The 130,092-nt window shown below is 41.7% G+C and overlaps 1 protein-coding gene and 1 non-coding gene across 2 annotated transcripts; one reads left to right on the forward strand and one right to left on the reverse strand.

Annotated features, from left to right (window-relative positions):
- Window positions 1–15,065: 15,065 nt before the first annotated feature.
- Window positions 15,066–96,835, reverse strand: NCEH1 (neutral cholesterol ester hydrolase 1). The gene is made up of 5 exons (XM_004038017.5): window positions 96,377–96,835; window positions 32,272–32,500; window positions 30,009–30,078; window positions 20,329–20,500; window positions 15,066–18,503 (listed from the first exon to the last, which is right to left on the reverse strand). Exons 1-5 carry the CDS (start codon window positions 96,608–96,610, stop codon window positions 17,886–17,888), a joined length of 1,323 nt encoding a protein of 440 aa, XP_004038065.4. The 5' UTR covers window positions 96,611–96,835; the 3' UTR covers window positions 15,066–17,885.
- On the forward strand, window positions 88,623–88,724 carry LOC115934145 (U6 spliceosomal RNA). The gene has a single exon (XR_004069982.1). It is a non-coding gene; the product is annotated as a U6 spliceosomal RNA (small nuclear RNA).
- Window positions 96,836–130,092: the final 33,257 nt, after the last annotated feature.

Raw genomic sequence — 130,092 nt, forward strand, 5'->3', positions numbered from 1 at the left:
TTTTCAATCACATTTGTGTAAACTAAACTAATCAAGATGTCTACGGTGTCGGCTATTGTTCCTGCTGTTAAAATAGTCAGTCCTCTTCCAGTGGGGCACAAACAAGACTTTTTCTTTACAAACTGATGTGGATGGTCTGCAGCAGCGGGCTTCATATTCAACATTGTCGTCTCCCTTCTTAAAATGAGTTATCCATTTGTAAACTACTAATTTCTTTGGGGCATTGTCCCCATAAACTTTCCATGAAATATCAGTGATTTCACAATTCTTCCACCCAAACATTAACATATATTTGATATTTGTTCTTGCTTCAATTTTAGCAGAATTCATGTTGTTCTGATAGGGGCTCTTTTCAAACTGATGTCTTATTCCTTCTTAGTGCCTCAAACTAGATCCTGTTTAGACATGTTATAACAAGTTAGTATGAGTTAATTTTGGTGGAAAAAAATTGAAATCCATGTGTAGTTGTTTTCATAAGATGCATTTCCCATAATATTTGTAAAGTCCCTTCATATGTTTGCAAGTCTTGCATATTGTGGTGAACAGCTGCTTTCTTTTTTAGGGCATGACTCTTTTGGAGAATACATTCACTTTCATTTTCTACCTGGTGCTGCTTTTTGAAATTCTTTTATGATTTCATATGCACTGATATGAGCATTCCCTATTAAATTTTCCATCTTCTGTGACATGCTTCTATGTTGTTTCAGAGGCACGCAATTCATTCCACATGCACTCGTATACAGACCACAGATTTGCTGTAAACAATACTGGAAATTGAACAGCAACACTATTACATAAGTGTTTTCTTAGCCTACTGTGCACAGAATTATTTGTCAACCAGTCCATAACTTTGCTGGCTCCTTCAAGCAAATGTGGCATTAATTCATTAAAAGCTACTGGAGTTTCATCAGCTGGAAGGAATGCCAACGCAGATAAATAATGTGTTTTTATTTATTTATTTATTTTTTGAGACAGAGTCTTGCTCTGTTGCCCAGGCTGGAGTGCAGTGGCACGATCTCGGCTCACTGCAAGCTACACCTCCCAGGTTCATGCCATTCTCCTGCCTCAGCCTCCCGAGTGGCTGGGACTACAGGCACCCGCCACCACGCCCAGCTAATTTTTTGTATTTTTAGTAGAGATGGGGTTTCACGGTATTAGCCAGGATGGTCTGGATCTCCTAACCTTGTGATTCGCCCTCCTTGGCCTCCCAAAGTGCTGGGATTACAGGCGCACGCCACCACGCCTGGCCAATAATGTGATTTTAAACCGATGTTTTTGTCATTGCCATATCATGCGGTCAATCCACTCATCTGAATTTTCTGCCAAATGCATTGGGCTGAACAGTAAAAGCACACTTTATTGGTGACACCTTGAAATTCACTTTTAGAGGTCTTGATTGCACCTAATTTCAAGTCTGTCACTATGGTTTAGGGATTCAGTTAGAAATTAGGGATTTGGGGATTTTGACATTCGGGATGGTGGCATCTGGGATTGTGTTTTTTGGGATTACAATTGGCACCATTTCATTATCTGTGCTGGTGAACCATAGGGTGCAAAGCATTAGATGTGGGGTTCAGTCTACAGGCCCTGCAGGCTGGATATCTTCTATTTGCCCTTCCAGATCCACCCCGCAGTACTCTGCCCTGCTGTGGGCCCAGAGTCTGACCGATATGGCCTGCACAAACAAGCTACCCTAGTTTCTGTTTAGAATATGGAGGCAATGGCAGAAGAATGAAGTCAGAAAGAGAATGTATTATACCATTCTTGCATTGCTATAAAGAAATACTTGAGACAGAGTAATTTATAAGAAAAAGGGTTTTATTGGCTCACAGTTCTGCAGACTGTACAGAAAGCATAGTGGCATTTGTGTCTGGGGAGGCCTCTGGAAACTTACAATCATGGCAGAAGGCCAAGGGGCAGAGAGCATGTCACATGGCTGGAGCAGGAGCAAGTTGGGGAAGGTGCTACACACTTTTTTTTTTTTTTTTGAGACAGTGTCTCGCTCTGTTGTTCAGGCTGGAGTGCAGTGGTGTGATCTCGGCTCACTGCAACCTCTGCCTCCTGGGTTCAAGCAATTTTCCTGCCTCAGCCTCCCGAGTAGCTGAGATTACAAGCACCCACCAGCATGCCCAGCTAATTTTTGTATTTTTGGTAGAGATGAGGTTTCACCATGTCAGCCAGGTGGGTCTCGAACTTCTGACCTCAGATGATCCGGCTGCCTTAGCCTCCCAAAGTGCTGGGATTACAGGCGTGAGCCACCGTGCCCAGCCAGTGCTACACATTTTTAAACAACCAGATCTCACAAGAACTCACTCACTATCACGAGAATAGCATCAAGGGGATGGTGCTAAATCATTCATGAGAAATCCAAATCTATGATCCAGTCACCTTCCACCAGACCCTACCTCCAACAATGGGGATTATAATTCAAACAGAGATATGGTGGCAAAACAGAACAAAACCATATCAGAGAATGAAGTTTGGAGAACCTGTTTTCATGCCTCCTTCTCTGTTGGTTTATACGGCTGCCTCCAGGCTTTCCTTACATAGCTACCCTCTCTTAGAGTGGGGAATAATTCCCTTCTTTGTCTTACCAGGCCTCAATGAGGATGCCTGTTACTACTAGTCACAGAGCATTGCACTGCCTCTTGTTGGTTTCCTTAATTGTGCCCACATCTCTGCACAGAGTCCCTATATTAAATGCTCCTCAAATGGGCCCGTTTGAGCTTGCCATCGCCTTCCCATCCGTACTTGACTTACGCACCTCATGTGCAGGGAGAATATAATGCACCTCAGGTGGGCCTTTCTATCTTAGATCCTTAAAAAATTAGGCCGGGCATGGTGGGTCATGCCTGTAATCCAGCACCTTGGGAGGCCAATGCAGGTGGATCACTTGGGGTCAGGAGTTTGAGGGAAGCCTGGCTAACATGGTGAAACTCGTCTCTACCAAAAAATACAAAAACTAGCCAGGCGTGGTGACATGCACCTGTAGTCCCAGCTACTCAGGAAGCTGAGGTGGGAGAATCACTTGAACTCAGGAGGTGGAGGTTGTAGTGAGCCGAGATGGCACCACTGTACTCCAGCCTGTGCAAAAGAGTGAGACCCTGTCTCCCCTGCAAAAAAAAGAAAAATATAAAAAGCCATAATAGAAATCATTTTCTATTCATTTCTCTGAGTAATTCACCAAGTACTGTGTGACATTTTTCATAGCTCTAAACCATTTTATAAATGTTTACATACACTATTTCCACCAATCCTGTTTATGAAGCAGGTGATCATCAATAGCAGCTTCACATAACACAGGGGCTCTCACAATACAGCAGCACAGGTCAGCAACATCACTTGGGTCCTTGTTAAAATGTCAATCATTGAGTCCTACCCCAGACCTACTGAATCAGAAACTTTTGGGGTAGGGCTAACAATCTGTGTTTTAAGAAGCCCTCCAGAGGATTTGAAAACCACTGACGTAACATGATTACATATGCATTTTTATGTGAGGAACCCCATCCACTACCCCCTACACCTCCACCCCAATGCAAAGCAATATTTTTTAAAAATTCAGTCCAGGGGGTCTCAAACTGGGGTATATCAATACATCAGAATGACCCTTGGAACTTGTTCAGAATCCCAGTGCTCAGGCCCTAAACTGGACTCACTGAATCAGAATCTCTGGGGCAGCATCTTACACGCGACAACCTCTGTGATATTGTTTGGCTGTGTCCCCACCCAAATCTCATCTTGAATTCTAGTTTCCATAATTCTCACATGTTTTGGGAGGGACCCCGTGGGAGACAATTGAATCATGGGGGTTGTTTCCTCCATACCGTTCTAGTGGTAGTGAATAAATTTCATGAGATCTGATATTTTTATAAGGGGTTTCCCCTTTCACTTGGCTCTCATCATTCTTGTCTGCCACCATGTAAGACATGGCTTCACCTTCCGCCATGATTGCGAGGCCTCGCCAGCCATGTGGAACTGTGAGTCCATTAAACTTCTTTTTCTGTATAAATTACCTAGTCTCCTGTATGTCTTTATCAGCTGTGTGAAAACAAACTAATACACTCTGCTTACACCATCAGCTGGAGACACCTGGAATAGATTACAATAAGCCAGAAGTTAGAATGCATATCACCTAGAGGGTTAACTGGTTACCGCTGAGGATTGGGAACAGAGGTCCTAGGGGAAGATCCAGCTACTTACAACAGAAAACCCTTTCTCCCTATTCCAAACCTGCAACAACCTGGAATCAGTCTGAAGGCAGCCCCCCACTTTCCTCAGAGTTGTTGCAGGTTTGCAACAGGGAGAGAGGGTTTTCTGTTGTTCACAGCTGGCTCATGTTTGTGGCAACTTTGGATGCAGATAAGGGTATAATGTTTGATCTTTTTTGAGCTGCCTGCCCACTCATGTCTCTCATTCTGAGACTCTACTTCCAACCATAGCTCTCACTAATTGGGCATATGAGCAGGACCCAGATGATTGCACCCAACCAATTTATTGGCTGGCTAGCAACCAATCAGATTCCCTCAAAAAAAAAAAAAAAACAAAAAACAAAGTGCAGTAAGGCCTTGCTACTCAAAGTGTGGTCAGCTGACCAGCAGCATTAGGGAAATCCCTGGGAGTTTATTAGAAAATTAGACTCTCTGGCCATCTAGACCTACTGAATTAGAATCTGCAATCTAACAAGGTCCCCAAGTAATTCATATGCCAGTTAACCTTTGAGAAACACTAAGTCTGGGCAGCATGGTGAGACCTTGTCTCTACAAAATAAAAATATTAGCTGGACTTGTGGTGCATGCCTGTAGTCCTAGCTACTTGGGAGGCTGAGGTGGGAAGATTGCTTGAGTCCAGGAGGTTGAGGCTGCAGTGAGCCATGATTGCACCACTGCACTCCAGTTTGGATGACAGAACCATACCCTGTTTCAAAAAAACAAAAAGCAAACAAACTACAACAACAACAACAAAAAAAAAAACCACTGGCTTAAGAAACAATGTTAAGTCAGTAATAGGTGCCATACCCCATCCATAATTGGTTTGTTTTTATACATTTTTGATACATGGAAAGGAAGAGGAAATAGCCTGGGTCTTGAATTTTCTGTATCAAGCTCTCTGAGGGGAAAGCTTTCCTCTATTTTGTGATCTTGGATGTCCAGGAGATTTTTGGTTGTAACCCTATGATAAACCTCACTCTACTTAAGCTATCTTGAGTGAGTGTTTTTTGCAAGAGATAGCTTGCCAAGTGATGAACCAAATCATGACTAAAAGAAAACTAAAATGGATATTTTGTGTCCTTTTGTAGATTTTGTACAGAGTATTAGTTATGGGTAAACCAGCTTTTCTTTCCCTTTTTAAAATAAGAAATAATAAATCATCATGAAAAATTCAAAGCCAGGTGCAGGGGTGCACACTTGGCCAGCTACTGGGGAGGCCGAGGTGGGAGGTTCACTCAAGGCCACAGGTTTGAAGCTGTAGTGCACAATGATCATGCCGATGAATAGTCACTGTGCTCCAGCTTGGGCAACATAGCCAGACACTGTTTCCAAAAAAATTTTTTAATAAAAAATTCAAATGTTTCAGAGAGTAGCAAACCGGGGGAAAAAAGTTTTTCTTCCCTTAGGATCTCTGTTCCCAGTCCTCAGAGGTAATGAATTAACAACTTTCTGTATAACCTTTAATAATTTTCTTGATTTTTTTTAATGTTTTTGACATGGAGTTTTTCTTTTGTTGTCCTGGGTGGACTGCAATGGCACGATCTCAGCTCACCACAACCTCTGCCTCCCAGGTTCAAGTGATTCTCCTGTCTCAGCCTCCTGCGTAGCTGGGATTACAGGCATGCACCACCACGCCTGGCTAATTTTGTATTTTTAGTAGAAACGGGGTTTCTCCATGTTGGTCAGGCTGGTCTTGAACTCCCAAACTCAGGTGACCCACCCACCTCGACCTCCCAAAGTGCTGGGGTTACAGGCGTGAGCCACCACACCCAGCCAATCTTTAATAATTTTCATATGCACCTATAACATTTTCTTTTTTTCCATGAGCCCCAGTAAAAGAAAATCAGAAAGCAGATTATCTTATCATCAATACACATCCAGGGATATATTTGATAATATCTAACATTTGACTTTGGTTTAACTCAAACCTTTTTAAATTGCCCTTCTACAGCTTTATTTTTAATAGTCCTTAGAGACAAGTAGTAGGACAAACACTGTTACTTTTATTGATTCAATATATGGTTACACTGATGTTTAAAGTCACATCCACAGTTCTCATTGAGGTTCATTAAATAAATAGTTACATGAAAGTTCCTGCTGTATTGCTTTAAAATAATTGAGGACATTATTCAGTAGGTCACATGTCAGGATTTTCTTTTAGAATTTAGTGATAAAGAAAGATGATCAACTCTGAGAAATCAGAAGACTTCTTCCGGTTTAAAATAAAGACTGAGTCACTGACTAAATTTTGTACTTTTTGCCTTGACTGCCAGGGTCCTCAGGGCCAAACTGGAAGTTCGACCACATAAACTGATTTTTCTAGTTAGCATATTTTTTTCATTTGCTTGGCTATGAGCCTGATATGGTTTGGCTCTGTGTCCCCACCCAAATCTCATTTTTAATTGTAATCCAAATTGTAATCCCCAGGTGTTGAGGGAGCGACCTGGTGGGAGGTGATTTGATCATGGGGGTGGTTCCCCCATGCTGTTCTCATGATAATAAGGGAGTTCTCTCACAAGATCTGGTTGTTCGATAAGTGTGAGACTCTTGCCCCTTTGTGCTCTTCTCTCCCTCCTGCCACCAGGTAGGATGTGCCTTGTTTCCCCTTCACCTTCTGCCATGATTGTCAGTTTCCTGAGTCCTCCCCAGCCACGCAGAACTGTGAGTCAATTAATCCTCTTTTGTTCATAAATTACCCAGTCTCAGGTATTCTTTATAGCAGTGTGAAAACACACTAATACAGAGCTACTATTTCTGTGTCACAATTTCATTATATTTTTTGTTTAATTATAAGCTGTTTCAAGTATTTGGGGGGAGTAAGAAAGAGGTTTAGATAAAATGACTTTTAAGATGGGGAACACAAAACCCCAATAAAAACTTAAATTTACCGAGATATTTACTGGCAGAGCTGGAACTGGGATTACAGTTTCCCAAATTTTAGTTCATGGTATTTCGTCTCTTCTACATGAAATGAATGGTGAGGTTTTCCTTCTTAATCATTTTATGTCTGTTTTTAAAAATATGGCAGTTCCACAAACATCATCGCTGGATGTTGTTTGCTGGAACCTGTGCCCCAGCTTTTGAAGGCCACCCCTCCCTGCCTTATTTGTTGTTTTCAAAGGCAGTTTTTCTATAATGCAGTGCTGGGTGCCTGGGGTTTGCCAGCAAACAGAATGAAAAGATAAAGGTTGTATATTTCCTGCTACACTAAATGGTCCTTCAAAAATGCAGAACACCACTGTTCTGTCAGCCTTTCTGCAAAGGGATGGCAAATATCTACCTTGAATAAAAGCATGTTAAAAAAAAAAAACACTTTGGCAAGCAGAGAGGTGAGTCATATTTCAACAAAGGATTAATGCAAGTCCTGTTTTGTTTGTTTTGAGAACTCAGTCATTTTTTAAATCAGGTAGTTATGAGAATTTTAAATTCTATTTTATAAAAAACAACTCAACTTAATCCTGTGATGAACTATGACTTTCATTGACCTTTAACAAAAAGTACAAGAAAGCTATTGATAAATCTTTTCTTTTTTTTTTGTAAAAAAAAAAAAAGAAAAGAAAAAGAATCCAGATGAAACACAAAACACAAACCGCAGTGTATGGGATGGCGAACGCCGTTGACTTTCAAGGCGCCCTCTACTGGCAATGGCTTTAAATTTTTAAATGTCTATTATATTATAGGCTTTGGAATTTCATTCTTTAACCAAATAAGATTTTCAATACATTAGTAGAAAGAAAACATATGCAGGAAAGAAAGCCCCAGATATTTTATCTCAGGAATATAAATAAGCGAATATATACAAAAGTATCAGGCATTATTTTACATATCCTGAAAACTATGCGTTGTTAATAGGAAGAAGAATAATACAGTCAGTTGTTCATCAAAGATTTATTGAGCGCTTATAAGAGGCACCATGTCAGGCATTGGGGTCACAGAGGTGAGGCTGACGTGACCCCCACATCAAGGGTCCTAGTCTTGTGAGGGGGTCAGACCTACCTGCAGACAATTAGCATGTCATGTGTGGAGTGCAGTGTGAGACCCGAGGAACGACCCCTAAATCCTCCTGAGAAAGGAGTTAGGAAAGGCTCCTGGAGGAGGCTGGCAAAGAAATACAAGAACAGTGAAAACCACTCTAAGGAGAAGGAAGGGTGTTCGGTAAGAGAACATGGCGCATGTGCGGAACACGAGCAGAACCGCGGTAATAAGTTCCGGGTTGGCTAGCTGTACCACAGCACGATGTGCAGGGGCGGCCAGGAGAGGATGCTACAGAGCAGCAGCTCTCAAACTTTTCAGTCTCAAGACTTTACAATCTTAAACATTATTGAGGACGCTTCCCCCTTCCCCACGAAGAACTTTTGTTTATGTGGGCTTCATTTATTGATGTTTACTTTTTTTTTTTTTTTTTTTGAAACGGAGTCTGTCTCTGTCGCCCAGGCTGGAGTGCAGTGGTGTGATCTAGGCTCACTGCAAGCTCCGCCTCCCAGGTTCACGCCATTCTCCTGCCTCAGCCTCCTGAGTAGCTGGGACTACAGGCGCCCGCCAGCACGCCAGGCTGATTTTTTGTATTTTTAGTAGAGACGAGGTTTCACTCTGTTAGCCAGGATGGTCTCGATCTCCTGACCTCGTGATCTACCAGCCTCGGCCTCCCAAAGTGCTGGGATTACAGGCGTGAGCCATCGCGCCCGGCCGATGTTTATTTACTTTTAAGAAACTGTTGGGATGGGCATGGTAGCATGCACCTGTAGTCCCAGCTACTTAGGAGGCTGAGGTGGAAGGATCACTTGAGCCCGGGAGGTCGAGGCTGTTTGCCAAGATTGTGGCACTGCATGCTCCAGCCTGGGTAACAGAACAAGACCCTGAGGAAAACAAACAAAAAAGGAAGGAAGGAAGGGAGGGAGGGAGAGTAAAGCTGATAAATTTGAAATGTAGTTATTAATGTATTTAATTACATGTTATCTTAAGCTCTGTTTTACGAAAGAAATCCTGAATTTTTCAAATACAAATTAGTGAAAAATGTGGCGTTGTATTATATTTTTACAAGTATCTTTTTTTTTTTTTTTTTTTTTTTGAGACGGAGTCTCGCTCTGTCGCCAGGCTGGAGTGCAGTGGCGCGATCTCGGCTCACTGCAACCTCCGCCTCCTGAGTTCAAGTGATTCTCCTGCCTCAGTCTCCCGAGTAGCTGGGACTACAGGTGCGCACTACCACGCCCAGCTAATTTTTGTATTTTTAGTAGAGACGGGGTTTCACCATGTTGGCCAGGCTGGTCTTGTACTCCTGACTTCAGATGATCCACCCACCTCGGCCTCCCAAAGTGCTGAGATTACAGGCGTGAGCCACCACGCCCGGGCCTACAAATCTCTTTAATGTCTAGCTTAACTAGAGAAAGCTGGATTCTCACACCCGCTTCTGCCTTGGATCTGTTGCAACATCACGTCTGTAGCTGCTGGAGGACTCCGCTGTGCACTCATGAAAGAAAAAGTGACAAAGGCAAATAACATAGTATTATGAAAATAGTTTTGATTTTGTGGGCCCCCAAGGGGTCCCCAGACCACACGTAAGGAACTACTGCTGCAGAGGTGGGCAGGGGCAAGGTCACGAGGGAGAGCCGGGCATATAACATTAAGTGGCTTGAAACCTGCCAGTAGGCAACAGGAGTTGAAGCTGAGAAGTATCTTGTCAGGTGTGAGTTTTAATTCATCGTTTTTGCAGCTGTGGAGGGGATACATTTGAGGAACATGAAACTGAGGGAGACAAGAAAAGTAGTTAGGGAGTTATTGCAATTGTTTGGGCAAGAAGTGATGACTCAAGTAAAACAGTGTGTCCAGGGATGGAAAAAAAAGGGAATGGTATGGGAAATATTTAGGAAGTAAAACTGATTGGGCTTGGTGATTGATTGAAAGTTGAAGGACTGGAGGAAATAAATAAAACTTATAATTCCAGCTTGAGTAACTAGAGACCCAAGAGAAGGTGATACAATCAAATGACATAGGGACCATATAATGCAATCGCACTGCAGGGAAGAAGGTAATGCATTTAGATTGAGGCTTGCTGCCCTGGTAGGCCTAAGGATGGCTCAGGAGAGACATCTGGAAGGAGGGTGAATGTATGAATCTGAATCTTGTGCATGCGCATATTTACCATAAAACTTGAGTTTAGGGCCATTTATCTGAATAAGCCCCTTTTATAGGTACACAAGATGTTGCTTTTTAAAAACACACATAGGTAAAAATACTTTTTAACTACAGTTAGTATCACTGACTCTTCCCACCACAACTTCTCCTCCGTTGTGATTCTCCACATGTTAGATGGCTTGGAATGGCTACAGGCATTTTGGGGATCCGCTAAGGAAAAATTGAGCTGGGGATACATTTAGCTTGAGTTTAGAAGGATATATTTATTATATGCAGCTGCTTCAGTTAAGTTATTGCTGACTTATCCAGGAGAGGAACAGCTTCCAGGAATATCCCATTCTATACTCTGCTGAAGTGGAGGGCGTATGTATTGCAATATGAACTTATTCAATGGCACTAAGCAAAATAAATTTCAGCAGAGTGGAGCAAAAACAATGTTAGAAATGTTTGGGGTCAGAGTGAATCTGTGAAAAATTCAATCATTAGACATAAAAAATGTAAAGAGAATTTTGTTCTTATCAATGACTAATCAAAATGGAATTCTCCTCTGGAAAGAATTGTGGTGCAATAAAGACGGCTATAGGCTGGGCGCAGTGGCTCATGCCTGTAATCCCAGCAGTTTGGGAGGCTGAGGTGAGTGGATCACAAGGTCAGGAGTTCAAGACCAGCCTGGCCAACATGGTGAAACCCCACCTCTACTAAAGATACAAAAATTAGCTGGGCGTGGTGGCACGTGCCTGTAGTCCCAGCTACTCGGGAGGCTGAGGCAGGAGAATTGCTTGAATCCGGTAGGCAGAGGTTGCAGTGAGCTGAGATTGCGCCACTGCACTCCAGCCTGGGTGACAGAGTGAGACTCTGTCTCAAAAAAAAAAAAAAAAAAAAAACGCTATAAACTCTTAATCACACCCTCCATTGTGTGATGGTGTCTGTCTCCCCTCTCCTTAAATCTGGGCTGGTCCTATAATTTGCTTTGACCAACTGAATATGGTGGAAGTGATGTTGAATAACTTCCACATCTGGACCTTAGAAGACACAAAGCTTTTCGCTTTTGCATATTGAGAATGTTCTATCTTGGAATCCAGATGCCATGCTTTTAGTATTACAATTCAGAAGGGAAAGCCATGTAAAGGAGATCCAAGGCAATCAACCAACAGCCAGCACCACTGCCAGCCTCGTAGTGAGCCATCATGGAGGTTCTAGCTCAGTGGGACTCCGAAGTTTGTAGTCACAGGCAACATCAAGTTTAGCAGATGGTCCGCCAAGCTAAGCTCAGTCCACCCAGAATTCTGAGACAACAAATGACTGTTTTAAATTGCAAGTTGCATAATAATTTGTTGCTTGGCAATAGATAACCAAAACCCTATTGCATCATGTATAATTTTAAACTCTCCTTTGGTGTATGTGGTGTGTGTGTACACACACAAAAATTTTTCTTTAATGGAAATCACATGAAGTAGAATTTTGTGATGTTGATATTTGTCAACTTCTAAAACTATGGACAATTCAGTGTTTGGGCCAGAAGGAAAATAAAAGTCAAAGGGGAGTTTTTTGTTGAGAGGACAAATTTGACTGTATTTATAGAGCTAAGAGGAAGGAGTGAGTAGAAACAGAGAGTTAAAGGTACAGGACAGAAGGGAGGTACTTTAGCAAGTCCTTGAGTGAGACAATAATGAATTGGATTAAGGACACAAATAGAAATACTGGCTTTATCCAGAAGGAAGTTAACTTCATTCTGTGAGACTGGTGGAAATGACGTAAGCAGGAGAGTTGTTACTCAGCTTAGTAAACCATTTATCTTAAAGTACAATACTTAAAATAACGTTAACCTGCAGCTAAGCAAAATAAGTATTATTTCTTGATTTCATGAATTTAACTGGAATGAAAAACATTTTCTCTATTAAAAAAATAATGAAAACAAAAAGGGAAAACCACATCTTAAAAGTGGTAGATTGCTGTTGGCCGGGCGCAGTGGCTCACGCCTGTAATCCCAACACTTTGGGAGACTGAGGCAGGTGGATCACGAGGTCAGGAGATCGAGACCTTCCTGGCTAACACGGTGAAACCCCGTCTCTACTAAAAATACAAAAAATTAGCCGGGCATCGTGGCGGGCGCCTGTAGTCCCAGCTACTCGGGAGGCTGAGGCAGGAGAATGGCGGGAGCCTGGGAGACGGAGCTTGCAGTGAGCCGAGATCGTGCCTCTGCACTCCAGCCTGGGCAACACAGTGAGACTCTATCTCATTAAAAAAAAAACAAAAACAAAAACACGTGGTAGATTGGTTTGTCTGGTTAAAATTTCTCAAACTCTAGGCCGGGCGCGGTGGCTCACACCTGTAATCCCAGCACTTTGGGAGGCCGAGGTGGACGGATCACGAGGTCAGGAGATCGAGACCATCCTGGCTAACATGGTGAACCCTGTCTCTACTAAAAATACAAAAAATTAGCCGGGCGTCGTGGCGGAAGCCTGTAGTCCCAGCTACTGGAGGCTGAGGCGGGAGAATGGCGTGAACCCGGGAGGCGGAGCTTGCAGTGAGCCGAGATTGCGCCACTGCACTCCAGCCTGGGCGACAGAGCGAGACTCCGTCTCAAAAACAAAAACAAAAATTCTCAAACTCTAAAATTGACTTCAGGCTGGGCATAGTGACTAACGCCTATAATCTCAGCATTTTGAGAGGCTAAGGTGGGAGGATTACTTGAGCCTAGGAGTTTGAGACCAGCCTGGGCTACATGGTGAGACCCCATCTCTTAAAAAAAAAAAATTCCGTGGAACACTTATAGAATATGTTAGATAGGTCATTTTTTTAGTGCAGTTTACAATGGTTTATTCAACATAGCAAAAACTATCTGCTGAGAAAAATTTAGAACAGACATGAGTTGTGCAAAAAGCAAAAAGAACTTCACTCAAAAGCATTTTTTGCTTTAAAATTTGGTAGTTAAAAACAGGGCTTCCTTTCAGTTGTTTCATTTTGTTTGGAAATATTTACTTTTTAGTCTTAATTATATTTGACATAACTTACTTCTTAAAGAAGGGTAATAATACCCCAATTCTTATAAGTTTAATTTTTCTTGGTGAGGACTTATTCAAAATCAACTTTAAAAAAACCACTCAGGCCAGGTGCAGTGGCTCACACCTGTAATCCCAGCACTTTGGGAGGCTGAGGCAGGTGTATCACTTGAGGTCAGGAGTTCAAGACTAGCCCAGCCAACATGGTGAAACCCCATCTCTAATAAATACAAAAATTAGCCAGGCACAGTGGCACGTGCCTGTAATCCCAGCTACTGAGGATCGTGAGGCAGGAGAATTGCTTGAACCTGGGAGGCGAAGGTTTCAGTGAGCCAAGATCATGCCACTACACTCAAGCCTGGGTGACAGAGCGAGACTCAGACCATGTCCTCTCCCTCTCACTCCCCACAAAAAGAGAAGAACATGGCAAATGGCAGTTACAGCGAAGAAACACACTCAGGAAGGAGGTTTCAAAATCGTTTTTTCAAAGTCTACTGTATGCCCTGTTTTAGGTGCTGAGAAAACAGGAAAGGCCAAGAAAGACAAAGTTCCTGCCCTTGTGGAGCTTACAGATAAGCACGGGGAGAAAAGAAAACAAGCACATACATACAGACATGATCATCAGAAGTGAGATAGAAAACAGCAACAATCAGTGTCGCAATCAGATGAGAGGGCCAGGGGATGGGGACAGGGGTGGTGATTGGGAGGGTTGGGCAGACTGGCTGGCTGAGGTGGACTTCTCTGAGGCGGGGGCATTTAATCTAAGATGCCAATAATGAGCCAGCCATGAGAAAATCTGGGAGAGGAGCCTTTCAAATGAAGACACGTGCAAATGCTGTCACCAGCCTCTCTCACTCTGATGACATAAAATGTACTCACAGCACTGAGCTACCATGTGTGCCTATTAGAAATCATATTTACATTTCCAGTCTTTTGGATTTGAGACATCTGGTGCTGATATCCGTATCTTCTAGATGTTTCAATAGGGGGTCCATTAGAAAATCTGAGTTATAAAAAAAATTAAAAACAGAGGATAAAGAGAGAATGAAAATAACAAGAAAAGCAATATTAAAACACACATACAGTTTACATTTAAATGCCCCAAAGGAGATGTGTTGGAGCTGTTTGGGGATCCATCCAGCCAAATATAACCACACACCAAGAGGTTTTGTTAGGGAACATGAAAGTAACTATAACAGAATAGGAAAACCAAATTTACACACTTGTATGTGGATCGTTTAGAATATAAACAATTCACTCTGAAAAAAAGTTTTATAAATTCCTCTGGTATTGACATAAACTAAGCATAATAAACTCAAGTGTGAAATTATTAGATTTATTTGTAATGACAAGGTCAGTTTGAGAACCTGCCTTCAGTGATAGTGATGCTTTGGCTGAAACAATTCAGCTCAAACTCTTGGCATTATGATCATCCTTTCCTAACATGTGTATTGAAGGTCCCAAAATAGTCCCAGGGCCTGCCTGGCTTTTATGAATATTCTAGCCAGTCCAAAGGAGGGCAACACATACTGTATCCAGACATGAAACAAATGTCATCAAGGAGGCCACTGAACCACCTCTCTAAAGGAAAGACAGCTGGAGTACTCCACTGGGCAGAAGATTGGGAAAGAATTGTGGCTAGCAATTTGGCATACAGAAAGAAGAGAAGAGAACACTGTTTTCAAATGGGAAACAGAAAATGAGACGGGAAAATGAAAGCACATTCCCAGATGGAGCAATTTTATTTCCAAACATGACTCAGAATAGATATATGCTTTGCTACCTCCACGCTGGATTTTCATTTTATAAAATATATTTGCTATTAAAATCATTCATAAAATCTACCTTCCCCTTCGTAGTGGGAAATAAGCAAAGTCAAAGGTTAAAAGGTCATGCATAAAATAGATCCACCAAGATAATTATATAATAGTCTTAAATTCTTCACAAATAATAAAACATTAATTTGTACTTCACTATACAGCACTTCAAGGTTTTTCTTTATATATTAATGTTTATATTTCACAGACAACAATTTTACAAAAAGATTATCATTTTTTTCATAAAATAGGAAAAGAAAGCCACAGTACTAAAAAAAAAAATCAATCTGCAGAGTGTAAACATTTTTTATAAGAATACAAACTAAAAAAACAATGAAACTCAAGTACATTATCAGAAACAGTAGTTGACCTCTTTTTTCCTTTACTCCCTTTTCATCTGAGAGAGCCTTTTAGAGATCCGGAATCATTTGCTGTCTGCAATTACTATAGGCTTTGGCTCACACTTCTGGGGAAAAATGCCAATTGAAGGAACCCTGCATATACATTTTATTTTCTTTTTCTTCGAGACAGACAACCTCAAAATAAGGTCCAAATATTGGTTCCTTCAAATGGTGTCAAAAAGAATAGTATTATATGAGGAGGATAGTTATCATAGAATAAGAACTAAAATCCCAATTTTTTTTAGGAAAAAAAGACCTTCGATGATGCAGGTGTCTCTATATAAGGAACTATGACCTACCAAAAAACCACCACATAAGGAGAGGCCAATATAATTTGCCAGTCTGACAAGACAGTTGGTATTATAAGTGGAAGAGACCTCAAGGATCACATAATTCAGCTCTTTGATTTTACAGGGAGGAAAGACGAGGCCCAGAGATGGGAAGTGGCTTGCCTAAGGACATTAGCAAGTTAGCTTCAATGGTTATTTTTATACACACACAGGCACACATACATACTGTTGCACTGACTTCTGTTTTGTACATAAAATGCTACTGGCTCATACAATACATCAATAAGTATGCAACTTTTCATTTGTTATTTCATTGCTGGAAGTGGGAAATACCCCATCTTCCCAGGAGTGAAATGGTTCTACTTTCTCTCCGTGGTGCCCTGTATCATTACTCAGCTCTACTGCTGCTCTCCACAGCCCCTAAAAGTAGCATGGATCGGGGAAGAAGGAAGGACGGCAGGAAGGCAGGCAGAGATCCTCAACTCAAATCAGAATTGGAGTGTCTTGTTGTGTCAAAGATGTTCCCACTGGCAGTGAAGACTTTACATGAAGTTAAGCTTGGGCTGTTGAAACTTCCAGACCTGGCTGGAAGGAGGAGATGGGGGATCTAGGCACCACCAGGTGCCAGTGTACGCCCTTCACTCAGAACATGAGCTTGTGTTCCTCTGACCCTAAAAAGCGGAGATGAGCAGTGTGTGCCTTGCCTAAGCTACTGAACTATAAACCTAGATGACTTTACTGGGTGCAGTCATAGTTTCTAATTATTTTAACTTGTATATGCATATAAACATGAAAATATTTATGCCTATGTTATAGTAGTATTAATAGCTGTTATATCATTTCCACAAAATTACATGTGGTTATAACTGTAGGGAAGGTTTTAAAACCCTAAGGCAGTTTTTTAAAAAATACCAGTTTTTAATATTTATTATGGACATCTTTCTGAAAAACCTTAAGTCTAGCTATGTATATTAACATTAAATAACTTAAAAAAATAAACAATACATTATATTGTAGCAAAATAGCTCCATTTTAAAGCCATATAAGTGAAAAAATTGAGTTTTCAATAATAGACTAGACCTTCTAAAGGTATTTTTCACAATTTTGAACTAATATTAAATGTATTTTCTTTTTTGATTATGCCAAGTATATTTACACTGCTCTTGGTACTTTATGTCAGAAGTATTTTTATGTGAAACACTAGGTTGTTTCATTTGTCTGTTTTTACTTGCTCTATAATGAAAAGTTTACTCTAAATCTAAATAAGTTTGCTCCCAAAGATCTCCCCAAGGTGAAGGGGGACAGCATAACCAAAAAAAACAACAAAAACCTAATGATATATAGATATCCAGTGCATGCGACTTCATATTTTCTAATAATAGTGGTAGAAAGTAACTTTCAAGTATCCCTGTAATCCAACTGGACTTACAGATAGCGATCTCATAAAATGAACATTCTAGAGGAAGAAAGTCCTTTGAGAAACTTGTTCTTTCCAGAAAACCTTTGCCAAAATTCCCATAGGAAACAAAACCATCCATTCACAAAAGACCAGAGGGTACTTGGTCCCCAGTACTGACCTGAAAGTGCATGCATTTAATACTGCTCTGAACTCAAGGTTAACTCTAGCAGAATTGAGGAGTCCTCGTTTTTTTAACTTATTAAAGGTCACTCTATCATCCAGAGCTGGACGAACTGCTTCTAAAAAGAACGTCCTAATGAAGGCAGGACCCAAAGTTATTTCCAGTTCCTAGTCCTGCTTTCTGTAGCTGTAGGTATGAGTATAGTTGGCTAAGATAACAAGAACAGAGAGATTGGCCCACTCTGGGAACCAAATTTAGATGTTTTGCACTTAAGTTAGTCAAATTCATTTTTAAAAATTAGGTTATCATAAAGACTTCAGTTACGGAATAGAAATTCCATAACTCGCAAGTAGAGGGGAATGGGAGGAAGAATTAGTCAACTAAAAAGTGCATGTCTTTCCAAAGCAGGTGTAGGAAGTCAAGAGGGGCTCGAGGCTTCTGGAAGTTTTGCTCCTTTACAGGTTTTGATCTAGCCACTTGATGTAACTATTCCTAGTCCGGATTCCCACTGAGAAGTTGGTGGGCCAGCTAGTGAAAATCATACATCCATGAAAGCCATCCTCAAAGTGATCCAGGGTCACCTCCACACCGGCACTCTCCAAACGCTTGGCATACATGATGCCATCGTCTCTGAGGACATCATGCTCACACGTCAGAATGTAGGTCTTTGGGAGGAGCTGCAGCACTGCCTGGTCTGCAATGAGTGGGGCGGAGCGGGCATCCAGCAACTGAGGAAGCTCCTGGACAATCCTGGCATTGCCTGTGGTCTGTACAACAGGCTTGTAGTTCTTTGTGAAGGATGCAGGCAAGAGGGATGTCCAGTTTAGACGGGCCCTGACGGCAGCAGCCTCTTCCACATCAAGTGAAGTGTGATTGTTAACGATCATTGCCTGCACAAAGTCATAGTTGCCTTTGAAGTAGTCCACCCAATACTTCACCATGACATAGCGGGGCAGGATTGGGGTGTTCACATTTTGCTGATAAGATGGTGTGTTAAAATCTAAAGCTTGAAGAACCGGATAAATTAAAGCTTGTAGTTTGAGCTTATTTTTTAGGCTGGCATCTTGAGTAAACTAGAGAAGAGGAAGCAAATACATTATTTCATTTTGCATGCCTTCTTTCATAGGAACCATACCCTGTAGAGTAGCTTAATGTGTTACTCTGAATCTGTCAATGGTATAAGTGTTACATTTCTACCAGGCACTGTATAAATAATATAGTTTAAAAAATAATTCTCCATCATTACCATCACCACCCTATCAAGCTGCTAGATATTTAACTAAGAAAGGTATGATGTTTACAACTCAGTTTTGAGTGAACCCTGTACTTGTATCTATCTTTAGGCAGTTAAGACACCTAGGTATTATGAATGGATAATGTGTGAACCTTATTTAATTTTTTATTCCCTACAAAACCCCCCAAAAAGGTCATGGCTTCCTAGGGGGAAAAAAAATTAGTCTTACTCTTCCAGAAGAGAGGGGCAGAAAAAACTTAATAAACAGATTACGAGACTCCTGAGTGTTTTAGTAGGACCTCAGGGTATGCTTTCTGGTGAGCATCTTCACGCTTGGTGAGACAGAATTTAAATAGTTCTGGCAATGCACCCTCCATTCTACATAATGAGCATATGCCAGAGTGAAGTTGTCATGGGAATGTAAATGAATCCCCTACCTCAACAGATCTCAGTCCCCCAACACCTCCCCACAGTGTTAACATTGCCCCATTTTGTAATTCTAGTGTGCAAAATTATATATTTGTCGTGTAACATCTAAAAGAAAGCTAACTAGTCATGAAGCTTCATAGACAACTAAATGATCTTCAAGGTAACTTTAGCCATACACTTCTGCTTCATACTTGGACTTTAGAAACCCATTCCCAGGTGAGATGTGACTGCTCTCCAAAAGCAAGAATGGTCAGTAAATAGTACTTTGAATATGTGCCAAAAATTGTACACACATCACCTCACTAAGTCCTTGCAACAGCCCTGCAATCAGATGACACTGTCCTCGTTTCTCTGAGGCTCAGAGAGGTTAAGGGACTTATCCAGGGCCCCGCAGCACTCAACGGTGGGTGCTGGGTTAGATCCCAGTGCTGTCTGGCTTCAAAGCCAAGAATGTTCTCTCCACTGAGCCAAGACTCTCTTCTGACCATATTTGGATGGAAAACTTGCCAATGCCAAATGGAAAATCAAGTTCTCGAATTATAGCAAAAGAGTTAGAAGCCAAGGTACATCATAATTAGAATGACAGATGGTATTTGAGGACACCAAATGAAATTTGGAGGTGAGAAGACAAAGATGTCTTAAGTTACTTCATCCATAACAGGAAGAAAATGTGCTTTTTTCCCACTTGCCAAAAAAATTGGGGTGCTATTAGAGCTAGATACAGTTTTCAAAGAATTAAACCAGGTAACGCTCATAGTAACTTGTAAGATAATATTTAAATGGCTGAATCGTTTAATTTCTTTCTTTTACATTAAAAAAAAGTTGGGGAAACAAATTTTAAGGTTTTAATTTGGCTCAAAGTTGTAAGGAACAATCTTAGGAACTGGAATTTAAGCAAAAATACTCTGCTTTGCAAGTCAAACATGAAAAAGGAGCAGGGGATACTGGAGTTCCATACATAGCCCTGAGAAGCAAGGGATGTCAGCCCTTCTCTAACACTGACTGTAATCAGGGACTTTACAAAGACTCATAGGTGACACTTCCTCCAATGACCCATCTTCCTACTTCAACAAGATCTCTGAGAGCTCTACAAGTGTAATCGCATGAACAATTTGGCCATCTAGTGACCGGCCCACCCAGCTATGCGTTTGCCACACATAATGGAGGGTGTGTTGGTCTGCTGGACCTTGTCATGCACCGCTCAACCCACCAGCACCTTAGGACAGTGGTGTTACCTGTTGTCCAAGGGCAGCAGCCAGATTTCCACCAGCACTGTCACCAGAAATGCAAATTCTGCCTGGATCAACCATATACTTCTGTAAGACTTCTGGCTTCAGGAAATACTTTGTGGCCCGTACAACATCATGAATTTGCTCAGGAAAATAAACCTTTGGAACTAGCCTGTATCTGTAAAAACAAAAGTTGTATTCATTTAAGGCCTTCGCCAATTTTGGGGGACATTTAAAGTTTAGATGGAAACTGGTTCTTTTAAATCTGGAAATAGATAAGAAATTAATTCAATGGAATTATTGTATGAAAAAGAAAAAATAATAAAATATAAAAATAAACCATTTTCTTGCAAATCAAATACTTAGTTTAAAATGTGATGATTTTGTATTAGTAATAGTACTATTTTTCTTTAAACTATCAGCCACCAAACCAAACCTACTTACCACCAAGAACAACCAAAATAAAACTTCAAAGTAAAAGGCGGATGTTCATTACAAAGACATGGATAGCACCGTAATAGATTTTAGAATTTTATTTCTGGAAGTCAGCATTCCATTCATAATGCCTCTGGGTTACGAGGTGACTTGGCAGGATTAACCACTTCATTGATCTCACATTTAATGAGTCCATCATTTACTTCATATAATAAAATTGTACTTCACTGGAGAGGTCCATATTAGCCTGACATTAAACCCAAGAAATGCATTCAATACCTGGAAGACTGTAACTAAAAGGCCGGTTGTTAACCCACAAAAGGGAAGCTAAGTTTTCCAGATGGCCTAGAGCAGGCCCTTGGGGATACTTCTGGGGCTTCTCCAACTGGTCCCACTTCGCAAGATCAGAGTCCTTTGGAATCCTACTCTGTACACCTAGTAGAATTCATATCCCCTTAAGATTCCCAGAAAGCTCTGGTTTTGTCAAATGCCTCACCCATAGTGTTATCTTACACATCTACATTGGCAATCTTGGTTTAGAGTTCCCTCTCACTCTCTACTCCCTTCTTTTGCTTATTAATTCTCACTCATCCTTTAAGCCTTAACTGGAGGGTTTGGCCTCCTCTGGGCAGCCTTCCTTGGTCATATCTCCACTTGCTTTTGGGCTTGAACTGGCTACCATTCCTTGATATTTCTATGTGCCAGGGTATGTCACTCACTGTTCTTATTGGCTCATATGAAAATTATCATATGTTTTTCCTAAAGATTGTGTTCTCTGATATCAGGAACTGTGTTTTATTCATAACTCTGCTTCCAGTATCTGCCAATGTGAGGGGCACATAATCATCCATCCAATAAATCTTTTTTGAGTATTAACATACCTTCATTTTGCAAACGAAGAAACTAAGGCATACAAAAGTTACTTGATTTGCAAAAACTCAAAAACAGACCAAAATTAGGTAGGATAAAAACTAATTACCTAATTAAAAATTAATAACAGTCAATGAAGACTCAAGACTTTTGATTTCCATCTTATAATTAGCATACTTATTTTCACAAACTAATTTTTTCTAAGCTACTCTAAATAAAGACATTTATTTTCCACAGTCTAAAATCCAGCTAGTTGGGCTGAGAGCGGTGGCTCACACCTGTAATCCCAGCACTTTGGGAGGCTGAGGCAGGTGGATCACTTGAGATCAGGAATTCAAGACCAGCCTGGCCAACATGGTGAAACCCCATCTCTACTAAAAATACAAAAAAAGGGCCAGGTGCGGTGGCTTAGGTCTGTAATCCCAGCACTTTGGGAGGCAGAGGTGGGCAGATCACCTGAGGTCAGGAGTTTGAGACCAGCCTGACCAACATGGTGAAAACCCGTTTCTACTAAAAATACAAAAATTAGCCAGGCATGGTGGTGGGCGCCTGTAATCCCAACTACTCAGGAGGCTGAGGCAGGAAAATCACTTGAACCCAGGAGGCGGAGGTTGCAGTGAGCCGAGATGGTGCCACTGCACTCCAGCCTGGGTGACAGAGCAAGACTCCATCTCAAAAAAAAAAAAAAAAAAAAATAGCCGGGCATGGTGGTGTGCACCTGTAATCCCAGCTAGTTGGGAGGCTGAGGCCTGAGAATCACTTGAACCCAGGAAGTGGAAGTTGCAGTGAGCTGAGATTGAAAGAACAAGACCTGGGTGAAAGAGCAAGACCCTGTCTCAAAATAAAATAAAATCCTGCTAGCCAATTAAACATCTTGACATTCATTGTAGATAAAATCAAATGGACAAATGTTTGTGAAATACGTTGACAAGTAGTGAATGTGGATCTGGTCATTCCGGAATTACCACATTTTGAAACTGAAATGCAATAAAAAAAAACTCCCTTAGTGGAGGCGGAGCTTGCAGTGAGCTGAGATCGTGCCACTGCACTCCAGCCTGGGCGACTCAACGAGACTCTGTCAAAAAAAAAGAAAAAAATCCCTTAGCGTTTGCCATATAGCAGATAAAATAAATTTTCTAATTTCTTATTTTTCCATCTGGGGTGGTCAATTAATCATGCAAAATGCTTTCTTTTCAAGTTGATTTTTCACTATGTATGAAAGCTGCTGCTATATAATCTATATAATTCCATTTGAGCAAAAAAGTAGAATTACACCGTTTTATCCACTAGATGACATCATTTCGTATGAGTCTATTTACCCCTAGTTCTTGGGGTCGGGGGGTGGGTCTCAATTTTTAATCTTCAGTATTACCAAGCTGAACTTTTAATTTTAATAAAAACAAATGTACTTCATGACTCAAGTTGTAAAAACAAAGGTTATTTCATTTCAGCAATATCCCACATATCACAATAAACTGTTTTCCTGGTTGCCCAGATGGTCAGAACATATCCACTAGTATCCATACGTCAAATAAGTTGAGTTTTTAGATGTTATTTCAGAAAAGGTCTGAGAGACTTTGATCAAAGGAAATTGGTAACCTAAAAAAAACATGCTACTGCTCAATCTTCTCAATTAGTAATTGGCTTATATAATAGGATAAACATGCTTAAAAACAAACAGGTTATGATGCAAGAGTGTTCCTGGTGCCATAAAGATCCATGGCCTAACCCCTCCCCTCATCTGTTTTCACGCTGGAAACATTCTTCAGTTTTACTCAATAAAAATGGACACTTTTGGCCAGGCACGGTGGCTCACCAGCACCAGGCATGGTGTAATTCCAGCACTTGGGGAGGCCAAGGTGCACAGATCACGAGGTCAGGAGATCGAGACCATCCTGGCCAACATGGTGAAACCCCATCTCTCCTAAAAATACAAAAATTGCTGGGTGTGGTGGCATGTGCCTGTAATCCCAGCTACTCGGGAGGCTGAGGCAGGAGAATCGCTTGAACCAGGGAGTTGGAGGTTGCAGTGAGCCGAGATCGCGCCACTGCACTCCAGCCTGGTGACAGAGTGAGGCTCTGTCTCAAAAAAAAAAAAAAAAAAAAATGGAGACTTTGTAGACTGAAGAATATCCTGAAAGTAGATATTTATTAGGTTACCTGGCATAAGATGAACTTTCAAAGTAGCTTGAAATTCACCTATGAAGTATATCAAAATTTTGTAATATCTAGACACAGAAAGCCAAGAATCAGGAGGAAACTCATGGGTGGTACAGCCAAATAAAGCATACATAAATATATCTGCTCTCTGCTGCTGGTGCTCAAAGCTACGTCCCTGCAAAGTAGTGAAAGAGGCTTCTGACATTCAATATTTAAAAACTGCAGATCTTAAAGCACCTGATACATAAATATCAAAGATGTTATATCATATTAATATTATGGATGCATATATATTCCTCAATTTGCCCAACTCACTTCAGGGAGAGGATGACTCTGCAATGCCAAGTGGATTACCTATCTTTATCACTGCATGTACCTCCCATTAGAAGAACAAAATTTGGTGTAAATTCAGGCATGAGGTTTAATCAAATTAATGTGTACAGTCTATCAAAATGACCATATTCCTGCTGGGTGAGGTAACTTGCCAAATGTTCTACAGATGTATGTCACTCAAATCTCAAGCAAACTTCTGAGTTTAAGGATGAGAATGTGAGGTTGAAGGAAAATGTGTAACTTGTCTGTAACAGCTAGAAGTGGCAGAACTGGGATCTGAACTCACAACTGACTTCAAACCTATGCCCCTAAGCCCCGAATGACACCAATGTGCTAAGAGGGTTGAAATGCGCAATTCTTCCTCAAAATAACCTAACCTGGAAGCCATATGTACAACCTTCTGCTGTGGAAGGGACGCCAAGTTCTCTTCATATAGTACTAGTTAGGTGAAAGATATATGTGGCATTCTGGAATAAAATTATACCCCTATCAGATTCAGCAGGAGAGAGGATAAGCCTCACTCCTTTTCCAGCTTTTTTACTTTTCACCATCACCCAAGAAAATCTCAATAGATTCATTTTGGGAACATAAAAGAGTTAATATTCCCCACTGTCTTAGGGGTATTTTTAGTAGGGGATATCCAAAACAAATCAATAATTAAAACCAGATTGTGCTCTCTGAGTGAGACAACTCCAGAGGGAGAATCTATTTATTCCACTAACAGAAGTTTCCTTTCTACTGTTGCATCACAAGGTCCAAAAAAAAAAAAAAAAAAAAAAAAAAAAAGCAAAGCTTCCTTTCTTCCCTGCCCCCTTTATTTTTATTTATTTATTTTATTTATTTATTCTTTTTGAGACGGAGTCTCGCTCTGTCGCCCAGGCTGGAGTGCAGTGGCACAATCTCGGCTCACTGCAAGCTCTGCCTCCCAGGTTCACGCCATTCTCCTGCCTCAGCCTCCAGAGTAGCTGGAACTACAGGCGCCCGCCACCGCACCCGGCTAATTTTTTGTATTTTTAGTAGAGATGGGGTTTCACCGTGTTAGCCAGGATGGTCTCGATCTCCTGACCTCGTGATCCGCTCACCTCAGCCTCCCAAAGTGCTGGGATTATAGGCATGAGCCACTGCGCCCGGCCCCCTGTCCCCTTTAAGAGACAGTCTTGCTCTGTCACCCAGGCTTGAGTGCAGTGACACCATCATAACTCACTGCAGCCTCAAATTCCTGGCCACAAGCAATCCTCTCACCTCTGCCTCCCTAAGTGCTGGAATTACGGGTGTGAGCCACTGCATCCCACCCAGAAGCTTCCTTTTCATTAAAAGAACATATAAGAAAACTGTGCTCGAGGGGAAGGAATGTGGACGGATGACTGTTTCTCCAAAACTGCACCATTGCACTCCACCCTAGGCAACAGAGTGAGACTCTGCCTCAAAAATAAATAAATAAAAAATACATAAACTAGAGGTAAAAAAAATACTCTATTATAGTTAAACTGCACTGAGATTTATAAATATAAAATAAGACCTTTTATATTCTAGATTGTATAAATGAGGATACATCTGCAAATCTTAGACATAAGATAAACATTGTAATGTATTTAACAAATACTTATTGTGCAATTAATATGTAAAAATAGTATAGTGTTGTAGAAGCTACTGAGTAGGAGACATGGCTTTTACGTAGTTTTTGTACTCAAGGACTTCACCTATCAGTCATTTGGTCTGTCCCCAGACCCTCGAGCCAGCATGAGTGACATGAATCATGGAGTCCCAACTCCTGGTGCTCATAAGAGGTGATTCCATTACCAAGGCTGCTGGAACCCCTGCCCACCAGCTTCCTCAGATAAAAACCTTCCCCAGTGCCATAATCCACATGAAAGAATAGCAAAGCCATGACGCCACTACCCACTCTAGAGGGCCTCAAGGCAAGGAGCTGCTGGCTCCAGACAGCCTCTCTTCTAGAAGGCGGAGCTCCAGAAGAACCAAGCGTCCACCATCCTCCTAAAGACTCTTGGAATCATCCACACTTACTTCTGTTTTCCTCAGTTGTCCCTCCGTCTGTCTTCTCTCACATTTCATTCCCTCACTGCTCTCTGCCTCGTCCCTCCCCTCCCAAGCCCTCTTACTACACCACTTTGGTCTTCCATGACAAATCCACTTTTTCTAATGAGGTTCTGCTCATTCTTAGGGGTTTCATCCAAACATCACTTTCTTTAAGACACCTTTTCTGACCCTGTAAACGAGGTAAGATCTTGCCTGTTAGATGTCTCTGTTACTACTTGCCCTTCTACTTCCCATCACTTATCACACTTTTAACATTACTTATTCAAGGTCTTTCTCTTCTAGATCATAAACTCTATGAGGGCAGGAATTAAGTCATTCTTACATTGTTATGTCACCAGCATTTAACATGGTAACTGGCACAAAACAGGAATCCAGTAAATATTTATGGAATAAAAGAAAGAAGAAAGAAGCGAGCCACTGAGATCCCGCTCTGAACTGCTTTTTTTTTCTATTTTTTTGTTTTGTTTTGTTTTGAGACAGGGTCTCTCTTGGTCACCCAGGCTGGAGTGCAGTGGCGCAATCTCAGCTCACTGCAGCCTTGATCTCCTATGCTCAAGCAGTCTTTCCAACCCAGCCTCTCGAGTAGCTGGAACTACAGGCATGCACCACCATGCCTGGCTAATTGTTTTTTAACTTTTTTGTAAGACAGGGTTTTACCATATTGTCCAGGCTGGTTTTGAACTCCTGGACTCAAGTGATCCACCTGCCTCAGCCTCCCAACGTGTTGGGATTACAGGTGTGAGCCACTACACCAGGCCTGAACATCGTTTCCAAGAGAAACATCATGATCATATAATGTTGGCTGTACCTCAACTACAGCATAGGTTATAAAGTGCTCTTGGGTTAGCCTGAATCTTAACAAGGATTACTATCTCGCTATTTCTACAAAAAAAAAAAAAAAAAAAGAAAAGTACTGTGAGTTCCAAACATGCTGATAAATAAACGTGTAAGTTGTCCTTTTCATTCTATAGGCTAGATAGAGCAATAATCCTCCAGACTCAGCTAGTGCTTTTGAATATCTGAACTCCTCTTATATCAATTGTCTAAAATGATTCTCATGACAATTCTCTGCAGTCATTATCCCAACTCAGCATGCATTTACCTAGCATGCACACTCCAAGCCTTGCACTGGGTTCTGGAGATGCAAAGGAAGGAAGACGTGATTTCTGTTTCCAGGAGTTCACATTCTTTTGTTTTTGCTTTGTTTGTTTGTTTGTTTGTTTGTTTTTTGAGACAGAGTTTCGCTTTTGTTGCCCAGGCTGGAGTGCAATGGCTCAATCTCGGCTCACTGCAACCTCCGCCTCCCGAGTTCAAGTGATTCTCCTACCTCAGCCTCCCCGGTAGCTGGGATTACAGGCATGCGCCACCATGCCAGGCTAATTTTGTATTTTTAGTAGAGATGGGGTTTCTCCATGTTGTTGATCAGGCTGGTCTCGAACTCCCGACCTCAGGTGATCCACCTGCCTCAGCCTCCCAAAGTGCTGGGATACAGTCATGAGCCACCGCGCCTGGCCTTTGCTTTGTTTTTTTAAAAATAGGGTCTCCCTGTGTTGCCTAGGCTGGACTCAAACTCCTGGGCTCAAGTAATCCTTGTACCTCAGCCTCTCAAGTAAGGCACACCACCATACCTCACTGTTTTCCCAGTAGCTCACATTCTAAACATACAGGAAGGGTTCTCAACCCCATTTTGCACATGAGTTTAAATGACCTGCTTGAGGTCACACAGTCATGAGTGATGGAACTTGACTGCCATATGCTCATGCCTCCCATCTGGACACCATGTTGTATAGATTAGGAACAATGCAAAGTTTAAATCAAAGCAGTCCCTTCTAAATTTTAGCCCTTTTCAAAAAAATCCTCTTAAATATATCTTATTCTTCTGTGTCTTATGATAAACCTTGCAATACCCATTTTACTTGAGACAGATGCTGATAAGGGGAGAAGGGAATGGAGGAACGGTTTAGGGCATGTGGCCAAATAGTGATATTGAAGCCCGGAGGGTAGGCCCTGTGGTAAATGGAAAATCCACACGGTGCCAACTGAAGCAAGCCCAGCTTCCCTCCTTTTCTCAGGCCTGCAAGGAGCTGGGGCTACACAAGAAACCAACTGAATGGCCCCTGAAGCTTGTTCCTCAACACCGAGCTGTAGGGCCTTGTCTCCTTAAACATCCCCTGTGCTTTCCTCTGGCCAGCTGCTCAGGCCAACTGCCCAAATCATTTCCTTGAAGGTTCCTGTATTACCAAACTGCACTGACAACCCTTGAGTAATCTGGGAGGCCTTGCTGAGAGTCCAGAAAGGTCCAGGTGCGGTGGCTGCTTCCTCAGCAGATTTGGCTCCAGCTGTCTGGACTCTAGGGCTTTTGGGTGACTGCAGGGCTTTTGGGTGACTCTAGGGCTTTTGAGTGACTCTAGGGCTTTGGGGTGACTCTAGGGCTTTTGAGTGACTCTAGGGCTTTGGGGTGACTCTAGGGCTTTTGGGTGACTCTAGGGCTTCTGTCAACAGGGTCAGAACTGCCTCAGTGACTCTGAGCAGCCCCTTCCAAGAGACTGCAGAAGAAAAGATCCACTTAAATCTGGAGTAGGAGCAAGGAGGTGGTGCACCATGAACAGGAGGATAGCTGACAGAGAGGCAGAGGGAAGAAGAGAACAGAATGAGCCTGGGGCAAGAAAAAGTGGTTGGCGTCATGGCCCTGCCACTCAGCATTATAAGCTCCCTTCAATAGTGGCTTGAAACTGGATCAAAAAGGTTGGGAACTATCTGACTTATTCCCCTACGCCATCTATGCGATGAGCTAGCTATCTGGCCTTATGCACATTACTTAGCTTCTTGGGTCTCAATTTCCTCACTTATGAAAAAGATATCAAAATATCTTGGATGTTTTATATGAGAATTAAGGTGCTTCATTCATTCATTCCATAAATATTTACTGAATGCTCACCATATGCCAGGGATGTTTCCAGGCACTAATGATTCAGCAATAAACAAAACAAACAACAATCCTGAAATGTTTGCCTTTATAAAATTCATATTGTCTATTTCCACTTATTACAATAAACATAATAAGTCAAATATGTGGTTTGTCAGATATTGATGATAGCTTTGGAGAGAAATGAAACAGAGGAATGTGGGTTGCAATTTCACAAACGCTTGTCAAAAAAAGGCTTGGCTGAGAGGATGGTATCTAAAAAAGACCTAAAGAAGAAGAGACACGTGTGCAAAAGCATTCGCACAATGCCTGGTACAAAAAAGATGGCGTGATTTTTGTGTTGTATTATTATTATCATCAAAATTATTATAATTATTATTCACATTCTTCTTAGTTGCCCAGAAAAGTGGCTTATACAGAACTGACAGAGACAACCCAAAATATTAATATTACTACTATTACTACTAACCACGCCATTAAAATTTGTTGAACACGTATTTCTGTTCCCAAGGCACAAGTCATAGAACCTGACTCTAAGAGAGCAACTTTTTCAACTCTTGGCTGTAGAAGAGATTCTCTTAAAATCCTTACTACTTTTTAGATTTAAAAAGTTATATGTTGCAGGTAACTGATTGCATACTTCTCTAGGTTTTTAGTTAATCCTTTCTTCAGTTTTCAAAACTAACGGTGAAAAGGTAATTTGAAGTGTTATAAAGCTAGTTCAATAAATTTTGTTACATCAGAAATCATTTTTCTGATTATGCTGAGTGTGACTTTGGGCATATCTCTTTGCCAACTCGAGACCTTTATTTTTTACTTTATCACTTGTAAAACAAAGTAACTAGACTGTTATCTAGAATTCCTTTATAAGAAAAATTTTCTATGACTAGCATTAATTACTTACTCAATGGAAACAATGACAGCATTCAATTCCTCAGCCATTGCTGTACACAGCTCATCATAATACCTGATTTCTAAAAGACACAAAGGGAACAATCATTACAAAACAGGTCATTTAATACTGTCCACTCATAAATTCTGCTAAGTGTGAATTGTTTTTAGGCTTGGAGCTAATACTAAAAACAAATAATAAAAAGCAAATGTGAACAAATAATAGAGTTACATGTACACATGAAAAATTAAATCTGATTTCTAATAACATGCAATTACTATATAACAGGAAATGCATAGTTTAGTTTTGAATATATTACTATCTAAATATTTATTTCATAACGGACTATATGAAATGCACCAAATTAATCCTGATTTTATAGCTTTTCAAATGTATATATCTTTCTGGAAAAAAAATCACAGCAAATAAGCAGTCTCTTCCTTAGAATTATGCAATTTTTGGCTGGGAGTGGTGGCTCATGCCTGTAATCTCAGCACTTCAGGAGGCTAAGGAAGGAGATCATTTGAGGTCAGAAGTTTGAGACCAGCCTAAGCAACATGGCCAGATGCTGCCTCTATAAAAAAATTTTTTTTAATTAGTTAGGCATAGTGGTGCACGCCTGCAGTCCCAGCTGCTTGGGAGGCTGAGGAAGAGGGATTACTTGAGCCCAAGAGTTTGAGGTTACAATGAGCTGTGATAGAGCCACTGTACTCTGGCCTGGGTGACAGAGTGAGATCTTATGTCTAAAAATAATAAATTAATTTTAAAAATTTTGCTCTTTTAACACTTCATTTGCTGCAGTTCAGTAAAGTGATCAATTTGAAGAATATGGTATTTTCTTTAAATGAACACATAAAAAACTAGAATTTTAGGAAGTCTTAGCATTTCTTAGAGGATTCCAAAGGTCTGCAGTAACAGAACCAATTTAATATGTAAGAATTTAATTCTTAGTTGCTCTCAGTAAATTAAGATCTATATTGTGCCAACTGAGAGCCAAATATTTCCTTATTTATAGGGTTTCCAAGGCAGTCTTAGAATCAGAAGCTTAAGAATTACATAGACACCTGTTACCTCCACCTGCTCAAGTTCTTCCTCAGGCAGAAGTGATCAGTCAAAATTATGCAGAAAAGGCCAGGCTGACTCTTGTAATCCATCCCATTCCTGGCACCCATACTTGCTGTCCTCCAGTACAATGTTTTTCCTGGCAAGCGTCCAATGCTACAGATTCAATCTCTTTTAAGGCAGAAACTCCTTCTTATTCATTTTTGTATCCCTACACCCGAGCACACCTTAGACTGACCAATGGTCCAGACTTGCCCACAACTGTTTGAGCTTTTGCACTGAAAGACCTGCAGCCCAGCAAACCCCTTAGTCTCGGGCAAACCTACATACTCATGAACAGCTATTGAAAATGTGAAAAAAAATCACTGAATAAAAGAATAAACAACGGACATGGAATTAAATAAGATTACTAGAAAAAGTCAAACCTTTTGACCTTTGTTGCATTAAAAAAAAATCACATAATGATAAAATAAACAAAACAAGTTGCCATTGCTTTTAAACTAAGGGGATGCCAAAAGCTCTGGACTGAAGATGGGGAAGTAGCTTCATGATCATTTATTAGCAGAGACAAGACCCCGAATTCCGCCTTGGGAGGTTCTCTTCTGGGCGGCTCCGTTTGGCTGCCTGCCATTTTGAATGTGTTCTACTCATAAAAATCATCCAAATCTAAAGAAAATATTCTTGAACTTTGCAAGATTGTTTCCTTTGAATGGTTGCATATATTTTAACCTTTGCTTTCATAAGCAGATAAAATGTTAACATGTGTATTAAGGAATACCTGGTCTATTTCATAGAAATGTATCTTCAAAACACAAGTTGGCAAAAGAGGCACAGATAATTCCCCATATGCGTGCCTGGTGAAACTTCACCTTGTTTTGGTGCAGAAAGCTGTATCAGGACTGCACAATAAGTTAGTCTGTGATTTAGATCATAGGAAATATTTTTACAACAGTCTACCTGAATTGACAAACTAACAAGCAAAAAACCTTTACAAAGGATAACCATTTAATTTATCACCCAAACCAGGACCCTTTTGAGAGGGAAAAGGGGGCACTAGTAATAATTTTGCTGGGACAACAGGGGTAACTGGGACCATCCAGGGGAACCAAGATAAATGGTCCCCTCCTTTCCCACTAAGAAAGCCAAACTCAATTACACATCTCCCCCAAGGCCAACCACAACAACAAACCATCTGAAGGTGACCAGGACGTACTTGCACTTGCCAAGGCCCAGCCTCCTCCGTGGATATAAACGACGCTGCGTTTCAGTGGCTCTTCGGGCTTCGGAGGGCCTTCAAACACTCTGACTTCCACACCATCAAAGTCTGTGTCGGTCACCTTCACTTGGGCAGAAGACCACGCGCTTTTTTTGCCAAAAGAAACGATGATAAAATTCAGTGCCAGCAGGTGATGGCTCAGTCCCAGGTAGTGGATCAGGTTACTCTGCAGGGCGAGGGAGGAAATAAAGAGGGAGGGCGCACGTCAACTTGGCATCACCACAGCTGCCCTCACCAACTGAGTGTCTGAATTCCTACAAGCAACTGCCACTGGACTGGAGGGCTCACTGAGCCCTTTTAATACAAAAACCAATTGTATTTACCTTTTGCTTTTGGACAAAATATTTTCATACATGAGATCTCCTCAGGTATCATCAGTCCCATTTTATCGAGAAGGCTTAAAAAATAACTATGCTTGTTCATTTCATTGGATAAGTGGTAGTTCTGGGACTCAAACCTAAAATTAGGTTTGAATTCCAGGATTCAGTACCTTTTTTTTCTAGATAAGTATATCACAGTTCCAATAACATACTAGGAGTAAAGAAATAATACTTCATTTCAATGCAAATAAAAGAGGAAAATGTTCTATTTACTTTAATTTCTTTAAATTCCTTTGTAACTTACATATTTGAGTGTGTCTTATTGTTTAATTTCTTTACATTGCTTTGTAACTTCAATATATTTAATTGTATCTTTAAGTGTGTCTTGTCCTTTTGAAAGGAGCGTGTGAGAAAAAAGAAACATGGTCAAGGGAGGCCCTGGCATTTAGAAGCAGCTCAGCTCAGATATAACCAGAAGCTTTTTAGAAATGAGGCAAAGACCATACTGCCTGATGGTCTCTTCCCTTCTGAACCCTCAGGGTATCAAGCTCTGCATTAAGTGTTCGCAGAAAGTTATTTGGTTGCAGAAGGAACATAGCAAGGAGACCTAATTTACCCACCAAGCAAAGACACTTCTGAGTTTATATCCTTCTCTCCACTTTCGCAAGTTCATCAGGAAGGGGAACAGCTGGAGAGTAACAGTGCTCTTTTGTAGATGATGAAACAGAACACTGGTGATTAATGATCATAAGATCAAGGAAACAATGTTGCTAGCAGAAATCAGGACTATATGATGTCTGCGATGTGGCACCTTACAGCTTCTAAGGCTGTGCACAGGGTACGACGGTACACCTTGAAGAGGGTCCGTGTGTGCTCATCGCCTCAGCCTCTGGGCGAATTCCTGAGCCCTTTATCCCAGTGTCCCATATAAACATTATAACTGTGTGTGTATATTTTATATATACATACATATATATATATACACACACACATATATGTATGTCCTGTCATGAAAAGAGTTAGAAAGCACTATAACAGCATTAGCAAATGTTAATGAAAAACAAGAACAAGAGGCAATTAATCAAACAATGAATAGCTATTTTAGGAATTCCTTTAATATTATTCGCTGGCAAGTATAAGCAGCAGCAGAGCTCATGAATATTAAGAAAATTCAACTTCTACATGTGCCCTGACATCAACTGCCCAATTTATTGAACAAGTTAAAACTGTTCATGTCTTTGATACTAATTTATGCATGTGTACATGCACATATGTGTTCACACATGTACTGCACAGAGGATTCTAACTATCAACTTAAGTTCTTTGGTAAATTTGAAGAAGGCAATTACCATTCGAGTTTTGTGGTAAAATGTTAGTCTAATTTAGAGAATATTGAGAGCTGCCAGGGAATAGCTAAGAATCACTGTACTTCCAAAGTTTCTAGAGTAGATATAATAAACCCTTGTTAACACCATTATCAATTAATAGGGAACATGCAAGCTCCATTCCACTTGTCACAGGACAGGTAGTTTGACCGGCACGAAACGACGAAATATGAACAAAGAAATGGCAGACCTGGCTCTGTTATATTATGAACTGTACTTTTCTTTTTAATTAAATGAAGACTTTCTTAAAACACTTGAGACAAATTATATGAGTTTCTTTAACTATATGAACCTGTAAAACAGTGAATTGTCTTTATATGACAGATATGAGAAGACTGTACATTTTATAAGAGAACCCACCTCGAGTTTCCTTTATGTAATGCATGCTCTGAATACATGCGGGTTTGACTCAATTTGTTCATACCTTTCCAGAAACATCTCTCCATGTTAGCTTATGTTTTGCTTGCATTCACAGAATACTTGAACAACCACCTGCATTGTTTACAATAGCAACACGGTGGTGTGGGGGTAGAAGTGCTGATTAGAAAAGGGACAATTTGGCTGGGTGCAGTGGCTCATGCCTATAATCTCAGCACTTTGGGAGGCCAAGGCAGGCAGATCACCTGAGGTCGGGAGCTCGAGACCAGCCTGGCCAACATGGTGAGACCCCATCTCTACTAAAAATATAAAAATTAGCTGGGGCCGGGTGCGGTGGCTCACGCCTGTAATCCCAGCACTTTGGGAGGCCAAGATGGGCGGATCATGAGGTCAGGAGATCGAGACCATCCTGGCTAACACGGTGAAACCCTGTCTCTACTAAAAATACAAAAAAAAAAAAAAATCAGCCGGGCATGGTGGCAGGCGCCTGTAGTCCCAGCTACTTGGGAGGCTGAGGCAGGAGAATGGCATGAACCCACAAGGCAGAGCTTGCAGTGAGCCGAGACTGCGCCACTGCACTCCAGCCTGGGCGACAGAGTGAGACTCTGTCTCAAAAAAAAAAAAAAAAAAATAGCCAGGCATGGTGGCACATGCCTGTAATCCCAGCTACTCAGGAGGCTGAGGAAAGCGAATCGCTTGAACCTGGGAGGCAGATGTTGCAGTCAGCCGAGATTGTGCCACTGCACTCCAGCCTGGATGACAGAGCGAGACTCTGCCTCAAAAAAAAAAAAAAAAAGGGACAATTTGTTTATGCAGGGTAAAAGACAGGAATATGAAAGGGTAGGTAGATGAGTAGAAAAAGAATTTAGAAAACTGCTACAAGAAAAACTGTGCTAATGTTTACAATTGTATTGATAAATTAGAGTTATACTAGAGCCAATATCAAGACTGTTCGAAAACTTGAAAATTGATATGAACAGTAACCTGTTGTTAATTACTTTTCTTGGTACTATTATAAATAATAGCTATCACTGCCTGAGTGCCTACAGTGAGTGCTAGGGTAGGTTGCTGAATTCTGGCTACTATTCTGTGAGGTAGGTACTATTATCTTGCTTACAGAGAGAAGAGAACAGAAGCTTAGACATTAAGGAGCCAGTACAGAAGCTGGATTTCTAAAAACTTGAGGGGCTGCAGGACTTACCGAATTGCCTAGAAATGCTGGTGTAAATCAGTGTGGGCCATGGAAGCTGCTCTGAGCCCTATCCAGTATGCGATAACATTTGCATGTCTATATGATATCAATGATAAACTCATGAATATTACCTAACTTTTTTTTCCTCAAATATCTTTCCCTTAGTTCTTCACATTACTCCCCTCCTACCATACTGCCCAGAAAATAAATTCCGTAGCCACACCTTTCCATAGTTGTTACTTCTTTGAAGGGCTATGAGAAAAAAAAAGCAAAGAAACGGGAGTTCCTTCCTTCCTTTGGATTTTTAAAAGCCTGTATCTTTTGGAGAATCTTTTTTTTTTTGAGGTACAGTCTCGCTCTGTTACCCAGGCTGGAATGCAGTGGCGTGATCTTGGCTCACTGAAACCTCCGCCTCCCAGATTCAAGCTATTCTCATGCCTTAGCCTCCCAAGTAGCTGAGATTACAGGCATGCACCACCACTCCCGGCTACATTTTGTAGTTTTAGTAGAGACAGGGTTTTGCCACATTGGCAAGGCTGGTTTCGAACTCCTGGCCTCAAGTGATCCACCCACCTCGGCCTCCCAAAATGCTGGGATTACAGGCATGAGCCACCGCGCCCGGCCGAGAATCTTTTAAGAAATAGGCATTGATTTAGAAGATTACATGACGAATAAGAAGTCTCCTAGAATAGAAAGTGATTTCCCAGGCTAGATGGTAGAAGAGGGGAAGAGAAAGTGTTGCAGAGGAAATGAGGGCTATATAGATAAATATCTGGGAGCCAATGACAAAAGAACCCTGGGGTGCAAAAACTCCCAGATAGGTCTGTGGAATCTGAAGCAGCTGACCTGTGCCTCATACCCAGACAGAACCCTGGAAAGAGGCAAGACCTTAGGGAAGAGTAGATGCAAGGTATGTCTAGAAAGATAATGCCTCAAATGGCCTTAGAGCCCCAGGCTCCAGCTGGTGAGGGAAAAACAGAATGATTCTGTGTGCCCAGTGAAAGCATAAATGTAGCAGGGTCTGCATGAATGCCTTGCAGATGGACCTAAGACAATCTGTCTTTTCTCCACAGCCCATTATATGTACCCAAGAGTTCAACAGGAATAGAAATGTGTGCTAATGGATTTGAAAGATCTACTGTCTTACAGATAAGAACAAAGGATATCTCAGGACAAACTGTAAGGATCAAACACCAAGGATCAGGTGGAACAGTGATGTGGGCTGAGGATGAGTGATACCCAGATGGCTTCCCCAAACCACAATGTCTCAGCACTGTATAAGATCCTCCAAAACCTAAAAGCAAATAGTGATGAGTGGGAATTCCTAAACTCACTGGGAATAAGTTTCCTACCTAAAGGATGAAGGCTTAAAATATAGATCAAGTTATATTTCCCTGAGCTTATGAAATCAGATTCAGAGTCACACAAGTAACATTCTGGAAGTAATAAAGTTTCCTGAAACCTCTATTTCTTTTTTTTAGACAGAGTCTCACTCTGTTGCCCATACTGGAAAGCAGTGGCATGATCTTGGCTCACTGCAACCTTTGCCTCCCTGGTTGAAGTGATTCTCCTGCCTTAGCCTCCCAAATAGCTGGGATTACAGATGCCTACCACCACACCTGGCTAATTTTTGTATTTTTTTTTTTTTAGTAGATACAGGGTTTCACTATGTTGCCCAGGCTGGTCTTGAACTCCTGACCTGAAGTGATCCACCCGTCTTGGCCTCCCAAAGTGTTGGGATTACAGATGTTAGCTACTGCACCCAGCCTCCTGAAACCTCTTTAGAAGGAGCTGGGAAACTCCAGGAGAACACAGAAGCAAGCCAAGTTTTAAGGGCCTAATGGGCTGTAAATTACTCCATCTTGGCTAAAGTAAGATAGGGCAGTGCTAGAGGTCTTAAAACTTGCCTCCATAACCATTCCAGGATCTAGGGGAAGAATTGTGCCTAATGAGATGGAAGGGGATAAAGGGTACTCATTACGCCTCAGTGGAACCAGACAAAGAAATCCGGTGGGGCAGTGGCTCCCTACCCAGGTCTGATGGCTGAAGATCAAAGGACAAACAAGAATCAAAGGAAACCAAGCAGAAATTGTGCTCTGTTTATGCATATATAAATTAGTTATGTTTATATATGGGGTTGGTCTCTGTTGATTAAGTCAACATAGAAATTATGAAGTACACCCTATGGGCAGAGAACTTTGTAGGGGAGAAAGAGAATCATCTGAAACTTAGAGTAATATAGGAGAACCAAGGCTTGCAAATGAATAGCTGATGTTCGTTAGCTAAGCAGTAAGTGGTAAGAAAGGCCTAGATAAAGGGTTGCACAAGTTCAGAGAAGAAAGGAATTACCTCTGTCTGGGGATGAAATCCAGTAAGGTGTCTAGCCCTCAATTACATCTTAGATGATGTCCCATCATAGGTATGGCTAACAAGGAAAAGAGCCAGAACTAAGGTGCAAGTATTGGAAAGTGGTTTGTTTTTGTTGTTGTTGTTCTGTTTTTGTTTTTTGTTTTTTTTTTTGAGACAGTCTCCCTTTGTTGCCAGGCTGGAGTGCAATGGCGCGATCTTGGCTCACTGCAACCTCCGACTCCCTGGTTCAAGCGATTTTCCTGCCTCAGTCTCCCGAGTAGCTGGGATTACAGGCACACGCCACCACGCCCAGCTAATTTTTGTATTTTTAGTAGAGACAAGGTTTCACTGTGCTGGCTAGGATGGTCTCGATCTCCTGACCTCATGATCCTCCCGCCTTGGCCTCCCAAAGTGCTGGGATTACAGGCGTGAGCCACCGCGCCCGGCCTGGAAAGTGTTTTAACTCAAACACCTATGGGTAGGTAAGGTATACAAGCAAAATGGAGGCAAGAGGAGCATTGCAATAACAGGTTCAATCTAAAGGAGGCATGCGCAGCACAGAAGTCTGCAGCATAGAATCCAGAGCCAGAGCACCTGGGCTAAAATCCCAGCTCCCTCACTTACCAGCACTGGGCCCCTGGGCAAATGACCAAACCTCTCTGTACCTCAATCTCCCATCCACAAAATGGAAGTAATTATACACATGACCTCAAAAGATTGTTGTGAAAACTGAAAACTAAGGCACCTAGAACAGTGCCTGTCACATAAGAAGCCCTTTATGAGTCAGTTATCACTGATATTACACCTCTGCTCCAGAAGATCATTGCGTAAAAAAGTGAGCCCAGCGACAGATATTCCAATGTTTCTAGGGAAGCTAAGACTATCGTTTTTCCTATTATGCACATTTGTTATTAGTTCCACATGGATTATCAAGTCCTGAAATTGTTGCAGGTTAAAAAAGATGTACAACAGTGATCTTTAAAAAGCTTATTTGTATGGTCATATTGAAGGGGAAGGAGGCAGCTGGGGAAGAACCAGCAGCACACTGATAACCCATACACATCAATGACTTCGCATCTGGTCAAGTTTCAACATGAACCAGCAACATCAACACTTAAAGCATCGATTCTAACTCACTACCTGATTCGTTCTTCACATTCGAAGGTTTGTATTCTATGTCAGTGACTCTCCAATTTTTCCACTACGGTCACTTCATTCAGTCCATCAGCTTTTTAATTCTCTTTATATTTTGCTCTAATTGTGCCTATTATAAGAAAAAATCTATAATCTCATGGAACATTTATTTATCTGCATGAAAATATGAGAATTTAATTAAAATATTAATGTTTAATGTTCAATTAAGAGATGGACCTTAAAGTAGAGGTATGGAACCAAGCCTAGGAGAGAAAAGACAGAGGCTGTCCAAAGAGACTGCCCGGACGCAGTACCAGCTGAGGTGAATTGAGTTTTAATGAAGTAAAGATTCAGATTCACTCAAGTAACCTGAAAGTAACAAAGTTTCCTGAAACCTCTTTAGAAGTAGCTGGGAAATCCAGGAACACACAGAATTGTGTTAAGGGCCCTGTGGGCTGCAAATTACCCCGTCTTGGCTACCTGAAGTAATCTAGAACAGTTCTAGAGGTCTTAAAACTTGCCTCCATAACCATTCCAGGATCTAGGGGAAGAATTCCACCTAAGGAGATGGAAGGGGAATAAGGGTACTCATTATGCCTCAGTGGAACCAGACAGTAAAATCTGGTGGCGCACTGGCTCTGTACCCAGGTAGTTGGTTCATGTTGAAACCTGACCAGATGCTAAGTTATTTATGTGTATGGAGTATCAGTATGCTACTGGTTCTTCCCTAGCCTCCTGCTTCCCCTTTGATACATGATCAGAAGGCTGGAGAAGGAGAGAGAGTTGGGGAAAGGCAAACAGATGTTTCTGGTCACAGGGCGGTGTTCACGCTTTAGTCCTCTGCCCACCGCCCTGACCTAGTAAGGACAGAAAGAGAACCCACAAGGTATCAAAGTCCGCTTTCCTGTTCTCAACTAGAATACAAGGTCAAAAACATACCTTCACTTGCTGAGGCCTGGATCTCTACTCCAACCCAACTCTGATCAAAGCACAGGGCTGAGCACCATTTCTGGGAGGATTTAGGCCACATGGTAAATTCCACCAGAGAGGGAAAGTTAATTTGCTCAGGTAAAGTTGAATAAAATAAAAAAATGGAAGCTTCAGAAACACCATCACTTAAAGAGCTGGTGAGCAGGACAGGAAAAACCAATCAATAAAAGACAAAAAAGAACAAGAGAGGGAGTGAGAAAAAGAGAGAAAAGGGACAAATCGTTAGTGTGGCAACAGAAACAAGAAACTGGAGATATTAAGGGGGAAGAGATTTCAAGAAGGCAGGTTGTCAAATGTCTGCAGAGAGGCCAAGTAGGTCATTGGTGTTGGCTATGGGTTCACTGGTGAACCTATTAAGGACAGTTTCATCCAAGATATGGGGCTGAAAATCATATTGTAATGGGTTGCAAAGTGAGCAAGAGTTGAAGAAAGAGAGAGTAAATGCAGGCAGATTACGTTCACTGTTTGTAGACATAAGGAAGGCACTAGAACAGTTGGGAGAGACTTGAGCGTGCTTCTTGGGAAAGAGCTTGTCAAGAGAGAGACAAAGTTACAGAGGTAAAAGGAATTGAGTGAATTGAGATCCTAGAGGAAGGAGGACATAGGATCTGGAAAGCAGATGGAAGGGAGAATTCATAACAGGTAATTTATAGACAGCAAGGAGGCAAAGTGAGAAGATATATCTCTAAATAGAATTTGATTTCTGTGGATGTCAGTTCTGTCTTTGTCCTAAAGAAGATAGTGACTTTTTGGCTGGGCGCAGTGGCTCAGGCCTGTAATCCCAGCACTTTGGGAGGCCGAGGCAGGTGCATCATGAGGTCAGGAGATCAAGATCATCCTGGCCAACATGGTGAAACCCTGTCTGTACTAAAAAATACAAAAATTAGCCTGGCGTGGTGATGCGCGCCTGTAATCCCAGCTACTCGGGAGGCTGACGCAGGAGAATTGCTTGACACCGGGAGGCAGAGACTGCAGTGAGCCAATATTGCACCACTGCACTCCAGCCTGGCAACAGAGGGAGACTCCGGCCAAAAAAAGAGACAGTGACTTTTCAAAGACTGCCCTCTTTGAAGGTAACCCATTGCAATCTGACTTCAGCCCCATATGTCTGATGAAACTATCCGTTAGGCTAACCAATGACCCCCTGACCCCAATGCCAATGCCGATGCCAGTGACCTACTTGGCCTCACTGCAGACATTTGACAACTTGTGCTTTCTTGAAACTTTCTTCCCTCTTCTCCAGTTTCTTGTTTTTCTTGCCACACTAACAGTTCATCCCCCACTCCCCCCATTTTTATTTTTTTTTTGTCTTTTATTGATTGGTTCTTACACTCCTGACCACTGGCCCTTCAAATGATGTTCTCAAAAGTTCCATTTTTTATTTCATTCAACTTCACAATTCCTTCTTTCCTTGAGCAAGCCAATGTACTATCATGGCAAATAGGAAGTATTTACCAGCAGCCTACTAAATTCAAAGCCTATGACCTGTATTCATATACTGATTTCTAGTCCCTGATCTGTCTTTCTCAAGCTTCCATACATATTTCCAAACATCTCCAGGATCCAGCCTACAAGCTCCTCAAAATTAATATGGCCTACTCTCCCTTCTCCACCCCTAGAGCAATTAACGACACAAATTCTCAATTATCTAACCATAAATCTAACTTCTAAGCTAGAAACCTTACTATTGTCCTCAGCTTCTTCTCTCACATGATTTCCAATCTCCTCATCAAACCCTATTAACTCCACCTGCCAACGTTTTCTGACCTAGTTCTACCCCAGCTCCACCCCCGCTCTCGTTGCTGCCTTGGCTAAGATGCTCATTATTTTCTGCACTTGCCTGCTAACTTGAATTCTAGATAACAGTCTTTCTCTATAACTTGCTGCATACTGCTGTCAGTATGCAGCCCTGAAAGGCTGATCACATTACCTGCCTGCTTAAAAACTTCTGCTGACTTCCTGTTTCTTACAGGAAAAAAAGAAAAATCTAAAGTTGGCATTCCAGTCTGGTCCCACTCTACATTGGAACCTCATTTCTCACCACCCTACCCCTTGCAGTCAAGCATAACTTGCCTAACATTTTTCATTTTTTTAACCTGCCATTCTCTTTGGCAATGCCCTTCACTGGTATGCTGAAACCAGCTCTTGCTGGGTCTCACAAACCAAATGATAAATTTACAGGAATTTTGCAAGTCAGTTTGTCAGAGGTATGTGACCCAGAGCATCTCTGTCTTGAATAGGGGCTGGGTAAAATGAGGCTGAGAGCTACTGGGCTGCATTCTCAGATGGTTAAGGCATTCTAAGTCACAGGATGAGACAGGAGGTCAGCACAAAACACAGGTCATAGAGACCTTGCTGATAAAACAGGTTGCAGTAAAGTAGCCGGATAAAACCCACCAAAACCAAGATGGCAATGAGAGTGACCTCTGGTGGTCCTCACTGCTACACTCCCACCAGCACCATGACAGTTTACAAATGCCACCGCAACATCAGGAAGTTACCCTGTATAATCTAAAAGGGGAGGCATGAATAATCTACCCTTGTTTAGCGCATAAGAAATAACCATAAAAATGGGCACTTGCTCAGGTTCCAGACCTTTGGTGGATCCCCATCTGGCTAGGGATTTTTCCTGTACCTGTCCTTCTTCCCTGATTTCTTTTACTCAGCATTATTTTTGTAGAGGAAACCTTTTGTCCCACATGAGGGCATGCATGGACCTAAAGGGTTCTATGTGGAGCACAGTGGCACCCTCTACACATAGCAAAGTACTGGACGGAATTATTAAGCCAACCTGTAAAGCACAAAATAAGTAGGCAATAGTAGGGTTCTCTCATTAGATTGCACAATTATAAAATTTCCAATTGTTTCCTCAAATATCCAGGAATTTCATGACAAGCTACAAAGCAAACCTGAGGAGAACCTTACTGCCACTCCATAACAAAATCTAGCTCAGAGAAATAAAAGAGCTCACAGATGGATTTAACGCTCTAACCCTGTCACCCTAAAACATTTGGGTTTTTTCCTCCCAGAAAACCTCTATGGCTGCAGTTCAGTCTCAGGAAGGGCAAAAAGGATAAGGTTGTCTCTTTCCAATTCCAAAACATTTTTTTTTTTTTTTACTATCAACACAGAAAACAAGTAGTTTCCATATTGCCAAAATACTGGCTTAGCTCCAAAATCCTCCTATAGTCTACAGGATATGTCAAGGGCAGTAGCTCACGTGTGCTGACATTTGCTCTCTGCCAGTCACTGTTCTCATTGTCAAGGAATCTCAGACCACGGGGGGTCAGTGAATCACCCAAGGTCACTCAGGCAGTAAATGGTGAACTGGATTTGAACCCAAGCATTCTGGTTCCAAAACCCTCAACCATCACCCTCTGTTGCCATTCATGAGTGTAGGAGTTTGGTCAGGGTGGTGGGAAAAATCATAGAAGTTATAGAGAAAGACAAAAACCTTCTTGGAAGGCTGGGAGGTTTTGCAAAAGCTTTGAAAGATAATTTGGCTGAAGGCAGCCAAATTCTTTTATCGGGAGCCTGAGAGCAAAAGGCAGATAACAAGCAAGTATAAAGGAATTGATCTGGTTAAGTTAGTTTACTTAGGCCTCGGAACCTGGCCTTTAATCATCTGTGCACAGGACTGCTCTCTCCAGGGGGGCGACCATGTTAATTACCCACAAGATGTGTTGACTCAAAGTCATTAAATCTGTACTAAATAAATGCCTGTAGCACCAGCTTGTCAGGGCTGTGGCTGCTGACTCTTTATAGCACCCTCCTTGGTGTCTGTGGGTGGCCCGGTCCCCTAGCTGTGCAGCCAGGCAAAGAACCTGTGTCTGCATACATTTTTTCATCTGTTGCTCAGCCAGGGTCTGTGGGCCAGACCTGGCACATAAGTACATTTATTCTCAAACCTACACCATAAAACTAGAAGATTTTACATCTTAAATTAACATATAGCTTCACATATTTACCCAAAGGGAAACTAAGGCCCAGAAAGGATTTGTAACTCTCCTGGGCTCAGTGACTATGGCAGCATAGCTCTATGCTTGACCACTCTGGATCAAGCAGCCACCCCCATCTTTCCCGTTTCCTTCAGCTCTTCCTCAACAGCACACCACTCTCTTGAGCTTTCCCTGGTAATAATACAGGAGTTATTAAAAAATAATTTTTAGGCAGATAGAGAGGAGTTCTTGGTAAGGCTTTTTCTTTTAATAAAAGCAACCCCTGAACCATTTCTTTTTTTTTTTTTTATACTTTAAGTTCTAGGGTACATGTGCACAATGTGCAAGTTTGTTACATATGTATACATGTGCCATGTTGGTGTGCTGCACCCATTAACTCAACATTTACATTAGGTATTTCTCCTAATGCTATCCCTCCCCACTCCCACCACCCCACAACAGGCCCCAGTGTGTGATGCTCCCCACCCTGTGTCCAAGTGTGCTCATTGTTCAATTCCCACCTATGAGTGAGAACATGCAGTGTTTGGTTTTCTGTCCTTGCGACAGTTTGCTCAGAATGATGGTTTCCAGCTTCATCCATGTCCCTACAAAGGACATGAACTCATCATTTTTTATGGCTGCATAGTATTCCATAGTGTATATATGCCACATTTTCTTAATCCAGTCTATCATTGATGGACATTTGGGTTGGTTCCAAGTCTTTACTATTGTGAATAGTGCCACAATAAACATACGTGTGCATGTGTCTTTATAGTAGCATGATTTATAATCCTTTGGGTATATACGCAGTAATGGGATTGCTGGGTCAAATGGTATTTCTAGTTCTAGATCCTTGAGGAATTGCCACACTGTCTTCCACAATGGTTGAACTAGTTTACACTTCCACCCACAGTGTAAAAGCATTCCTATTTCTCCACATCCTCTCCAGCACCTGTTGTTTCCTGACTTTTTAATGATTGCCATTCTAACTGGTGTGAGATGGTATCTCATTGTGGTTTTGATTTGCATTTCTCTGATGGCCAGTGATGATGAGCATTTTTTCATGTGTCTGTTGGCTGCATAAATGTCTTACTGTGAGAAGTGTCTGTTGATATCCTTCACCCACTTTTTGATGGGATTGATTTTTTCTTGTAAATTTGTTTAAGTTCTTTGTAGATTCTGGATATTAGCCCTTTGTCAGATGGGAAGATTGTAAAAATTTTCTCCCATTCTGTAGGCTGCCTGTTCACTTTGATGGTAGTTTCTTTTGCTGTGCAGAAGCTCTTTAGTTTAATTAGATCCCATTTGTCTATTTTGGCTTTTGCTGCTATTGCTTTTGGTGTTTTAGTCATGAAGTCCTTACCCATGCCTATGTCCCTGAATGGTACTGCCTAGGTTTTCTTCTAGGGTTTTTATGGTTTTAGGTCTCACATTTATGTCTTTAATACATCTTGAATTAATTTTTGTATAACGTGTAAGGAAGGGATCCAGTTTCAGCTTTCTACATATGGCTAGCCAGTTTTCCCAGCACCATTTATTAAATAGGGAATCCTTTCCCCATTTCTTGTTTTTGTCAGGTTTGTCAAAGATCAGATAGTTGTAGATGTGTGGTATTATTTCTGAAGGCTCTGTTCTGTTCCATTGGTCTATATCTCTGTTTTGGTACCAGTACCATGCTGTTTTGGTTACTGTAGCCTTGTAGTGTAGTTTGAAGTCAGGTAGCATGATGCCTCCAGCTTTGTTCTTTTGGCTTAGGATTGTCTTGGCAATGCAGGCTCTTTTTTGGCTCCATATGAACTTTATTTTTTTCCAATTCTGTGAAGAGTCATTGGTAGCTTGATGGGGATGGCATGGAATTTATAAATTTCCTTGGGCAGTATGGCCATTTTCACAATATTGATTCTTCCTATCCATGAGCATGGAATGTTCTTCCATTTGTTTGTGTCCTCTTTTATTTCATTGAGCAGTGGTTTGTAGTTCTCCTTGAAGAGGTCCTTCACATCCCTTGTAAGTTGGATTCCTAGGTATTTTATTCTCTTTGAAGCAATTGTTAATGGGAGTTCACTCATGATTTGGCTCTCTGTTTGTCTGTTATTGGTGTATAAGGAATGCTTGTGATTTTTGCACATTGATTTTGTATCCTGAGACTTTGCTGAATTTGCTTATCAGCTTAAGGAGATTTTGGGCTGAGATGATGGGGTTTTCTAAATATACAATCATCTGCAAACAGGGACAATTTGACTTCCTCTTTTCCTAATTGAATACCCTGTATTTCTTTCTCATGCCTGATTGCCCTGGCCAGAACTTCCAACACTATATTGAATAGGAGTGGTGAGAGAGGGCATCCCTCTCTTGTGCCAGTTTTTAAAGGGAAAGCTTCCAGTTTTTGCCTATTCAGTATAGTATTGGCTGTGGGCTTGTCATACATAGCTCTTATTATTTTGAGTTATGTCCCACCAATACCTAGTTTATTGAGAGTTTTTAGCATGAAGGCTGTTGAATTTTATCAAAGGCTTTTTCTGCATCTATTGAGATAATCATGTGGTTTTTGTCTTTGGTTCTGTTTATAAGATGGATTACATTTATTGATTTTCATATGTTGAACCAACCTTGCATCCCAGGGATGAAGCCAACTTGATCATGGTGGATAAGCTTTTTGATGTGCTGCTGGATTCGGTTTGCCAGTATTTTATTGAGGATTTTTGCATCGATGTTCATCAGGGATATTGGCCTAAAATTCTCTTTTTTTGTTGTGTCTGCCAGACTTAGGTATCAGGATGATGCTGGCCTTATAAAATGAGTTAGGGAGGCTTCCCTCTTTTTCTATGATTGGAATAGTTTCAGAAGGAATGGTACCAGCTCCTCTTTGTACCTCTGGTAGAATTTGGCTGTGAATCTGTCTGGCCCTGGAATTTTTTTGGTTGGCAGGCTATTAATTATTGCCTCAATTTCAGAACCTGTTATTGGTCTATTCAGGGATTCAACTTCTTCCTGGTTTAGTTTTGGGAGGGTGTATGTGTCCAGGAATTTATCCATTTCTTCTAGATTTTCTAGTTTATTTGTGTAGAGGTGTTCATAATATTCTCTGATGGTAGTCTGTATTTCTGTGGGATCGGTGGTGATATACCCTTTATCATTTTTTATTGCATTTATTTGATTCTTCTCTTCTTCTTTATTAGTCTTGCTAGCAGTCTATCAATTTTGTTGATCCTTTCAAAAAACCAGCTCCTGGATTCTTTGATTTCTTGAAGGGTTTTTTGTGTCTCTATCTCCTTCAGTTCTGCTATGATCTTAGTTATTTAGTGCCTTCTGCTAGCTTTTGAATGTGTTTGCACTTGCTTCTCTAGTTCTTTTAATTGTGATGTTAGGGTGTCAATTTCAGATCTTTCCTGCTTTCTCTTGTGGGCATTTAGTGCTATAAATTTACTTCTACACACTGCTTTAAATGTGTCCCAGAGATTCTGGTATGTCATGTCTTTGTTCTCGTTGGTTTCAAAGAACATCTTTATTTCTGCCTTCATTTCCTTATTTACCCAGTAGTCATTCAGGAGCAGGTTGTTCAGTTTCCATGTAGTTGAGCAGTTCTGAGTGAGTTTCTTAATCCTGAGTTCTAATTTGATTGCACTGTGGTCTGAGAGACAGTTTGTTATAATTTCTGTTCTTTTACATTTGCTGAGGAGAGTTTTACTTCCAACCATGTGGTCAATTTTGGAATGAGTGCGATGTGGTGCTGAGAAGAATGTATATTCTGTTGATTTGGGATGGAGAGTTCTGTAGATGTCTATTAGGTGTGCTTGGTGTAGAGCTGAGTTCAAGTCCTGGATATTTTTATTAACTTTCTGCCTCATTGATCTGTCTAATGTTGACAGTAGGGTGTTAAAGTCTCCCAACATTATTGTTTGGGAGTCTAAGTCTCTTTATAGGTCTCTAAGGACTTGCTTTATGAATCTGGGTACTCCTGTATTGGGTGCAAATATATTTAGGATAGTTAGCACTTCTTGTTGAATTGATCCCTTTACCATTATGTAATGGCCTTCTTTGTCTCTTTTGATCTTTGTTGGTTTACAGTCTCTTTTATCAGAGACTAGGATTGCAACCCCTGCTTTTTTTTTTGTTTTCCATTTGCTTGGTAGATCTTCCTCCATCCCTTTATTTTGAGCCTATGTGTGTCTCTGCATGTGACATGGGTCTCCTGAATACAGCACACTGATGGGTCTTGACTCTTTATTCGATTTGCTAGTCTGTGTCTTTTAATTGGGGCATTTAGCCCATTTACATTTAAGGCTAATATTCTTATGTGTGAATTTGATCCTGTCATTATGATATTAGCTGGTTATTTTGCTCGTTAGTTGATGCAGTTTCTTCCTAGCCTCGATGGTCTTTACAATTTGGCATGTTTTTGCAGTGGCTGGTACCAGTTGTTCCTTTCCATGTTTAGTGCTTCCTTCAGGAGCTCTTGTAAGGCAGGCCTACTGGTGACAAAAATCTCTCAGCATTTGCTTGTCTGTAAAGGATTTTATTTCTCCTTCACTTATGAAGCTTAGTTTGGCTGGATATGAAATTCTGGGTTGAAAATTCTTTTCTTTAAAAATGTTGAATATTGGCCCCCACTCTCTTCTGGCTTGTAGAGTTTCTGCAGAGAGATCCACTATTGGTCGGATGGGCTTCCCTTTGTATGTAACCTGACCTTTCTCTCTGGCTGCGCTTAACGTTTTTTTCTTCATTTCAACCTTGGTGAATCTGACAATTATATGTCTTGGGGTTGCTCTTCATGAGGAGTATCTTTGTGGCATTCTCTGTGCTTCCTGAATTTGAATATTGGCCTGCCCTGCTAGGTTGGGGAAGTTCTCCTGGATAATATCCTGCAGAGTGTTTTCCAACTTGGTTCCATTCTCCCCATCACTTTCATGTACACCAATCAAACGTAGATTTGGTCTTTTCACATAGTCCCATATTTCTTGGAGGCTTTGTTTGTCTCTTTTTACTCTTTTTTCTCTAAACTTCTCTTCTTGCTTCATTTCATTCATTTGATTTTCAATTACTGATACCCTTCTTCCACTTGATCGAATCAGCTACTGAAGCTTGTGCATGTGTCACGTAGTTCTCGTGCCATGGTTTTCAGCTCCGTCAGGTCATTTAAGGTCTCCTCTATGCTGTTTATTCTAGATAGCCATTTGTCTCATCTTTTTTCTAGGTTTTTAGCTTCTTTGTGATGGGTTCGAACATCCTCCTTTAGCTGGGAGAAGTTTGTCATTACCGATTTTCTGAAGCCTACTTCTGTCAACTCATCAAAGTCATTCCCCATCCAGCTTTGTTCCGTTGCTGGCAAGGCGCTGTGATCCTTTGGTGTAGATGAGGCGCTCTGATTTTTAGAATTTTCAGCTTTTCTGCTCTGGTTTCTCCCCATCTTTGTGGTTTTATCTACCTTTGGTCTTTGATGATGGTGACCTACAGATGGGGTTTTGGTGTGGATGTCTTTTTTGTTGATGTTGATGCTATTCCTTTCTGTTTGTTAGTTTTCCTCCTAACAGTCAGGACCTTAAGCTGCAGGTCTGTTGGAGTTCGCTGGAGGTCCACTCCAGACCTTGTTTGCCTGGGTATCACCAGCAGAGGCTGCAGAACAGCAAAGATTGCAGAACAGTAAATGTTGCTGCCTGATCCTTCCTCTGGAAGCTTTGTCTCAGAGGGGCACCTGGCTGTATGAGGTGTCAGTTGGCCCCCACGGGGAGGTGCCTCCCAGTTAGGCTACTGAGGGGTCAGGGACCCACTTGAGGAGGCAGTCTGTCCGTTCTCAGATCTCAAACTCCATGCTGGGAGAACCACTACTCTCTTCAAAGCTGTCAGACAGGGATGTTTAAGTCTGCAGAAGTTTCTGCTGCCTTTTGTTCAGCTATGCCCTGCCCCCAGAGGTGGAGTCTACAGAGGCAGGCAGGCCTCGTTGAGCTGTGGTGGGCTCCACCCAGTTCGAGCTTCCTGGCCACTTTGTTTACCTCATCAAGCCTCAGCAATGGTGGGCGCCCCTCCCCCAGGCTTGCTGCTGCCTCGCAGTTGGATCTTGGACTGCTGTGCTAGCAGTGAGCAAGGCTCCGTGGGTGTGGGACCCGCTGAGCCATGCATGGGATATAATCTCCTGGTCTGCCATTTGCTAAGACCATTGGAAAAGCACAGTATTAGGGTGGGAATGTCCCGATTTTCCAGGTACCATCTGTCACAGCTTCCCTTGGCTAGGAAAGGGAATTCCCCGACCCCTTGTGCTTCCCGGGTGAGGCGATGCCCCACCCTGCTTTGGCTCACACTCCGTGGCTGCACCCACTGTCCAACAAGTCCCAGTGAGATGAACCCAGTGCCTCAGTTGGAAATGCAGAAATCACCCATCTTCTGTGTCACTCATGCTGGGAGCTGTAGACTGGAGCTGCTCCTATTCTTGGAACCCAAGCCATTTCTTTTCTAACAGAAAAACGACTTGAAGGGCCAGTCTGGCAAGCTTTGATATGCAAATGCTGGCTATTAGAAATTGTCCACCCAATATGGCAACTCCTGCCTTCTTCTTCCTGTCCCGGTGTGTGCCACATGTCATGGCCGCCTCCGGATAACACCATGTGTTCAGAACATCATGGCAACCTGCATTTGCATATTAAAGGGCTAAGGTGGGTGGACCAGGTGTTTTGCAGGCTACATAAATGACACACCTGGTCAAACCAATCCCCTGGGCCCTATGCAAACCAGACACTGCCCCCTGCAATATCCCAATATGCCACACACCGAGTTTCTGTTTGTTCTAATCCCCCCTCCCTCTGTCTCTGTATGGGGGAGCTGTTTTCTTCTTCCTTCCTTCTTGCCTAATAAACTCTCCACTCCTTAAAACCATTACATGTGTGTCTGTGTCATTTTATCTAAACTGGTGCGAGACCAAGGACCCTGGTGTTCCTCCAGTCATCGGAGCCGTATCATTTTGGTGCATTGGCCAGGAATTCATTCATCAGAGCGGTGAGTATAGAGCAAATCTCAATCTCAAATCTGTCCTTTAATCTCAAGGCTGTCTGCCGGCTATCCTGTTGCAAAACCTTCCTTCTTTCCTGGTTTCTCTGTCTGCGATCTCTTACTCTCTGTGTGTTGAATGTGTGGGAATTTTTACAGCCTAGGGAAGTAATCCTGTTAGGCAAGATCAGGAAATGCTGTAGACCTGGGATATAGCTCAGGAAAATGCGACTGCAACCTTCTAGGAACAGAGTTCGCCCCTTTTCCACCTCCAACAGTGAGATTACCGGCTAGTAATCCTCTGGCGAGTCCAAGGTATTTCTAGGCCAACAGCGCCGCCTAGTGGAAATAGAAATCCTCTTCATAGGACATATTGCTGGTCCTTTGCTGTACACTGCAATCTCCTTTCACACCACTAAAAATCAGGCTCTAGGCTACTTGTGTAAACAGGAGAGCTCTGTTTTCAACAGTTAGGAGTAAGATGTCTTCTGTGGCCAAATTTTAGTCTCAATACATCCCATCAGCAGGGAAAACGGCCATTCGGTTCCTATGTATTTTTAAGGCACCTACTCTGTCTCCAAGACAGTACTTAATTAGTAAGGGGATTTTAAGTACGGAAGTTAACCAGAACCATTTTTCTAGGAGTAAATGCTTTAGCATGGGGCATAATAGCAGGCAATCTAGCACACTGCCTCCATTAAAGGAGCCTTGCTCAAAGACGACACAGTCTCTCTGGAGATAACGTTTTTTGGGAAGCCAGGCAGATCACACAGGTTTAGGAAGTCAAAGGGAAATCACAGAAGGTGGATGACCTAAGGTTGCGCAGTAAAGCATGGTTCGTCCCATCACTTAGTTTATCCAGTTCCATGGCTGGGAGGACCATGTCTTCAACCATGGGCAGCATATTTAACTTGGTGGCAGAACCCAGGAACCAGGGAGAGAAAACAGTCGAACACTCCCTGTCTTTTCCTCCACCCTAGGTCATACGGAAAGGAAGGAGACTAAAAGGATGCTTTTATTCTCACTTCTTTTTCTAGATGGGTAACAGATTTTCTTCAGCTTGCACCCCTCTGCAGCACTGGAACACTTCCTTAACCTAAGGACTTTAAAGAGAAAAGCAACTCATTTTCTTTTATATGAGGGCATGGCATTTTTACTAAACCTTTGCCAAGCGTTGTAAGATCAACCCAGCTCTTTTAGCAATCATATTGGGCAGTCCCAGGGAAAACAGTTCCCCAAAAGTTAAAGAAGCAACTTCCAGGGAACCATTTGAGGATCCCCCTTATTTGGGCCCCCTTCAAGTTCCCGTCTCATAACAAAACCTTAGGCAAATAAAAGATGACTTAGGCCAATTTTCTAACAACCCTGATTGGTACATAAAAGCTTTTCAAAATTTAACTCAGGTATTTCACCTCACATGCAGGGATGTTACTCTCCTCCTAAACCAGACCCTCACTGCAGTTGAAGAGCAGGTAGCTCTGTAAGCAGCAGATAATTTCAGAGATGAGCAATATATCTCCTATAATACACCAAAAGGGAAGAAAGCAGGTAGGGAAAGTGAAAAAATAGCAGAAACACCATTCCCAATAGGGAGGGAAGCAGTTTCAGTAAATAACCCTAACTGGAACACCAATAGCTCAGGAAACAAATGGAAAAGGAAGCATTTTTTTTTTTTTTTTTTTTTTTTTTTTTTGAGACAGAGTCTCGCTCTGTTGCCCAGGCTGGAGTGCAGTGGCGCAATCTCGGCTCACTGCAAGCTCCGCCTCCCAGGTTCAAGCGATTCTCCTGCCTCAGCCTCCTGAGTAGCTGGGACTACAGGCACCTGCCACCACACCTGGCTAATTTTTGTATTTTTAGTTTACAAAAGAGCAGTTTCTTCTCTCTCCAACTGGAATATTACCATGATGACTATAGCTTCAGCCTTCATCAGCAACCGTGAGGAAAAGACAGAGGCCTTGGGTCTAATATCTTTGAGACACTGAATTGACACCAATGCTTTCATTCGACTTCTCATTTTGTGAGAAAAATATTTAAAGAAGTATCTGGAGAAGTCCACTGTTAATGTGTTTTCTGTTACATGCAGGAAAACATAAAACTCTAATTGATACTAGGTAGATATAGAGAATGCACAGACATATATATTTTCCCCCCAGAAGGCAGAGTGTGAGCAAGCTAAATATAGCTAGGTATTAGGTCAGTATGATGAAAAATGTAATGATGGAGCTTTACAAAAACTGAATGGGCTTGCTAAAAACATAGCGACTCCTGTACTAGCCTCTCAAGTAGCTGGGACTACAGGCGCATGCCACCACACCCAGCTAATTCTTGTATTTTTAGTATACAAAAGAGTAGTTTCTTCTCTCTCCAACTGGAATATTACCATTATGGCTATAGCTTCGGCCTTCATCAGCAACCATGAGGAAAAGACAGAGGCCTTGGGTCTAATGTCTTTGAGACACTGAATTAACACCAACGTTTTGATTTGACTTCTCATTTTGTGAGAAAAATATTTAAAGAAATATTTGGAGAAGTCCACTGTTCATGTGGGCAGGGCAACACGCCAGCTACACTAAATGAGATCTGCCTAGGAAGCAGTGGAAAAAAATTATGTGAACTCCTAAGGGTTATTCCTTTAAACTCTAAGATGCTATGGCTGAACTTTTTTTAGAGTAATTGTATTTGCCTATTTCATGTTATGGGAGGAATTTGCCCTAAGGAAGTAGAACTATTTTAGCTCAGAATGGTAATATTTCTTCTGAAACTTATTAGGAAACTAGAAGGAATGTTTTGTGGATGTAGTTTTCCTAAAGGTCGTACAGAACTTCCAGGTATTAACAGATTTTGAAAGATGAATAATAGCCATTTTAGTGGTTATTTATTTATTTTTTTGACATGGAGTCACCCAGGCTGGAGGGCAGTGGCACGATCTCGGCTCTCGGCTCACTGCAACCTCCACCTCCTGGGTTCAAGTGATTCTCCTGCTTCAGCCTCCTGAGTAGCTGGGATTACAGGCACCTGCCACCACACCCAGCTAATTTTTGTATTTTTAGTAGAGATGGGGTTTCGCCATCTTGGCCAGGCTCGTCTTGATCTCCTGACCTCACGTGATCCACCTGCCTTGGCCTCCCAAAGGGCTGGGATTACAGGTGTGAGCCACTGTGTCCAGCTCATATCATTTTCAAAGGACTTGTGTAGCATACAGAATGGTTTCTAAATAATATCATCCATAATATTAGTTGATAGCCCATAATTCTAAATCCAGCATTTTTCAAAGCATTACCAATGAACAGGAACTTTTAAGATAAAGCTAAATATAGAAAAATAAGAAAAGTGAATTACTATAAATTACTATTCATATTATAATTTGAAATTTTGTTAATATTGTCTAAGACAAATCATCCTTTTGGGATAGTTTTCTTCACACTGTTCAAACTACCCTTCATCCTATAACGGCAGACATGGCCTAATGATTCTCATTTTTAATCAACAGTGTTGTCAGACATTTCAATGATTCTGAACATAATGTTATGACATTCAGGGCCAGAGAGCAAGCATTCTCTACTTGCTCTCAACTGAAAGCAAAGAGGTTCTCAAGAGCTGTCAGCCTTTCTCCTTTATGCTCTGAAAGCCTCCTAAACTTGTCAGTTTACTTCCATTACACTTTTACTGAAAACAATGAAAGAAAAAAGTTACTACAGTGTTTATACTTTTAAAGTGAATGTCTTTTGTAATAAGGTAGAAATATCACAGAACCATCGAATGTTGGAATCAGAAGCATGTTTGGGATATCATCAAGTACAATAGCCACATCCTGCCTATGAGGAAAGCTGGAGGGGCTAAAGGACCTCTCAAAGCTACACATGTAGAGTCAGCAGCAGAGCAGAGCTTAAAGCAGCAAGGGACTCTTACGGCCATCAGTAATCACACTCTTGCTTAACATGCAAATGAATAAAGCTATTTTTATAAAATCCCCCCCATATATTGGCAGTAACTCTAAATTCTAGTCATTTTTTAACCATTAGAGAATAAGATTAGAAGCATCAGTAGTTAACGGTGATAATAATTTCCGTTTTATATGGGGTTTTATGGTTCACAAATATATTTTATAAAATAAGTTTCTAATATTTCATTTTCTTATATTGAGGGCTTTTAAAAGAACCAAAAACCTATTTTATTAAAATTTGATATTTAAAATTATAGTTGAGAATAATGGAAGATTTTTCCCATTATCTTTGCTCTCCTGGATAGTAACCAGATAAATGACTTCCCAGAGAAATGCATAGAGTCATATAAGATAAAACGTCTTTTTCTCTCCATTTTACTCAGAGTTTGATGGTGAACTATGACTGGATATTGAAATAATCATTCTTTTATCCTTTGTAGTAAGGCTTACTTTGTCCAGTGGCAACATGATCAGACAAGCAGCTCTCAGATGACATGTGACAATATTAAATTCAATCTTAGCAAGCAGCTTCTCAATTTCACACTTGTGGTAGCTGGATTAACCCAATTATTTTTTGGAGGTTAAGGGAAACTTTTACATTTGCAGAATACCATCCTTCAGAAACCAGAAAGTAGGATTTTGTTAACTCAAAGAATTTTATGGAGATGGAAAGATCAGTTGGTATTTATTAAATTTTAGCACAGAATCAGATGGAGGGTTTAGGAAGAAGTAGATATGATTACCTAATAATTCACTTTGAGTTCTTCACTTTGATCCTCAAAAATGTGTGAAATTTGGGACTTTTACTTAGCATACCTTTCGGGTAAAATATTTTCATTGTACCAGTTCCAGGCTCTTGGTTCTAGCACAAAACCCCTGCTACACACACATACACACACTCACACACTCACACACACACACACACATAGATATATATACACATATATATATGCTACCTATATATACACCTGCTACATGTGTGTATATATATTTACACATGCACATATCAGGTGTATATAAATGTAGCATGTATATATACATACACACATGCACACAGGCACACACATACTTGTTACATATACAGTCAAGTGCTGCATGATGACATTTTGCTCAAGAACAGATCACATATATGAGGGTGGTTCCATAGATTATCATGGAGCTGGAAAACTCTTATAACCTAGTGGCATTGTTGTCATTGTGACATTGTAGTGCAATTACTTAATTTTTAAAACAAATTTAGTGTAACCTAAGTGTACAGTGTTTACAAAGCCTACAGTAATGCATAGTAATGTCCTAGGCCTTCACATTTGCTTACTACTCATTCACTGATTCACCCAGAGCAAATTCTACTCCTGCAAGCTCCATGGTAAGTGCCTTACACAGGGGTAGCACTTTTTAATCTTTTGTATCATATTTCGCTGTACCTTTTCTATGTTTAGATATACAAATAGTTACCATTGCATTGTAATTGCCTACAGTGCTGAGTACCAAGTTTCACCAAGTATTAGATCTACAAATACTTACCACTGCATTATAATTGCCTACATGTTGAGTACCGTTTCACCAAGTTGGACAGGCTAGTTTCAAACGCCCGACCTCAGGTGATCTGCCTGCCTTAGCCTCCCAAAGTGCTGGAATTACAGTGAGAGCCACCGCACCCAGCCAGGAAGCCCTTTTTAATACGCGTTTTAGAAGGCCTATGGAAAACCAGGGCCAAACCTCTCAATTACTCTAAACTGTCTATAATAGACCAAAAGCCAGATGAGAATCCGGTGGCCTTTATAGAAAGGCTGATAGAGGCACTAACAGAACACTCTTCCTTTTATCCCCTGATTCAGTGGAGAGACAGCTCATCCTGAAGGACAGTTTTATTACACAGGCAGCTCCCAATATTAGAAGAAAACTACAGAAGCAAGCTATGGGACCAAATAGCACCTTAGAGAACCTCCTGAAGGGGGCCACTTCGGTCTTTTATAATAGGGACCAGGAGGAGGCCCAAAAGAAAGAGAGAAAGCTCAGGGGAAGGACAAAGGCTCTAGCAGCAGCTTTGCAGGCTGGCAAAGTCCAGGAGCCCCAAGATGCATCCATTAGTTGCTATCAGTGTGGCAGGCCAGGGTATTTTAAAGAGGAATGCCCAGGCAGCAAGACGAAGCCACCTCAACCCTGTCCATCCAGTGGCAAAAACCAGTGGAGACAGAACTGTGCCCAGATATGGAGGTCACTGGGTTCAGAGCCAGTCTCACAGATGGTCCCACAGGACTGATGGGTCCTGGGGCCCAAACCTCAGCTCCAGCAGCTCAAACTGCCATCATAGCATAGGAGCCCCAGGTGATACTGGAAATTGAAGAAAAGGAAGCAGACCTCCTTCTAAACACTAGACCCAGTCTCTCTTTTCTCCTCTCTAAGCCAGGCCTCCTCTCTTCCTATAGCGCAACTATAAGGGGCATTTCAGGAAAAACTCTAATCCAATATTTTTCTCAACCTTAGTTGTGGTTAGGAGGACCTATTTACAAATGCTTCCAAGCCGTTGTCATAATAGCTCTACTAGTCAGAAAAGCCTCCAAGTTAACCCTAGGAAATAATTTAACTGTTTACACCCCACATAATGTGGCAGGATCACTGTCCTCTAGGGGGAGCTCTTAGCCGGCAAACAGCCGGTGAAGCAAGAGGTACATAAAGCAGGAGAGGCAGTAGTCACTCTCCCCAAACACAAGCGCTCATTTGGCTGAGCTAAGAGCTCTTACAAGAGCACCTAAATTAAGCAAGGGAAAGGTGGCTAACATTTATACTGACTCCAAGTACGCTTTCCTGATTTTCCATGCTCATGCTGCCATTTGAAAGGAAAGGCATTTTCTTAACACTAATATATCTCCTGTAAAATATCACCAGGAAATTAGCAGGTTATCCTCAGTTTTTCTTTCATGAGAAACAGCAGGGATGTATTGTAGGGAACACTGAAAGGGAACAGATAAGGTAGCAGAAGGAAACAGATTAGCTGATCAGGCAGCCAAGTCAAAGGCAAGGAAGCCTCAAGGCACTAACACACTTTGAGCCCTTCTCATCTAGGAGGGCTCCATTTTAAAAGAAATTAAACCTCAGTATTCCTCTGCAGAAACAGAATAGGCCACTTCTCAGCCGCATACTTTTCAGCCCTCAGGACGGCGACAGTCAGGATGGCAAACTCTATTTGCCAGCCTGCAGCCAATGAAAGTCCTTAAAATCCTTCACCGAGCTTTTTACTTGGGAAAGGATAAAACTTACCAATGTGTTCAGAGATTTGTTTTCAGGCAGAAAACCTCTAAATTGGTTAAGCATGTAACCTCTCTAAGCTCACTTCCCACAAGAATTAACACAACCAGCAGAAGACCAACCCCAGGAAATAAAACCTTTATTTAACCCAAGAAATGTGGTATTAATAGAACATCTTAAGCTAAAAATTATAAAAGATAAGTGAGTGGGCTGGGCACATTGGCTCACGCCTGTAATCCCAGCACTTTGGGAGGACGAGGCAGGCAGATCACGAGGTCAGGAGTTCAAGACCAGCCTGGCCAACATGGTGAAACCCTGTCTCTACTAAAGATACCAAAGAAAATTAGCCGGGTGTGGTGGCACGTGCCGTAATCCCAGCTACCCAGGAGGCTGAGGCAGAAGAATCGCTAGAACCCGGGAGGCAGAGGTTGCAGTGAGTGGAGATCGCACCACTGCACTCCAGCCTCGGCGACCGAAAGAGACTCTGTCTCCAAAAAAAAAAAAAAAAAAAAAAAAAAAAAGTGAGGGCTACTCATCTTACTCAGTCCCACCTTTCCCCAACAGATACTTTTTTTCATTTCTATCCTTTCCTGTCAAAATTTGCTACCAAATAGTAGAACTTCTTTTTAACATATTAACAGGGAAATTTTAACTATACATGGGATTGCATTTGTAACTTTGTAAATCCCCAGAGGAAAATGTTATATCTTGGCAAGTAAATTTTCAATGAAAATTATTTACTATGCCACTCTTGTGGAAATTGTTACAGTTACGCTACTATTTGCAATAGAACTATACACTGTGGCACCCACAATGTGGAATTCTGGTTGTAAAATTCTAATTGCTGTAATATTTTGCCTGATTATCATCCTTATAACAGGATTAATAATTGCAGGAGAAATTTAGTCAAAGTTGTTTTGCTTATAGCAGGAGTAATAGTTACAGATAAAAAGCAAACATAAAAGTTTTACTATCATTACGTTTAATAGGACTTTTTACTAAAGGTTGGTAATATAATGCACTCTAAGCTATGAAAAAAAAAGGTTATAAAGAAATACATTTTATATAAGAAAGGATTTTGTGGCCAGGTGCGATGGCTCACGCCTATAATCCCGGCACCTAGGGAGGCCAAGGCGGGCGGATCACTTGAGATCAGGAGTTCGAGACCAGCCTGGCCAACATGATGAAACCCCGGCTCTACCAAAAATATAAAAGCTAGCTGTGTGGTGCCTGTAATCCCAGCTACTCAGGGGAGGCTGAGACAGAAGAATTGCTTGAACCTGGGAGGTGGAGGCTGCAGTGAACTGAGATCACACCACTGCACCCTAGCCTGGGTGACAGAGCAAGATCCTGTCTCAAATAAATAAATAAATAAATAAATAAATAAATAAATAAATAAATAAATAAATAAATAAATAAAGGATTTTGTGAGTTGATGGGTGCAGCAAACCAACATGGCACATGTATACCTATGTAACAAACCTGCACATTGTGCACAAGTATAATTTAAAAAAAAATTTCAAAAAAAAAAAAAGGATTTTGTATGGTAAATACTTGTCCTAAAAGGAAATGACTGGTTTTTTAAAGGAAGGATGTTTAGAATGAGTCAGAAAAATTTATGTTGTAAGAGGGTCTGTGAAAATCATGAAAAAATTTAATCATTAAAGGAAAGGAATTGTCAAAATTAACGCTAAAGTTACTTTAGACATCCAATAACGTATTTCTCTCAATCATATTGTAAGTTATAAAAATGGCCTAAGCCTAAAGTTATTCTCTAATGGCAAGTCAAGGGAGAAATGCATGCTTTTCTCAAGGAAAATGTTACTTTCATGTTAACGTTTCTGGTAATGTACAGCGACATCTAGTGTAGGCAATCCAGTACTGCAATCCATTGGTGTAACTAATAGGTACCAAACTCTAAGTCAGTTATGGTCTACAGGACCCCCACTGATGGTGGTAATCTTAATGCTCTTATTCTAACACTATATTTTAAACCTTCTTGTAAAACTTATCTCTTTTCGCCTAGAAGCAATTAAACTCCAAATGGTACTGCGAGCAGAACCACACATGGACACGCCATTCTTCCAAGAATCCTTAGATCAACCTCAGGAGAAGGCCCAACTGCTGCTCCCCCGCACGCTCCTTTTCAGCAGGAAGTGGCCACAAAGAATCATCGTCCAACACCCCCTAACAGCAGTTAGGTTTGCTTCTCTTGAGGGGGGAAATAATACAGGTGTTACTTAAAAAAATTTTTTAGGCAGATAGGGAGGGTAAAAGGAGTTCTTGGTAAGGCTTTTTCTGTTAATAAAAGCAAACCCCGAACCATTTCTTTTCTAACAGAAAAACCGCTTGAAGGGCCAGGCCAGGAAGCTTTGATATGCAAATGCAGCCCGTTAGAAATGGTCCACCCAATATGGTGACTCCTGCCTTCTTCTTGTCACCATGTGTGCCAAGTGTCATGGCCACCTCCAGATAATACCATGTGTTCAGAACATCATGGCGATCCGTATTTGCATATTAAAGAGCTAAGGTGGGAAATTTCGCCAGGTTTTTCACAGGCAATGTAAATAACATACCTGGTCAAACCAATCCCCTGGGCCCTATGCAAACAAGACACCACCTCCTCCAGCATCCCAGTATAAGCAACCACTTTCCTGCCACACACGGGGTTTCTCGTCGTTCGAATCCCCCCTCCCTCTGTCTCTGTACCGGGGAGCTGTTTTCTTCCTTGCTTCTTTCTTGCCTAATAAACTCTCCGCTCCTTAAAACTACTCCACACGTGTCTGTGTCATTTTATCTAAACTGGCGCAAGACCAAGGACCCTGGTGTTCCTCCAGTCATTGGAGCCATGTCATTTACACCTCTCCTGGTCCTATTCTTGTCTCACTCTCCTATGCCTTCCATACACATAGGCACATAAAAATGAGACTTTTAAAAAATTAAGTTTGTACTCACATCTCTGTTACCTACCACAACAATAACTAGATTGTGAGCTCCTTGGGAAAAGGTCTGGGTCTCGGGGGCCAAATTTTTTTCCAGTGCCTCATGTACACGAGGTCATAAACAAATGCCCTTCCTGAGGCTACCCAAGCGGCTAAAAGCCTCCCTTGATTGCTAGGACAGCAGCATTTGTTTTCATTTGAGTGTTCCAAGTAGCAGCTGACTAAAAGCAGCACAAAAGAATTAAACTTCCAAACAAAACCTCCCATATTCCCTTCTTTGATATGACAATTCAGAGCTTGTCCACTCATGCCCTGTGACTTCACAAATGTGTTACACAGGACACTCCAGAAGCTGGGTTAATCTTCTGCTTTTTACAAAGTGCAGGAAGTGGCAAATTAGACATCATCTTTGAAAAAATTGTGTCTTAAATGGCACATAAACACAAAAGATACAAGGGGAATGATGTTTATAGACATCTACTATATCTGAAGAGCCAGATTCAGATGATAATAAATTAAGTACCCTTTTGTATACATTCACATGGTGATCATGACAAGTTATTGCCTACTATTTAAAATACATAATAATAAACCATGTACTCTTTCAAATGGACCTTTACAGTTTATGACCTTTTGAACTTTCACTCATCTGAATGTCACAAGGACTTGTGATAGGAACAGCAGGTATTACACTCATTGTATGCTCATTTGGGGCTTAGAGAAGTTAAATGCTTTGCTCAGGATCATAAAGCCCTAAGTGACAAAGCAAGCTGTTGGTGGGGGAGGGGCGGGGGGGCGGCTCACGCCTGTAATCCCGGCACTTTGGGAGGCCGAGGCGGGCGGATCACGAGGTCAGGTGATTGAGACCATCCTGGCTAACACAGCGAAACCCCGTCTCTACTAAAAATACAAAAAATTAGCCAGGCGTGGTGGCGGGCACCTGTAGTCCCAGCTACTCGGGAGGCTGAGGCAGGAGAATGGTGTGAACCCGGGAGGCGGAGCCTGCAGTGAGCTGAGATCGTGCCACTGCACTCCAACCTGGGCGACAGAGCGCGACTCCGTCTCAAAAAATAAAAATAAAAAGCAAGCACCACAACTCTCAAAAGTTCGACTGATCCTGACCCACTGCTCTGAATATTATCAATCAGAGCTCTGATTATTTTAAACACTGTCATTATTTTAAACAGAAACCTCTCCTATTACACAGGTTTTGCTGCACTTAAGATGAAAAGGTTTAAAATCAGGGTAGGGAGGGGAAGTAGGTCATGAAATGTATCCCAAACTCTACCCCACTGGCAGCACATTCTCTCTGCCAGCTGATCTGCTGGGCTGGTTAGCAGGAGTTTTGCCTACATAAACAGTGTCTGAGAAAATTAGCATCAGTACAAAAGCCCAAGCCTTTACAATAAGGACAATTTCTACAGCCAGCAGTTTCAAGTTAATGCAGCTCAGTCCCTCCTTGGCCTGAGGCATTACAAGACAGGATGGCCTGCCAGTTCCAGAGGCAAGAAGGAAGTCACTGGCTGTTGGGACAGAATCTGGGAAAACACACAATGGAGTGTTTAAATCTACACCAGGAGCAGCTTCTTGTTTTAACGGATCCAAGACGTTGGAACAAATCACTCCTTCCAAACGTTTAGTCTATTAAAAGATCCATAATTACAACAAACTTGTTTAATGTCTAACAAAGTCTAAATAAAAATATCTATACAACAATTGAGATCTTCCATATAATGATCTTCCTGAGGAGAATTTACAGATAAAATACTCCACCACAAGGAAAAGGGTCCATATTTATTTTTTACCTACTCATTCAAACATTTAAAATTTTTTTAAATTATATGTATTAAATATACCTTAAAGGGGCACAACTGCAGGCTTCCTACATGCATATATTGTGTAGTGGTGAAGTCTGTGCACCCATCATCCACACAGTGAACACTGTACCAAACAGGTCATTTTTCAACCCTCACCCCCGTTTGAAATGCTTGTTCCCTGGTGCCATAAAGAAATTGCACTTGAACATAAATTTAATTTACTCAGCAAGGCCATTTTTACTTCCTGCAGAAAGGGTACACTTGCCAAAAGTTTTGCCACAAGAGTACACCGAACAAAGGAGGCAGGGTCATTTATAACCTGACGCGTCCACCCTACTGCTGTGTCCGCTTTCCATTGGCTGGAATGGGACTTCACATTCTGTATTTGTCCCGATTGGCTAGCAATTTAGAACTTTTTAAAAGAGGCACAGGTAGAGGAGAACAAAGGAAGGAGGAAGTAACTTGTGGAATGCTGAGAAAGGTAAAAACACCTTTAAATAAGGAAAAGGGACAGCTATGACCTAATGCTTGCTTGGACCACTATAAGCATGCCAGGGAAAATATTCAGGCTAAATTGTGGGCTTTAAGAACATGAAGTATATTGATTTCTTTATTACGGCTAGCAGATATTTAAGACTGTTAGCAGAGGTCTTTGAATAAATTTTGCTTTTAAGAGAAGTTACTATTTATTCCTAATTAGACGGGGAGGAAAGTCTTTGAAGAGGAACCTCTACTTTATCTTTACACCCCCCACCCCCGACCTTTTATAGTCTCCAGTGTCTATAATATTCCGTTCTGTATGTCCCACACACCCATCGCTTAGCTCCCACTAATTCATTCAGCAAACATTTGAGTGTTGCCCACCAGACACCTAAACACGTACAGATAATACAGGGGTTATTAACACATTATTTTAGCCAGATAGTAAGGGTAAAGGTTCTCGGTGGAAATTTTCCTATAATAAGAAACAACCCCTGAATCATCTCTTTTTTCTTTTTTTTTTTTTTTTTGGATTTCCATTTTATTAACATCATAAATTTAACTATTGTATATGTTATTCCAAAAATGCACAAGAAAGAGATTTGTAATGGAAGGAATATTGGATTTTGAGGGAGCTGATGTTCATTCTCACCCTTGATTTGCCATTTACTGACAATGTGATCTTAGGTAACCTAAGTTCTTGTTAGCACTAAAATTTTAGGAAATGCAAATGAGTCTATGAAAGGGAAATAGCTTAGCTGAAAGTTCACTTCCTTCCCTTTCTTTTTTTTTTTTTATTTTTTTATTTTTTATTGATCATTCTTGGGTGTTTCTTGCAGAGGGGGATTTGGCAGGGTCACAGGACAATAGTGGAGGGAAGGTCAGCAGATAAACAAGTGAACAAAGTTCTCTGGTTTTCCTAGGCAGAGGACCCTGCGGCCTTCCGCAGTGTTTGTGTCCCTGGGTACTTGAGATTAGGGAGTGGTGATGACTCTTAACGAGCATGCTGCCTTCAAGCATCTGTTTAACAAAGCACATCTTGCACCGCCCTTAATCCATTCAACCCTGAGTGGATACAGCACATGTTTCAGAGGGCACAGGGTTGGGGGTAAGGTCACAGATCAACAGGATCCCAAGGCAGAAGAATTTTTCTTAGTACAGAACAAAATGAAGTCTCCCATGTCTACCTCTTTCTGCACAGACACGGCAACCATCCGATTTCCCAATCTTTTCCCCACCTTTCTCCCCTTTCTATTCCACAAAACCGCCATTGTCTTCATGGCCCGTTCTCAATGAGCTGTTGGGTACACCTCCCAGACGGGGTGGTGGCCGGGCAGAGGGGCTCCTCACTTCCCAGTAGGGGCGGCTGGGCAGAGGCGCCCCTCACCTCCTGGACGGGGCGGCTGGCCGGGCGGGGGGCTGACCCCCCACCTCCCTCCCGGACGGGTGAATCATCTCTTTTATAACAGAAAAGGTGGCTTAAAGGGCCAGGCCAGCAAGCTTTGATATGCAAATGCCAGCCATTAGAAACTGGCTTCACTCAATATAGTGATTCCCGCCATCTTCTCCTTGTCACCACTTGTGCCAAGTGTGATGGCCGCCTCCAGATAACACCATGTGTTCAAACATCATGGTGACCCACCTTTGCATATTACAGGGCTAAGGTGGGAGGGCCAGGTTTTTTGCAGGCTACGTGAACGACACACCTGGTCAAACCAATCTCCTGGGTTTTAAGAACGAATTCTTTTCTTATCTCTATTATTATCATTACTCAATCAAGTTGTCCAGTCCAGGGCTACTCAAAGGATGGTCCAAAGACTGGCAGCATCTGAATGCAAATTATTGGGCCCTAACTCTACGTACTGAGTTAGAACCTCTGGGGCAGACCCAGGAGTTTCTCCAGGTGATTCTTTTACACATTAGAGTTGAGAAACATTGGCCTAGTCAATTAAAGGTGCGAAATAGACTCTCATTAGGCAGTGTTCGATCTTACCGATTTTGCCAAGGTAATGGGTGAGGCATCTTGGGGCAACACTGCTAAGAGGACCACTTGTAATGACGAAACTCAGGTAGAACATCTGAATGACAGCTGGTGGCCTCTCTCAGGCTTAAATGGTCCCTCCCCTGAACTCCTCCTCAAACTTCAAGACACCACCTCTGTGAAGCCCCCCTCCCCCTACTACTCACTTCTCGACAGACAACTGATCTCTTCATGCTCTCCATGTCAAGTGGAAGGTTTGGTTTGTGTGCAACTTCCCTGTAAACTTGCTGAGGACAGACACCAGGTTGGAGTCATCTCAGTATCCAGGCACCCAGGATGGTGGACAGCCATAAATGGATGGGGAGGAGCATGAGCCCTGCCCCAAATCTCAGGGGACCCATGAGGCATCTACTTTGATGTCACATGACAGCCTACTTTGGGGCCGCCACTGGCGTCACAGGCCCGCCCCTCCCCATCAGCCACTCTACACCCTTGCACTTCTCTAACACAGCAGACTTAGGAAACAAGGGACCCGCAAAGTCAAGCCAGGTGGCTGTAGTGGGAGTCATAGATTAAGCGTTGCACTGAGTGGAGACTGACAGCACAGCAGAGTGGTCAGACAGCAGAGTGCCCTAGGCTGCGCAAAGAATGACTGACGCTTAAAAATGACTAAGGACTTTATTGAGAGCCTGCCTAGCTTGGTGAAATGCCAAGTCCTTGCCCTCAAAAAGCTGTAGAAGAATCCCATGAAATTGAAGCCAAATGTGATGAGACATTTCAGCCTCTAGAAAAAAAAAAAAAAAGTATGACACCTATAAGCCTTTACTTGCCAAGATACGTGAACTCACTGGCGAAATAGAGGGGATATGCATGAACCATAGAGGCTCAGGGCCCTGAGGACCAAGACGTACTGGGGGAGAAGGAGGGGCGGGAAGAAGCGGATGAGGAAAAAGTGGAAGTGGAGTGACACGGTGAGAATTTCCCACTCTGAGATGTCTGATGACACCAAAAAATAAGAGGAGAGAGAAACTGAAGAGAAAGAGCATGAAGAAAACAAAGAACTAAAGCGTTTAAAAAAAATACTGGCAAGCTTTAAAAAGACTCAGGTTTTTAATTAAAATACAATATAAACCTATTCTGATGTTCTTACACTAAAGTAAGGCAATCAGATCCTGTCTTGCCCCAAAGTTTCAAATTTTCATTTTGAACACAATAAACGTATCCAAAGGTGAAAATAATGAATTTAACTTGAAACTATTATTTCATGATCTCTTCTGTGAGGACTGCAAATTGAGGCCTTTAAAGGATGTCAAGTAGATACGAAGAATGCCACTTTGAAACCCATACATCACACCATTACACTACACATGGAACACCCAAACCAAGACTGAACACATTCAGCCGGGTGCGTTGGCTCACGCCTGTAATCCCAACACTGTGGGAGGCCAAGGCGGGAGGATCACTTGAGGTCAGGAGTTCGAGACCAGCCCGGCCAAGATGGTAAAATCCTGTCTCTAGTAAAAATACCAAAAAAAAAAAAAAATTAGCCAGGCATGATGGCGGATGCCTTTAATCCCAGCTACTCAGGATGCTGAGGCAGGAGAATCACTTAAACCCACCCAGGAGGCAGAGGTTGTAGTGAGGTGAGATCACATCACTGCACTCCAGCCTGGGCGACAGAATGAGACTGTCTCAAAAAAAAAAAAAAAAAAAAAAAAAGACTGAACAACACTCCTTTTTCAAAGAAAAATTATGCCCCATAACTGAGCGGATAAACACATTCCCACTGCTTAACTCTCAAATTCCTTTAGCCCTGAAATTTCCTAGGGCAGAAAAAGCAGAACACAAGGAAAACACTATTTTTCCTAACCCACACATCAGCTTTACATTTCAGGGAGTGCTGGAATAGACAGAGCCTGTGGTGGAGACCATGGCACTACTGTTAATGACCTCAGGAAAACTGCCACTTCCAGTTCTGAAGAAGGTTCCGAGGTTAGGGAAACAACATGCTTGTCGAGGCCAAAGCAACTCCATCTTGGATGCTAATCTGTCATATTGACTTATGATTAACCCTAGTCCTGGGAAGCCTTCTAAGACTTCCAGTTTATCTACTGTTGACTGTAAATCCTGCCCTGAGGTCAAAACAACCTTAAATTGACTGTACTTCAATTGTCCTACACATCTCTTCTGAATCACAAATACTCTTTCCCTGTTACGTATAAGTCCTGGGTCTGGGGGGGGTAATGGTACAGGGATTCACCATCTCATCTTGCCACCACCTGAGACATAGACATGGCTTCCGTTCATAGGTATCTATTAAATGATTAAATGGTTCTTTCTGAGAAACTGGATATGTCAGCCTCTTTGGCCCCTCAGCTTCCACGGACTTTGGGGGTAGGTTTGCACAGGCCTCCCCACCGCAGAACAATGCTTTAGTGAAGAAGGATGTATAACGTATGTTACCTTCAACACTCCTATTTATTATTTATAATCCCATGTTTAGGTGTTTTCTTAGTAGTGTCTATTTAGGAAAAACAAACAAACAAAATGTGTAAGTATGAAATCATTGTAGGTAGCATTTGAGAAGTATTAATGCTCTGGAGGAGACACAGAATGCAGCAAATTCTCTAAAGCAGGTGCATCCCATGTTGTTATGTAGTTTGATCCTTGTGAATGCTTTGTCATGTAGCTTTTAGAACATTGCTGTGAAAATTATCAGAACTCTTCACTGAAACAAATGTTTGGGAAAAATATGTACTTGAAGAACAAGTGTGTGCCCCTGCCACCAGCTAAGAAGTAGAAAGGATTTAAGTTTGCTTGCATTAGCTATGTTTTCATTATTTTGCTATGTGAGACATATTCAATATAAGATAGTTGGCCAGGTGCGGTGGCTTATGCCTGTAAACCCAGTGCTTTAAGAAGCGGAGGCAGGAGAATCATTTGAGCCCAGGAGTTCAAGACAAGCCTGGGCAATATAGTGAGACCTCTGTCTCTACAAAAAAATAGAATAAAATAAATGATCCAGGCATAGTGGCTCACACCCATAGTCCCAGCTACTCAGGAGGCTGAGATGGGAGGATTGCTTGAGACTGGAGGTTGAAGTTATAGTGAGCCGTGATCATACCACCGCCCTCCAGGCTGAGTGACAGGGCGAGACCCTGTCTCAAAAAACAAAATAAAGTAGTTAAGGATCAATCAGACTTGGTAAAATATAAATAAAGGTGTGCATAATCAAATTTAACTGCTTGATAGACTGGCATATAGCAGTTAAGAATTTTCAAGAATACATCTAATGTAAAGACTCTTAGCTTCTTTGTAGGTTTTGAACTGCGTGTGACCCAGTGATCTCGTAAAGAAATACAAGCGTAAGGTTATTTACCACAGTAGTGTTACTTAATATTATCAAACATTTTCCTCCTCTCATACCATGAATTCAGTTAACAAAGTGACTAAACATATTTTCTTTCTGGCAAAGCCTTGCTGAAAGTTACCATTTTATCATCCTTTATAACTTCTAATGAATAAGATTATTAAATAAAAATGAATGAGGGAGTGACTGTTTACATGGGCAATTGTTCTTTCTTTGAAGCTAGGCACCCATTCACGTAGGTCATGAGGAAAACTATGTATTCGTTCACTGCTTCACCCTAACACTTACAACCCCTCGCATACAGTGTGTTCAACGCATGCTTGTGGAACAATGAATATGGAATAAAGGAATGTCCGTAATCACTTTTAAAAATATCCATATATAGTGCTTGAGAAAGAAATACACTGGTGCTTCCCAAATATCTGAAACTATTTACTAAGACATGCATTAGTATGTCTTAGAGTTAAGAGATTACTAAAACTGATTTTACTTTAGCAAATACCCAAGAAGAAAATCTAACCTAGAAAATGGCACAAGACTGCAAACAAAAATTGGAAATGGCTCACTAAAGTGCAGTTATCCAGGCACTGGATAATTACAAACAAAAACAACATAAACCTGGATGAAACAATCAAGTATATCAATTCCTCAGGACAGTTAATAACTCTATGTCTGATGAGTTTAGTTGTGAAATTAAGCCACACTGACATAAGGAGCCAATCGAAAGGACACCATCTAGTCTATGTGCAATTCTGTAGAGAAATCCTAGTAGTTGGAATTCACACTTTAGCAGAGTATCATTAAACACCCATCTTTTGGGCTGGGTGCAATGGCTCACACCTGTAATCCCAGCACTTTGGGAGGCAGAGGCAGGCAGATCCCTTAAGGTCAGGAGTTTGACACCAGCCTGGCCAACATGGTGAAACCTCATTTCTACTAAAAATGCAAAAACTAGCCAGGCATGGTGGTGTGTGCCTGTAATCCCAGCTACTTGGGAGGCTGAGACAGGAGAACTGCAAGAGCCTGGGAGGTGAGGTTGCAGTGAGCCGAGATTGTGCCACTGCACTCCAGCCTGGGTGACTCAGCAAGACTCCATCCCCCACCCCCATCCCAAAAAAAAAGACCCATCTCTGGGCCAGGCGTAGTGGCTTACACTTTAATCCTAGCACTTTGGGAGGCCAAGGCGGGTGGACTGCCAGAGCTAAGTTTGAGACCAGCCTGGGCAACATGGTAAAACCCCATCTCTACTAAAAATACAAAAAGCTAGCTGGGTGTGGCAGGTACATGCCTGTGGTCCCAGCTACTTGGGAGGCTGAGATGGGAGGATGGCTTGAGCCTGGGAGGCAGAGGTTGCGGTGAGGACACCACTGCACTCCAGCCTGGGCAACAGAGTGAGACTCTATCTCAACAACAACAACAAAAAAGAGCCCGGCTCATAATGGGCTTCTCTTGACCTAATAATTCTCTCTAGTCTAGGTCTCAGCCTTCATTTCTTCATACATCTTTCTTCAATAAACCCCTTCCCTAAGGCTTCAATCTTAAATGGATGCAAATGAAGTCATATAATTTTAAAACCCAGAGGGCCCACAAATACAGACTGTCTTCTTGGAAACTGATGCCCAGAGAGATAAGTGACAAGCTCTGAGTCACCCAGTTACAGACACGTTCAGACAAGAATCAGGGCAGCAGGTTTCTACTTCAAGATTCTTTCATTATATCTCGATTGAAAATAGTTCCAGTTTATCTCAATGCTTCTGCAACCCTAACTTTTTTTTTCTCTTCCTGTTCATCGACTTAACTTTATACTTATTTTGTTTTGATTTTTCTCCCACTCTTCTGTTCCATCTGTTCCCCTAGACCTAGAAGTAGAGCATCATTCTAAATCCTCACCACCTGCAACCTTGTTAGACAAGTACGGCAACCAGATCTCTGACCTCTCTTTGACATCTCTGGCTTTCCAGGCTTTTGTAGCCTTTTTACCAACTTAGAATTTTAGAATGTCAGAGCTGGAAGTTAAACTACAGAGCAGCCTTTCCCAAACATTCTACAGAACAGCAGATGGAGGACACAACTTTGAAATGAGAGCAGGCTGAAGAGTTCTGAGATCTGTGATTCACTCAGCTCGGGAAATTGCTGCCCAGCAATTCTCCTCTCAGAGATTCACAATGCATGTCAGCTTTTGAAACACACTGACAAGTCCCAGCAGGCGGAGAGAAATTTATTTAACTCTGCTTAAACTTTAGTCTTTTCACAACTCTTCACATCCCTTGAGACTGCTTTGGGAAGGCCTTGCCTAGCCCCCTTGTTTTACAGATGAAGACTGAGTCCATCCTTGACATGAGTAACCAATGTCCTGCTCTATATATTGGGGCCAGGGCTCCAACCCAGCTGAGTCCCAGCCCAGAGCATCCTCTTGAAGTATTTCTCCTCTGCTGGATCCAGTTCTTTCCGGTCTTCCGCACACCAAATACCCAACACTTCACCTGGTACTACACATAGTGTATTCACATAGTGACTAGTGTTCACACAGTGTAAAAGATGTCCACATAGTGTGTATTTCTGTGGGGGACAGAAGGGTGGATGCTTGCTCTTATTTCAGCTTGATCTTACGTCCAATTGTATAGGACATAGGACTGTACTGATTTTGCTTACATAAGTTCTATGTGATGCTCGATACTGGGATGTGGACATGCAAAGCCATCCCAATGATCTAAGGGGTTCCAAGGGACTAGAGGAATAAGCCCAGAGTATCCTGAAGGAGATTTGAGGTGAAGGCTCTTCACATGGGCATCCTAGGTTTTATGCGAAAGTGGTGGGTGATCCTGGGCCCTTCCAGAAATGTGGTAGTACACGCTAAACTTTCCACACTTCCTTTGCATTTTCTCCTAACTTCATAACCCGCTTCCCTTTTTCTCGCTTTTCCTATTGTCTTTCTCACACCAAGTTTTCCTAGTTGATTCCAGAGGCCTTAATGTGCCAGGAATCAAGGTCTCTTCCCCATTTTTTCTTGGGGGAGGGAGAGCTAGGAAGGACTAACATGTAGGAGTTTTAAGAAAGTGGAAAACATGCTTTGCCTAAAAAGAAGTGGGCTGGAAGTTATGCAAACAGCTTGCTGCTTTTCTGTTTGGGCATCTCCTCAACAACTGTACAGTTAACGGACAATAATGGTGAGAATTAAAGGGTGGGTGTCAGAAGCTTTCACTGATGAGAGATAGCCTGTACTCCTTTAATCCAACCAAATAGGCCTACTTCCCAAACATGCAACTTGGTTTTGTTGATGGTTTATTTTCTTCTCCTCTATCACCCATGCCACCCGCTTCTCTTGGCCCCTGCGTGATACTATTCTGACCCATTCTTCAAGGTACAGCTTCAATCTGAACCTTCGTAATACCATGCCGGCTCAGTTTTCACCCCTTGGAGTTCACAGCCTTGTACTGCCCATTTGAAAATCACCCATGTACTTACGGCCTCCTAACGTCTCTAGGCTTATGTTCCTGATTATTTTTGCTTGCTGCACAATATCTTTCATCTTCTCAAATAGATTCTGAATCTCTGAAGCACAGGAACCATTTGCAACACTTGTAAAAATGAAAGTAATTCAATAAATATTTATTACATGAAACATTAAATGAGCTTTCTGTAGAATATAGGTCATAAACTCATGTCTTCAAGGACCAGGGCAACTAATGGAAATGAGTAAAACAGGTGTAATATCAGGGAGTAGGCAGTCTTGTGGTAAACTAGAGAAACAATGCCCTCAGAAAGCAGCTGCTGCTCAGCCACAGGCGATTACATGACACAGAGATGCTGGCCTAGTGTTGCCAGATGGCAATTTTTCAAGAGAAGTAGAAAGCCCAGATTGTGTGAAATACCTGCAATTTTTGGTGTTGGCAATGAGTTTAAAAATGTTTAATACGCAATGTGGGCCAAAAATAACATGTGCAGGTCAGTCTCTGGCTGTCAAGCTGGCTGTTTGAAAGTTTGATCACATCGTTTCATACAAACAATAATATGCATAATTGACAGTGTTCTAGCCCCTAACCTGGACAACAAACAGAACCAAGGCATAAAATTAGAAATTTGATTGTTCAGTTTTATTTTGAATTTTAAATTATGTTAATGCATAGAAACAGTTTAATTAGAGAACAATGAAAATGGACATGGAGGCCGTGCACAGTGGCTCACGCCTGTAAACCCAGCACCTTGGGAGGCTGAGGCAGGTGGATCACCTGAGGTCAGGAGTTCGTGACCTGCCTGACCAACATGGTGAAACCCCGTCTCTACTAAAAACACAAAAATTAGCGTGGTGGTGGGTGCCTGTAATCCTGGCTGGTCAGGAGGCTGAGGCACAAGAATCGCTTGAATCTGGGAGGCGGAGGTTGCAGTGAGCCGAGATCACGTCACTGCACTCCAGCCTAGGCAACAAGAGCGAAACTCCACCTCAAAAAAAAAAAAAAACAAAAAAACAAAAAAAGAAAATGGACATGGAGATTACGGAGACTCTAAAGGAATTTATTGGATCTTCTCAAGCTGATGCACTTGTTTCTTTTTAAGATTTCTTTTCCCTTCAAAACAGATTTTATTTTCCTTGATTTGAGTATAGTCTTGTCAGAGGTAATTATGGTCACTCTTGGGGGAAATAACAAAAGAAATGGAAGGATTAATTTTTCTGAGATCATTACTGGGTTGGAGTTAGAAGATTAAAGGAAAATAGATGAGATGATATCATATTTATATAAGATATGTATTTTTAATATCTTTATATGAAAGAAAGTCCAAGTGGCCTAAATGCTGTCCTCCTCACCCTTCACCAGGATAGCACTATCTACACTCAAATACCAGGAAGTAGGCTATTTATAACTGAGTGTTACGATAGGTGTCCAGTACTGTGCTAAGGGTCACAGGCAATGCTACAAGGTGTTGGCCCTTGTCCTTGGGGCTGACAGGTTAAACTCTCGGTGGTAACTTACAGACGCTCTGGACATGCAGGATTCTACAACCCAAGCAGGGGTGGAAGCTGACAATCCTCACATAAACTGAAAAACCAAAGCAACTTTCAGAGCACGTAAATGTCTTCACCTTTGCAAATGAGTTGGGAATTCACATATGCGATCTAATGTGGCTACCACTGACTAAACTTTTGTTTTGTTTTAAACAGCAGAACTGTTTTCAGAGACTTTGGTTTACTCCTTGACTACCCTTAGCGGGGACAAATGCTCCTTGCCTGAAGCTGAATTTGATTTCTGGAAAAGCCAAAGTTCTTCTAGGTAATAAGTTGTAGTAAAGCTGAGGATTTCATTTTGTTCATAACAAGCAAGACTATAAAGCAATAAGACTGATATTCACATGTACCTCATGAAATGACTTGGAGTAACTTTTTTTTTTTTTTTTTTTTTTCTGGGATGGAGCTTTGCTCTTGTTGCCCAGGCTGGACTGCGATGGCGTGATCTCAGCTCACCGCAACCTCCGCCTTCCGGGTTCAGGCGATTCTCCTGCCTCAGCCTCCCGAGTAGCTGGGACTACAAGCGCCCGCCTAATTTTTGTAGTTTTAGTAGAGACAGGGTTTTACCATATTGGCCAGGGTGGTCTCAAACTCCTGACCTCAGGTGATCTACCCGACTCGGCCTCCCAAAGTGCTGGGATTACAGGCGTGAGCCACCACGCCTGGCCCTTGTATTTCAAAATTAGCCAGGCGTGATGGCACGAGCCTGTAATCCCAGCTACTCGGGAGGCTGAGGCTGGAGAACTGCTTGAACCCAGGAGGCGGAGATTGCAATGAGCTGAGACTGTACCACTGCACTCCAGCCTGGAGTGACAGCCTGGGTGACAGAGCCAAACTCCATCTCAAAAAAAAAAAAAAAAAAAAGCCCCTGTATTTCCCTTCTCAGGGTAGTATAGTAAAATTGGAAAGACTGTGAGAGTAAAATAGACCATTTTGTAATCTCTTTGTAGCCACTTGCCAGCTGTATGAGGTTGGGGAAAATGTTTAACCCCTCAAGCATTTTTTTATTTTTTATTTTTTATTATTTTATTTATTTATTTATTTATTTATTTATTTATTTATTTATCTGAGACGGAGTCTCACTCTGTCGCCCAGGCTGGAGTGCAGTGGCACGATCTCGGCTCACTGCAAACTCCGCCTCCCGGGTTCATGCCATTCTCCTGCCTCAGCCTCCCAAGTAGCTGGGACTACAGGCGCCCGCCACCATGCCCGGCTAATTTTTTGTATTTTTAGTAGAGACAGGATTTCACCATGTTAGCCAGGATGGTCTCGATCTCCTGACCTCGTGATCCACCCGCCTCGGCCTCTCAAAGTGCTGGGATTACAAGTGTGAGCCACTGCACCCAGCCAAGTTTTTAAATGAACATTTCTTTAAGAATACAGAGTATGAACACAGGAATTATGCTTGCTTACTGCTCTTTCCCCAGAATAGTGCTGGTGCAAAGTGATATGCAATAAATATTCATTGAAGGAATGAACAAGAATTTTAATGTCAACTCTTTTCAAAGAGATTCCAATTAAACAAGGTAACCATTTAAGCCACTGAAGTAACAAGTTAAAAAAATCAATTACAATTGTTCTGGAAAAGTGTGTAGCACAATCAACATTCTTGCACATTGCTATTAGCCATATAAATTGGAAAATAACTTGGAAATATGTAATAGGACCTGCAAAAATATTTACAGCCTTTGATCTAGTAGTTCTACTTTTTAGGAATCTTTTGAGGAAAATCCTAAGAAACAGATTATACAATATGTCCACTGTAACATTATTTATGGTGGCAAGTAACTAAACAGTCTAAATTTTTGGTAATACGAAAAGAGTTAGGTTTAAAAATGACACAAGCTCTAATGCATCCATTACAAAAGATGGAAATAACATGCAGTAATTTGACAAATCCTTCTGTTAGAATTCTAATGTTAATAGTGCATATTCAACCTAACAAAAACAAAACATAGACACAAAAAGAAACAGTGGTTGTGTTAAGGTGAGATTATAGGTAATTTTTTTTCTATTTTCCAAAATTTCTATAGCATGATTATCTACCTTTTATAATAAAATAATTCAGTTCTAATTTGCTAAAGAAATTATGCTTCTGTGGGGAAATTTTTAAAGCAGCTATGACATCCAGGGATTATGGAACTTAAACATTGTCTACTCCCTGACATCCACACACTGCCCAAACACCCTTTACCTACTCATATTCCTGTATTTTGCTTCTTTGTACACACTTTGCTTACACAACTTGTCTGTCTTGTCTGGGCAGTAGATACTTTCTCCAAACATAGAGCGGGCTGGACTGTAGGATTCCATTTGTTACTGAAATTTCTTCTGCTTCCCCTCATGACCAAACCCCAGTCCATCCTTCAGTATCCATGTCAGACATCCCTTCCTCTATGGTGCCCTATCCAACTCATCCCTCAGACCATCACTCCTGCCTTCGTGCTCTCTAGTTTAAGCTTCTACTTTTAAAACTTGTTGCATTATCATTATGAGCTTCTAGACTCTCCTTCATTTTTGTTCCCCTAGGTTTAGCATACACCTCTTACATAATTTGTATTCAAAATAATTGTGAAATGAATGAATGTATTGCTGTTTATGTTTCCTTTCATTGTTGCTGCTAAGTTCATGCCTTCTGAAGAAGCAGGCAGCTTACCCCTTACCATTTTCCTGCTTAGACTCTTCATGGAAAGGAAACAGGAATCCAGGACAAGCACAAGTACTTTTTTTTCTTTTTTCTTTTTTTTTTTTTGGAGACAGGGTCTTGCTTTGTCACCCAGGCTGGAGTGCAATGGCGCAATCTTGGCTTACTGCAATCTCTTCCTCGCGGGTTCAAGCGATTCTCCTGTCTCAGCCTCCTGAGTAGCTGGGGTTACAGGTGCGTGCCACAGCGCCCAGCTAATTTTTGTATTTTTAGTAGAGACGGAGGTTTCACCATGTTGCCAGGGCTGGTCACAAACTCCTGGCCTCCAGTGATCCACCCACCTCAGCCTCCCAAAGTGCTGGGATTACAGGCGTGAGCCATCGCACCTGGCTGCAAGCATATTTTGTTGGTCAATTCCACTGAGGCTGCCTTATTTGAGAAATGGGATGCACAGAGACTACTTCCTGTCAGGGTGTTATCACCAATACCCTCTCTACTGTAGAAGCTGTCCAGGGACTTTCGGTCACTCATCAATCTATTCACTCACTCAGCAAATATGTGAGTGTTTACTTTGTGCCAGGTACTTTTAGGAGTTGTGCACACAGTGGGGAAGTCCACAGACAAGCCCCTCCCCTCCAGAGCTTTCAGCCAGGCAGTGGAGATGGAATTACTTAGGAGTAATTAAACAAATCCAGTGACAGGAAGAACTGGCAAATGAGGGTAAAGAAAGAACAGGGTGCTGGCCGGGCGCGGTGGCTCACGCCTATAATCCCAGCACTTGGGGAGGCTGAGGCAGGCAGATCACGAGGTCAGGAGATCGAGACCATCCTGGCTAACACGGTGAAACTCCATCTCTACTAAAAATACAAAAATTAGCCGGGCGTGGTGGCAGCACCTGTAGTCTCATCTACTCGGGAGGCTGAGGCAAGAAAATGGTGTGAACCCGGGAGGCGGAGCTTGCAGTGAGCCGAGATAGCACCACTGCACTCCAGCCTGGGCGACAGAGCAAGACTCCGTCTCAAAAAAAAAAAAAAAAAGAAAGAAAGAAAGAAAGAAAGAACAGGGTGTAGTGAGAGGAGGTGAGAGGGAAACCAGACTGGGTAGTTAAAACAAGAGGTCACCTTCTCTAAGCATAGACCCACCCCTTTTGACAAACATTCAAGAAGCCTTTGTCTCCAATAAGGCATCATAGCTGCCAACAACTGCAGTGTTTGTTTCAAACTTTAAACAAAGAATGACCGTCTGAAGTAATACATTAGGGACACGGCAAGAAAGACAGACTTAAAGAAGTTTCTGTTAAAGACAAAAAGCTACTAAAACCAAACAGAAGAAAAACCTCATTGTTTTCAATCAAATTATATATTTGGCCACCAGGAGTTAAATGCTACTGTAAGGTTCGTAATGGAATATTTTTATTTTTCTTTCTCTCTTTACTTTTATTTTGAGACAGGGTCTGGCTCTGTTGCCCAAGCTAGAGGGCTGTGGCAGGATCACAGGCTCACTGTAGCCTCAACTTCCTGGGCTCAAGTGATTCTCCCACTTCAGCCTTGCAAGTAGCTGGGACCACAGGTGCATGTCACCACACCTGGCTAATTTTTTTTTTTAAATTTTTTTGTAGAGATAGGGGTTGCACTATGTTGCCCAGGCTGGTCTCAAACTCCTGGGCTCAAGTGACCCACCTGCCTCGGCCTCCTAGAGTGCTAGGATTACAGGTGTGAGCCACCGTGCCTGGCCTAGAATATTTTTAGTAAGTAGTTTCAAGTTTATTTCATCAAGTAATACTTACTCTTGATGTTGGTTGTGTGCTTTCATCATCCTATTATTAGCTTATTAAAAGTGACCAAAATTAAAGCAGTGTAATAGATCTAACAACACAAGGTGGGCTAGTCCCACCCATGGTTCAGTCATGTAAAGATTTCCTTCAAACTTTGATACTTTCAGAAACTCCAGAGCAGTAGCTTCCTGTGTCTGCCATGCTCTTTCACCTCAGACTCTTGCTGTTTTCACTTCTTGGAATGTTCTTCCTATTGAAAGAGTGCTACTTCTCATCCATTCAGACCCAGCTCAGCCAGCACTTCCTCTGGGTTCCTCTGAGTTCCTCAGACTTACAGGGGCTTCCTCCAACCTGGCTCCCATAGGACCCACTTTGTACCACAAACTGAAGCCCTCAGCATATTTGTTTGGGATTGTCTACGTCTTGGTTTTTCAGAGTATGAGAAGCTCCAGGACTCTGCAGTGTCTGACACATTCTGGGTAGCCAATAAATGTCTGCTGAGAATATGCTGGCGCTTTAAAAATGAATAATGCATCACTTTCCTCCATAAACAGAAAGAGGAAGAGCTATAACAAAATATAAGACTATATGTTTAAGTATAACTTCAACATCTATAAAAAGACCCTGAAAGCAAACCGTGTGCACACAAAGCCACAAGGACCAATCTGCATTTCAGCAACTTTAAGGATTACAGGTGTGTCAAATTTTTAACATGCTACCCATGATTGCTTGCCAATCTTCTAAAGCCTGAATATGAAAAAAAAAAAAATGGGAGGGGGTGGTTAGAGTTGGGGATGAGATAAAGACACTTAACCACTCATAATACCCAAATGAAAGTCCAACTCTTTAAAGCACTTAAATTCTATTATTTGCTCTCGAAATATGCTTTGAGAGACACAGAAACCATGTTAATATTTTTAGAGTAATTGTACATCACTACCAAAGAGGTTCCTTCTGTAGACGTAACCAATAATACTATTTTTCTTTTCATCCATGTATTAAGCTTCATTTAATTGAACAATTCAGAATTGTGCAATTTTAATTAGCTATGTGAGGAAATAAGACTGACACGTTATTGGTTTTGGTCAGTAGGAACCTCTGAGGCTGCCAATAACCAAATTTGGCACATGGAGTATCCTGTAAAATACTGACCCACTGTCCTTAACAAAAGTATAGTATGTGTATTTAATTTTTAAATTTTTTATTTTTTTGAGACAGGGTCTCACTGTCACCCAGGCTGGTGCAGTGGCACAATCACAGCACACCACAGCCTCAAGCTCCTGCATTCAAATGATCCTCCCACCTCAGCCTCCTGAGTAGCTAGGACTATAGGCACGTGCCACCACACTCGGCCAACTTTTTAAATTTTTTGTAGAGACGGGTCTCGCCACATTGGCCAGGATGATCTCAAACTCCTGGGCTCAAGCAAACTTCCTGCCTCATCCTCCCCAAGCATGAGCCACAATGCCAGGCCTGTATTTAAATGTTATACAACTATAGAACTAATAGGATTTAATCTAAAATGGACTAAATTTACCATTAATCTGATGAGAACCTTTTTTTTGAGACAGACAGAAAAGGCTACTTAGCCTGTGAAGAGTCCAGATTGTAAAATATGTTTCCACATTGATGAACCAACTGACATTAATTTAGTTATTTGGGGAAAGAGTTATATGTGTGTGTGTGTGTGTGTATGTGTGTATTTTACTATTTAGTACATCAGTAATTTCCATCGGTAACCTCCACCTTGAATTTTAATCACAACCTATAAACTATATTTTGACTATTTCTTGTCAGAAATGATGGCTCAATATCAACATTGCCAAAGTCAAAACATCAGTTTTGGAGGACATCCTTGACATTACTCCAACAGACAGATTACGGGTTGAGACATTGAATGGAAAGGCACAGGTGCCTGGAGTGCACTTGTGGGGCCCTGACAGGCCCATTGCAGTCCTTAGGTTCCTCGGCTTCTCAGGACAGTTCATCGTAGCAGCCCCACCCTGCTGGCAGTACTCCGTCTGGGCTTCTCTGATGCCTTCTTCCCATTTTTTCTTGTTTTCCCAACTTCTGCTTCCTCTGAGGCTCCACCTCTTCTTGGCAGCTCTAACACTATTCTTCATTCAGGGGATTTCATGGATTTACAGGGTTTCCATTATCACTGACCTGCCAACAAATTTCTCCCTATTTCCTATATTTCCTTCACTTATTCATCTCATGTTTTTAGCACTGGATTTTAGCTCCAGGAGGACCAAGTGCTGTTCGTCTTGTGAATTGCTATATCCAAGTACTAGCACATAATAATTGCTCAACTAACATGATAGAGAGGACATGGTATATTTCCTCAATTATGGTGGTCAACTGAAGACACCTATGTTTCATAACTTCAGAAGTCAAAGTCATCTTTTCCATACTCATAGGCCAGATCTCTAAGCCCCAGAGTTGTCAATCATTTGAGCAAATCTAAAGCCCTTTGTTGAGGAAAATATCAACCCTGCTTGTAAGTACTTCTTCACTACCTTCACATTGAGGCAAGGTCACCCGCCATTAGGACTAGAATTCAAGTAAAGCACTTTAATTTAACAAAATGTCATTTCAACAACTTTGCCTAAGGTACCTACAGCCTAAGGAACTCTTCACAGTTGACACAAAATTCTAAAATGAACGATACCTTGGCAAAGCCCAGTGGAGCTCCTTGATATAAGACAGTGACTGAGAGACGATTTCTCTAGCTTTTGGAGCACTACCTCCAGACAGATTACCTGGAGTAGAATTTTGACTCTGCCACTTATGGGGTATGTGACTTGGGCAGATATTTAATTAACCTCTTTGTGCCTCAATTTCCTCATTTATAATATAACAACAATAGTACTTATGTAACAAGGCTGGTATAAATATTGGGTTAATGTATTCAAATCGTGGTTAGAAAAACAAGCTAGCAGCTGGGTGCAGTGGCTCACGTCTGTAGTCCCAGCACTTTGGGAGGCCGAGGTGGGTGGATCATTTGAGGTCAGGAGTTTGAGACCAGCCTGGCCAAAATGGTGAAATGCTGTCTCTACTGAAAATACAAAAATTAGCTGAGCATGGTGGTGCACACCTGTAATCTCAGCTACTTGGGAGGCTGAGGCAGGAGAATCGCTTGAACCTAGGAGGCAGAGGTTGCAATGAGCTGAGATGGCACCACTGCACTCCAGCCTGGGTGACAGAGTGAGCCTCTGTCTCAAAAAAATAAATAAATAAATAAAAAAGAAAAAGAAAAAGAAAAATGAGCTAGCTATGATAATGATTCATATATCCAGTTAGAACATCAGCAAACTAAATCTACGGACCCTAAAACTTTAACTTTAGGAAGAGGTTTTGAGTTCTTGTTATATGCCAAGCACTGGGTTAAGAAACTCATATACACAATTACATTTAATCCTTATAAGCCTTGAAGGAGGTACTGTCATTATCTTCATGTTCACAGATAAGAAACTAACACAGATGTTAAATAACTTGCCCAACTAGTCACAGGTGCTAAAGTCAGGATTTAAACCTAATAGCCATAACCAACAGCAGCCCATGTTAAGAAGATCTACACCTGTATAGAAATCCGCAAACCTGAGAGCAATAGCAGATTGGCAAGAATAATGGTGACGATAAAAGAAAAAAAAATTACCTTTGTAGTTTAGTGTAGACAACTGACAAAAATCAGATTTGGACTAAATATATTTCTCATGTGCCAGGTATTGCTCCAAGTGCTTTACATATTTAACTAATGTTTGATGATGATAACAATGAACAATAAACCTTTATTCACATATTGTGCAATCTTCATAACTTTCCAGATGGAGCATTTTAATCACTTGCTAGATCAGTAAACAAACCCTTGGGTTATGTCCTCTGTTCAAGGTCACACAGCTAGGATAGCTCAAAGCCGGCATTTGAACACAAGTCTCCTCGATCCCAAAGTCCATGCTCGTAAACACTATGAAAATGTTCCCCAATGTTTGGTAAATATACCATCAGTTTCATGAGGTGTTTTGTGAAATAAGAGATCTATAGTCAATTAAATTTGGGATTCATTGTACACTCTCTTTAAGATTCAAAATACATATTAGCAGAGAGTTCTCAAAGGTTTTACAGTTAAAAAAGAAATCCTGATTAACTCTGTTAAACTTAGCTTATTTAACCATAGAGCCCTATTCAATGGGTAATATATATCTTTTTTCTTTTTTTGACAAAGAGTCTCACTCTGTCATCCAGGCTGGAGTACAATGGCGTGATCTTGGCTCACTGCAACCTCTGCCTCCTGGGTTCAAGCGATTCTCATGCCTCAGCCTCCTGAGTAGCTGGGACTACAGGTGCGCCCCACCATGCCCAGCTAATTTTTTTTTTTTTTTTTTTTTTTTTAAGTATAGATGGGGTTTTACCATGTTGCCCAGGCTGGTCTCGAACTCCTGAGCTCAGGCAATCCACCGGTCTTGGCCTCCCAAAGTGCTAGGGTAACAGGCGTGAGCCACGGCACCCGGCCAATATATATCTTTAAAGCAAATACTGAGGCCATTAGCCTGAGGTTGTCACTGTAGCTATAGCCCCCAGGTAAGCAGGCCAAAACCCAATTCAACATAAACAGTAAAATAAAACTTAAGCTTAACCTATCAGAAACCACTAACTAACCTCTAGCCACTGGATCATACCCAAATAAGCCAAAATGCCTAGCTGTAGCCAATCAAGTAATTTCTCTACCTCTCTTGGGTGTTTGGTCTATAGAATCTTGCTGTTCACCCTGCAGAGTGCAGCTCTCTTGGCTCAAATAAACTGTTAAACTTATTTTGTCTCAAGTTTTTTTTTTTTTTTAAACTGTATTAGCATCCTCCAGGACTAAAATTTGTAAATACATAATACACTTTTTCCCAATGTGATGCATTCTTAATGTGGATCATACAACTAGCCACAAAAGAGCTGAGCGTGGAGGGAGAGGAGGGAGAAGGGGAAGACAGAAGATTGAACAACCAGAACAGGAGACTGTTGAATGTAGTTCAAAGGGCAATGGGGTCCAGCAGACCTTGTTCACAGCCAACTTCACTAAGCAGGCCCATGTCTGTGAAGAAGTTACTTAACTTTGTTGAGCCTCTATTTCCTTTCCTATAAAATGAGAGCATTAACTACTATTTTATAAAGTGGTTGTGTTTGTAATTCTGCAAATGCATCTATTATTATGCAGATATCTGCCAGCAATCTTATTGTTAAAAGCTGATCACTTTCTAAAAGCAGAATTTTTTTTTTTTTTTTTTTTTTTGAGACAGAGTCTCACTTTGTCACCCAGGTTGGAGTACAGTGGCGTGATCTCAGCTCACCGCAAGCTCCGCCTCCTGGGTTCAAGCGACTCTCCTGCCTCAGCCTTCCAAGTAGCTGGGATTACAGGCACCCGCCACCATGCCCGGCTAATTTTTGTATTTTTAGTAGAGACGGGATTTCACCGTGTTAGCCAGGCTGGTCTCAAACTCCTGATCTCAGGTGATATGCCTGCCTCAGCCTCTCAAAGTGCTGGGATTACAGGCGTGAGCCACTGCACCCAGCCTCTAAAAGCAGAATTGACTTGCTTTGCTAAGAAAGTTCAGGAAGCCCGGATAATTGCTGTCTGGCCCTGCCTCTCACAAACAAGGAAGAACTGTGTGCAGTGAAATGGAAGTGACTGAAACCTTGGGACAAAGTGACTTTACCTTGGAAATGATGCACATACCAGAAACAGTGAGATACACATCTTCCACTTTTTAAAAAGTAGATTTCAAAGTTTTCAAAGAAAGATAGTTTGAGTCTCAGGGCAGGGACAACATTATGGGACAGGCAGCTCTGAAAAGGGTCTCTCAATCTCTCATGGGGTATTTATCAACTATCCTATTAAAGGGGAAAAAGAAAAGGCAGATGACTATCAAATGTGGAAAATCACCAGTGTTCTTTTAAGGAGATGGCCTATAATTAACAGTTAGTCAGAAACAGACACATAATTCATGACAAATTTGAAAACAAGCATAAATCTATTAAAACATGAGGAAGTTAGAAACCCAGAAAACAGCGAGGCTTGCAAAACACAGTTGTGAAGGACAACACAAAACCATTTTTGGCTACATTCAGAGTCAGAAGCACGTGGAAGCACAGGGCCTGCCCCTTGCGACAGACGCGGTAACACAGTGATAATGGAAGCAGAACCATGAATTCCTAATTTCTCTTTAGTCTCTCTATCGTGAATGGTCTTCAAACAAAATCAAAAGTCCTAAAGCAGTAAGAGGAAAATTATGTCAATGATAGGAGAGAAAATTTATGATTTGGTGGGGAGCCTGTACATAAGTAGCAACATAAGCAACATCTAAGGGCCATAAAAGAAAAACAAAACGCTAGCAGAGTGTTGAGAAAGAAATTAAGGCCAAGGAAGGGCAGTGAGAGGGAAAGAGACGGGGAAGTTCTCAAAAGAGATGATTTCTGAGTTGGTACCGAACGATGCGTGGGATATTGCCCAAAGTAAAAGGGTGGGAGGGCATCTGGGACAGAGGGGACAACAGGAGAAGCGTAAGCAGATTCATGAGCTGAACTGTCATCCACGACACAGTGAGGCTGCAGTCAGCAAAATGGTGCCAGGTTGTAGCAAGCACCAAGTGCCAGCCAAGGAACTTAGCACTTTTATTCTACAGGGGATAGGAAGTGTGGGTGGGGTGGAGGAGTGGTAACTGGAGGATTAACAGTCAGATTGGAGCACTCAGGACTGGGAACGAGGGATCATTTCACAGCCTTGACTTGATTAGGCCGAATGTGTGCAAGTCAAATAAATGCAGCCTGAGCATCCGTCCAGGTTTGACTGAGAATCACTCTGGTTTAAAACCATTGCACTGAGCTAGGCATGGTGCCTCATACCTGCAATCCCAGCACTTTGGGAGGCTGAGGCAAGAGAATCACTTGAGCCCAGGAGTTTAAGACCCACCCTGGCAATATAGGGAGACCTCGTCTCTACAAAAAATACAAAAATCAGCTGGGCATGGTGGTGTATGCCTGTGGTCCCAGCTACTTGGGAGGCTGAGGTGGGAAGATTGCTTGAACCTGGGGAGGCAGAGGTTGCAGTGAACCACGATCATACCACTGCACTCCAGCCTGCGCCACAGAGACCCTGTCTCAAAACAAAGAAAAAAACACTGTTGACCTAGCATGATTATTAATAGCAGTCCCTGCTACTCTCAAAAATGTCCTGGTTTGGACAATAAATTATACGGCTACCTAAATACATGTAACTTGGGGACTATCTATCTGTGTTTAATAACAATGATAATAGACATATATTTTAAAAGTTACAAACTGGAGAAAGGTGAGCTTCCCAACAGGTATTCTACAAATGGATTACAGGTGGGGCACTAGCTATCAATGTTTAAATATTTTATAGAGGTAAAAAAGCCATTTTGTATAACTATACAGAGTTGAATAATTGGCATCAGAGTTGGCATTCTATTTGAGAACCATTTGTGTAACTCTTTATAAATCTTGTGAATTCTGTTATTCAAGCTCATACAGATTCCCCCAAAATTGCTTCCAGAATCCCCAGTATACTATACAAATGTAATTGTTTCTATGACACGAAAAATAAGAAGAAGCACTGATGTAGATTAATTGTGGGAGCTCAAAAAAAAAAATCAGGACAAAAAATTCACTAGTGACTAAGTTATCATGAGTGTCCTCACAGCATAGCCCAGCAGGGAGGGCATGAAACTAAGAGTCCATGAATTTCTATTGCAGTTCCCATTTCGCCAGCATAACTGATCACATGTTTAAATTTAAAAAATTTTTTTAAGAGACAGGGTCTTGCTCTGTCAACCAGGCTAGAGTGTAGTGGTGTGATCATACAGCCTTCACCTCCTAGGCTCAAGAGATCCTCAGTCTCCCCAGTAGCTGAGATCATGTGCCACCACATCTGGCTAACTATGTTTTGTAGAGACAGTCTTACTTTGTTGCCAAGGCTGGTCTTGAACTCCTGGCCTCAAGGGGCCTCCTGCCTTGGGATTACAGGTGTGAGCCACCGTGCCTGGCCCTGATCATACGATCTTGATGGTGTCCTTGAGCCTTTCTGAACCTCAAGTTCCCTTAGCTGACAAATGGAAATAACAATGGCAACCAGTTATTTATTGAAAAAAAAATGAAATGAGGTGATATTAGTAAAAACCTTCATAAAATCTAGAGTACTTTATAAATATGAGGTATACTAAAAAGTTATGTTCTTTAAGGTCTCATTTCTCTCAGGGATAGCCTCTTTTTCCACTTGCCACTGTTGTCCCTGAGGGGCACCCTTGGTAGAATCCTCCAGATCTTACTGTCACTCCAAACACATTCAACTACTTCTGCCACTATCCATTTGCTGACCACTCCCAAATCCATATCACCAGCCCAGCTCTGTCTCCTGAGCTCTGGATCTGTATATGCAGCTGTTTATGATCAGCCATCCTTGGACTAGTCCACTGACACTTCAAAACAGGGTCCCAAACTCTATATCTTCACCCTCAGATCTGCTCTTGCTCCCAAATCAGGGTCATGGTCCCCATTCACCCAGCTATTCCAGAATCTGTCCCAGGAGTCATCTTTGACTCCTTCCTCTCCGATGCTCCATACTCTCCCCTCCAACAGCAACTCTGATCAGCTTTCTTCCAAATCAGTCCCACTTTGTTAGTTCATGCTCTCACCTGGATTAGTGCTTCCTAGATGGTTTTTTGCCTTTTTTTTTTTTTTTTTTTTTTTTTTTTAAAAGACGGAGTCTCCCTCTATTGCCCAGGCTGGAGTGCAGTGGTGCAATCTTGGCTGACTGCAACCTCCACCTCCCAGATTCAAGGGATTCTCCTGCCTCAGCCTCCCGAGTAGCTGGGACTACAGACGCGTGCCACCACGCCCAGCTAGTTGTTGTTTTTTTTTTTTTTTTTTGGTATTTTTAGTAGAGACTGGGTTTCACCATACCGGCCAGGCTGGTCTCAAACTCGTGACCTTGTGATCCGCCTGCCTCAGCCTCCCAAAGTGCTGGGATTACAGTTGTAAGCGACCACGCCTGGCCTACTTTTGCTTTCTTACATTCCAGTGTCTACACTGCCACTGAGAAGGACTATTCTAAAACACAGTTTTGAGCATGTGACTTCTCTACTAGAAGACTGTCAGTTGCTCCTTTCTCCTCCACAGAGCTCTTCCTCACCTGACTGGTGCTTCCCTTCTGCCTCCCTCTCTGACCCTTGAACTTTAAGCTCCAGCCAGTCTAAACCACTTGTAGTTCCTCAGCTACACACCATCCTCTCCCACTAGAACTTTCACATACTGCTGCTTCTGGCTGGAATGCCCCTTTCACCCTTCTCTTCTCTGGTTTCTATTATAAGGAAATCTAGCACAGATCTCAACTCTTGAGTTCAGGAGTAACACAGGCTGGAATCGAATTCAGGCTCCACCTCGTATAAACGGTGTCATCTTAAGCAAGTCACTTTTCTTTGCATTTCGGTCTCCTCCTTTGTCACATAAAGAACACCTGCCTGATTGTATTACCATGGGCTAAACTAATTGAACACAAAGCACATAGCACAGTATCTGCCAGAGTAAATGCTCACTATATGCTCAATAGATATTTTTACTGTAGGCACTCAACCTTGACATCTCAGATTAGATACGTTTCCCCAGTGCCCAGGTCCACTTTAGATGTTCTTTCCAAGGCTCTTGCAGCCATCCACAGATGCCTCTATCATAATTCTCCTTCCATCATTCAAGTGCCCACCTTATCGCTGGCAGTTGGTTTATCATCCCTCACTTGACGGTAAGCTTCTCAAGATTAGGTATCTGCCTTACACATTTCTGTTTTGCCAGACCAGCTCCTTAATATTTAATACGTGATGACGTCCAGGGTTTTAATTTTATTAAACACTGAAAGAGAGCTTGTTAAAATTTCACAATATGACACACCTTAGATTAGGCAGGCAATATAGTCAGGTTTTTCACTTGAAAATTCACTTACAGGTAGGCACGGTGGCTTATGCCTGTGATCCCAGCACTTTGGGAAGCCAAAGCAAGAGGATCACTTGAGCCCAGGAGTTTGAGACCAGCCTGGGCAACATAGCAAGACTTTGTCTCTCCTAAAAAATAAAAAAAGAAAAATACAGCCAGGTATGGTGGCACGCGCCTGTAGTCCCAGCTACTCAAAAGGCTGAGGCAGGAGGATCCCTTGAGCCCAGAAGTTCAAGGTTGCAGTGAGCTGTGATCACACCACTGCATCCCTGCCTGGGTGACAGAGCAAGACCTTGTCTGTAAGAAAAAAATAAAAAGTAAAAAACGAAAATAAATTCAATTACATTTCTTCATTCTATATAAACATAAAATGAAAGAGAAGTGGTAGACAGTTCCCACATAATTTCATTTGGCAGCAAAAGTAAATATATGGTGCTCACTTCAGCAGCACATACACTAAAACCATAACAGTTCAGAGAGGACTAGCATGCCCCTGCAGAAGGATGACACACATTTGCAGTGTTACATATTTTCTTTAAAAAAGTAAATATGGCTGGGCGCAGTGGCTCACCCCTGTAATCCCAGCACTTTAGAAGGCCAAGGCGGGTGGATAACCTGAAGTCAGGAGTTTGAGACCAGCCTGGCCAACATGGTGAAACCCCATCCCTACAAAAATACAAAAAAAAATTAGCCGGGCATGATGGCAGGGGCCTGTAATCCCAGCTACTTGGGAGGCTGAGGCGGGAGAACTGCTTGAACCTGGGAGGCGGAGGTTGCAGTGAGCCGAGATCGCACCATTGCATTCCCGCCTGAGTGACAGAGCAAGACTCTGTCTCAAAAAAAAAAAAAAAAGTAAATATATGCTATTTTAAAATGCTATTTTAAAAGAAGCAATTGTGCATAAAAAGAACATTTAAGAATGATTAACTGTACTTTCACACTTCACAGAAATGTCTCAGATCAAGCTCAAATTGCATGGTAGAAATAGGATGTCCCATTAAAATAATGAGGGTATTTCTATGCTCAGGGTTATATTTGTAGAAGTACCAGAAAAAATAAAAAGGAAACTATAAATTGGGCATTATCTTACACACCTGGTAGCTGAATCAATCTGACCTTAATGTTTCATAGGTACTATCTGCAGAGACCAACTCAGGTTGTTCACCTGTCAGAACTAATACTGATTAAATAATGCCCCTGACACTATTCTTAAAACCTTTTGCCTCCATATGTTTAAAGAAAAATCCTAGCAAATCAGCTAAAAATTGTGGTTAGTGAAGTTACCAATGTGCATGAAGAAATACGCATCATCACAATTTCTGGACAATCATTATTTACTAATGTTTTAAAGTTAAATTCACCTGACAATAGTAAATATTCCAGTTCAAAACTATGAAAGAGGTTAGCACGTTGAAGTTCTGCACAGTTTCCAGCTGAGCTGTCATTTAAACCACACCCACGCAGCCCAAAAGCACATCATGCACAGAGAATTCAGGTGAGGTGACATTAAGTCTCAACAAGTTTGGGGACATTTGGCAAGATAAAAATCCTTGATCAACTAGTCCAAAAGCACTGTCACCCATAAGAAACAGGGGGAACACTCAGCATAAATACCAATTTCAGCACTTCTTTTACATTGTGTCACTGAAAAGATTCATAGTGTAAGCAGTAGTAAGTTAGAAAATAATCAAGACAAGTCAGGCTCATGCTCCGAGCTCTCTTGGGACACCATTATTACCTTTAGCCACATTTTCCTTCCACCATTCAAGCACCTACCCTATCACTGGCAGTTGGTTTATCATCCTTCACTTGACTGTAAGCTTCTCAAGTTTAGGTTTCTGCCTTACACGTTTCTGTTTTGCCAGACCAGCTCCTTGCCTTGGAGTTCATTTAATAAGTGATCACTTCCAGGGTTTTAATTTTATTAAACACTGAAAGAGAGCTTGTTAAAATTTCATAATATGACACATCTTAGATTAGGCAGGCAATATAGTCAGGTTTTTCACTTGAAAATTCAATTACAGGTAGGCACGTTGGCTCATGCCTGTGATCCCAGCACTTTGGGAAGCCAAAGCGGGAGGATCACTCTTTAGAAGAGTTTATCACTCTTCTAAACTATACATAGACTCTCCCTCCTATGAGACTTTGTAACTACACCTGTTCTACACCTATCAGCTTCCAGCTTTTTAATAGCTATATATTAACATGACTTCTCCATCCTACTAGACTGTGGTTTCTTCTAGGTCACTTTAGTGACTCTCCATAGCTTCACACAGGATTTCAATCCATGTTAAGTCTAGGTAACTGAGCACAAAGCATGGCACTATGATAGCTATATCAGGGGATCCAGAAAGTCTTTTTAAAAGAAATTCGATTTTTCTCATAAAGCAAATACTAAAATATATATTGATATGCATATGCACATCAGTTCCACTTTAGAAATAGAAAAATTATCCCTGGGGGGAAAGAGTTATTTTTTGTTTTGAAAGATATTTTTTGTAGAGATGGGGAGGGTGGCATAGTTTCACTATGTTGCCCAGGCTGCTCTCGAACTCCCGACCTCAAGTGATCCTTGCACCTCAGCCTCTGTAAACTCAGCCGATAGCAATAACCTAACCACATTCTGAGAATGACCCTGTATGGCAGACACACCTAAATGTGTGTTCTGAGTTAAGGAGTCCCCAAGTGCCCAACCCAGTGATTTGTTCTTTATCTATGATAAACATGTGAGCACCCCCCATCATGTAACATGGGATGTACAGGGGATTGAGGCCCTGAGTTTTGGGTTAAATGAAGGTTGCCAGGTGGAAGTCATTGGGGGAGGACGTCAAGTGACAATGCTATGTAAACTGCATGTTTGTAGGCAGTTGTGATTTTCCTGCCCTGCCTGCCACCACTGGACTGTAGAAAGACAGATATGTTGTCCAGCCTCCTGCCAATGCCCCTTTTCTATATATAAAGTGGTTCTTCTGTCCAGCCCACCACCACTGGACTCTTTCCCTTGTATGCAAGCCCCTAATAAAACCCTATTTTTGGCTGGGCACGGTGGCTCACGCCTGTGATCCCAACATTTTAAGAGGTCAAGGCTGGTGGATCACCTGAGGTCAGGAGTTCAAAACCAGCCTGACCAACATGGTGAAACTCTGTCCTTACTAAAAAATACAACAATTAGCCAGGCATGGTGGCAGGTACCTGTAATCCCAGCTACTCAGGAGGCTGAGGCACGAGAATCACTTGAAACAAGGAGGTGGAGGTTGCGGTGAGCTGAGATCACGCCACTGCACTCCAGCCTGGGTGACACAGTGAGACTCCATCTCAACAACAACAACAACAACAAGAACAACAAAAAACCCCATGTCTTGTTTGCAGGCTCTGGGAATCTTCTTCAGCCTCTTCAACCTGGTGCCTTCACTACTGAGGTTAATGGGGGTTTGACACAACAGTCTCCCAAAGTGCTGGGGTTACAGGCATGAGCTACCATGCCTGGATAAAAAAAAAGCTTTAAAATAATTTATTACTACATGTTCATTGTAGAAAATCTAGAATACACCAATATGAAAACTGAAGATACAACTTTATGGCCCAGAAGAAAAAAATCATGTTTTAAATTATATCTTTCTGCTTTTTCTATACAAACATAGATACATGTTTTGATATATAAATAGTGTATGATCTATTTTGTAGCCTTTTCCTGCTTAACACATAGTACAAATCTTTTGCAAGTCATTAAACATTTTACAACCTAAATTTTTTTAACTGCCTAGTATTCCCAAATATGGATTTACCATTATTTAATCTTTTACTGTTCTTACATTTTTCTTTTTTTTTCTTTTTTTTTTTTTTTCTTGAGACGAAGTCTCACTCTGTAGCCCAGGCTAGAGTGCAGTGGCACCATCTCGGCTCACTGCAACCTCCACCTCCCTGGTTCAAGCGATTCTTCTGCCTCAGCCTCCCAAGTAGCTGGAATTACAGGCGCGCGCCACTGCACCCGGCTAATTTTTTGTATTTTTTAGTAGAGACGGGGTTTCACCATGTTGGCCAGGCTGGTCTTGAACTCCTGACCTCAGGTAACCCACCCGCCTCGACTTCCCACAGTGCTAGGATTACAGGCATGAGCCACCACGCCCGACCTTCATTCGTTTAAATGGTGCTGCAAATAAAAGAAAAAAAGATTGCTGAATTTTACTTCACGTTTATTATAAGTGGCAGTGCTTTTAGACAAGTTCAACAAGTTTTTGATTTTTTTCTTTGTCTTATGGTGCTGATGAACAAGTTGTTTAATCCTGTAAAATGTTTCCATCTTTATAGCTAGAGGTTTGCCTATATCCATCACTACTTACCATAAATTCCATCTAGAGGGATTACGGTGTCAAAAAAATAAACACACTTCTAAGGCTTTGATGGATATTGCCAAACTGTTCTCCAAAAACGTGGTTCTAACATACGTTTTCTCCAGCAGTGTACACTTAGTATTTTAACCTGCACTGAGATTACCATTTAAAAAAAAAAAAAAAATCTTTGTCTGCATAGCATTTGGAAATCAGCCTTCAGGACTTCCCCAAACTCTCTTCTTTTGTTCCTCTAGTCTCCTGCTGCCTGATCATCTAAATTACACCTCTGCCCTTCCCAGAGCTACTTTTGTTTGTGCTTTTCCACTGCTCAAGTCTTATGGTGGCTTTGCTATAACACAGAAATTTGCCTAGCTAGTATTTTATCCCCTTAGAGCCAAAGTGTCAACTAATCTGATAAACTAATCCATGCTAATGTAAAGGGGCTCATTTCCAGCAACACATATGCAATATAATACGCAGTTTAAGGAAAATACATTGTCTACAACAGCAATGCCTTTTATCTTATAGAGCAGTGGTTCTCAAGTTTTGCTGCAATGAAGATCATCTGGGGAACTTTTCGTTTTTTATTTTTATTATTATTATTATTTTTTTTTGAGACAGAGTCTCGCACTGTTGCCCAGGCTGGAGTGCAGTGGCCTGACCTCGGCCCACTGCAAGCTCCACATCCCGGGTTCACACCATTCTCCTGCCTCAGCCTCCCGAGTAGTCGGGACTACAGGCGCCCGCCACCACGCCCAGCTAATTTTTTTGTATTTTTAGTAGAGACGAGGTTTCACCGTATTAGCCAGGATGGTCTCGATCTCCTGACCTCATGATCCGCCCGCCTCGGCCTCCCAAAGTGCTGGGATTACAGGCGTGAGCCACCGCGCCCGGCTGGAACTTTTCTTAAACACTGCTAAGAACGTTCATCTCCCAGAGATTCTAAGTAAGTTTGGTATGTGGTGTAACCTGGGCATCAAGTGTTTTGTTTTGTTTTGGTTTGTTTTAAACAGTTCTTAGGTGATTCTGACATAGCATCTGTGTTTGAGAGGAGTCAGAGAGATCCTAAGTAGCTGCTTCTTAGGGAATATGGGGAACCCCAAGGAAAAAAAGCACAATGAACATAATCTCAATAGTCTGACTCACTGCACAAGATAAATGACATAAAAAATACTAAAGCATGAAGTATTTGCCAATGACAACAGAATAAACTAACATTCACATTTCTTAATGGTAGGCAGCTGATGCTGTCTTAGGAAATAGGCTGAGCTTAATATCTCAAACAGCTTCAATTGCTTTTGTAGTTGAGTCAATCAACTCAAACGAAAATTATCTGAGTAACGAGGTTGACACCATGCAATTTATTTATTTATATATTTTTTTGAGACAGAGTTTCACTCTTGTTGCCCAGGCTGGAGTGCAGTGGCACGATCTCGACTCAATGCAACCTCCGCCTCCCAGGTTCAAGCGATTCTCCTGCCTCAGCCTCCCAAGTAGCTGGGACTACAGGCACCTGCCACCAGCCCTGGCTAATTTTTTGTATTTTTAGTAGAGAGAGGTTTCACTATGTTGGCCAGGCTGCTGGTCTCGAACTCCTGACCTCGTGATCCACCCGCCTCGGCCTCCCAAAGTGCTGGGATTACAGCGTGAGCCACCGCCCCAGGCCATGACACCAGGTAATTTAGTAGTAGCCCTCCAGGTTTCAATTACATAAATTACTTCCAGTTTATATTTATTTTATTGCTTCAAAAAAGGTGAGCATTCTTATAGATGTTCCCACAATCCACAATGGACCCTTGGGGACAACTAGAAGACTCACTACAAGTACCAGGCACTTAAATACATTACTAAACCTTATAGCAAACCTACAAGGTAGTTTTTTGCCCTATTTTACAGGGAAAACTCAGGAAGATTTGAGGTGACACTGGAAAATTGCTTTATTGGGTAGAATATGTTTCCATCTGATCATAATGATCTTTCTGATATTTCACAATTTAGAGGAGAAGTGATAAGAGCCATTTTTCTGCAAATCCACTCCTGAGCCACAGTGTCAGGTGAGAACACTGGTTACCTCATCTATTGCTGACTTCAGGTTACACCCACTATCATTCCCAAGCACCACCTGAGGGTATACTCTGTGGAGGACCTTACACAGCCTTGTCCCTTAATGGGCTGGCAAGCCTAGCTGGGAAAGAAAAGCTTTTCTCCAAACCCAGCTTGTCCAAGATTAACTTATGATGGATAAGACTTCTTTGGTGACCTGAAAACTAAGAATAATCTCTGCAGCCAACACAGCAGTTTGATCTTTTTCCTGTTTTCCTCTGTTTAAGTTATTGTAGTAGACCATTAACCCACCCAGGTAAACATCACTGTTCCTCAATCTTTGAAGGGTATTACTTTCAAATTACATAATTTCATGGGGGAGGAGAGGGAATGCAAGGCTTCCTACAACAAGACTGACTTTCTTGACACCAGTGCTAAAGAAGGGGATGATCATTTTCACCATGTCAACATCATAGGAAGCAAGAGGAAAGGAAGGGGGGCAGGGGTCTATAGCTTCATAGACCTTTCCTAAGAGACAAAAGGGGCTTTGGAGGTGAGAATGTGGCTGAATTCAGGAAAAGCAAATCCACGCTGGGAATGTGCTACAATATCCTAGTAAGGGGACTTTTCATAGGATAAAGCCCCACAGATTATGTAATCTTACACATAATGAGTGGACAGGGAACAGGAACATAAACCCTCTGGGAAAATCACGACTTTTTTAAAATCAGCTTTCTCAGGTTGAATTTTTTTTTCTCTTTCTCTAGTTGTCATTTCTGAAAGAAGGAGTTTATAAAAATATTCTGAGATTAAAGCCCAAGGTTGTGGGGAGGGAGGAGGCTTGGTTTTGGAGAAGGTTAGAGTTTAGATAGAGCAGGCTGCTCAGAAATACTGTCCAATCAGAGGGCTCAGCCTTGGCTGCAGACTGTAGTTTAGATTTTAGATTCTCTGACACTAAAAATAATGCCTCTTACCATGGAATAAACCAGAGACAGTTATATTTTCCTGTGTATGGAAGGAATGAACACACGCCCATGATACAGCGGAGAGAAATGTTACCCTCCCAGGTTAAGGCAGGTAACCTCGCTCAGGAAAAGGTTATCTGACAGCCAAGGATATAAAATAAATGCTGCAGGGCAAGCAGAAAACATGCATCATGCAAACCAGGGCTGCGGCCTCCTCACCTCCTTTCAGCCAGCCCAGCCTCCCAGTCCTCTTTCTTGGGCTGAGCTGAGATCTGCCTCGGGTGAAACGAGAGATCCCTATGGTTCCTCAAGTGCTTGGATGGAGAGCCCTGCCTGCTGTCTCCGGGAACGGAGCGCTCCACAGCCTGGGGACATTGGGAGACTGCCCTTGCCTGCTTCTGCTTCTAAGGTGGCTGCATTCCCAGGAACCAGAGCCTACTTTTCCCGAGCTCTCCTAAAAATATTTATCCTCTGCCGGTCCCTATGGAAGAACGACAGTGTGAAGAAGGGTGGTTTATAAAATGCTTAAGGATTTGCCTTTTGACGCTGCAAACCAAGGAAGAGGAAGATATTTAGGACAGACGAAGGTTTAAACAGTTGTCAAATTCTATTCAAGCACTTCTTCCCTGTCACAAACGCAGACGGGGAAATGCAGATCTAGCCCGCTGCTAGCAAGGAGGCGAATGCGATACCCTGAAAATTCCCGACTGGACCACTTTAAAAAGCGACAGCCTCAATGCATTAGGAAAAACCTGCGTTTTCGTGGAACCCGGCGGAGGAATTTTGTATCCCCTTCAAATATTGCGTAAGAGGAGGAAAAGAGAAGCAGCGCTGGGCTGCACCTCACCACTTGCTGTGCACCCCGGAAAGTGGCGTCCAGCAGCATCAGCTTCCAGGGGTCGGACACGGAGCCAGGCAGCGGGATGTAGACGTAATAGGCGGCCAGCGCCACCAGGGCGGTGAGCAGGACACAGGACGACCTCATCTTGCCCCGGCTCGGCTCGCCAGCGGGCTGGCAAAGAGGAAAGGGCGATGCCACCCGGAGACCTCCGACAAGTTTCTGCCCGCGGCAGCTGCTCATTCACGCGTTTCTTATAAGCCCAGGAGCCAATCAGAGGCTGCGTCGGGAGGAAGTTGGAGCGCGGACGTGCCCCCTCTACGGTGTCCTTGCAAAGTGTGGCAGTCACTTACAGGTTTGAGGAAGGCTCTGTCGCTGCTCTGGCCGTGGCACAGCGGACTCTGGAGGACACTGGTTTGTACTGCATGCGTGTGAGGATGGCTTTCCTCCTGGAAGGTCTCAAACGGAAAATAGTTTCAGTGTGACGAGTCTCTGGACAAAGCAAGTGGGTCATTCTGACTCAGAGTACTGAGAAAGGAAATAAAAATTCTGTTTTCTGGAGCCAGACTTGGAGTGGTTTGTAAGTTCTAGCGGATATATGGCAAAAGAAGATATTAAATTCTTCTGGCTCAAGCAATGAAAGGCCAGTAGTACATCTAGCACCCAAGTCTTGGTTTCTAAATCCCATGCTCCAATAAGAGGAACCACGGCTTTTTGACACCACCTCTGGAGAAAAGGCTGATACCAGGGCTGGGGCTGTAAAGTACAAGATGAACCTGTTGTGCCAGAGATGCGGAAGTGCTCAAAAAATGATAGGAACTGGTCAAAGGTCCACAGCTGCCAGCTTGAAGGGTCTCCCAGTGGCTGAAGCTGGGATAATTTTACCATCAATATAAATCATCATAATGGATAACCCATTGATTAAAATAAAACTCAGCGATCTATATTAATATAAATAAATGAGGAAAGAAGAAAGGCTTTTCTTACAATAGAATGCCAGCTAGTATCCATAGAAAATCATAAATGAATGCTAAAACTAGAGGGTAAAAATTTGACACAGAATTTTGGTCCTTCATCAGAAGATCTCTCCACAAATTACTACAAAGGGAAAAAATAATAACTTTTTATTGGAGAAACGTGTGGCTATCACCTGAAAAATTCTTTCAGTGAGTCAATGGTAGCAGAAATACACTTAAACCCAGATTTCTTGTTAATGATTGGGGGTGAGGAGGGGTGGGTGAGTACTGAATGGGAGAGAGAAAACTTCACTAGCAAAATTTCAACCAAAAATCCAGAAGGAAAACAGTTAGAAGACCTGTTTCAAGAAAGTGGTAGGATGACAACTCCAAACTTACTGATGAAGGTCTTAAAATACCTAGTATATATAATTATGCATCTTAAGATGGTAATTTTAATTTAATCAAATCAATAGAAGTGAAATAACCATAAATTTGGTTCTGATAATGACATTTTTAGGAAACAGTTGGCTTCCTCTTCAACATTGAAGGAAAACTGATAAGAAGGGCACACTTTCATGGTATTTCAAGCAAGTTCTCTCTCTTTTTTTTTGTTTTGTTTGTTTGTTTTTGGTGTTTGTTTTTTGCTTTTTTTGAAACGGAGTCTTGCTCTTTTCGCCCAGGCTAGAGTGCAATGGCACGATCTCAGCTCACTGCAACCTCCACCTCCCGGGTTCAAGCAATTCTCTTGCCTCAGCCTCCTGAGTAGGTGGGATTACAGGTGCCCACCACCACACCTGGCTAATTTTTGTATTTTTAGTAGAGATGGGGTTTCACCATGCTGGCAAGGCTGGTCTCGAACTCCTGACCTTGTGATCCGCCCACCTCAGTCTCCCGAAGTGCTGGGATTACAGGCATGATCCACGGCGCCTGGCCTCTCTCTCTCTCTCTCTCTGTCTTTTAAGTTACTGGTTAAGCTCATAACTCTAAACAGATAGGAATGTTTATGTTTATGTTTGTGTGTGAGTATATGTGTAGAAAATTAGAACCTATTCTTTTTTTTTCTTTTTTTTTTTTGAGATAGAGTATCGCTCTTGTCACCCAGGCTGGAGTGCAATGGCGCAATCTTGGCTCACTGCAAACTCTGCTTCCTGGGTTCAAGCCATTCTCCTGCCTCAGCCTCCTGAGTAGCTGGGATTTCAGATGCCTGCCACTAAGCCCGGCTAATTTTGTATTTTTAGTAGAGACAGGGTTTCACCATGTTGACCAGGCTGGTCTTGAACTCCTGACTTCAGGTGATCCACCCGCCTCAGCCTCCCAAAGTGCTGGGATTACAGGTGTGAACCACCACGCCCAGCCAGAAGCTAATCTTTATGGGTGATTAGAAATAATCCTGGAGATATAAACCAAGCTGACTACTGGATTTAGTTACATTACTTGCTTTCAGGAAATCTGCAAAATAAATCCAAGTTTTACCTTGTCGACAATATTTTTCTCCTAGATTTTGACTGTATGTTCATAAAAACATAGATCTTAGAGCTAATGACGAAACCAAACCGAACCAAAAACAAACAAGCGAACAAATCCAAAAATCCCCACACCTAAGTCAGCCTTCCCTCTTCCACCGGCAGTTAACACACTCGGTGTTATAGATGAGCCTCTTGAGGATTAGCACAGCCAAATGGCTTACTCATATTCCTCTAGTTTGTAAGTGATAGTAGCAATATTTATTTCTGCCTCTCAGTGAAGTGTGGCTTCCCTTAAGCAGTACACTAAGAGATAGAAACTAAGAAAGAACAAAGAAACTGCAGTAATTCTCAGATCAGAAATCTGAGAGCCTCTGTAGATCTGAGAGTTTTTTAAAATGAGACTAATTTGAGATAAATATAAACACCTTCATCACTTGTTTTCAATACTTCATTCATTCAACAAACATACCTGGCCTACATTGGGAAATAAAGAAGTTGTGGCAGGCAGGCTGTAAGGTCTCTACTCTTTGATTTTATATGCTTGGAGGGTGGTGGGGAGGGGTTCAGGGGAGGATGTAAGCATGATACAGAAGGAAGAGCCAAACAATAAACAAACGAAAATTAATAAGCAACATGCATTAATTTGCCTTGCTATGAGGTAATTCTGTGGTAAGCACTTTGAATATATTAACTGATTTAGCTTCATAACGATTCTACGAAATAGGTACCATTGTTACTCTAAAAACAGGCACTGAAAGATGAAGTGCTTTGCCCAAGCCATCCAGCTGGTATGTGAGCCCAGAGTCTGAGCCTAGTGCTCATGTGCTTTACCACTCAGCTCTACTGCTAAGTGGTTAAAAATGAAAACGGCCGGGCATGGTGGCTCACGCCTGTAATCCCAGCACTTTGGGAGGCCAAGGTGGGCGGATCACCTGAGGTTGGGAATTCAAGACCAGCCTGGCCAACATGGGGAAACCCCGTCTCTATGAAAAATACAAAAATTAGCTAGGCGTGGTGGCACGTGCCTGTAATTCCAGCTACTCGGGAGGCTGAGGCAGGAGAATTGCTTGAACCCAGGAGGTGGAGGTTGCAGTGAGCCGAGATTCCACCATTGCACTCTAGCCTGGGCAACAAGAGTGAAACTCCGTCTCAGAAAAAAAAAAAAGAGAGAGAAAACAGAACAGGGTGTCTGGGAGCTGCTTTAAATTGGGTGGGAAAGGGGACCTCTTTAAGGAGATGCCATTTGAGTTGAGATCTGCATGACAGGAGAAGACTGCCATGCAGGGTTGTGGCGGCAGAGGGAACAGGTGCAGAGGCTTTAAGATGCTAACCCCGTCAATGAACACTAAGAGCTAGTGAGGCAGGAGTACTGTGGGAAAGGTGGTGGAACAGGCTCAGCCACAGAGGTAGTGTGGGTGCAGAAGAGCAGATCATTTAGGACCACGTAGGCCATGTTAAGGAGTTTGAATATTCTGGTACAATGGGAAGCAATGGGAGGTTTTGTAACAGGAAAGTGACATGATCTGATCTATTCATATATTTAAAAAGGAGCACTACAGCTGCCATGTGGAGAAGACCTGTCAGGTGGCTTTTGCAGTAGTCCAGATGAGATACGATGGTGGCCCGGAGCTGCAGTTTAGTTTAGCAATGGAATCAAGGGGACAGATTTTGGGTATATTTTAGAGATAGGGGAGATAAGACATACTCATAAATTATGAACGATGATAACAAGAGTCAAAATACTCTGCTTCTAAGGCAATAAGGTGTACTTTGAGTGCAGAAATTGACTTTTCCATTTTTATGGAATTGTCTTAGATTAATTTTTATTAACATCTAAATATATGACATAGCAATATCATTGCTTAACAAAATCTTTATTTTTATCACTTGAAATAATTTTCCCAAAATTCCATCTATTACACCATGTGAAGTGGTTTTCTTCATCCAAGACAAGCAGAACTTTAGTTCAACATTTATTGAGTTTTGCTATCTGTAAGACACTGTGGTAGATGCTGTCGTGATGAAAATATAGTTCCTTTCCTTGTGAAAAAGTGTTCTAGTTAGAGAGAAAGTCAGATAAGTAGATAGTTTCAAATATGTACACAGTTCAGAAATGAAACACAGAAGAAGTCAAAATTAATTCTGTTCCAGAAAAATGAGGAATAAGAAATACTCAAAAATGGCGATGGCTGAGCAAGTTCTGCAGGCTGAAAAGGAGTGTGTGTACAGGCAGACAATAAGTGAGACCATCCCAAGCAGAAAGAAGAGATTATATGGGAGTCCTGAAGTGTGATGGGAGCAGAGAACTACACATAGTTCAATACTTCTGGAGCATCAGATGCAGGGAGGTGGAGTGTAATGAGAGTATAACCTGAAGAGTTAGGGATCACACAATGAGGGCCTGCTACGAGTGTGTTATGTCACTGAAGAGTTTGAACATTATCCTTTAGGCAGTGGAGAGACACTGAAGGGTTTTCATGAGATCACTCCGGTAGCGATGTACAGGGTATGTGTGTGGGGAAAGAACAGATGAAGTAGTTGGGAGGATGTTGTTTTTTTGTTTGTTTGTTTTTGTTTTGCTTTTTGGTTTTTTTTGGAGATGGAGTCTCACTCTGTCACCCAGATTGGAGTGCAGTGGCGTGATCTCGGCTCACTGCGACCTCTGCCTCCCAGGTTCAAGCAATTCTCCTGCCTCAGCCTCCCAAGTAGCTAGGACTACAGGTGCACGCTGCCATGCCTGGCTAATTTTGTCGTTGCTGTATTTTAGTAGAGATGGGGTTTTACTGTGTTGCCCAGGCTGGTCTTGAACTCCTGAGCTCAGGCAATCCACCCACCTCAGCCTCCCAAAGTGCTAGGATTACAGGCATGAGCCACTGCACCTGGTCAAGGATGTTGCTTTTAAGGTGTGCAAGATAGAGATGGTATTAGCATAAACTTGTATCAGGTGATGAAAATGAGAATGAAGAGTCAAAAGATACCTGAGAGGTAGAATCAAGAGGACTTGTAAAGGGAGAATAAAGGAGTCAAGATGAATTTCCAGGTCACTAGCTGAAGCAGATGGGAGAATGGTGTTGACTTTTCAGAGAAAAAGAATGGTAAAGGGTAAAAGATTTAAGGGGAAATGATAAATTCAGTTTGGAAGAGTTAGGTTTGAGGTATCTATAAAACATTTAAGTAGAGACAGTACATAGGCTCCCAGACACAAGCTGGAGATGTGAATGTGACTCTTCATCCTGTAACTGAAGCCATGACAATGAATGAGACAGAAGTTGTGTGTGTGTGTGTGTGTGTGTGTGTGTGTGTGTCCGCGCGCGCGTGATGGGGAAGGGTCTAGGGTTGGGCAGAAGAAAAGCAGGCCAGAGGGTGTTGGCATTTACTGTTTAGGAGAAGAAGAAGGAGAAGTTGACAAGAGGCCAAGAGGAAGTGGTCAGAGAGGGGTCTGTCTGAACTAGAGGCACGGACTAGTGGTGAATACTGAAAGGCAAGGAAATCATTGAGAAGTTAAATTGGTGGAATTTCCTAATTGGATTCTTGAAAGGGAGAGGGAGAGGATGGAGCCAGCAATGACTTCAAAGTTTCTGGTTTGGGCAATGTCATTAACTGGCATAAGAAATATCAGAGGCAAAGCAGGTCTGCGGATAAAATAATGAGTTGAGGCCAGGCACAGTGGCTCAATGCCTGTAATCCCAGCACTTTGGGAAGCAGAGGCGGGTGGATCACGAGGTCAGGAGATTAAGACCAGCCTGGCCAACATGGTGAAACCCTGTCTCTCCTAAAAATACAAAAATTAGCTGGGTGTGGTGGTGCATGCCTGTAATCCCAGTTGCTCAGGAGGCTGAGGCAGGAGAATCGCTTGAACCTGGGAGGCGGAGGTTGCGGTGAGCAGAGATTGTGCCACTGCACTCCAGCCTGGCAACAGAGCGAGACTCCATCTCAAAAAAAAAAAAAAAAAAAAAAATGAGTTCAGTCATATGATGTGCTCCAGGTAAAGCATCCTGACGAAGATGTCCAGCAGGCCACTGGATTTAGAGGCTGGACCCTTACAGGAGGTGTCAGGGCTGTACTTGGGAACAGCCAAGATGGGTAACCCAAGCATCATAACATATTAAACCACTTATACAAACTATATAATACAAAGTAGATGATACAAGTATACTACCAGGGACACATGATATATCAAACCCTGAAACAAAGCATCAAGCCATTAATACAAACTATGTAAGTATAAAATACAAAGACTGATACAAAGTAATAAAGGTCTTTAAACTGTTTTTAGTTTACTCAGCATTGTATTCAGCAGCATTCTCTGGTCTAAATGCAATGTTAACATTTAATTAAGGTCTAAATCACTACACGATATGTTTCAAAAAATGGCTTGTCAATGACTTCCTTTATGTGTCTGCCTGTTTTGCGTAATGCCCTCTACTGGTTATGGTTTGAAGCTCATACCTCATCTTGCCAACCAAAACGGTATTATACTCACTTAACAGCGAAAATCTAGGGTTGTGTTAAAAAAATAAAAGGAATATTCTGTCTCTTTTTTGAAAGCACCCTGTTATATCATCACCCCAAAGATTTATGAGTTTATAAAAAATTCATCCTGGACCAGCCTGGACCAGGCTGAATTTTTCCTGGAGTTGGCTAATGGCAACTCCAGGAAAACCACAGTGTTGCTTCCTGAACTGGAGCATCATATTGCCTCCTCGTACCACCATAAACACACATTGCAGGGACCAATCCTGGTGCCTCATCTCCCAGTTTCCTGTATCTTGCCCTCAGTGATTAGTTTAGTCTCCTATGACTGCTGTAACAAAGTACCACAGACTTGGTGGCTTAAAACAACAGGTATTTATCTTAAAGTTCTGGAGGCTGAAATCAAGGCTTTGATTTTAGGTGTTGGCAGGGCCAAGGTATTGACAGGGACATGCTCTCTCTGAGGGCTCTAAGGGAGGATTCTTCCTTGCCTCATCCTAGCTTCGGAGGTTGCAGGCAATCCTTGGTGTTCCTGGGCTTGTAAATGCCACCAGTCTCTGCCTCTGTCTTCACATGGCTGTCTTCTCTGTGTGTTGGTCTTTCTATCTGTTCTCCTCTTAGAAAGACATCACTCATATAGGCGGATCACTTGAGGTCAGGAGTTTGTGACCAGCCTACCCAACATGGTGAAACCCCATCTCTACTAAAAATACACAAATTAGCCAGGTGTGGTGGCACACACGTGTAATTCCAGCTACTCAGGAGGCAGAGGCAGGAGAATCACTTGAACCTGGGAGGCAGAGGTTGCGGTAAGCCGAGATTGTGCCATTGCACTCTAGCCTGGGTGACAAGAGCGAGACTTTGTCTCAAAAAAAAAAAATAAATAAAGCAAAGAAATAAAAGAATGGCTACTCCATAGGCAGAGCAGTGGCATGGTCTGCTTGACCAAGTACACTTAGAGTTATTTCTTGATTATATGCTAAACAAGGGGTGGATTATTCATGAGTTTTCTGGGAAGGCGGTGGGCAATTCCTAGAACTGAGGGTTCCTCCTCCTTTTAGACCAAAGAGGGTAACTTCCTGACATTGCCATGGCATCTGTAAACTGTCATGGCACTGGTGGGAGTGTCTTTTAGCATGCTAATGTCTTATAATTAGCCTATAATGAGCAGTGAGGATGACCAGAGGTCACTTTCCTTGCCACCTTAGTTTTGGTGGGTTTTGGCTAGCTTCTTTACTGCATCGTGTTTTATCAGCAAGGTCTTTGTGACTTATTATTGGGAAAAAGCTGAGTGTTGGCAAGAAAGCTGAAGCAGGGCTTGCATGTCTGACATGATGTCCTCTGGAATATGTCTAGACTTGCTGACTCCTTGCTTCTAGCCCTCCTAGGCTCCTAGATCGATTGTATTCCCATTATCTCAAGTAGCAGAACATGTTGCATATAAATGCTGAACCGTCACAGCTGTAGATCATGCGCCTGCCCTTTTGACGTCCACATTCTCACCACCTGTTTTTTTGTTGTTGTTGTTGGATTACCAATAAATAGCGTGGGTTCACAGAGCTTGGGGACTTCACAGCCTCCACAATCTCGATGGCCCCCTGGTCTCACTTTACTTCTCAAACTTTTTCTCAATCCTTTGACTCCACCGGACTTTGTCGCCCCCACGACCTGGTGTTGGGTCTGATCACCCCAACATTCCTGGCACTCAATGTGAGGTGACAAAGGCCCCAGTGAAGGAATGCTAGAGCGTGTGAAAGCGGAGGACGCATCATCAAAGGACACCCGAGGATGTCTAAAAGAAGCTCCGCGGGAAAGCTGAGCGCTCAGAAGAACGAGGGTAACAATGGGACAAAGTGAAAGCAGACATTCTGCTTATTTAAATTTCTTAAGGCATTGATTATGAAGAGGGGGAAAGATAGTAATTTGTTATCACTCTTTAGTGCAGTAAAGCAGCTTTGCCCATGGTTCCCGGAACAAGGGATTATGGAGTTGGATGAATGGGAGAGAATTGGCAGAGATTAAAAAAAAAGTGTATAAAGATGGAGCAAAAATTCCAGTCTCGGTTTGGTCAATGTGGGCACTAATAAAAGTAGCTCTTGAGCCGTTTCAAACAGATGATGAGGCAGATTCAGATGAGGAAGAGGAGGATGAGTGTAAAAAACTAACTTCAGATTCTGAATGTGAGGAACGGAAAATGGAGGAAATTAAAGAAAAGAAAGAGAAACTCAGAGGCCGGGCGCGGTGGCTCACACCTGTAATCCCAGCATTTTGGGAGGCCGAGGTGGGCAGATCACAAGGTCAGGAGATCGAGACCATCCTGGCTGACACGGTGAAACCCCGTCTGTACTAAAAATACAAAAAATTAGCTGGGCGTGGTGGCGGGCAACTGTAGTCCCAGCTAGTCAGGAGGCTGAGGCAGGAGGATGGCGTGAACCCGGGAGGCGGAGCTTGCAGTGAGCCGAGATCGCGCCACTGTACTCCAGCCTGGGGGACAGAGCGAGACTCTGTCTCAAAAAAAAAAAAAAAAAAAAGAGAAACTGAAAAAAAAGTATGTTTTACTAGCCCGACGGCTCCACCTGCTGAATTAAGTGAAAGGCCACCTCCTCTCTCTCCCCCTAATGGGCGAGAAGATGAATTAGCTATGAAACTTACTGCTCTTGTAGTTGCAACATTAAAACCTGGAGCAACTGATGGTGCTATACAAAATTCTATTCAAAAGGCTAGAGCCGAGGGAGACCTTGAAGCATGGCAATTTCCCATAACTATAATCCAGCAGGGAGAACAGAATATAGCTAATTGGACCACCTTTCCTTTTAAGATGCTCTCCTCCCCAATTTCTACCCAGCTTACCCCACTGCAATACTATCTTTAAGCCTTGGCTCCTTGGCCAGGGCCTTAGAACTGATAACCCAGTACTTTAATAACTGGAACTGGGTCTACGACAACATAATAGATCAGGATGGAAACGAATTCAGTAAATTAAAGGGAGGTGCATATTCCTATAGTGGCAAATAGGGGCAATGAGAGAATGTCCTTCTGCTGTGTTTCCAAAATCCATCTACAAAGGAGAAAGAGATATACAAGTAGTTAAAGGAAAAACAGTGTACCCTATTCCTTTAAAAGCCAGGGTAAGTTTAAAACGTATAATTGATAGTTGAGGGTCTTCTCTGTGACTCTATAACTCTCCAATACTACCTTGTTGTCAGTGTAAACAAGGGTGTAGCCCGAAAGCACTGAGACCACTGACCACCACTCGCCTTCCTATCAAAAAATCCCTAACCCAGTAACCCGTGAATGGCCCAAATGCATTCCATCGGTAGCAGCAACTGCTTCACTAACAGAAGAAAGTGGAAAAATAACCTTTAGAGGAAACCTCATTGTGAGCACACCTCACCAGTTCAGGGCTATCCTAAGAAAAAAAAGCAAAAAGGTAGCTTACTAACTAAAAAATCTTAAAGTATGGGGCTATTCTGTTAGAAAAAGGTGATTTAATATTAACCACTGAAAATTCCCTTAACCCAGCAGGTTTCTTAATGAGGGATTTAAATCTTAATTACCATACAAAGGTCTGAGCAGACCTAGGAGGAACTCCCTTCGGGACAGGAGGATAGATGGCTCCTCCTGGGTGACTGAGAGGATAAAACCACAGCAGGTATTCAGTAATTGATAGGGAGACTCTTGTAGAAACAGAGTTAGAAAAATTGCCTAATAATTGGTCTGCTCAAATGTGCGAGCTGTTTGCAGTCAGCCAAGCCTTAAAGTACTTACAGAATAAAAAAAACTCTATCTTAATCCTGACACAAAAGGTTACCTACACCCTCTCTGAAACAAATTTTCATAAGAATTGTTTATGGGAGTGCATCTTGAAGGAGCAGCTGCGTTGTTATGAAATACTCAGGAACCCAGCCCAGCTCTAGAACTCGCCCCTGAGCTCAAAGGCAATGTTGGGCATGCTGGTAAAGGACCGCTAGAATCCAGCAGCATGGACCCCTTTCTTTGTGGTCAAGAAAGGTGGGAAAACAGATGCAGGACCACTACATTGGTGAGTGTAACGAGTCCGATAAACAGAAGTCCATGGGTGGTTACGCACCCTGGAAAGGAATAAGCATTAGGACCATAGACGACACTCTAGGACTAATGCTTATCAGAAAATGACTAGGGGTGCTGGCATCCCTATGTTCTTTTTTCAGATGGGAAACGTTCCCCACAAGGCAAAAACGCCCCTAAGATGTATTCTGGAGAATTCGGCCTAGTCAGAGTGTATGCACCTTTTTACCTCTCAGATTTGAAACAAATTAAAATAGACCTAGGTAAATTCTCAGATAACCCTGATGGCTGTATTGATGTTTTACAAGGGTTAGGACAATCCTTTGATCTGACATGGAGAGATACAATGTTACTGCTAGATCAGACACTAACCCCAAATGAGAGAAGTACCGTCATAACTGCAGCCCGAGAGTTTGGTGATCTCTGGTATCTCAGTCAGGTCAATGATACGATGACAACAGAGGAAAGAGAACAATTCCCCACAGGCCAGCAGGTAGTTCCTAGGCTAGACCCTCACTGGGATGCAGAATCAGAACACGGAGATTGGTGCCACAGACATTTGCTAACTTGTGTGCTAGAAGGACTAAGGAAAACTAGGCAGAAGCCTATAAATTATTCAATGATGTCCACTATAACACAAGGAAAAGAAGAAAATCCTACTGCCTTTCTGGAGAGACTAAGGGAGGCATTGAGGAAACGTATCTCTCTGTCACATGACTCTATTGAAGGCCAACTAATCTTAAAGGATAAGTTTATCACTCAGTCAGCTGCAGATACTAGAAAAAACTTCAAAAGTCCACCTTAGGCCTGGAGCAAAACTTAGAAACCCTATTGAACTTGGCAACCTTGGTTTTTTATAATAGAGATCAGGAGGAGCAGGTGGAACAGGACAAACAGGATTAAAAAAAGGGGGGGGCCACCACTTTAGTCATGGCCCTCAGGCAAGCGGACTTTGGAGGCTCTGGGAAAGGGAAAGTCTGGGCAAATCGAATGCCTAATAGGGCTTGCTTCCAGTGTGGTCTATAAGGACACTTTAAAATAGATTGTCCGAATAGAAATAAGCCGCCCCCTCGTCCATGCCCCTTATGTCAAGGGAATCACTGGAAGTCCCACTGCCCCAGGGGACGAAGGTCCTCTGAGTCAGAAGCCACTAACCAGATGATCCAGCAGCAGGACTGAGGGTGCCCGGGGCAAGCGCCAGCCCATGCCCTCACCCTCAGAGAGCCCCAGGTATGCTTGACCATTGAGGGCCAGGAAGTTAACTGTCTCCTGGACACTGGCGCAGCCTTCTCAGTCTTACTCTCCTGTCTCAGACAGCTGTCTTCCAGATCTGTCACTAAGGGGTCCTAGGACAGGCAGTCACTAGATACCTCTCCCAACCACTAAGTTGTGACTGGGGAACTTTACTCTTTTCACATGCCTTTCTAATTATGCCTGAAAGCCCCACTCCTTTGTTAGGGAGAGACATCCTGGCAAAAGCAGGGGCCATTATACACTAGAATTAGGAGAAGGAAAAAGGGTAAATATATATACAGACTCTAAGTATACTTACCTAGTCCTCCATGCCCACACAGCAATATGGACAGAAAGGGAATTCCTAACTTCTGAGGGAACACCTATCAAACATCAGGAAGCCATTAGGCCCCAAAATTCTCCTTACCTCTGAATCTACTTCCTCCGATCCCTGCCTAAAGATAATTTTATGGGGAAGAGGATTTGTTTGTGTCTTTCGGGTGACACTCAGGTGCCTTTGTGGGTGCCCACCAAACATCTGAAGATCTATCATGAACCATGGCATCTAGTGGACCCACCTGTACAGTGTGAATTGAAGGTTTGAAAATTTGCTTTCCCTGTGCCTTTTGTTAGAAGGGGCCTGTTTCTCATTATCAGTGGCCTCTCAGCTACAGCCACAGAAGTTTTTGCTTCTGTTTCAGTAGATTTACTAATGTGGGGGTGGGGGTATGCTTGTGTTTTTGCAGGAGATGAACAAACCGTGTGGATGCCCTCAAGATGTGTACAACTATAGAACAGGAGATGGGTACGACCATAGAACAGGAGATGGGAGGGTCCAACCATGGACCGGGTTCCACCAGTACGAGCCATGAGCCAGTTGAATCTGAATGCAAAGAACGAGGACTGACTGGAGTCACAATGCTTAACGGACCAATGCTTTCTGACTCAGCTCCTCTCTACCCTGAATAAAGAGACCCTAATAGTTAGGCAGGAGTATCATCACCCCTGTTCAGCATGAAGAAGTTACAGAAGACAGACCTTCATCCTTCTGCAACCCCTAGGATTAAGGGTCCTCTTGTAAAAGGGAAAGGGGAGGTATGTGGGAAGCATTCAAACCAGAGTGACTCCAGTTTGAAAAAGGGCTAAGAAAAATGAAGCTGGATCACCAACTGGCAATTAAGGACTGCACAGCCTACAATTGCCTTGCTCAGTTAAAAAAGGCCAACTTTTATGCTAGTAATAATGATAGCAATAGTGATACCTTCTCTTTTACAAAAAAGAGAAGGGGGACATGTTGGGAAAAAGCTGAGTATTGGGAAGAAAGCTGAGGCAGGGCTTGCATGTCTGACATAATGTCCTCTGGAATGTGTCTAGACTTGCTGGCTTCTTGCTTCTAGCCCTCCTTGGCTCCTAAATAGATTGTATTCCCATCATCTCAAGTACCAGAACATGTTCCTTATAAATGCTAAACCATCACAGCTGTAGATCAGGCAACTGCCTTTTGACCGCCACATTCTCACCACCTGTTTCTTTGTTGGATTACCAATAAATAGTGTGGGCTCCCAGAGCTTGGGGCCTTTGCAGCCTCCCCAATCGCGATGGCCCCCGGTCCCACTTTACTTCTCAAACTGTCTTTTTCTCAACCCTTTGACTCTGCCAGACTTCGTCACCCCCACGACCTGGTGTTGGGTCTGATCACCCCAACGACCTATATTTTGTGCTACCCTCTTCTCTCATTCTGTGACTAAGAATGCCTAACCTCCTGGGAAGGCAGCCCAGTAGGTCTGAGCCTTATTTTTCTCAGTCCTTATTCAAGATGGAGTTGCTCTGGTTCGAATGCCTCTGACACTTAGAGCTTCGTTGTTGAAAACTGAATTATATACTGTACTTTTGCTTTTCTCTTATTGAAAAATCATCCTACTTTGTTGATTATTTTCTGTAACGTCTTGAGGTAACTTAAAATTCCACCTGTCTCCATCAGAGAGACAGGGACTCTTGTCCTTTTTATTCACTGCTATACCATGGGTGTCTAGAATATTGCCTGCACATGGTAGGTGCTTAAATAATATTTTGAATAAGTTAATACTATGAAGCATTGGTAAATTCACTCAATTTTAATGAATGAATTAAATATCTTCAAATTTAATGACAATTGTCTTTATTCAGATTTCTGAACAATATATTCAGAGAAATAACTTTAGAGAAAAAGACAAGTGAAGAAAAAGAATAAGAAGAAAAGCAATGGATAAACAGGAAAAGAGAATAAAAAGGAAAAATTTTAAACTCCTGTTAACTCCCCCAGAAATATTGATTTTATTGCTTATTGTTTAATAGGTGAACCATCTGACTCTGCATATGCCTTGTGGTGAAAATGTTTGGGACATATGAATGAGACATTTTTTGCATATACGTCATAGTGGGCATTGGCATACCTATGGCCTCTCAGAATCTTTTGAACACTCTTTCTAAATGTTGGTAACTTCCTATACTGCAAATACTAGCTCTGCAAGTGGGATGCTATAAATCTCACCTTCCCAGTCTCTCTCATCTCAGAACCCAGCATGTCCACTGGATCTTGACTTAGCAGAATTCAAGTAAGATTTGACCCCAAAGGAAAACACTGCGAAAAAAGATTTTGCAGTGTCTGTCAAGGGTGCAGAGTCTGATGAAGAGGTACAAAACTCTCAGCAGCATCAGAAGCAAAATGTCCTGGTGGTATAGTCTGTGTTCGCTGTTTGCAGAGGCTCTGTGGACAGCCTCATGGTGGCTTTAGGGAGTGCAGGATTGTCCCTATAATTTTTTGTTAAAACTTGGTAAAGTTGCCAGGCACGGTGACTAATGCCTGTAATCCCAGCACTTTGGGAGGCCGAGAAGGGTGGATCACCTGAGGTCAGGCGTTCGAGACCAGCCTGGCCAACATGGCAAAACCCCGTCTCTATTAAAAATACAAAAAATAGCCAGGCATAGTGGTACGTGCCTGTAATCCTAGCTACTTGGGAGGCTGAGGCAGGAGAATCACTTGAACCCAGGAGGTGGAGGTTACAGTGAGCCGAGATCATGCTGTTACACTCCAGCCTGGGCAACAGAGCCAGACTCCATCTCAAAAAAATAAAATAAAAACTTGCTACAGTTGTTTGGTTCTGTTGTTTGTAACCAAAAGCCCTAACTGAGATAACCATTCACAGTGTAAGTTCACACTGATGGTTTTTAATGTTTTGTAAATCCAGCCCATTTAATATATGTGGATTCCTCAAGGCAGAGGCTAGCCAGTGCTGGCACATCACTGGATACACAGGAATTACAATATAGATACATTTGTTCTTTCTCCTTTCTTTTCATCTACAGGTCTACATCATTGCATTTCCATAACTAATGAATGCATAGCCCTAACATAAAATACAAAGTGCTACATATGCACAAAATAAAAATATATACAGAACCTGATGCATATTTTTGTTCATATTTTCTAAGAAGACAAAATAAACACAATGTTGAGGCATTGCTAGGAACTTACAGAATTGCAAAACAGGGTTGTGAAAGGCAGCTAAGGGAACAGGAAAGATCACTGGCATCTAGTCCTGGTTCAATTATGGACGAACCATGTGATCTTGGGCCTCCTGGACCTCAGTTTCCTCATATGCAAATGCTAGGGTTGGGCTAATAATAATAGCTATTATTTATTCAGCATGTGCTTTGCCAGGCAAGCTAAAAGAGAGGTAAGTAATGTTATTATCCCAAGCTAAGAGAGGAGGTATGAGAGGTGAAGAAACTTGCCCAAAGTCACTGTTAGACAGTGGCAGAGCTGGACTATGGACCCAGACATACTGCTACTAAAGCTTTATTCCTGAACATTTAGGGTGATTCCATATCTTTGCTATTGTGCTAGTACTGAAATAAACAACAACTAGGATTTTTAAAATCCTTGCAGACAGATATTTATGTTCAATTACTCTGACTGTGTCCTTGGATGCCACAGCAGTGTTAAATTCCTATTAAAATTTCTAAATACTTGTCAATTTCTGTACTTGTGAACTGGTAACAATTTGCATACTGGTTCTGGTCTATAGATCATACTTTGAATGGTACTGTTATTAAAATACTTAAAGTTATTGCATAGTATGAAGAAAAGCTAATTGGTTAACAATTCTGTTGGAGATATAAGACAGCTCTGTTCAAGGGCAGTCTACTCTCCATTCAGTGGCTGTACTAATCTTACTGCCTTGAGAAACAAGGCAAGTTCTACTGTAAGTATACTATACTTTGTTATAAAATCAGCTCCTCATACCATGTTACCGATTATAGAACTGTTACAATTGCAGAACCAAACTTTATCTTATTCTCTGTCATCTAATCAATCATCAGAAAGTCTTCAATTTTTGTTCGCCCTGCATCTCATATACATAACTTCTTTTTTCTTTTTAAAAATTTTTTATAACCGTATTTTAATTTTTTTTTTTTTTTGAGATGGAGTCTCGCTCTGTCACCCAGGCTGGAGTGCAGTGGCGCAATCTCGGCTCACTGCAAGCTCGGCCTTCCAGGTTCACGCCATTCTCCTGCCTCAGCCTCCCGAATAGCTGGGACTACAGGCACCCGCCACCGTGCCAGGTTAGTTTTGTTTTTGTATTTTTAGTAGAGATGGGGTTTCACCATGTTAGCCAGGATGGTCTCAATCTCCTGACCCTGTGATCCGCCCACCTCGGCCTCCCCAAGTGCTGGGATTACAGGCGTGAGCCACTGCTCCCGGCCTTTAAAAAAATTTTAATAGAGACAAGATCTTGCTATGTTGCCCAGGCTGGTTTCAAACTCCTGAACTCAAGCAACCCTTCCGCCTCAGCTTCCCAAAGTGTTGAGATTACAGGCATGAGCCACCATGCCCAGCTACCTTCTTTTTTATTGCCATCACGTTCATAGGCTCATGAGTCCTATATTATTACAAAGATCATTGTGATAGTCTCTTGTCGTGAGTGTCTGCTTCCTTTTCTTTTTTTTTTTTTTTTTTTTTTGAGATGGAGTCTCACTCTGTTGGCCAGGCTGGAGTGCAATGGTGCAATCTCGGCTCACTGCAACCTCCACCTCCAGGGTTCAAGTGATTCTCCTGCCTCAGCCTCTGAGTAGCTGGGACTACAGGCATGTGCCACCACGCCCAGCTAATTTTTTGTATTTTTAGTAGAGACTGGGTTTCACCGTGTTAGCCAGGATGGTCTTGATCCCCTGACCTTGTGATCCGCTCGCCTGGACCTCCCAAAGTGCTGGAATTACAGGTGTGAGCCACCGCACCCGGCCTGCTTCCTTTTCTTTTCTTCATTTAGAAGGTGAAGTGAGAAGAGACTGATTTTAATGCATTCTCTAGCTCTAACATTCCATGATTTATCCCCACTGTGCTTATTGATTCTGTTTTGATCTGCCCAAGGACCTAAGTGCCACATCAGAGTCTATGCCACAAAAAAATTCATAGGAAAGGCAATACAGCCTGGAGGTCAGCAGCTCAGATTTGAAAGGTACAAGCAAGTTCAATATGCTGACAATCCAGAATCTGTAATCTTGGCTAATCTGCATTGACATTTATTGTTTTTTCCATTTAGAATTATAACCCTACAGGTAACTAATATTTCTGTAATCATATTAATATATTAATTAATATAATTAATATTTCTGTAATCCTAATATTTAAGATATTAATCCTAAATATTAATTAGGATTAATAGTTCTCAATCCTAAACTGAATGAGAAATAATGAGAATAGTGTAGAAATAACAAAAATCACAAATTTAGGCCAGTGCAGTGGCTCACACCTGTAATCCCAGCACTTTGGGAGGCTGAAGTTGGCAGATCACTTGAGATCAGGAGTTTGAGACCAGCCTGGCCAACATGGTGAAACCCCGTCTCTACTAAAAATACAAAAATTAGCTGGGTGTGGTGGCGGGCACCTGTAATTTCAGCTACTCAGGAGGCTGAGACAGCAGAATCACTTGAACCCAGGAGGCAGAGGTTGAAGTGAGCCAAGAATGTGCCATTGCACTCCAGCATGGGTGACAAAGCAAGACTCTGTCTCAAAAGCAAAAATAAAAACATCACAAATTTAAATCTGTGTTATTAATACTTTTGAACTGCTCTAGGTATAAAAATAACAATAAGTTTTATAATCAATATGTTTGTGTTTTTTAGCTTGTTAGATGTGTATATACTATTTAAGATAATCTATTAGATTATATGTTATTTAAGATATATTAGCTGTATATAATATATATATAATGTGTATATATTATTTAAGATAATCTATTAGACTTGTGATTTTAATAATTATGAAACTTTTATTATGTGCTTCAATGTTTACATTAATCAATAATGTTTACATTTAATTTGTTTTTAGTATCATATAGTAACTCATGTTTAGATACTTAATGGAATGAATTATCATTACCCAAGTACATCTAGGAATGAAAGTTCCTTTCTTTGAAAAGCTCCAGGATATTGAAGACCCTATCAACATCCCCATTTCCCTTGTTTGCCCTCAAGGAAGTAAACCATTTTGTGCTTCAGAAGCATTGGAGGGAAGAAGGAGGAGAGGGTGAACACAGATTCTGAGGTGAAGATAGATTCTGATCTGAATTCCAGCGTACTTTTCCTGAAACACATTGAAGGCAGATGTGAGAGTGATGGGAATCCCTGATCCACTCCCACATGGCACTCCAGGAGAAGGAATAAACTCTCAGTGCGGGTAGCTTGGTGATGCTTGGGAACTGAACAAGTGACATGGTTTCGGGAAATAAGACACTCTTACTTGAGCTTCAAGTGAAAGCAGTAGAGGTGACTGCCTGCTAATAATTTATGCAAGCATTGACAACACTTCAGAAGTGGTCAAAATGGACTGAAGACCAGAGTCCTTTCCCCTAAATTTTTTGGATTGTACATCATGCCACAGATTTTTTGTGATCCTAGAAAGAAGGTGGGACCTGCCTGCACTATCTTCACTCCTTGAGAAATGAGCTGAGATGGGTTAAATTTCCCACTGATCCTGATGAGTAGCCCATATAGGTAAACATTAGAAAACTACAGAAAATGAGGTTTTATTGGACCCAGTATTGTGAAGCAGATTTTCATCCTTTATAAATGTGGTGGAGCCCTGCACACTTTGACTCAGCCTGACCTATTCAGGGCCTATGAGAAAGAGAGAGATGGCTGGGCACGGTGGCTCACGCCTGTAATCCCAGACTTTGGGAGGCCAAGGCAGGTGGATCACCTGAGGTCAGGAGACCAGCCTGGCCAACATGATGAAACCCTGCCTCTGCTAAAAATACAATAATTAGCTGGGCATGGTGGTGGGCACCTGTAATCCAGGCTACTCAGGAGGCTGAGGCAGGAGAATCATTTGAACCTGGGAGGCAGAGGTTGCAGTGAGCCGAGATCACACATTACACTCCAGCCTGGGCGACAAGGGTTAAACTCAGTTTCAAAAAAAAGAAAGAAAGAGAAAGAAAGAAAGAAAAGAAAAGAAAAGAAAAGAAAAGAAAAGAAAGAAGGGCGGGCGAGCACCATGGGATGCCTCATACTTGGCAGTACCTGTCCCCATGGGAGGAAATATAAAAAGGACCACCAGGTGAAGCAGGTGGAGGCACAGCCCAGTAATGTGTCTTAAGTCAAAGATGGCCAACTAGAACCTAGCCCTTCATTTCTATGGCCTAGGAAACAAAGCCAAAGCCTAAGTCACCTTTTCCTGATTCAATAAGAGGAATTGTGCCACAATAATATGTAATTTTTTGTGTCTTAAGAAATTTTAAAGTGCACTCAAGAAATCAAGCCAGAGCTTGCTCAAGGATAGTTCAAAGTCTGTTTTACATAAAACTATTTTCCCTGTGATAATCTTGTTACACATAAATTTGATTTTTCTCTAGAGACCTAAGATAGTATTAATAAAATAGTATTTTCATTACAACCCTAACGAGATAATGGAATAGACTAATAGACTGTACACTCAAAGCTTTTTCTTTGAGATTTTCACAATTATTTGTAAAGTTTATGTGTAGATGATGATTAGTATTATTTTGAAATTTCAGATAAGCATTGTGGTCTCTACCTTAAAGTATTCCAAGTCTTTTTAAAGGAAATGGTTCTTTCAACTTATGTTCCTTATTTTCACAGCATTAAAATATGTTTGTTCATTCTGCTGGGGGAAGGGTTAGTAAAAGACCTTCAAAATTAATGGAAAGGTTCTTGGATATATGTCACTGATCTCCAAGAGGAAGTCAAAGGCTTAATAAAGAAAATGGCACGATTTGGGCTGTTTTGCTTTTCCAAGTTTTATATTAAAAAAGTAATCCATGTTCACAATTTTAAAAAATGAAGCAATATAGAAATGGTGTTCAGAGGTATTTACTACTAACAGTTGGGTACATGATAACACATTCTTGGCTTTTAATTTCACTTTGGTGTTCTCAGTGTGGTGATTTTTTTTTTTTTTTTTTTTTTTTTTTTTTTTTTGTAGGGAGAGGGTCTTGTGTTGGCTAGCTGGTCTCAAACTCTTGGCTTTAAGCCATCCTCCTGCCTTGGCCTCCTGAAGTACTGGGATTGTCAGTGTGAGCCACTGCACCTGGTGAGGAGCAGTGATTTAATACATACCAATTCCTTGATCAGTCACATTCATGAAAAAAAAAACGACAACAACAAAAAGGATTTTAATTAGGAAAAATGAAACAATATAATTTGAAAATATTGATAACATCTTAACTCATACATAGCAGCTTCATCTGATCTTCAAAAGAAAGGAAGCATGCAAAATGTTGATAAAAAAGTAAAGGAAATTACACTTAATGAAGGAGAAAATAGATTAATATTTTAATAGCCTCTAAAAAATAAGTTCAATTACGTGTGAAAGAGAAGGTAAAAATAATGAGAGATAAAGCATTAGTTTTTTTTTTCCTGATCACATCTGTGACTATATCAAGCATCACAACCTTCATATTAGTATGCATTGGGGAACATTTTCTTTGTCATACATATTAACACAGAATTGCCTCTCTGTCATGAATGGTATCATGCTCTATGATATTGCCTTGTGCACTCCAGTTGTACAGAAAAGAAAGCAGCATGATTGGATTTAAATTGTCTAGATCAGGCTACATCAGTTTGTTTTGTCATTTTATCCCCAGTGATTAACATAGTGCTTGGCTTAGAAGTACCTAATAAATATTTGCCAAGTAAGTGATCATAGCAAGAGCATTTATTGAGTGCTTTCTAGGTGTCAGGCACTGTTCTAAGCACTGTTGTAATCAACACTATTTCATACAATCCTCACGTAACCCTTACAAATTATTTCATAAGGTACCCATTTGTTCATTCTCTCTAGAGTAAAGGTTAAACACTTTTAGAATCATGACAATTTTAGGTTTCCACTAACTAACTCCTATTGTCCAAAATACGGAATTTATCTGCCTTTCTGTGCCCCTCTGGTGCTTGGCAAATCACACCTTGTTTGCTTGTTTTTTGCAGTTTTAAAACTGCTGTAAATACTCTCATATGTCTTTTCATAGATACATGTATTGGTTTCTCTAGGGTAAGTGTCAAGGTTGTAGGACAGGTGTATGCCAGATCTGTTCCCCAAGAGGTTGTAGCATTTCCTATCTGCCCACAATGTATGAAGGTTCTGATTTTTCCACATCCTCACCAAATATTTTTTAATTTTTATAAATTAAAAACAATAGTCTCTTTAATTTTATCCATTCTAGGGTGTGTATAGTGCTATCTCATTTTAGTGTTAATTTGCATATTGCTGATGACTAATGACTTTGAACATGTTTTCAGGTGCTTATTGGCCATAGTTTATATTCGGTCATGAAGCATCTATTCAAAACTTTTATCCATTGTTTATTAGCTTTTTGTTATTGGGGTATAAGAAGTCTAGGCAGAGATACACATGTATATCTATATACATAATTTTCTATATGATCTATATCCCATAAATATCTATAACTATATATCTAGATTTATATCTCCTAGATATATGTTGAAGATATATATGTGTGTGTGTAAAACATATGCATACCTATATGTTTTGTAAATTCTTTTTACAGTCTGTGGACTGCATAATTTATTTTCTTAGTGGTTTCTTTGTTTGAAATTATGATGAGGTCTAATTTATCAGTTTTTTCTTTCATGGTTATTGCTTTCTGTGACTTGTCTAAGAAACCTTTGCCAAGACTCAAGTCATAGAGATATTTTCCTATTTTTCTCCGAAAACCTTTATAATTTAGCTTTCATGTTTAGGTCTATAATCTATCTCAAAGTCGTCATCTGTATGTATGGTGTGAGATTAAGAGTTGAGATTCATTCTTTGTGAATATTTATTTCTTTCCATGCCATTTGTCAAAAAGACTCTCCTTTCCCCCACTGGATTGCTTTGGTGCCTTTGTAAGAAGTCAGAAGGCTGTATAAGGGTAGCAGTCTTCAGACATTCTGTTTGTTTTATTTATCAATTTGTTGATCCTTAGGCTAGTACAACACTATCTTGACTAGTGTAGCTTTAGGTTAAGTCTTGAAGTCAGGTAGTGGAAGTCCTCTTTATTCTATTTCAAGATTACTTTGGCTATTCTAGGTCCTTTGCTTTTCAACAAATTTTAAAGTCATCTTGTCAATTTCTACAAAAAGTCTGTTGGGATCCTGATTGGGACTTATTCTGTCTTCCAATTTGTATTTGATATTTTAACAATATTGAGCTTTACAATCCTTGAACATGGTATATCTCTCCAATTTTTCAGGTCTTTAATTTATCCCAGTAATGTTTTCCAGTTTTCAGTGTAGAGGGTTAGCATGTCATTTGTTAAATTAATTCCTAAGTATATTATGGTTTTGTTTTTCATTTTTGAGATAGGTTCTCACTCTGTCACTCAGGCTGGAGTGCAGTGGTGTGATCACGGCTCACTGAACCTCAACTTCCTGGGTTGAAGTGATCCTCCCACCTCAGCCTCTCTAGTAGCTGGGATTACAACAGTGAGCCACCACTCCCACTAATGTTTGTTTTTATTGTTGTTGTTGTTGTTGTTGAGACAAGGTTTCACCATGTTGCCCAGGTTAGTCTCGAACTCCTGGGCTCAAGTGATACTCCCAATTCCCACCTCGGCCTCCCAAAATGCTGGGATTACAGGCATGTGCCACAGTGCCTGGCCATATTATATTTTTTGATGAATTATAAATGAAGTTGTTACCTAATTTCATTTTTCAATTGATGATTGCTATATTTTAAAAAATCATTGATTTTGTATATTAATTTTGCATTCTGCAACCTTAGTAAACTCAATTAAATATTTCTATGGATAGTTTTGTAGATTCCTTAGAATTTTCTATGAATTGGTTAGATCATCTGCAAATTGAAGCAGTTTTCCTTGTTTCCTTCTGATCTTTAGGCCTTTTCTGTTTTTCATTCTTTATTGCAATGAATAGGACCTTCAATAAGATGTTGAATGGAGGTAGTGATAATGGGCATTTTCGACTTGTTCATTAAATATTTTACTATTAAATGTGATCTTGGCAGTGTTTTTTCATAGAAGACATATTGAGAAAATTCTCATATTTCTAGCTTGTTGAGAATTTTTATCATGAATGTTTATTTGTTTTTGAATAGATGATTTTTTTTTTTTTTTTTTTTTTGAGACGGAGTCTCGCTCTGTCGCCCAGGCTGGAGGGCAGTGGCGCGATCTCGGCTTACTGCAACATCCGCCTCCCGGGTTCACGCCATTCTCCTGCTTGAGCGTCCTGAGTATCTGGGACTACAGGCGCCCGCCACCACGCCAGGCTAATTTTTTGTATTTTTAGTGGAGACGGGGTTTCACGGTGTTAGCCAGGATGGCCTCGATCTCCTGACCTCGTGATCCACCTGCCTCGGCCTCCCAAAGTGCTGGGATTAGAGGCTTGAGCCACCGCGCCCGGCCGCATAGATGATTTTTTAGAGCAATTTCAGGTTCACAGCAATATTGGGCAGAAAGTACAGAAATTTCCCATATATCTCCTGCCTGCCCCCCACGTGCATAAGTTCACCATTATCAACATCCCCTAAAAGAGTGGTACATATATTACAATGAAATGCAACATTGACACATGATTATTACCTAAAATCCATAATTTACATTAGGGTTCATTGTTGGTATTACACAGTCTATTGGTTTGCACAAACTTATAAGGGCAAGCACCATTACAGTATCACGCAGAATAGTTTCACTGCCCTAAAAATCCTCTGTGTTCCACCTATTCTTCCCTTCCTCTCTCCTAACCCCGGGCAACCACTGATCTTTTTAGTCTCCATAGGGTGTTTATTTTTATTACATCATTTTTACACATCTATTGAAATGATCACAAGGTCTTTTTCTCCTTACTCTGTTAATACAGTCTGTTACATTGATTATATTTTGAATGGAATGAACCCTATTTGATCATAATGGACGATCTTTTTTATATATTGCTGAATTTGATCCACAAGTATTTTGTTAACTTTTTTATTTAGTTATTTATTTTAATTTTATTTATTTATTTTTTTTTTTGAGACGGAGTTTCACTCTTGTTGCCCACGCTGGAGTGCAATGGCACAATCTCAGCTCACCGCAACCTCCGCCTCCCGGTTCAAGCGATTCTCCTGCCTCAACCTCCCGAGTAGCTGGGATTACAGGCATACGCCACCATGCCTGGCTAACTTTGTATTTTTAGTAGAGACGGGGTTTTCTCCATGTTGGTCAGGCTGGTCTCGAACTCCCGACCTCAGATGATCCACCTGCCTTGGCCTTCCAAAGTGCTGGGATTACAGGCGTGAGTCCCTCCGCCTGGCCTTGTTAACTTTTATGTTTCATCTACCTTCAAAAGGGATACTGGTGTGGTGTTTATCTCTTTCTCTGTAGTGTTCTTTTCTCAGGATTTTGTACTGGGGTATCACAAAGCTCATAAAACAAACGGTCGCTTCTCTTTTATTTTCTGAATTAGTTCATATAAAGATAGTGTTAAATATTTCTTAAATATTTGATAGAGTTCCCTATTAAATCTGTTTTTTTGTGTGTGTGTGAGGTTAATTAACTCCATTTTAATAACAGGTATAGAGCTATTCGGTTTTTCTGTTTATTTTTGTGAAACTTTTGGGTATATCTTTCAAAGAGTGTTCACTTTATCTAAGTTGCCAATTTGTTGGCATAACACTCTTATTATCTTTTTAATATCTGCGGAATCTGGGCCGCGCACAGTGGCTCACACCTGTATTCCCAGCACTTTGAGAGGCTGCAGTGAGAGGATCTACTAGGCCCAGGAGTTTGAGACTAGCCTGGGCAAGAAAGCGAGATGCCCTTGGCACGGTGGCTCACGCCTGTAATCCCAGCACTTTGGGAGGCCGAGGCGGGCAGATCACGAGGTCAGGAGATCGAGACCATCCTGGATAACACCATCCTGGCTAACACGGTGAAACCCTGTCTCTACTAAAAATACAAAAAATTAGCCGGGCGTGGTGGCGGGCACCTGTAGTCCAGCTACTTGGGAGGCTGAGAAGGGAGAATAGCTTGAATCTGGGAGGCGCAGCTTGCAGTGAGCCGAGATTGCGCCACTGCACTCTAGCCTGGGAGACAGAGCAAGACTGTGTCTCAAAAAAAAAAAAATAATAAATAAAATAAAATAAAAAAGGGAGACGCCATCTCTTCAAAAGTAAAACAATTAGGCCAGGTGCGGTGGGTCACGCTTCTAATCCCAGCACACTGGGAGGCTGAGGTGGGCGTGTCACCTGAGGTTAGGAGTTTGAGACCAACCTGGCCAACATAGTGAAACTTCGTCTTTACTAAAAACACAAACATTAGCTGGGCATGGTGGCGGGTACATCTAATCCCAGCTACTTGGGAGGCTGAGGCAGGAGAATCACTTGAGCCTGGGAAGCGGAGGTTGTAGTGAGCTGAGATCACATCACTGCACTCCAGCCTGGGCAACATAGGGAGATTCTCGAAAAAAAACAAAAAACAAACAAACAAAAAAACACACAGAGATTGTTGCCCCTGTAGTCCCAGCAACTCAGGAGGCTGAGGCAGGAGGATTGTTCGAGCCCCAGAGTTCATGGCTACAGTGAGCTATAAGTACACCATAACACTTTAGCCTAGGCAACAGAGGGAGACCTAGTCTCTTAAAAAAAATTCTGTAGAATCTGTGGTGACAACCCCACTTTTCAGCTAATATTATTCATTTCTGTTCCTTCTTTTTCCTTGACCAATTTTTTTTTTTTTTTTTTAAGAATCATGGTCTCTCTTTTGTCACTCAGGATGGAGTGCAGTGGCATGAACATGGCTCACTGCAGCTTCGACCTCCTGGATTCGAGCAAGTCTCCCACCTCAGCCTCCCAATGACCTAGGACTACGGGTGTGAGTCACTGTGCCGGAGCTCCTTGACCAATTTAACTTGAGGATTATAAGTTTTGTTGATCTTTTCAAAGACTAACTTTTGGTTTTCTTAATTTTCTCATTGTTTGTCTCTTTTCTGTCCCATTGGTTTCTTCCCTTTTCTTGCTGTTATTCATTTTAGGTTTTCTTTGCTATTGTTTTCATATCTCCTTAAGGTGGAACCTTAGGTTATTTATTCTAGATTTGTTTCTTTTTAAATTTTCATATAACCATTTGAAGCTAAAAAATGTTCCTCTAAGTACTGCTTTAGCTGTACCCCTCAATTTTAATGTTTTATTTTTTATTATTCACCTAGAAATGTTTTCTAGTGATTTCTTCTTTTACCCATGGCTTTTATAAATGGGTTGTTCAATTTCTCAATATTTGGAGGTTTCTTAGGTATCTATTATTCATTTCTAATTTAGTTTCAATGTGGTTAGACAACATACTCTGTATGGTATCAGTTTTTAAAATTTGAGACATCTTTCATGGTCCAGAGTATGGTTTACCCTTAAAACACATACTATATGTCCCTGAAAAAAATACATATTCTGCAATTGCTAGGTGGGTGGTTAATAGGTTGTTCAGGTTATCTTTCTCATTACTGATTTTATTTAGCTTTTCTATCAGGTAATGAAAAACAGTTCTGCCAGGTGTGGTGGCTCACTCCTGTAATCCCAGCACTTTGGGAGGCTGAGGTGGGTAGATTATGAGGTCAGGAGTTCGAGACCAGCCTGGCCAACATGGTGAAACCCTGTCTCTACTAAAAATACAAAAATTAGCCAGGTTTGATGGTGCATGCCTCTAATCCCAGCTACTTGGGAGGCTGAGGGAGGAGAATCGCTTGAACCTGGGAGGCAGAAGTTGCAGTGAGCCAAGCTCACACCATTGCACTCCAGCCTGGGCAACAGAGCAAGACTCCGTCTCAAAAGAAAAAAAAAAAAAAAAGAAAGAAAAAGAAAAAGAAAAAGAAAAGAAAAAAGGTCTTAAAATCTCCAGGTATGATTGTGAAATTATCTATTTCTCCATTTAATTCTATCAAATTGGCTTTCATGTATTTTGAAGTGGGCATACAATCCAGGTCAAATATCCACCATTTTTTGATGGCCTAGGTTCTATTTTTATTTCAACTGCATTAGCAACTCCATTTTTCAATTCATTTGAACTGTAACAATTTTATTGCTAAGTAAATCATGGTATTGAAATTATTGTCATAGAAAATACTATTCTACAAAGATGGAGTTATTGTCATAATTAAACTGGCTGACATTATCACTTTGGGATACCTCACATGTTTGAAAGTTACTTGATGGTGTGGAAGAGGCCATTTACAGATGTAGACTTATGTATAATTTATGAAAGCATAGGTTGTAAGAAAATGGAATTTTTGATATGGATAATTGCCTATGTTCATAAACACTGGCAAGTCTTAATTGAATTAGTTGAGTAGCATTAGCATTAACTCTCTTCCATTCATAGCTGGGCTGGCTATGGTACAAAAATCATGTCATTCTTAGATAATATACCCAAACATCAATTAAAGATGTAAATTTATTAATTTGGAAATATGCCACTTCATCCATCATACCTAGTAAGAAACAACAGGAAAATTTGTCATAAATAATGGATTAGATAAAAGTAAAAATAATTGAAATTTTATTATCTTTGGAAAAAGCACCACTGATATTATAAGGAGAATAAAATTATTTATATATTAATTCATTCCCTTGTTATTTCAGCAATATCTGAGTGCCTTGTATCTGTCAGGCACTGTGGACAAAATAGTTAACAAAAAGACATTGTCCCTACTTTCCTGTGGCTTAGATAGTGAAAGAGACAAACATTTATCTAGTAATTACATCAAGTACCACAAAAGAGATATTCATGGTGCTGGGGGGTGTGAGTGAGGGTTGTGATAAGGTGGGTAGTTAGAAAAGACCTTTCAAGGAGTTGGAAGTGAGCATGCACTAAAAGATGAGTAGTAGTTGCCTACTCTAGGTTAAAGGAATGGGGATTAGAAGGATAGGTAGAGAGAAGAGCAGGTGCAAAAACTGCTTAGAAGGAAGGCAGGTATAGTTAGACCTAAGAGAAAGGAAGTAAACATGGTATAAGATGATGCTGGAGAAGCAGATAGAGGTCAGACCATGCAGGCCTAGTAGGATTGAAGTGTTTTAAGGAGGTGATGACATAATCTGTTTAGACTTGCATAATGTCACTCTGAATGCAGGCTAGAGAATGGATCAGATGAAGGCAGTATTAATTATTGGACATCAGTTACAATGCTATTCTTGGAACAAATTTTGAGACTACTATCTGTCGGGAATGTGCTGTGTTGCTAAGTGCTGGAGATATGGAGAATCATTGGTGAATAAGACCAAAAAGGCTCTTACAGAACTGAAAGCATCTTAATTATTTCAAAGGCAAAACATATATGTATTATGAATAAAGATATCGGTACTTTTATATGTACAATATAAAATATAAATATCTATAACAAGAAGACTAGACTAATGGAAATAAAACTTTTGATCTTGGTTTTGTCAATAACTAGTTAAATGACCTTGGCAAAGGAGTGTAACCTCTATGTTGCTGGCCTTGGTAAAATTCATCTGTTAAATAAAGAATGAAGCTAAGGAGCTGAGATTTTTTTCCCTCCCGTATCTGAAATTTTACTAATTCAATTACATAATTTGAAATAATAGCTTTGTCATATTTGGAAACCTCTTGCTCCTTCATAGAAAGCTAATTCTATTCTTCCAAAGGAAACTTTAAGTGCTAAATTTGTAGAGTCTTGCAAATCTGTGTCAGGTGATTTATAGCCTAATGGTTCAGATGAATAAAGCAACAATTCCTATACTAATTTATGGACTATTGAAGTGTGCAGAATAGCTTCTTCTGGCTCACTGTCATTATACTTTCTAAAGCTTATTTTATAGGCACAGATGACAGGTTAGAAGATGCCATATTATAACCAACTTGGAAATATGACATTTTAATTGGAAAATGTTAATAATTCCAAAAAAGGACAGAACTCCATGATCATTCACTAAAACTGTTGAAATAATAATCTTAAATAATAAATTCTTGGGGGGGACTGAATCTTTGTAGTGGTACCTAGTGTGGCATTATGTACAGCTATGTACTTAATGAATGTGTTGCAGGGTAGTGATGGCAATATACAAGGAGAAAAACAATTACATGAGATCTAGGTGACATTACGATTTTAATATTTAGGTGAAGTAAAACATTTAATCCTATGATGAAAGATTTAAATTTACCATAAAACAGTGTTACTGCTTGATTATATAACATTTCATATTTGGAAGTAAAATCTATAAATTCTATTTTGTTGTAACTTTAGGTAATAAAAACAAAGCCCACCACAATAATTGTTGCCTAGATCATCTTGGTTAGAAAATTAATAATTTTTCAAATATACCAGTTCTCATTAGTAGACTAGAACAAACTATAAGGGTGTGAGAAAGCTTTACTCTGATTTGATGAATGATTGTACTGGCAGTGTTCACATTTGTGAACGAGGTTTGTGGGGGGTAGTAGACACACCATAACAAATACTAACTTTCCTAAACTGGCCATTCTCTGCTTCCCTGAGGGAGTATAGATGAAAAAAAGAAAGATGGATATGGAGGGGAGAGGGGAGAGAGGAAAGGAAATATGAATACAGAGGAAAGAGTAAACTGGAAGAGGAACAAGGGTGAGATGGGGATCCCGAAGGATGGTCCAGAGTGTCAGTGAATCCGGTTGGAGATGCAGATGGGGAAGCTGCTCCTCCACAAGAAGTTCCATCCTCCACATCAAAAATTATTGTGTTGCATGGGGGAAAATATGTCATATTCTTCAGTATACTAAGTACTTCAATTCCTTTACTATTTTGTGGCTAAAACATGTTCATTCAGCATCTTAGGTATTGTAGATTACATATTTTTTTATAGTTGAGATATATATATATATATATATATATATTTTTTTTTTTTTTTTTTTTTTTGAGACAGAGTCTCGCTTTGTCACCCAGGCTGGAGTGCAGTGGTGCGATCTCAGCTCACTGCAAGCTCCGCCTCCCAGGTTCACGCCATTCTCCTGCCTCAGCCTCCCGAGTAGCTGGGACTACAGGCGCGTGCCACCATGCCCGACTATTTTTTTTTTTGTATTTTTAGTAAAGACGGGGTTTCACTGTGTTAGCCAGGATGGTCTCGATCTCCTGACCTCATGACCCACCTGCCTCGGCCTCCCAAAGTGCTGGGATTACAGGCGTGAGCCACCTCGCCCAGCCTATAGTTGATATATATGTATTTATAATGTGATCACAATGACAAGTTCATTGTATATATCCTATACAAGCTTTAAACAGGTTTTGTCCCTTTGACATATGAATTCAATAATTATAATACTTCCAGCGAAGGAACCTGGAGGAGAGGCTAACATTTAACATAAGGAATCTTGGCTAGGATCTGTGTTGGAAGGGCACAGAAGACTGGCCAAGGGCCACAGCAAGCAGTCCACATCTTCCAGACAGGAGGAGACAGCTTAGGTGCAGCAAGGTTTCCCTGACAAAGAAGAGGGTTTAGTAAGAATGTCTGAATTGTAGAAGGAACTGTGCCTCCTGGTGAGAAAAGAATTCAATGGTGGGTCAGGTGCGGTGGCTCATGCCCGTTATCTCAGCACTTTGGGAGGCCGAGGCGGGTGGATCACAAGGTCAGCTGTTTGAAACCAGCCTTGCCAACATGGTGAAATCCCGTCTCTACTAAAAATACAAAAAAAAAAAAAAAAAAAAAAAAATAGCTGGGCGTGGTGGCAGGTGCCTGTAGTCCCAGCTACTCAGGAGGCTGAGGCAGGAGAATCGCTTGAACCTGAGAGGCAGAGGTTGCAGTGAGCCGAGATCTTGCCACTGCACTCCAGTCTGGGTGACAGAGTGAGACTCCATCTCAAAAAAAAAAAAAAAAAAAAAAAAAGAATTCAATGGTGGTCTTTCCTGTGGCAGCCTTGGTGTTGTGGATAGGGTAGGGTGGGGAAAGAGGAACAGCAGCACAGGTGCCATTGCTCCTGCGGTCAGGGGTGGGAAGGCAGCATAGAGAGCCACCATTTTCATCAGGCAATTACAGGTCAGCTGAGATAACATAGTAGTAAGAGTAGCAGCAACCATAACAGTAGCGGAAATAATGGTACTATTAACAGCTAACATGTATTGAATATTTACTATGTGCTAAAATGTTTCAATTATCTATATTAATTCCTTCAATTCTCATAACAACACTTTGAGATAAGTACTATCATATCCTTTTACAGAAGACCAAACTGAGGTATAGGGATGTAAAATAACTTGCTTAAGGTCACATGGCTAGGAAATGGAAAAGCCGGGTCTGAAACCCAGGGAATCGGGTTCCCTATTCCAAAGCTATAGAGCCTCTCAAGCAGACAGGGGAAGCCTATTGTAGAGAAGTGTTCGGGGACCCCAAGGTGTGAAATCTCTGCAAACTGATGGTGGCCCAAGGAGAAGAGGCCCACTTGGGAATGACAGCGTGCGAGTCAAAGTGTCTGTACCTGGTAGTTGCACTGCAGAAGGGGCTGGCTAAGACAAAAAACCAGGGAAATGAAGAAGTAGTGGGGAGCTGTTCAGGCTAAGAGACTAGGAGTGGGAAGCTCTTCAGTTCATGTCTGCACAGAGAGAAGTAAACAGTGTTGGTAGCTACTTTGAGGCAATTTGCATAAGCAATCTTGGAAGACTGACTTGGAAGAAATCAGGTTTCAGCAATTAAGCTACGGGGATTTAAGAGAGAAACATTAGCTCGCGTTATTTTAAGCCACATTCCTTGAATATTACCCCCTGTTATACTTTGGATATTTGACACGCCAAACCTCATGTTGAATTGATCTCCAGTGTTAGAGGTGGCACTAATGGGAGGTGTTTGAGTTATGGAGGAGATCTCCCATGAATGGCTTGGTGCTGTTCTGGGAGTAATGAATGACTTCTAGCTCTATCAGTTCCTGCAAGAATTGGTTGTTTATAAGAGTCCAAGCCAGGTGTGGTGGCTCATGCCTGTAGTCCCAGCTACTCAGGACTCTGAGGCAGGTGAGCCCGGAGTTTGAGGTTACAGTGAGCTATGATTAGCATTCCAGTCTGAACAACAGAGTGAGACCTTGTTTCTAAAAATGAGAGTATGGCCTCTGGCACCTCCATCCTCTCACTCTTGCCTCCTCTGTCACCATGTGATGCCTCTGCACAAAACAGCTCCCCTTCCATTTCCACCATGCGTGGAGGCTTCCAAAGGCCTCACCAGAAGCAGAGGCTGGCACTGTGTACAGCCTGCAGAACCATGAGCCATGAGGCCAGGAATGGTGGATCACGCCTGTAATCCCAGCACCTTGGGAGGCTGAGGTGGGGAGATCACTTGAGGTCAGGAGTTCGAGACCAGCCTGGGCAACATGGTAAAACACTGTCTCTACTAAAAATACAAACATTAGCCAGGAGTGGTGGCATGTGCCTGTAATCTTAGCTACTAGGAAGGCTGAGACAGGAGAATCACTTAAACCCGGCAAATGGAGTTTGCAGTGAGTCAAGATCACACCACTGCATTCCAGCCTGGATGACAGAGTGAGACTCCATCTTAAAAAAAAAAATTGTTTTAGAGTGGGATCTCCCTCTGTCACCTAGGCTGGAGTGCAGTGGTGCAATCATGGCTCACTGCAGCCTTGAACTCCTGGGCTCAAGTGATCCTCCCACTTCAGCCTCCTGAGTAGCTGAGATTACAGGCACATGCCAGTATGGCCAGCTAGGTATCCCTTTATAGCAATGAAATGGGCTAAGATACCCCATAATCATGGGGAAAGAGTTATCACATATTTTTAGGAAACATAGGGTTAGCCAGGTGTGATGGCTTATACCTTGTAATTCCAATGACTCAGGAGGCTGAGGTGGGAGGATTGCTTGAGCCCAGAAGTTCAAGACTAGTGTGGGCCAAACAGCGAGACACCATCTCTTGAAATTAAAAAAAAAAAAAAATTAGGTGGGTATGGTGGCACACACCTATAGTCCCAGCTACTCGGGAGGTTGAGGTGGGAGGATTGCTTAAGCCCAGGAGTTCCCAAGAGTTCGAGACTGCAGTGAGCTATAATGGTGCCACTGCCCTCTAGCTTGAGTGACAGAG

This window comes from Gorilla gorilla, chromosome 2, assembly GCF_029281585.2.
Source record: "Gorilla gorilla gorilla isolate KB3781 chromosome 2, NHGRI_mGorGor1-v2.1_pri, whole genome shotgun sequence".
Taxonomy (NCBI): domain Eukaryota; kingdom Metazoa; phylum Chordata; class Mammalia; order Primates; family Hominidae; genus Gorilla; species Gorilla gorilla.

Coding starts and splice junctions, on each gene's coding strand:
- NCEH1 (XM_004038017.5), bottom strand. CDS start 96,610: ATGAGCAGCTGCCGCGGGCAGAAACTTGTCGGAGGTCTCCGGGTGGCA. Junction 32,501..96,376: donor TCCGGGGTGCACAGCAAGTG/GTGAGGTGCAGC, acceptor CTCGCCCTGCAG/AGTAACCTGATCCACTACCT. Junction 18,504..20,328: donor CTGCTGCCCTTGGACAACAG/GTAACACCACTG, acceptor CCTCTTCTCTAG/TTTACTCAAGATGCCAGCCT.